Source organism: Cyprinodon tularosa, unplaced genomic scaffold (assembly GCF_016077235.1).
Source record: "Cyprinodon tularosa strain WSP-4 unplaced genomic scaffold, ASM1607723v1 ctg280, whole genome shotgun sequence".
NCBI lineage: Eukaryota > Metazoa > Chordata > Actinopteri > Cyprinodontiformes > Cyprinodontidae > Cyprinodon > Cyprinodon tularosa.
This window is the reverse complement of record NW_024038986.1, coordinates 1460523-1604701: the sequence shown is the minus strand read 5'-3', so window position 1 is coordinate 1604701 and position 144179 is coordinate 1460523. Positions and strand designations below refer to the sequence as shown.

General features: G+C 38.3%; 5 protein-coding genes across 8 annotated transcripts; 2 read left to right on the top strand and 3 right to left on the bottom strand.

The window, feature by feature from the left end:
• Nucleotides 1-26795: 26795 nt before the first annotated feature.
• On the bottom strand, nt 26796-28405 carry LOC119786841 (nuclear factor 7, brain-like). The gene has a single exon (XM_038290391.1). The coding sequence runs from the start codon at nt 28304-28306 to the stop codon at nt 26852-26854; it is 1455 nt and encodes a 484-aa protein (XP_038146319.1). The 5' UTR covers nt 28307-28405; the 3' UTR covers nt 26796-26851.
• Nucleotides 28406-31248: 2843 nt separating this feature from the next.
• LOC119786849 (ral guanine nucleotide dissociation stimulator-like 1) lies at nt 31249-47186 on the bottom strand. Its single transcript, XM_038290402.1, has 17 exons — nt 46876-47186; nt 44068-44357; nt 42458-42502; nt 42161-42363; nt 41923-42080; nt 41585-41827; nt 40460-40563; nt 40034-40118; nt 37973-38044; nt 37451-37537; nt 36629-36661; nt 36173-36294; nt 35812-35901; nt 34862-34991; nt 34059-34361; nt 31572-31686; nt 31249-31481 (listed from the first exon to the last, which is right to left on the bottom strand). The coding sequence occupies exons 1-17, from the start codon at nt 46897-46899 to the stop codon at nt 31342-31344; spliced, it is 2244 nt and encodes a 747-aa protein (XP_038146330.1). The 5' UTR covers nt 46900-47186; the 3' UTR covers nt 31249-31341.
• Nucleotides 47187-60784: 13598 nt separating this feature from the next.
• Nucleotides 60785-117898, bottom strand: LOC119786844 (choline transporter-like protein 2). Of its 3 annotated transcripts, none has more exons than XM_038290395.1 (22): nt 98178-98403; nt 82419-82467; nt 82054-82127; nt 81882-81966; nt 80654-80738; nt 80366-80479; nt 80188-80248; nt 78088-78208; nt 76411-76494; nt 76185-76297; nt 73681-73812; nt 73487-73586; nt 72526-72618; nt 69863-69947; nt 69515-69777; nt 69338-69432; nt 69129-69232; nt 67613-67686; nt 67454-67524; nt 64170-64258; nt 64005-64089; nt 60785-61511 (listed from the first exon to the last, which is right to left on the bottom strand). In XM_038290395.1, exons 1-22 carry the CDS (start codon nt 98212-98214, stop codon nt 61405-61407), a joined length of 2121 nt encoding a protein of 706 aa, XP_038146323.1. In that variant the 5' UTR covers nt 98215-98403; the 3' UTR covers nt 60785-61404. The 3 variants fall into 3 exon arrangements, with proteins under 3 accessions (XP_038146323.1, XP_038146322.1, XP_038146321.1); XM_038290394.1 differs by lacking the exons at nt 60785-61511; nt 98178-98403 and adding exons at nt 62142-63647; nt 117710-117898; XM_038290393.1 differs by lacking the exon at nt 60785-61511 and adding an exon at nt 62142-63647 and having other exon boundaries at nt 98178-98404.
• Nucleotides 89515-94538, top strand: LOC119786846. Of its 2 annotated transcripts, none has more exons than XR_005281244.1 (4): nt 89515-89589; nt 91935-92021; nt 93767-93880; nt 93990-94178. XR_005281244.1 is itself a non-coding variant. In XM_038290396.1 (4 exons), exons 1-4 carry the CDS (start codon nt 91603-91605, stop codon nt 94268-94270), a joined length of 621 nt encoding a protein of 206 aa, XP_038146324.1. In that variant the 5' UTR covers nt 91588-91602; the 3' UTR covers nt 94271-94538. The 2 variants fall into 2 exon arrangements, 1 of the variants encoding a protein (XP_038146324.1); XM_038290396.1 differs by lacking the exon at nt 89515-89589 and adding an exon at nt 91588-91741 and having other exon boundaries at nt 93990-94538.
• Nucleotides 117899-125339: 7441 nt separating the features above from the next.
• LOC119786868 (glutaryl-CoA dehydrogenase, mitochondrial-like) lies at nt 125340-142087 on the top strand. The gene is made up of 12 exons (XM_038290426.1): nt 125340-125492; nt 125910-126025; nt 128634-128666; nt 128756-128896; nt 129619-129681; nt 130675-130845; nt 132922-133051; nt 135777-135993; nt 136083-136186; nt 136284-136409; nt 139666-139826; nt 141515-142087. The coding sequence occupies exons 2-12, from the start codon at nt 125923-125925 to the stop codon at nt 141586-141588; spliced, it is 1323 nt and encodes a 440-aa protein (XP_038146354.1). The 5' UTR covers nt 125340-125492; nt 125910-125922; the 3' UTR covers nt 141589-142087.
• Nucleotides 142088-144179: the final 2092 nt, after the last annotated feature.

Genomic DNA, 144179 nt, shown 5'->3' with positions numbered 1-144179 from the left:
AGGAAAATCTAGAAACCTCTTTGATATGGGATTTAAACAGTGATGGGACTAACGACGTTGAAAGTAACGGCGTTACTAACGCCGTTACCTTGTTTTAGTAACGAGTAATCTAACTAATTACTTTGTAACTATAACGCACTTACCATTGCAGACACCCCGTTACTGCGCGTTACTCAGGTCGCACAATTAACCTTTTTTCATAATAGGACTCGTGCGCAGCTGCGTGAAGCTGACATCCCACCCACGTCAAAAAACTCTGCAAATAGACTGAATGGTTAGTGCAACGTTAGTGCAGATTTGTGCAGAAAAAAATATTGTTTGTGCTACTTTTGTTTAAGAGATATTAAAGATTATTTTTTTAGGTCATCCAGAGGTGCGCGCCTTGTCATGAGAGAGGGGAGGATGAGAATGGCTGATGTATAGTGAGATTCCGTCTGTCAGTTGGGTATGTGGGTGTTTCTGCTGGTGGGTGTTAACGTACAGCACACACAGAGAGATGGAGAGTGAGGAGGACTCCAGCAGCAAAACAGCGTTTTCCTGATGGAAATACCGGTGTTGCGTAGAGCTGCGTTTCCCCATCAGATACGGTCTGACAGGCGAGAAGCATCCTGCTGCAGCCTGCGGGAAGGCTTGACATCAAGCCCCGCCCACATCAAGGACAGCCATATTGGAAATGCTGACGTAACAGGGCAGGGAAGCATGTAGACATATAAGAAGATATATATAAAGATATATGTAAAGATATGTTTTCATCTTAATTGTGAAAAGTTATCCCTCGAGCCCTGACGTCAATAGTCCTTAAATTTAAACAAAAATACGCCGCACAGTGCTGAGGCATCATTAGTGTGTTCAGCTTGAATCAGCTGGTTTGAGTAGCAGGTCGACCGCCCCAATATGGCGGCCGTAATTCCTGCGCCGCGACAGCCAATGCGGGGTCTACTCATATTATATTGTTATTTGCAGAGATGGGAAGTAACGAAGTACAAATACTTCGTTACTGTACTCAAGTAGATTTTTCTGATATTTTTACTTTACTTTACTACTTATTTTTATGGCAACTTTTTACTTCTACTCCTTACATTTTTACACAAATATCTGTACTTTCTACTCCTTACATTTTAAAAAACTGGCTCGTTACTTTACTTTTGAATCATTTCAATGGAGTTACCATTATTATTTTTCACGTCATCAATACCAAATTCAGTCTAATTGGATGGGAATCTACGTTGCATTTGACGCACCACTACAAGATGAATGGACAGATTCGGCGGTATTCATTGGCGGCAAATCATTGCAGCTTGGTGGCGGTGGCATTAGCATAGTAGTATGGACGACGAGATGATTGAAAATGAACACAACGGAGATCTAGTCCTATTGGCAGACATCCATTTAAAATGTAGGCAACGGCATGAAAAAAGTGGTTTCTACTTTTACTTTTATACTTTAAGTAAATTTACAAGCCTGTACTTTGTTACTTTTGAGTAAAGAAGTTTAATCAGTACTTCCACTTTTACCAGAGTATTTTTTAACACAAGTATCTGTACTTTTACTCAAGTATGGAAAGTGAGTACTTTTGCCATCTCTGGTTATTTGAACTTCAGCACTGCTTTTCTTAATCAACGCTGGAGATAGGCACGAGCAACCCCTGTGACCCCATGAGGGATTAAGCGGGTCAGAAATTTGATGGATAGATTTTTTTCTTAATCTGCGATGGACTGGGAATCTGTCCAGAATCCACTGCACCAGCCCTAACGACACTACTATAGGGATAAGTGTGCGTGTATGATAATTATTGGATAGATAAATGTGTCCTCAATGTAATGTACATTTGTCTCTAAACTACCAATTTAATTTACGTTTTATGACATTTGTTTGTGATAGGGTTTGAGGATAGATAAATACATCTTCATAATAATTCCTTATTGTTTATTTTAGACTGTTTGTTACTAATGTTATTTTAACATCTGAAAATTTAATAAAGATTTAAAAATAAAAAGGACATACAGGACATACAGCGCCAGCGCCTATAGTCAAGAGCGGTCAGCATTTCCAATATGGCTGTCCTTGATGTGGGTGGGGCTTGACATCAAGCCCCGCCTTCCCGCAGGCTGCAGCGGGATGTACTTGGCGCAGGCGGCACGATTCACCGCGCAAGCGACAGGAAATGCGCATGCTCACTAAAGGCGGCAACAGTCGCCCTGTGCTCGCGCCACAGGAGAACTATGGAGAGCGTGAACGATCAAATGATTAACCTGACAACAGCCAGAAATGATAGCCTCTATGGAGAAAGGGAGAAATCTGGATGGATGGATGGATGGATGGATGGATGGATACTGTGCCTTCTCAACCTACTGTATTTTTTATTTTAAACATTATTTGATGGCCTTTGTGGCAGGGATGGAGATCCATATTTTATGTCACACACAGAGTATACATCTACATAGATGTTGCAGTATCTATAACAACCCAAACACACAGGATTTCAGAATTAGACATCCCCAGTTATTAATTTCACCAGATCTGAATGCCCTGTTAAAAAACTTCACATGGCGTTCCCCCCTGATGTCATTTACATTGAGTTGCAATAACTGCAAAACTCTCTGCAGGTTCTTGTCTTTGTCGTCCACTCTATTCAGCTGGCTTTGGAAACACACGGCGAGAAGGTGGGGGCTGGGTGGTGAGGGTTAAGGGGGCGAGAAACGCAAAAGTAACGCAATAGTTGCTTTTACTAATAACTAGTTACTTTTATTGTGGAGTAACTCAGTTAGTAACTCAGTTACTTTTTGGGAGAAGTAACTAGTAACTATAATTAATTACTTTTTCAAAGTAACGTGCCCAACACTGAACATGAAGCAGTGGTTGAATAACAGCTACTTCCAGATAAACTCAGAGAAAACTGAATCCCTGACATGAAACTGCAGCAGGATGATTTAAACATGTTAAACATAAAAAAAAGCAAAGACTGTGTATAAATTAGGGCTGCAACTAATTATTATTGCTAACAAATTGATCTGTAAATTTGTTTCAATGAATCTATTACTAAATTAAGTATTAGTTGAAAATTATTTCAATAATCGAGTATTCATGATTAATCAGATTGTTTCAGCCCAAGTATAAATGTTTAACTTTATTTAAAAACTAGAAATGCTGCATAGTTATGCTGCTTGTAATCACTGCCATGAACAAAGTTAGGCATAATTAATACATAGCACCTGTTCTTAGTTTAAACTGTTATATTAAGAAATCATTTTGAAAACTTCTTAAAGCGCTAAAAAATACTTTAAATACCAAAACATGTTGACGTCCAGACTTTCAAAAAAAAAAAGTGTTGATTTAACCCTGTGTGTTTACAGGATCCACCTGGTATTTGCTGATCCGCTCTAATTCAGAGAATTCACATCTTATGTGGAGAAACTTTCTGAAGGATTACATCAACATTACCCATGTTTTAATATCATTTAAATTCAGGTTCTATGGGTCCGTTTTATTTAGGACAGTTTAAGTTTAGTTTAAAAAGGAGAAAACATTCATCAGAATATTTTAAATGAGGCACCAGACTCGACACAGTCCTTATACTGTGTGGGCAAGCAGGCTGCAGACAGGGTGGTGAGAATCCGGATATTAAAAATATTAAATATATATTAATAAAAAGAAAAAAAAATCAGCCTCATCCATAGGTAGATCTATTGAGTTTATTCAATTATAAGTTTAAGCTGTTTTTGTTTTATAAATACCATCAATTTAAACGCTAACATGAGCATATAGATTTATAAGATAGAATTTGTCCTTTATTCTGACTTCCTTTTTTTTGACCTGATACTAATCTCCCTTTGCCTGTTGGGAAGAAAAAACACATATATTTTTATACATTTAATTGCTTATAGAGACGAGTTGGTGACAGCATGTTTGAAAATCATTAGCAATTATAACATTAAAGCAAACAAACTATTGGAATCTGCAGACAGTCTCCTTGCCATAGACATACCTCCGCCCACCATATTAACAATTTGGTTCATTTGGTCAGATCAAGTCAATGCTTGCTCTGATCTAATGACTAACAGTCCTCCATCATGGAGGAGCTGCAGGAGCTCTGCAGGCCGACAGAAACCAGAACATGAGGACTCTGGACCCAGTTCTGTTCTGGATCCAGTTTACTGTCAGACTCAACAGAGCTGCTCAGTAAAAGACAGACTGGTAGAAAATAATCACAGCTCTGCTGAAATGAAACTGATCAGTTTGGGACTCTGACGTCTTTTAGCTGTGAAATGAATATGAAGCATTTCATTGGAATAAAAATTTACAAATATAACTGCATCCTTTGTTGGTTAAACAATAAGCAGACAGTCTCCTTGCCATAGCCATACCTCTGCCCATCTATTAACAATGTGGTTCATTTGGTCAGACCAAGACAATGCTTGCTCCAATCTAATGACAAACAGTTTGACATCTGAGGCCTCCATGACTATACTGGCCATTTAACTGTCAGAGGAAAATATTTTATAAATATAGAAAATAAGAGTGTTCCCATACAACTTCCTTGAGATACACAGCATGAGGTCACTTTAGTGCTGGATAAGACTCCAGTAAAGTGAACTTGCTGAACTTGATAATTTGATTATGTATTGTATTGATTTTTTCCAAGTAATTTACTGAGTAGAGGAAGTAAATGAACTGGTCTACATTTAGTTCCATTGAAAAGTAAGTTTCCATCTTTATGAAGAGGAATGATTTCTATTGCTTTCACAGGCCTGGAAATAATTCACTCCTTTAAGATTAATTAAAAATGTGACATAATGATTTAACCAACATATGAAGAGCTGGAGATTGTTAATATCAGGAGACACATCAGAGATCCTGGAGCTTCTTTCTAACAATTTTCTAATCCACTCCTGAATTTAAGTGGCATGTTTTACTATGCATTAAGTTCTTTATCATTTTCCAAAATATGATCATTTTATTTATCTAAGATCTTAACCCACGGACTTAATTTAAAAAGAAAATATTAGAAATTATTAAAGTATTTAGCACCCTCTGCTGGTCTAGTGATGAAACTCCCTTCCCATTCCACAAACCTGAAAATATTTTTATTATTTATACACATCAGATCATTAAGTGTTTTCCAAAGTTTTTAGGATCATTTTCTAATTTACTGTAGGAATTCTTTGTCTGACTTTTTTTAAATCCTTTTATTTATTGCTTAAGTTTACAATAGATGATCCTGTCTTCAGAGTAGCCTGATGATGGTGCACTGTTTGTCCTGACAATAATTTCCATTGGGGGCCATGCTTTTCCACAACTTCTTACAGTTTATTAATTAATGTTTTATATTTATATCCTTTTGTTCACAAAGAAAATACAGGAACGTTCTGAAGGAGATCAGAGAAAAATGCTGTAATTGTGGCGGCAACACAGGGCAACATATGGAGGCTGTGAGATCAGGAAGAGAGCAGTGGAGGTTTAAAAGGTGAAAACATCAAACAACCTATGGTGAAGATTCTCAGTCATCCAGGTCATAGTCATTCCATAAAAGTTTAAAAAACAATCCACTGGACTTGGTTTCCAAGGTTTGAAGACGTTTCTCTAAGTGGAAGCTTTCACAAGACACATCAACTCTGTTGACCACAACATCAAATTCACCAGGGGAGGGTGCCGAGGACAACAACTACCTTTTCTGGACTGTTTGCTGAGCATGGAAGGAGATGGAAGCCTAAACATTGAAGTATATACTGTAGGAAATCCACTCACACAGACCAGTATCCAAACGACCTCTCCACAGACGCATGGTCCAACACAGAAGAGCGCCCTCCTCTGGACAAGACTCTGCAGTACATCTACACCTTGTGGACAAAGGACAGTCTTTTGAGGACCAGAATGTTCACATTCTGGATAAAGAAAATAGGTGGCTTGAGAGGCGCGTGAAGGAAGCCATCTATGTTAAGAGAGAAAAACCAACTTTAAACAGAGGTGGTGGACTCAGATTCCAGCTTCCAAAAACATACAATTCAGGTATAGAGATGATCCCTTCCAGGTATTAACCACACCCCCACCCCATTACAGGAAAGTACCTCCTCTCTTCAGCCAGGTGAACAGTCCCTCCTTTAACAACCAACCCTTTACAATCACAGACAGGTTTCAGGTATTACAGGTTAACTATGGAACCAAACGACCTGCTCATCAGTTTCAATATGCATGTTTCCAAGATATACAAGGCCTTGTTTTTGGTCCATTATATAAAGCCTCAAGTCAATGCAAATCCAGACATTTTGAATTGAGAAAGCTTCTTGGAGGGGAAGCAAAACGTCTTCAAACCTTGGGAACAAAGTCCAGTGGATTGTTTTTTAATCTTTTACACAAAGGTTCAGGAACAAGCTTAGAAAACTGTGGAGGACTTTCAGCAGATGGCAAACATCCAGGTTCAGATGACTAAGCAGCATTTTACTGATGCAATGGAACGCTAGAAGTTTGATGTGAAATGTTCAAGAGTGAAAAGGATTCATACAAAAGTTAAAAATAAAACTTAAAATGAGATGTAATCATCTACTGTATTCACATCTGTTTCCTGCCCATTCTTCTGTGTTCGTGTTTGTTTCAAATGTTATAAAATCTGAACAATCCTCAAATCGGGGCTCATTATTCAAACCCTTCTCAGAACTGTGCCTTTGAACGCTCTGCCTTAAAAAAAAATAAACTCATAAAGACAAGATCAATCTTATCTTTATTTGAAACAGTGTCTCACTTCTTGATAATTGGAAATTTCCCCTATATGAGTTTCAACATTGATTCCTTAAATTTAACTTGTTATAGAAGCTGTTTAACCTTCGATTCTGAAGAAAGGCGAGAAAAACAAGAGGAAGATTGAACCATGGTGGACTGTAGAATGGGATCAGGTTATCAAATCTGGAAATAAAGCTTTTACATTTTTGAAACGGACTCAGAATTTACTGAATCTTATTGATTATAAAAAGAAACAAGCTTTGTTAATAAAGGTCATAAGAAATACAAAAAGAGAGTATTGGAGGAAATATTTTAATTCATAAGGAAGAGAAACAGAAACAGGAAAAATCTGGAAAATGATAAAGTGAATAAATGGCATAAGAAGAGATTATGCTTCCCCAGTTTGAATTAATGATGAAGCAACAGCAGTCAGCAATGAAGAAAAGGCAATAATGTTGGCACAAACATTTAGTAAAATACATAGTTCAAATAATATTGGTGAAGATTGGAGGAAGAGGAGAGAAAAACATTATTAGAGAAAAAAGAGACGAATCAAGAGGAAGAAACAATGCAATTAAATTACCTTTTTATTTAAATTGTGGAGTTGAAACGAGCTGTGAAGAGAAGAACGCCAGGGAATGATCCAATTAGTAATATAATGATAAACAAACTTAGCAGCTATTCAAAAACTGCTTTATTGGATATATATATAATAGAATATGTGATTGTGGTAAATTACTCAATAGTTAGAAAGAGGCCATAATGCTTCCAATACCTAAACATGGAAAAAGCCCAAAATTAAAGGCCAATTTCCCTAACATCATGTTTGTATAAAAATACAGAGAAAATATTAAATAAAATACTAAATTATTTTATTGAGTATAATGAATAAAGGGAGGAGCACTGTGGACCCTGCAATATGTTTACAGCATGAGGTGATTAAAGCCAAAGTGAACAAAGAAAGTGTGTTGGCAGTAATTCTAGATAAAGAAAAGTTAATTAATATGATGTGATGAGAAGGATTAATGATTATGTCGAGAGAAATGGGAATTTGTGAAAGAATTTATAACTGATTGAACAACTTTTTAACAGATAGGGCAATACAAGTAAGAGTTGGTAAGAATTATTCAGGGAAGTATTGGATAGAAAATGGTGGAATAATTAGTCCTTTATTATTTTCTGTTATGATAAATGATTCTTTCAAAGAAATAGAAAATGAAGTGGGGTGTTCAGTTTTTGCAGATAATGGACCTATTTGGAAAAGTGGAAGAAATATAAAATAAATTGTTGAAAAAAGTAAAAAAAGCAATTTACAAAATAGAAAATATGTCTTTTAATTAGGGTTTTAAATTCTCAGTTGCTAAACATAACAAAATATACAAGTAAAATAAATCAGGAGATAAAACTAAAGATATATAAGATATATACGATACTTGAAAGAAATAAACTATTTAAACTCTTTGGGATTTGGTTTGAGGAAAATTGAAACTGGAAAATAAACATTGAAAAGGTTATTGAGAAATGCAAAAAAATATTTTATATAATGAAATGTATAGTTGGGTATGAATGGAGGGCAGATAGAGAAGCTCTGAAAATGATCTACATCAGTCTGATTAGATCTACAGCTGATTATGAACTAAAGAACTAAAATAACTAGATATCATCCAACATCAGGCTTTATGAATAATAACAGGAGCAATGAGGACGACTCCAACCTCTGCTTCACAGGTAGAGGTTGGTGAAATGCCATTCACATTAAGAAGGATTCAGCTTTGATTAAACTACTGGGTCAGTCTACAGGGACACAGTCAGAACCATCCAACACAGTCAGCTTTACAGCCCTGCTGGGAGAAGGAAAGAGCAGATAATAAATCATTTGGTTGCTCAGTTTGACAAACGGCTACAGAGTTAGAATGAAATCATTTAAATATCAGTCCAACTGAGCCTTTAGCAAGATCATCACCCTGGATTTGACCTGATGCTGTTGTAGGCTAAACTATACTATAGAAAGAAAACATGAAGATAAAATGTTTATCTGCAATTCAGTAACAGTGCAAGAATATATAGAACACTTTATAACTGTGTTAAAATTGATACAGATGTGTCCCAGAATTCATCTGGTCAAACAGGGGCAGCAGTTATAGTTCCAGAATTCAAAGTCAATACATGGAGGAAGCTAAATAAAGGCTTATCTATATATACTGCAGAAATGATTGCAATAATGATGGCAGTAGAACGGATGGAGGAGATCAGACCATTAAGAGCTGTGATTTGCTCAGATTCAATTTCATCATTAACAGTGTTGGAGAGTAACGGATTACATGTAACGACGTTACGTAATTTAATTACAAAAAAAGAGTAACTGTAATTCGTTACAGTTACAATGAGAAAATATGTAATTCAGTTACAGTTACTTCCGAAAATATTAAGAATTACAAATTTAGTTAAAAATTTTTTTTAAAATATAAAGAAAAACCTTTGCAAAATATGTAATGATATTTTATTGCTTCGCGCCCTGTATCGCCGTTTCCCGCTACGGCTCCTAGTCTCTATCATATTTGCCACTCTGATGATCCATCCTGTGCTCATGGAGCATCCTTGAGGAACAGCAAGCGAGCGGACGGTTCTATTTCAGCTCAAGCAGCGCATCAAACAGTGATGGGCAGTAGCGCCGCTACATGTAGCGAAGCTATTAGTTTAACTACATGTTCCAGTAGCTTGACCGTAGCGTCGCTGCTTTATTTATCAAGTAACTTTCCTGTAGTGACGTTATTGCTTTGATCAAGTAGCGACATAGCGTCCACAAACGCTACAAAATCCAGGGCATAACTAAGAAATGAAACCAGCTTTTCTATTTTGAAACAACAGAGTTATTCGTTGGACATTCACGCATGAGCCTCTATTCTGCCTCTTCTGTGTGTATCTCCAAAAACATGCGGATGCGCACGGCAGTGGAACTCAAAGAATGACACAGACAGACACACGCACACACACAGAGCCACACACACAGGAAGGAGGAGGAGACAGGAGCAGAGCGAGAAGAGCAGCCAACTGACCCTACCACACCGTGGCCTTATCTTCAGAGATTATGAAACTTGTTGAATCCTCAGATAAAATAATAAGTGTACAGATGTCTGCTTTGCAATAAAAAAAAAAAAAACTGTTGCCAACGTCCAGGACATCCAATACCAACCTGAGAACTCGCATTCAGGTGAATCACTAATTTTGTTGGGAGCTGGAGAAATCCCATCTTTCTCCAGCAGAGTCCGCCGTGGATCCCCTGAGGGAGCTCCCTGCACAGCTGCAGCTCGTCAAGATCATCAGAGGATCCACTATATAAGCTGTCTTCAGACCTCGCCTCAACGCCGCAGTGTTGTTCCAGTTGGTCAGCGCTAAAGCCTAGATCCTCTGAGTATCTCCATGACTTTGAATCCAGTCTGGATTCTAACTATTATCTCTGTCTTCCAGGAAACCTGTGCCTCCTCTGAGAAAGCTCTGGAAGAGCTAACCTGCCGAGCCGACCCTCTGAGCCAAACCCTGAAGATCCCTCTGAGAAACCTCAAGCAGCTCAGGACTGAGCTGGGACGTCCAAGCCAAGGTCTGTTCTAACAAGACGTGAGACGCTGAAGCAGCTAACGGACTCTGCTGATGAACCCTTCTCCAGAACCAACAGTGACTCTCCCAAAATTAACCTCAAGAACCCTCAAGGTACAATCAGTGAACTTCTGGAAGTAAAACCCTGCCAGCAAACCGCTAACTGAACTGTCTCTCACGCAGACTCCGGTGAACCAGTATCCAGGCCCCGAACCAGAATCAGTACATTCTGTGTGTTTGTGCTTTAATAAACTGTTGAACTCTTCATCCTTGTGTCCGTCAGTGGTGTTCTGCATAACTGGGTCGCCTTCAGTGAACCCATCATGACAGAACACTGCGGCCAAACTCAAGGCCCAGCAGATCACCTCACCCGTCGACTGGAGGAGCAGGATGCCCTAATTCAGGGACAAACCCAAACGCTCCGTGAGTTATATCGTCTAGTTGGCACTCATAACCAAATGCTACAGAGCTGTGCTAATTTCCTGAACAGCGCTAATGCTCCACCACAACCATTTCCGGGTCCAGTTCCTCCTCCGAGGTCACTGGCGGTGACGTCATCAGAGTTCCGTCCTAGTCTCCCAGAAAGATTCTCTGGTAACATGAAGGATTGCAAAGGATTTTTATTTCAATGTCGGTTGATTTTCCAGAACTCCCCTGGCTGTTTTTCCTCGGATCACAAGAAGATAACTTTCATTCTCTCTCAGTTAACAGGAAGAGCCTTGGAATGGGCTCAGGCAAGATTTGCCGCTGACGATAGTTTAAATTGCTACTACTCTGATTTCATTTCTGAATTTACCCAGGTCTTCAACCAGGAAACTGACCAAACTATTGATTCTAGAGCTCTTTTCAACCTTAAACAGGGAAACTCTTCGGTGGCTGAATTTTCTATTAACTTCCGGGTTAAAGCGGCAGCTTCCGGATGGAACCAAAGCGCCTTGAAAGGAGCCTTTTTCATGGCATTAAACGAGCACATTAAAGATGAACTCGCAACCCTCGACGAACCTGCTACCCTTGAAGATTTAATTCGCCTCTCCATCAGATTAGATAATAGAATTCGAGCCATAAACAGTTCTAAGAAGCAGGGTACAATTTCTTCTGCCTCTCATAACGTGACTGTTTGTTCTCCCTCTACAGAGCAGTTGCCCATTCAGAGGTCTAAGCCCCAGTCTCTACCGTTGCCTGTTCAGGCCTCACATTCGGGCGAAGGGGATGTCGAACCCATGCAGGTGGGACACACCAGGCTCACTCCAGAGGAGAGACAAAGGCGTTTTCTAAGCAAACTATGTATCTACTGTGGTGAGAGTGGACACTTCATCGCTTCCTGCCCGGCAAAATCAAAAGCCGGGGCCCGCCAGAGGATCTGAAGAGTCTGGCGGGCCAAATAAACACAAAGAAATCTCCTCGACTGTTACTGCCTGCCACGCTTTTCTGTGCAAATCAAAGCCTCTCTTTTTCTGCTTTCATCGACTCAGGCTGTGAACGTAACCTAATCGACTCTAACCTCGTCCAGCAACTCCAGATTAAAACCATTCCCCTTTCTCAGCCTCTCAGTGTATCCGCCATAGACGGAAAAAGACTCCATCGAGTTACCCACCAAACTCAGCCCCTCGAGCTACTTCTGTCAGGTAACCACCGAGAGACAATAACATTTTTTGTTTTTCCCTCTGCATGTTCCCCGCTGGTGCTCGGGTTCGAATGGTTGGAGAAGCATATTCCTCACATAAACTGGACTGAACGTCATCTGGAATCATGGTCTACTTCATGCCACGAAACATGCCTTCGTTCTGCTGCCCCCGTGGTGAGGTCTCCTAGAGGTGGGGGGGAGATGGACTCTCCTGACCTTTCTTCAGTTCCCCCTGAGTACCATGACTTAGCCCCTGTCTTCAGTAAGGTCAGTGCGACGTCCCTACCTCCACACAGACCATACGATTGCGCCATTGAACTTTTACCTGGTGCTCCTCTTCCTAGCAGCAGATTGTATAACATTTCCAAGCCCGAAAGAGATACGATGGAAAAATACATCAATGAATCATTAGCTGCTGGAATAATTCGCCCATCATCCTCTCCATTGGGCGCCGGGTTCTTCGTCGTGGGTAAGAAGGATGGTTCCCTGAGACCTTGTATTGACTATCGAGGTCTGAACCAGATTTCAATTAAAAACAAATACCCACTGCCTCTTCTCGCCTCTGCTTTTGAACCTGTATAGGGAGCAACAGTGTTTTCTAAGTTGGATTTAAGAAACGCTTATCATCTCCTTAGGATCCGTGAGGGCGATGAATGGAAAACTGCCTTCAAAACACCCTTGGGCCAATTCGAATACCTTGTAATGCCCTTTGGTCTAACTAACGCCCCAGCCTGCTTCCAGGCCCTAGTAAATGATGTTCTCAGAGACTTTCTCAACGTGTTTGTTTTCGTGTACATTGATGACATTCTCATTTACTCCAAGGACCTCGATGAACACAAGAAACATGTCTGTCTTGTCTTACAGAGACTACTGGAGAATAAGCTGTTTGTGAAAGCCGAGAAGTGCGAATTTCATCAATCTTCAGTCACCTTTTTTGGGTTTGTGCTCGAGGGCGGCCAGGTAAAACCTTCAGAGGACAAGATCAAAGCAGTCTTAGACTGGCCAGTTCCTGAGAACCGCAAACAATTACAGAGGTTTCTAGGGTCCGCTAACTTCTATCGTGGGTTTATTAGAAACTACAGCCAGACCGCCCTTCCATTAACCTCCCTGACTTCTGTTAAACGCACTTTTCAGTGGACTCCCGAGGCTCAAGCAGCATTTGAGAAACTAAAATCCTTGTTTTCCAGAGCTCCTGTCCTCATGCAACCTGATCCTGCTAAACAGTTTATCCTAGAGGTGGACGCTTCAGATTCTGGTGTTGGAGCTGTCCTGTCCCAGAGGCTCGATTCAGACCAAAAGATACACCCTTGTGCTTTCTTCTCCCGTAGACTTTCTTCCGCTGAACAAAATTATGATGTGGGTGACCGAGAGCTCCTGGCTATCAAACTGGCGTTGGAAGAATGGAGGCACTGGCTGGAGGGAGCTGAGCACCCGGTTCTTGTATGGACAGACCACAAGAACCTGGCTTACATCCAGTCCACCAAACAGGCTAACCCTCGCCAATCCAGGTGGTCTATCTTCTTTTCTCGGTTCAACCTAATTATCTCCTACAGACCCGGATCCAAGAACGTGAAGCCCGATTCTCTCTCTCGTCTCTACTCCGCCGATCATCCCGAGACACCCGAACCTGTCCTTCCAGCTTCATGTACAGTGGGAGTGGTCAACTGGGAGATAACTGACCTCATCAACTCAGCCCTGGCCACTGAACCCGATCCAGGTAACGGTCCATCTAACCGTACATATGTTCCATCTTCTGTCAGGTCCCGTCTTATCCAGTGGATGCATGCCGCCAAATTCTCTGCTCATCCTGGAGTCAGTAGAACAGTAGCTCTCATCTCCAGACGCTTCTGGTGGCCCTCTCTCCACAAGGACGTAAAGGAGTATGTGTTGGCTTGCCCCACATGTGCCCGTAACAAAGCCTCACACCAACCTCCTTCTGGCCTGCTTCAACCACTTCCTGTTCCCTCGCGTCCCTGGTCCCATATCGCCATTGATTTTGTCACCGGTCTCCCTGTCTCTCGAGGTATGTCCACTAAACTCACCATTGTTGACCGCTTCTCGAAGTCCTGCCACCTTGTTCCCCTCAGAAAGCTTCCCACGGCCTTCCAGACAGCTCAGCTCCTCATTAAACATGTTTTCCGGCTTCACGGCATCCCCCAAGAGATCCTCTCGGACAGAGGTCCTCAATTCATCTCCCAGGTATGGAAGGCATTCTGCTCTGCGCTCGGCTGTAAACCCTCTCTCACCTCAGGTTACCACCCCCAATCGAATGGTCAGACCGAGCGCATGAACCAACAGTTGGAATCCACCCTTCGCTGCCTCACATCGAACAACCCCGTGGATTGGAGCCAATTTCTCCCATGGATTGAATATGCCCATAACTCCCTCAGATCTGCATCCACTGGACAATCCCCATTCCAGGTCAGTCTCGGGTATCAACCACCTCTTTTTCCCGCAGGTGAGAGAGAGATATCGGTGCTGTCCGTCAATCAACACATCCGCCGTTGCCAGAGGATTTGGAGGGAGACCATCGCCACACTCAACCAGTCATCAGTGTCTGTTAAACGCTTCGCTGACGCCAGGAGACGTCCCTCCCCCGAGTACTCTGAGGGCCAGGAGGTATGGCTCTCCACTCGAGACATCCCCCTCAAGGGGATATCTCGAAAACTCTCCCCAAGATTCATCGGACCCTATAGGATCACTCGAGTCATCAACCCCTCAGCTGTTCGTCTCCAACTACCTCAGTCCCTCCGAATCCACCCTACATTCCACGTGTCCCAGATCAAGCCTGTTTCTTCGAGCCCTTTGTGCCCACCGTCCGACTCCCCACCACCCGCCCTGGAGGTCGATGGCCATCCGGCCTTCACAGTGCGCCGCATCGTGGACTCCCGTCGACGAGGTCGCGGATGGCAGTACCTCGTCGACTGGGAGGGCTACGGACCGGAGGATCGCCAGTGGGTCCCAGGCTCGTACATCCTCGATCCTGCACTCATCGAGGAGTACGAGCGTTCCCGCCCATCTACCTCTTCCGGACCGCCAAGGGGCGGTCGTTGAGGGGGGGGTACTGTTGGGAGCTGGAGAAATCCCATCTTTCTCCAGCAGAGTCCGCCGTGGATCCTCTGAGGGAGTTCCCTGCACAGCTGCAGCTCGTCAAGATCATCAGAGGATCCACTACTTAAGCTGTCTTCAGACCTCGCCTCAACGCCGCAGTGTTGTTCCAGTTGGTCAGCGCTAAAGCCTAGATCCTCTGAGTATCTCCATGAATTTGAATCCAGTCTGGATTCTAACTATTATCTCTGTCTTCCAGGAAACCTGTGCCTCCTCTGAGAAAGCTCTGGAAGAGCTAACCTGCCGAGCCGACCCTCTGAGCCAAACCCTGAAGATCCCTCTGAGAAACCTCAAGCAGCTCAGGACTGAGCTGGGACTTCCAAGCCAAGGTCTGTTCTAACAAGACGTGAGACGCTGAAGCAGCTAACGGACTCTGCTGATGAACCCTTCTCCAGAACCAACAGTGACTCTCCCAAAATTAACCTCAAGAACCCTCAAGGTACAATCAGTGAACTTCTGGAAGTAAAACCCTGCCAGCAAACCGCTAACTGAACTGTCTCTCACGCAGACTCCGGTGAACCAGTATCCAGGCCCCGAACCAGAATCAGTACATTCTGTGTGTTTGTGCTTTAATAAACTGTTGAACTCTTCATCCTTGTGTCCGTCAGTGGTGTTCTGCATAACTGGGTCGCCTTCAGTGAACCCATCATGACAAATTTCCCTCCTGCAGTATGCAAGGAGGGAAATTAGAGTTTAATAAGGTGACCGCTGTAGGAAAGAAGTGGTTTCTGAACCTGCTTGTGTTAGTCTGCAAACTGCGTAAATGGTAGAGCGTGGGGGAGGAACAGAAAAGAGTATGGCCCGATGAGAGGAGTCTGAGAAAATCTTACATGCCTGGTGCTGGCATCTCTTCTTGTGGACATCCTGTGATTGCCTGTCAGCAGTTCCCTCTCAGCTTAGTGCTTTTTTAAGGTTCACATTCAGTTCTCAAAAATTAATGTTGAACATGGGTCAGTACTCATTAAAACCTTAAAGTAATCAAAAAGTAATGAAAAGTAAATAGTTACATTACTTTTTAAAAGTAATCAAAAAAAGTTACATTACAATTACATTTTAAACAAGGTAACTTGTAACTGTAACAGATTACATTTTTAAAGTAACTTACCCAACACTGATCATTAATCAGTCTACAAAGAAGTAATTCAGAAAGTTGTCCTGATATATTTTTAGAGATTCAACAAATACTTTATTGCTCTCAGACTATGGATTAATGGTAGTTTTCCTTTGGGTTTCTTTGCATACAGGGAAATAATAAAGGCAAATAAAATGACTGATAAGAAAACAAAATCATCCACAAACCAGAGTGAGAATGATATTAGAGTCACAGTTGATAAACCAGATGTTTTCAAAAGGAATATTAAAGAGAAATGTCTAAATTGTGGGAAGATTATATCAAAAGAAGATGGTTCAATAGAATATAAGGGAAGGTTGGAGAAATTATAAGAAATGTTGGTGTTGGGAGCTGGAGAAATACACCTTTTCTCCAGCAGAGTCCGCCCTGGATCCTCCCTGCTGAGCTGCTCTGCACACCTGCAGCTGATGATCTCATCTGGAGGACCTGGACTACTTAAGCTGCCTTCAGACCTTGCCTCGACGCCGCAGTGTCTTAATCAGTTGGTTTCCTGTTCTTTCTCCCGTGAAGCTCTGGAAGAGCTTAACCTGCCGAGCCAGCCCTCCGAGCCAAACCTGAAGACTCACTCTCTGGATTTCCTAGCAGCTCTGGATACCGAGCTGGAAACACAAGCCAAGGTCAAAACAGCCTTTAGAAGTAAGACGCTGAAACAGCTTAAGGACTCTGCCAACCCAAGCTTTCTCCGGACCCAACAGTTCCGCTCCCAAATCCTCCTCTACGTTCATCAAGGTACAAACCTGAACACAATCAGTCAAGTCTCAACCAAGCCTTCGCTAACCAAACTGTCTTTCTCACAGACGCCAGTGAACCGGTCCAGCCCAGAACCATTGCATCAGTCTTTATTATACGTGTGAATTTACCAATAAACTCTGTTAAACTTTCCATCCGTGTCGTCAGTGTTCTGCATATTGGGCCTCCCTGATACCCATCATGACAGAACACTGCGGCCAAACACAAGGCCCAGCAGATGATCTCCTCCGCCGATTGCAAGAACAAGATGTCCAAATACAAGGACAAACTCAGACCCTCCGTGAGTTGTACCGTCTGGTTGATATGCATAATCATATGCTTCAAAACTACGCTAATTACGTGGGTAATGCTAATCCCGCTCCAGTAACCCAACCATTTCCGGGTCCTGTTCCTCCGCCGAGGTCACCGGCTGTGACGTCATCCAAGTTCCGCCCAAGTCTCCCAGAGAAGTTTTCTGGTAACGTAACTGATTGTAAGGGATTTTTATTTCAATGTCGTCTAATTTTTCAGAACTCTCCTGCCAGTTTTCCCACGGACCACAAGAAAATAACGTTTATCCTTTCCCAGTTAACAGGAAGAGCTCTGGCTTGGGCTCAAGCCAGATTTGCCTCAGATGAAAGCTTAAGCTGTCACTATTCAGATTTCGTTTCTGAATTTTCCCAGGTATTCAACCAAGACACTGACCAAACCCTTGATTCTCGAGCACTGCTTCATTTAAAACAGGGAAATTCTTCTGTGGCCGAATTTTCTATAAATTTCCGGGTTAAAGCAGCTGCTTCCGGATGGAACCAGGGTGCATTAAAGAGTGCTTATTTCGAGGCATTAAACGAAAATATTAAGGATGAGTTGGCTACCCGTGATGAACCGGCTACACTCGAAGAACTAATCCAATTAACTATAAAACTGGACAACCGGATTCGGGCCAGAAACAGCCGCAAACATAAGAGTTTGGCGTTATTTTCCTCTGCCCCCGCCTCTAATAACGTGACTGTTGTTTCTGCCCCCACAGAACAGTTATCCAGACCAAAGCCAAAGAGCCAGCCTCTCCCTTTGCCTGTTCAGGCTACTCATCCTGGAGAAACTGAGATGGAGCCGATGCAGGTTGGACACACAAGGTTGTCTCCTGAGGAAAGGCAAAGGAGATTTTTGGGCAGACTTTGCATTTATTGCGGTGAGAGTGGACACTTCATTGCTTCCTGTCCAGAAAGATCAAAAGCCGGGGCCCGTCAGAGGTTTTGAGGAGTCTGACGGGCCATGAAGAAAATGAAAAACCTCCTCGTCTTTTGCTTCCTGCCACGTTGTTTTTCCTCGACCAGAGCCTCTCTCTTTCAGCCTTCATTGATTCTGGATGTGAACGTAATTTTATAGACTCTGATCTCGTCCAACAGCTCCAAATTGCTACGGTTCCTTTAACCCAGCCTCTCAGAGTCTCTGCGATTGATGGGAAAAAACTTCATCAAGTCACCCACCAAACTCAACCCCTTGAACTTCTTATCTCAGGTAACCATCGAGAGTCCATAACCTTCTTTGTTTTTTCATCCGCATGTTCCCCACTGGTACTGGGTTATGAATGGCTGGAGAAGCATAATCCCCATATTAATTGGGCCGATCGTCATGTGGAGTCCTGGTCCACATTGTGTCACGAGACCTGCCTCCGTTCTGCAGCTCCCGCTGTGGGGTCCCCTAGAGGTGGGGGGGAGATGGACGTCCCTGACCTTACTCCGGTACCCCCTGATTACCATGATTTGGCTCCTGTTTTCAGTAAGGTCAGTGCTTCGTCCCTTCCACCTCACAGACCATACGACTGTGCCATCGAGTTATTACCCGGTGCTCCGTTACCCAGCAGTAGACTTTATAACATTTCCAAACCAGAACGTGAAACAATGGAAAAATACATTAACGAGTCGCTAGCTGCAGGAATTATTCGCCCTTCTTCATCCCCGTTGGGCGCAGGATTTTTCTTTGTTGGAAAAAAGGATGGTTCTTTGAGACCCTGTATAGATTATAGAGGCCTGAACCAAATCACTATCAAAAACAAATATCCTCTTCCTCTTCTCGCCTCAGCCTTTGAGCCTGTACAAGGAGCTACCGTTTTCACAAAGCTCGATTTAAGAAATGCCTATCATCTCCTTAGGATACGTGAAGGAGATGAATGGAAAACGGCATTTAAGACTCCTTTGGGCCAGTTCGAGTATTTGGTCATGCCTTTCGGCTTAACAAATGCCCCCGCATGTTTTCAGGCCCTAGTGAACGACGTCCTCAGAGACTTTCTCAATGTGTTTGTATTCGTATACATTGATGATATCCTGATCTACTCCAAGAATCTATCTGAACATAAGAGACATGTCCGCCTGGTTCTTCAGAGACTTCTAGAGAATAAACTTTTTGAAAAGGCTGAAAAATGTGAGTTTCACCAATCTTCAGTTACCTTTTTGGGGTTTGAGCTCGAGGGCGGGCAAGTTAAGCCTTCTGAAGAAAAGATAAAAGCTGTTTTAGAATGGCCCGTTCCAGAAAGCCGTAAGCAGCTACAAAGATTTTTGGGCTTCGCTAATTTCTACCGGAGGTTCATCAGAAATTATAGCCAAACCGCCCTCCCATTAACTGCATTAACTTCTTCCAAGAGAGTTTTTCGATGGTCCCCCGAGGCACAAGCAGCTTTTGACAAACTCAAACCTTGTTTTCCAGAGCTCCAGTCCTAATCCAACCAGATCCATCTAAGCAATTTATCCTAGAGGTTGATGCTTCTGACTCCGGTGTAGGGGCAGTTTTGTCTCAGAAACTCGACTCTGATCAACAAATCCATCCCTGTGCCTTCTTTTCCCGTAAACTCTCTCCCGCAGAACACAACTACGACGTTGGGGACCGAGAACCTTTGGCCATTAAGTTGGCTTTGGAAGAGTGGAGACACTGGCTCGAAGGAGCAGAGCATCCAGTCCTGGTGTGGACTGACCACAAGAATCTCGCCTACATCCAGTCTGCTAAACAAGCTACTCCTCGACAGTCAAGGTGGTCTCTCTTCTTTTCACATTTTAATCTCATTATCTCCTACAGACCTGGATCTAAGAACACCAAGCCCGATTCTCTCTCTCGTCTCTACGCTGTGGATCAACCTGAGTCACCCCAACCTGTCCTCCCTGCCTCATGTACCGTTGGAATGGTCACTTGGGAGATAACAGATTTAATCAACGCTGCCCTGGCCACAGAACCTCACCCAGGTAATGGACCACCTAACCGTACCTATGTCCCCTCGTCTGTTAGGTCTCGTCTCATTCATTGGATGCACTCGGCAAGATTCTCTGCTCATCCGGGAGTGAGCCGAACAGTTTCACTGATCTCAAGATGGTTTTGGTGGCCCACTTTGCATCGAGATGTAAAGGAATATGTGTCTGCCTGCTCCACCTGTGCACGGAACAAAGCCTCTCATCAGCCACCCTCCGGTTTGCTGCAACCGCTCCCTGTGCCCTCACGTCCTTGGTCCCATATTGCCATCGATTTCGTCACTGGTCTCCCAGAGTCTCGAGGTATGTCAACTATTTTAACCATCGTAGATCGTTTCTCCAAATCTTGTCATCTGATCCCTCTCAGAAAGCTTCCTACGGCCTATCAAACCGCCCAGTTGCTGATCAAGCACGTCTTTCGCCTCCATGGTATTCCCCAGGACATCCTCTCAGATCGTGGTCCCCAATTTGTCTCACAGGTTTGGAAGGCTTTCTGTTCTGCTCTAAATTGTAAAGTGTCACTAACTTCTGGCTATCATCCCCAGTCAAATGGTCAAACTGAGAGGATGAACCAACACCTCGAATCCACCCTCCGCTGTCTCACCTCCAATAATCCCACCGATTGGAGTCAATATCTCACCTGGATAGAATACGCCCATAACTCACTCAAGTCTGCATCTACCGGTCAGTCTCCCTTCCAAGTTAGCCTCGGCTACCAACCACCTCTCTTCCCTGCTGACGAGAGAGATATATCGGTGAAGACTGTCAATCACCACATCCGTCGTTGCCAGCGTGTTTGGAGAGAGACCATCCAAGCACTCAACCGTTCCTCTGAGTCCTCTAAGAGGTTCACTGACCCCAAGAGACGTCCAGCCCCCGAGTACAAGGTCGGCCAGGAGGTCTGGCTGTCCACCCGGGACATCCCCCTCAAGGGGATGTCCCGCAAATTATCCCCGAGATTCATCGGCCCATTCAAGATCACTCGAGTCATCAACCCCTCCGCCGTCCGTCTCAAACTTCCCCCGACACTCAGGATTCACCCTACGTTCCACGTCTCCCAGGTTAAACCAGTCATCTCTACTCCCATTTGCCCTCCATCCGACTCCCCTCCACCCGCCCTGGAAGTCGATGGACATCCGGCCTTCACCGTTCGCCGGATCGTGGACTCCCGTCGGCGAGGTCGCGGTTGGCAGTACCTCATCGACTGGGAGGGCTACGGTCCGGAGGACCGACAATGGGTTCCTGGTTCATACATCCTCGACCCTTCTCTCATCGAGGAGTATGAGCGTTCCCTCCCGTCTACCTCTTCCGCACCGCCAAGGGGCGGTCGTTGAGGGTGGGGGTACTGTTGGGAGCTGGAGAAATACACCTTTTCTCCAGCAGAGTCCGCCCTGGATCCTCCCTGCTGAGCTGCTCTGCACACCTGCAGCTGATGATCTCATCTGGAGGACCTGGACTACTTAAGCTGCCTTCAGACCTTGCCTCGACGCCGCAGTGTCTTAATCAGTTGGTTTCCTGTTCTTTCTCCTGTGAAGCTCTGGAAGAGCTTAACCTGCCGAGCCAGCCCTCCGAGCCAAACCTGAAGACTCACTCTCTGGATTTCCTAGCAGCTCTGGATACCGAGCTGGAAACACAAGCCAAGGTCAAAACAGCCTTTAGAAGTAAGACGCTGAAACAGCTTAAGGACTCTGCCAACCCAAGCTTTCTCCGGACCCAACAGTTCCGCTCCCAAAGCCTCCTCTACGTTCATCAAGGTACAAACCTGAACACAATCAGTCAAGTCTCAACCAAGCCTTCGCTAACCAAACTGTCTTTCTCACAGACGCCAGTGAACCGGTCCAGCCCAGAACCATTGCATCAGTCTTTATTATATGTGTGAATTTACCAATAAACTCTGTTAAACTTTCCATCCGTGTCGTCAGTGTTCTGCATATTGGGCCTCCCTGATACCCATCATGACAGTTGGAGAATTCAGGAAAGGATAATAACTAGATTAAGGTTGGAGCACAAAGAACTCAACATTACATATAATGGGAAAACATGAAACAGGAAGATGTGAATTCTGTGAGGAAAATGAGACAATAGAACATGTAATGTTTAACTCTAGCAAATATCAGGTAAAGACTATAACTGTTAAGGAGTCTTGAACAGGAAAATGAACAATTTAACATTATAAACCTTTTTAAAAAAGGTTTATTTTTTTACACAAGTTATAAATATATATTTTTTAATTTCTTGTAAGTTACGGTGTGGGGAAAAGAGCGTAGAGTTTTGGTCCTTTTTTTGTAAGTCTTTTTTTTTTAGCTAGTTAGTCTTGGTCCACACTCCCTACTGGTTGGTGGAGGTAATGCACATCCTTTCAACATAAAGGTCAATCAAACAGTCAACATTGGAACTCGGCAGTCCGATAACAACATCCGATTAATAAAGGCATCTTGTACTGGGTGTAAATCTGAACCCAGATTATTTCATTAAAAGATCCTTTCTTAATAAAGCCACAGTATCTTCTAGAATCTAATCCAGAGCTGCTCCACCTCCATTTCTGTCTCTTCTAAACAAGGTGTAGCCACCAACATTTGATAAAGAATTATCAAAGCACTCATCCAATGGGTTTCTGTCAGTGCCAGAATATGAACACTATTGCTTCTATTATTCATTTCCTCCACTTTATTCCTAAGTCTGCAAATATTTAGGTGGGATAAAATCAAAACGCTTTTAGAAAAACCTAAAAATTAAAGTCAGATATATTGTTAATATTTACATTTATAAATAAAATAATTTATGAAATTATTGACTGACCAAACTATGTCAGAAAAAATAAAATCCAAATTACCATCCTTGGTTTGATTATCATTTGGCCACATAATCAGCTAATCAAACCTCAATGTGGATTTTTTCTCCCCTTTCCTTTGCAACCTTTAGTTTTGGCCACATTTCCTTTCATCTCTGCAGCACAGCCTCTAAGAAATCCTCATTAGCTACGTTTCCATGGAGACAAATAATTGGACTGAAGGCCTGATCAGATCAAAAAATGCTTCATGTAAACCAGTCAGACTGACAATTCTAATCAGATTTGGTCTGATAGAAAGAAAATTATTTCCTAAAGAGAGAGGAGGTTTAATCAGATTGTCATTCTGATTGGTGCACATCTACACACCCATTCAGATCCTTGGAGGGAAATTAATCTTTAATCACAATACAGAAGAAGTTGTCCTGCTGATGAGTCAGGATACCTTTAAATATTTGTTTTTATTTTTCTAACATCTGTGTGGAAGGAAGTAGATACAAAATAATTATTTTCACAAATGCAGCTTTTTTAGGAGGCATCAGTCTGTCTCTATTCTCCAAATCTGCAGAATCTGTTAGTTCAATCTCTAACGTTCTGCTCTCTCTGCTTTTTCTCAGAGTAGCTTTGCCTCGTCTGTTCCTGTTTGGCTGTGACTCCATCCTGGAGAGAAATATCAGCTGTGCTGCTTCCATCAACACCCTTGGTTATAGATGCTGGAGATCGGCCTGTTTTCCAGTGTAGTCCTGTTTCTCTGACCCTAACTGGCTGGATGTGCTCTCTTCATCCTCTTTAATGGGAGTTGGCTTGGTGCACGTCTGCCTGGCTGTGTATTTCCTGGACGGGGCCGCCTTTTACAGTTGCTTTTTGTATCTCTGCTTCTGTCTCCTTGAACCCCAGTTGGCCTCAGCAGATGGCCGCTCACACTGAGCCATGTTCTGCTGGAGGGTTCTTCCTGTTAAAAGGGAGTTTTTCCTCTCAACTGTCGCTACAAGCATGCTTAGTGTGAGGGATTGCCTTCGAGTCATTGAGTCGATGCAATCAACTGGTTTTCCTTGGATAGAAAACTTTGAATCAGTTCTATTTATTAGATTCAACATTTTCATCTTCAGGGTTGATTTATGATTTTTTCTGACTTTACCAACATAAACAGATCCATGTGATGATCAATATTCTGGATTATAGAATCTATATGTTTCATTATAAAACTTTCAACATTTTCAGTGAGGTGAGTTTAACTAAAATGAAAACATAGAAATATAGAAAATAGAATCAAACAACCTGGTTTATTGTAGAGAATTTCTAAGATTAATAATAGAACTGTTGGGATCCAAGGGTTTGCCCTCCAGAGGGCTGTGTGGATCCCTTCCTGTGGGCTTCTATTTCTGTTGGGATCCAGAGGTTTGCCCACCAGAGGGCGCCTTGGATCTTTCCCCTGGGAGCTGCTGTTCAGCACTCACACCTGATCTCCATCAGCTCTGCTGATTAAGCTCTCCCTATATAAACTGTGTGATAGCTTCACTCTGAGCCGGATTGTGGTCATAGTCTTTCATGCCCTGCCATGTGTCTCCATGCCATGTACTGCCTTGCGCTGCCTTGCCTTGCCATGCTCTGCCATTACCATGCCTGCCTGAATCTGCTTCTCTGTGCCTGCTAAACCCAGCCTGTCTGAGTCTGCTAACCTGTGAGTTTGAGTTTGTTTATCAGTCCCAGAGTTTAACCTGTACTCTGTCTCCTCTGCCTTCCAGGGCAGAACCCTGTGCAGATCCAAATAAACATTGGACTTTAATCCTGCCTCAGAGTCTGTGGAGTTCTGCATCTTGGGCTAGTAACCTGTTAAATCATGACAAGAACAAACAAGTGTTTATATTTATCTATTTATTAAGTAGAAACTAAAAGGTGTTCTGAACAATTCAAAAAACATTTGATGAGACAAAAATATTTTTAAAATAAATCAATGTTTTTTTTCTTCATATAGTACTAAACAAATGTCCATATATTTCAGGAATAGATCTTATAATAGAAAAGTATATTGTGACAAACTTTAAAGATTAACACTGAACTGAAACAATCGACAGAATAAGATAAAATAAAAACCTTGAAAATGAGCTAAACATTGTAATATAAAAAAAAATTATAAAGAAGTAAAGAAAATAAAAAAACTAAATGATCTCATTGCTCAGAGGTTCCTAACAAAACTAGTGATGACCTTACATTCTGGTTTATAATCAAACCCATTTAAATTCAAATTTACATTTAACAATCATTTTCTGACATGAAAAAAATTTAAAACAAAAAGTTTTTTTCCCCAAATAACTTTCATCACTTTAAAGGTAACTTGTCCAATGTTGTGATTTTATGTTCTTTTCTATTCCCAGCCCGCTGGGAATTTATGTTTCTGATACTTTAAGATGTTTATTGCCCTCCCCTGTAGGGGTGGTAAAATATCTTATTTAATCAGATATTATTTCAGCTGTTATATAGTGTTTATGACACACAGTCCTACTAACTGTGTGTTAGAACAATAGATGAAAGAGTGATTCGAGCACTAATCATGGTCAAACAGTTATTTCTGCACATACATGGAATAAATTCACCACAACTTCTGTTCAAAATATAAGATTATTAGAAAAAATCATTCAGCTCCAAGTCAAACATATTTCAGTTTAACACTCTCAACTAAGACTAGTAAAACTAAACTAAACTAAACTAACTACTATGTACAAAGAGGAAGGGGGAAACGGTTGAAAAACATATTACAGTTTAAGATGGATGCAGACCAATTCACAATGCAAATCCATGAGGTGAATAAAACATTATTTGGCCAAATAATGTTTTATTGAATGATTTGCTTAATCAAGAACCAATAACCTTTAGTTAAATGATTCTTTACCCTCCTTGAAATAGCTAGCAGCGAATAGACATCAGGATTCCACTAAATGACTCTTGGTCATACTTGGTAATGGAAATGTAATGAGCATCTGAGGAACACATGAACACTAATGTTATATCAGTGTTTAAATCCTTAGTGAATAAAGCTTGTCTAAGCTTTAGCAACAGCTCAACACATATTCCTGTAGCATAGCGTAGCATGCAGTCCATTCTTTAGCATCAATTAGCGTTGTCTTTACTCAGCAGTAAACACACGATATGATTAGCATCATCAGAAGGCACATTGCTTGTTCTGTCCCTAATCATGCCAGACCTGCAAACTTTTTTCCATATCCATTTGGAAAGCTTGAGTTTCATCTATTTGCAGCTCTGCAGTCAGGGACTCATTGTCTCAGTCTCACAGCCAGGGCATGGTCCTCATCCAGTTTGGCTCTAAAAGTTCTGAAACTCAAGAGAAATGTGTTGCAAAAGTTCTGTTTGCAGCAGTTCGGTTCTGAAATGTTCTGACTAATCTTTGATGGTTCTGGGGATCTGGTTCCCCTGGGGCCTGCATCTCCACTGTGGGCCACAGCTTCGAGCGCAGGAGCAGAAGAGGGAGAACGAGGCAGAATCCTGTGTGCTCTGTGGTTTTGTCCTCACAGGGAAGGGGGTAGGTTTTCACACCTCTGTTGGCTCCCATGTGACTGGCCTGTGGCTGCTTTTGCTGAAAAAAGGGGGGGCTGCAGAAGTCCCCCAGCTGTTAATCACCAAAGCTGCGTTTCTCCTCTGGTCATCCTATCAGGAAGAAATATGGACACTGGTTCCCACTGTGCAAAAAGTATGATCATGGCATATGGCACAACAATTGTAATTAAGTTATTAAGGAGTCAAGAAAAAAAAACAATATGAATCTCATTGCTCAGAGGTTGCTAACACAACAACTGATGACTTTACATTTTGGTTTATAATCAAATCCATTTCAATTCTAATTTACATTTAACAATCATTTTCGGGCATAGAAGAAAGATCAAAAGTATTTTCCCAAATAACTTTCATCACTTTAAAGTTAACTTGTCAGAAAATAATAAATAAACCTCAGATTTACTGATTTTGATGTCAGATGTTAGCATGATAGCATCAGCAGCTTTTAAAACATAGAAATAAGGAAAAAGTTTCTCAGTGAAAGTGTCTCTGTGAGTGTAGATGTGAGAAATGTTTTCAGGGTCGTAGAAGGACACCTCCCCCCTGTCATAGTCCAGCTGGACTCTGATCCTCTGGAGACTCTTCTTCACTTTGAGAATCTGACCAACACCATTAGTGTATTTTCCAGCATCATGCTTTAAACACCAGATTCCATATTCCGGTAAAGCCTTTATCTCTCCCTTCCTGTCAACAGACTCTTTAACCAAACCAACCATCCAGGTAGGATGATCTCCAACCTCCACCTCCCAGCTGTGTTTTCCTGAGCTGAAGCCCTCAGAACTAAAAAGACTGAAGTACCTAGTGTTTCTCTCTGGATTACCAGGAAGCTGCTCCTCTGTGTCTCCATTTCTCACACTGGTCAGATCATCAGACAGATGCAGCCGTCCATTAGCAGTGTTTGGGTCCAGAATGACAGGACTGAAGTGGACCTTGTCCTTCATCTTCTCCCAGACTCTGAAGGACAGGTTGCCCAGGTGTTTGGCCACATCTATCAGAGCTCCTGAGACCAGCTGTGGATCTGACAGTGAGCTCTGGGCTCTGGCTCTGCTCTGAGTGGCTTTATAACTGCTGAGGAACGACACCTGGTCTTTCTGCAGGTCTTCTTCAACAGCAGAGATACTGTCTGACAGAGAGGAGATCTGCTCCTGAATCCTCTTCATCTCTCTGCTGATAGTCTTCCCCTTCTGCTCCTCTTCCTCCCTCAGAGCTGCCAGTCTGGACTCCTCTTCCTCTCTCAGGAACTGGTGGAGCTTGTTGAACTCTGCTCTGATCTGTCTCTCTGTGGACAACAGCTGCTTCTTAGAGTGTTCAATCACATCCTTGTATGTTTTCTCCACCTGTTTGTGTTTGTTCCTCTTGTCCTGCAGAGACTTTAAGTCAGATTTCAGCTGCTCCTTCAGCTCACTGACTGCTTGTTCTACAGGAACCACTTTGTGACTCTGGTGGAGAGAAAACTCACAGACAGGACACACAGCTCTCTGCTCGTCTTTACAGAACAGTTTAGGGTCTTCTTGGTGTTTACTGCAGACCACCATCAGCTGCTTTTCTCCTCTTTCTGTCTCAGATGATCCAGATTTCTTTCTTCCAGTAAAAGAATCAACCAGTTCCTTCAGACCAAAATTTACATCTAGATTATCCTTAGAAGATCTTCTTTTACAGATGGGACAGTTCTTGTTTCCAGTTTGTTCCCAGAATTTCTTCAGGCAGCTTGAACAGAAGCTGTGGTTGCAGCTCAGAGACACAGGATCTCTGAAAGTCTCTGAACACACATGGCAGCTTAGGTAACTTTCCAAAACTCCCTCTGCCATTTTCTAATGAATTATTTCAACAGCAGGACTCACCAAAGTTTTATCTTCTTCTTAAAGTCCTCTAAATATTTCTCTCGTTTTCCAGCAGAGATCTAACACCCAGTAATGGCGTCTCAGCTCAGTTCAATAATGTCTGAAAATACTTTAATATTCTTTAACCTGTTAGTCAAGTTTTAAATCAAACAATATGCAGTGTCAGTTTGCCTCCAGCAGGTGGTGGTGTTGGAGCATCTTTCACTGGTGAACGATGGGACTATAAAGCCGTCACGAAATGTTTTTTTTTATTATTATTATTATTATTATTATTATTATTATTATTATTATATTGTCATTTTTATCCTTGTAAAAAACTGACACATAATTATTTTCTCACTATTTAATTTACTTTTAAACATTCTAGCTAACACTAAGCAAATGCATTTATAAAAACCACCGGTATAGACAGGATCTTTCATCAGTTCTGTTGTCTGTAGATAAAGAATTCTGCTAATGTCAGTCTTTTTAACATTTTTGGTTTTCATTTGCCTATAACATCATCAGATCAGAATATTCATTTTATTTATTAACCAACATCATAGACCAATAAACTATGTCAGTCATTACCTGTTTTTTTTTTTCTCTCATTGATAAACAAACTCTGATGTTAATGAAGACTTAAGATTAAGAATTCACAGTCAAACAATATTTTCTACTAAATATACAAAGATAAGAACTTTTTAAAAAAGACAAAAAAGACAAACTCCTTTCATGTATTTAAAAAAAATACACAGAATCCTACAAAATAGCATTTTTCTTGCTTTATTTATTTAGCTATATTTTCAACTGTATTTTTGTTTCTTCATAGTTAAAGATGGAAAAATCTGGTCATTAATATTAAAGTTGATTTTGAACTAAGATCAATTTCACTCAGTTTATTACTTCAATTAGATCTTTAAATTAACATTTGAAACCCAGAGAGATTTACACACAAAGAGATCACATGATCATTGTGAGATTAGGTTTAAAGATGTCTTCCTCCAGGATCTGGACACTGGTGGTGGAGTGGAGGCCAGAGGAGAAGGAAGCCAGAAGGACCTTTGAGCATGATGGAGGAGATGAGGAGGAGGGGGTTCAAAGGTCAAATGAAGACCAGGAGTCTCTGGATGGAGAGCTTTAAGCAGAACCTTACAGGATGGTTGGCTGAAGAGGAATGAGGACTTGATGGTGAATGAATGCAGGTGATGCTGAGGTGAGTCTTCCAGTGTGAATTTGCTTCTTCAGATAACAGCTACTTCCAGATAAACTCAGAGAAAACTGAATCCCTGGCATTAAACTGCAGCAGGATGATTTAAATATGTTAAAGATTTTAAAAGAAAGCAAATACTGTGTATAAATTACAACAGATTAATCTGTAGATTTTTTTTCAATTAATCTATTACTAAATTTAGTATTAGTTGATAATTATTTCAATAATCGAGTATTAAATAAATTATATAAAATATTATATAAAAACTAGAAATGCTGTATAGTTATGCTGCTTGTAATCCCTGCCATAAAAAAGTTAGGCACAATTAATACATAGCACCTGTTCTTAGTTTAGACTGTTAGGTAGTATTTGTAATATTAAGAGATCATTTTGAAAACTTCTTAAAGCGCTAAAAATACTTTAAAAATAACCATTCAAACCAGGTAGGAAAATTGTAATTTTATTATAAGGTTGTTTCTTTTTTTTTAATACATCCTGGTAATGCTAATCAAATTCTTGATTAAAACAGTTAATTGCTTTCATTTAAATCTGAAATTTCTTCTGTCATGAAAATCTGATAAGAAAACCAGTTTTACAGGGAGAGAGAAAAAAATAATAAAAACCAGGTGGTTTCAGGTGTCATGTGTTGAAACATGTCAGCAGAGAAGAACGTTTTCCAGAAACAGCTTCTGTGGGAAGAAGATATCAGAGAAAAGCTCCTCATTCTCTTCCCATAACATGTGATTTTTCCCTCTGGGGGGAAACATGTTGACGTCCAGACTTTCAAAGAAAACAAACTGCTGATTTAACCCTGTGTGTTTACAGGATCCACCTGGTCTTTGTTGATCCTCTCTAATTCAGAGAATTCACATCTTATGTGGAGAAACTTTCTGAAAGATTACATCAACATTACTGATTTTTTTTATATATCATTTAAATTCAGGTTCATTTTATTTAGGACAGATTAAAAACAGAAAACATTCATCAGAATATTTTCTACAATACCAATAAGAGCATTAACGGGAACATTTGATACTGTGCGTCATGATTTTTTTTTAAACAAGCATTTTTCCTCCATTTCAGAGATAAGTTAAGGGAGTCATAGAGGTGTGTCCATCAAACAAAGGTGCAGTTAAAGTGAATTACAGAGAGGACAAAATAAATACAAAATGTTATAAAAAAAAATAAATCATAAAAATCTAAAGACAAACTAACATTAAAAAACAACCAGATAATCCTTTCTGTCTTTTGACACATAGTAGTGCAGATCTAGCGTATCGTTTGCCGCTGCCGTCACGAGCCAGGCGCAGGAATGCCATCCTTCCAGTCGGAGCTGCCAGCCGCTCCGTCTCAGCAGCTACCTGGAAGAGCGTCCCTGGGAGAGCATCCCTCACACACCATTTCCTTTGGCTCCACCCCAGCAATGCCGATCAACAAAAGGCATTTTAAGGCCTGATCCCTTTAAATGACATTCAGCCGATCATCTGCTCCCAGCTGGGTTAAGAAATGCATATTTCTTTATGTTTGTGTGTAAAGAAATCAGCACATGCTGCAGGAAGACAGGGTGTTCCCAAACGGCTTCATGAGAATATTAAATCAGAGTTAATCACAGCAGATCTCTACATGAGCCAAGCCCACACCCTTCAGCTGTTGATCCAACAGGAAGTGATTTGATGATGGAGTTTTAGGCTCCATCAATAAAGTGCTTTTTTTCCCACAGAGTCTTTAAACTCCATCCTACTTTGGTAGAAACCATAGAGCAGGATGCAAATTCATGTCTTCCAGGAACGTCCAATCAGCTCAGCTCCTCTCACTTCGTGAACCGACCCAGACTGGCGGTCGGTCTCAGAGGTTTCTTCTGCCGTTTGCTGTGATTGCGCAGGATGAAGTCAAAGTTAGATGTTGTGGACATGGCGTAGAAGACGTTGGCTTTGTCTGGTATGAGTAGCTCTGAGGACAGACAGCACAGTAGAGGGGGGGTTATGGTTGGGGAATGTTTCCCTGAGAGGTTCAACACTGATCCACTGGGTCTGTTCTGACCTTTCTGCTGCGTGATGATCTGTGACAGGGTGAAGTCCTGCAGGTTCATGTGCTCCAGGTGATGCTTCTCCAAAGCCCTCTGAATCACCTGAGCAGTCTTATCCTGGCTGGTCAGCTGTGGGACACAAAGAGACACAAACACGCCTCCGTCACACCGGGAAATTGCTTTACAGTAAAATATCCGTTGCAACATTCTGTTCAGTCATGGCAGGTTTAAACATGTCACAGTACTGGTGACAGCCGCTGCAGTTATTCCAGTCCCACAGCTTTCTGTTTTTTCTTGATCCTTCTACAGAGCTGCTTTTTTCCTTTGAATGATAGATTTATGCCTTCTGGGTTGAAGAGTAATCGTCTCCAACTGCCTTCTGTTCCGGTGTTTTTGTTAGGATGAGTAAACATGTGAACTGTTTTTCTTTTACTGATTGAGCTTTGGAAAACCAGTCTGTTAAAACATTTCTACATTTTCCAGAATGATAGTAAAGCTGTAGCTCAGGAGTTAAATAAGAAGCAAAACGGATAATGATTAAATCATTTTTTTTTCCAAAATGAAACAGGACAATCTTTAGCATTTTAAAATAGAAAAAAGGAATATAAGGAAAACAGCTTTCTAGATTTAAATGAGGCCCCAGAATCGGCACAGTCTTTATACTGTGTGGGCAAGCAGGCTGCAGACAGGGTGGTCAGAATAAAGCAGAACATTCTGGATGTTTTAGAGCAGAGGTTATTGTTATCGTTCTTCATAATAAAAAAAAAAAAAAAAAAATATATATATATATATATATATATATATATATATATATATATATATATATATCATTTAAAAAAATGTAAAAAAAAAAAAAAATCGGCCCGATCCATATCGGCAGATCTATGTAGTTTATGCTATGATAAATTGAAGCTGTCTTTGTTTTAATTAATACAATCAATTTAAATGCTTACATGAGCATATACATTTTTAACATCATATAGTAATAGAAAACTGTCAGGATCTGCAGATATCCAAATTATTAGTATCACTATTGGAATCGGATCAGTAGTGAAAAAATGTGGATTGGTGCATCTCTATTTTACAGTGAAAGTGAGTTTTCTGCCTTTCACAAAGAACTGTAGTTTATTGTTTGTTTTTTTATCCTAATTTCTAATGAGAAATCTAACCACTGGTAAATTCACGGCTAATTATTGAAGATTGGAGTTTCCTGTTTGATCAGCACCAACCGTTGACACACTAATAAAACTGATCTGTGTACGTCAGGAAGCTAACAGGTTGTGTTACTTTCACTCCCTCCATTATATTTGTAATATCAGCAAGAGGTTCAGGAAAGAGCAAAATGAAATGGTTTCAAAGCCAGTATTGTATTCTTTTAAATGCACCTTTCGAAAGCGATCCCAGGCTGACCGGACTGGGCCTGGTGGTTATGATTGGTAGTTGGATTGATATAGATGCAAACATGGACGGAGATCACAGTGATGATTGTTTCGCTACTTTTGATGAGGTGAGGATTTTCCCACCACCATCTACTGACAGAGTAAATTAGGACCAGCGGCCCTGAGCTGCAACAGTTTGAGCCTCTGGGGACAGTTTCTCAGTGTTTTAGCGTTTAGATGTAGATCAGAGTAAAGCGTTTAAACTACAGTCTGCATCTAAACTCACTCTAACTTGCTATGGCAATGCATGAATCCAGAGATCCATATTGACGTTTATTTCTTGACCCTTCATGCTAATGCCTGCTTTGGGAAATGGCAGCGTTAGGGCATTGTGCTTGGAATCCTGAGGTTCTTAGTTTGAGCCCCACTCTGGTTCCCTGTGCAAAGACCTTTAACCAATGGCACCCACCGCTCACCAAGGGGACGGGTTAAATGCAGAGAGTTAATTTCGTTGCTCTGTACTTGTGACGGTGTAATGAAAATAAAATGCTGGAAAAAAAAGAGCTGCGAACATCAGTCTCCTAAAAGTTTACTTCTAAAGAGGGCACCAAACAGACGGGTTAAGGCAGAAAAGTAGGATTATAAATGTAAAAATGTATGCCAAATACTGTGACACGTGCAGTTGATTAGAAAAGAAATTAAAAACCTAGGCTGAAAAAGAGCAAGACTTTGCAAAAATAACAGGAAGGCTCAGTGGTTTCCAGCAAAGGGATAAATTTCATCCTTTTAAACCTCTATTAGTGAACATGCTGAAGTTAGAAATGTTTATGCCCTTTTGGACATAAGGATCCATATTCATGACGTAACGCTAAACAAGCTTTATCGCTAACAGATGATGCTAATGAAAGTTTAGCATAAAATTTTGCAGCGACATCTCCTCAGCTGTCATCCACCTCCCCGTAAATCCAAACATAAAGCAAAAAGATATTTCTCCTTTTAAGGGGTGGATTGATGAAGCTTTGATTAAATTTAATTTAGTTTCCTCTCTGGTTGATTTCCTTTTTGAAGTAAGTCAATATTTCTCAGCACACCAGAATTTTTTTTTTTTACAACACAACTCACCAGGATGCTTTTGTACATGTTGCCGTTGTTGTGGCCCAGGTCCACACTGACCCTGATGATGCAGGAGTCAGACCCCTGGCGGTTATACATGGGGAGGCACGTCATGGAGATGGAGCGTTTGTGATGCGAGGACAGGTGAGGGTTGGGCTGGGGGGCGGCGGCAGTAGTTAAATCTGTAGAGCCGAGGTCGGAGGAGGAACCCGATGGAGAAGGAGACGCTGAAGAGGAAGTCGCCGAGGGGCAGGGCGAGGAGGAAGAGGAGGAGAAGGCCTCAGATACGTTGTTGTAGGAGCTATGAAAGGACTACAGAGGAGAGGCACACAGATGAATATATCTGAGTAGTGAAGGGAAAGTGTTTGTAGCTCTAGATTATTTAATATTTAAAATTAGAACAGTCTTATGCAAGCTCTCAAACTAAAAAATTATTCTCTTCTCTAATTAAAAATGCATGTTTTTTGTTTGAATAGAACAGCTGGATGTTAGTTTGAGCACAGAGAGCATTTTGTTGAAGCATGAAAACGTTTCAACAAAGACCGTCCCTGTTAGCACGAGTGTCAAAAGGATGGAAAGAGATCAGAGATAATTTATTTAACCAGGAAAAAATCCCATTGAGATTAAAAAATCTCCTTTTCAAGGGAGTCATGGACAAGAGGCATCAAACTTACATATTAAACAGAGATACATTAAATTAAATGACAGGTACATAAAAAACATATCAATTAAAGCAATTATGGGTAATTGAGGCTGCTTCAAATTCTTTGTACAATGGCGTTTCATTGTAGAACGGAGACGGAGCTGATTACCTGCAGTCTGATGGAACAGGTCGAGTTCGGGGACGACAGATCTTCCATCTCAGATCCACTGGATCCAGAAGACGAGAGGCTGATCTGGTCAGGTGGGAGCTTCTTAGAGTTATCGCTCACTGACCGGAAACTGGAGGATGAAAACTTTATTAATAAAGGTAAAAAACAAATCTAACAAGAAAAACATACATTTATACAAAATTATTCAGGACTTTAAATCAATGTTTTATCTTCATCCTCAGCTGTGACTTTGGTGTTATGCAGTAAAGCGTGTGTGTGTGTGTGTGTGTGTACCGCAGGTTTGAATATGCAAAACTAAAGCTACATTGCATAACTACTCCCATCCCTTGAACTGGTTAAATGTGACCATAAACTTCAATGTACTTTTTCGGTGGTAGATTTTAGGTGGTAACGCAAGAATAAGTAGAGCAAAAATGAAGCAGGAGAAAATAAGAAGAGCTTAAATCTGAGTTTACAGAAAAGTGGAGTTTAAATAAGTCCTATTTAAACCTTCTGGATTATTTCTGGAACACATGTAATCCGGCAAATCCCCCTAAACGCGGTATCTCCACAGTGAAACACGGTGGGGGCGGTGTCATGGTGCGGGGACAAGAAAGTTAATTTTATTGTGAAAAAATGGATGACAAACAACAGAGGATGATACAGAGCCTGATACAGGCTTCAACAGACTCAGGATTAGGGCGGAGGTTCGCCTTTCAGCAGGACAACAAGTCTGAACATACAGCTGGAGCTACAGCCAAAACTAGAATGAACTATTTCAATAAAAGGATGAGGAGGATATTAAGAACTTTAATAGTCAAACACTTTTAATCCAGCTTCAGATTTATCTAGTACTTAAAATAGATTTAGATTTTTAGTCATAAAGGGAGAAAATTTGAAAAAAGGTCAAAGGGTGTGAATACTTTTAGGATGCAGTGTGCTTTACTCACAGTTGGAGTTTCTTTGACAGAGAGCGGTTGTTCCAGGAGGTCGGCGAACAATTGTCCACCGGAGGTTCAAGTTGTTTTGACAATTCATAGCTGTTAAAGGAAAAAACATCAATATAAAGAAATACCGACAGATCAAGGAAAACTTAAACTTTTGCTTTTAATTTGTCTTGAGGCCATGTTTTGTTTCCTTTAAAAACATTTTTTTTTTACTTTATCCGAAACATCGAATCAAGCATCCGGCCTTCCATTATTCTTTTTGAGGCAGTTTTTTTTTTTTTATTGGAGGACAAACTAAAGCTTTACTGTAATCAAACAGGGATGCATGTGATCTTAATCACATGATGGGGGGGGGGGCGCTCACCTCTCCTGATCCGTGAGCATTTTGTGTCGGTGCAACCAAGCAGATATTTTGGGATGGGTGGGGAGGTTGTACTGGGAACACGACGCCTGCAGCAAACGGATCTGTGACAGGACGTCAAACTCCTGCGTGGGAAAAAAAGAGAAATGTTGACGGATAAACAGTGAAACTAGGGTGAAACGCACCGCTGGCAGCCATGACTTTAAGGGTTGCATAATCCTCCTGCAGCAACATGGTGGTAGTTGCACCACTCTGAGTTTAAGAAAGTCACATGAGAACTCTGGCTTGGAAATACGAACTTAGGTTTATGTTTAACTTTTTGTTTACTCTGACTACGTATATCTACTCTATAGGCTCATCCAACATGTAAAGCAGATGAATATATAACACCTACAGACTGAAAAAGTATAAATAAAGAAGAATCTATAAAATCTTTATTATGTAAGAGGAACTACTTACCCTCCTCCTCTTCTCAAAGTTTATAAGTCCGCCCTGTTGGAAGAGTTTATCTTTAGTATTTTATTTCATGACCTAAATCTTTAATTAATAAGGTATAAAATGCCTTTAAATCAAATTTAATGCAACTTTAAAACTAAACATTTCTAGTAATATGAAAAAAGCATTATTGTATCACTTTTTAATCAGGAAAAAAACACCAATCATCAGAAATCTTTGTCCTAATGAGCAAACGTTGAATTGCTATCGACTCCTTTAGCTGCAACACTTTAGGAAATAGGAAGGCGGATTGCATCACAGATAATTCTGTATTAACATTGTTAATCAGCTCATATTAGTCATTTTTTTTAATATTGGTATCGTTCTCATAAGTAAAAATGGACCAACAGTATTTAATGATTTATTTCAATATTATTGCTGTTTCTGTATGTTTTTATGGGAGGGACAGAGGGCTGGGATGGCCATGTGTTATATACAGAGATAGTGATGCAGCAGAGGATGTTTAACTGAAGCAGAAAGCAAATATCAGTACTGTGATTTTTTTTTTTTTTTTGGAATATCGGCCCAGATTTTCTAATCAGTGCATCTCTGACCAGTGAAGTTTGTTGAAATGTTAACCTGATAAAAAAGAAACTCAACACAGCCTGAAAATTTCTCTTTGCCCTTAATACAAAATAGTTTCTGCTCCAAATGTAAATTTAAAATTTGCCATAACTGACAAAAAAAAAAAGTGATTGAAAATTAGCGACTAAACTCCTACTGAACAATCTCTATTTTGTATACTGAAATGTTTAAATTCTCGTGCAGAAATGTTAAAACATTCACCTCTGTGGTGTCCGGTAGAGCCGTGTCAAACATGGTGAGGACGGTCAGATAGGTCCCCAGGTACGGGACGACTCCGCTGGAGAGACTCTGCCAACAAAACATAGGCAGATATTCATTAAAAATACAGTTCAGTTATCAGAATTCAGTTCAACTCTTCCTTTTTTATACATCTTAGCAGGACAATGTTCAGGCCTTAGTCAGCGGATCTGCAGAATCATGTTACAGCACAGAAGAATGTGCATGGAGCTATTAAAAAGCCCCCCAGTCTGGTTTATTATTACTGACCTATAATCCTACTGACCTGACGCCATTTGAAACCTACAAACTGAGCTAAAAATATGTTTGGCTTCCAGCTCCGACCGGAGAGGGAAACCAACCATACTGTGACTTTGGGAAGCGTATAATGTGAGAGGGATTTGCATGAATCTTCTGCCTCATATGAAAATGACTCTGAGATAAAAGCGATATGGAAATCCCGCCTGATCACGCTTTTCTCTTTGATGATGTTGAGATATAGCTTACCATCTGGCGGCGGAGTTGACACTTCTTGTTTAACTTCGGAGAAACATTATCCCCGTTAGCTTGGCTCCCATCCTGTTGATGACAATCAAAGCTGTGTTCAGTTTAAAGTTAGAGCATTGCAAAAGGAAGAGATTTCATTACAAATTAGCTCATATATCCATCTTTATTCCACCTCCAATCGTCTTGTGCATTCTTAACCATAAGCAGACAAGCTTAGGTTTGGTTATAGTAACATGTTTAGATTGATGAGTGTGCCTGATTAAAGCAAACATGCTCATATCCCCGATCAAGGGATGTTATTGTGGGGCAACAAACACTAGCTGCTTCACTGTCGGGTACAGAAAGTGCAACGGAGCTGATGACTTTAGGGCTCTTTATTAGAGTTGGACAATAGACCCCTGTGACGCAGTTCCCTAAAGAAAGCTACGGAGAAAGAGAATAAGAAGAGAACATAATGTGCTCTGGGCCCCTTGTTTGCTATTAATAAGCAGCCAAACATTTCTGCAAACATTAACTCAAGATGGAAAGTTTTCAAGGAGACTCTGCATCAGGTTCTTATGCAGATATTTTTGTGCTTTTTTGTTTGCCTGTTATAGACTAAAATATGCAACTCAGGGTTCTATTCTTTTATAAATACTTCTCAGAACGGATAAAATATTTGATTAACATCTATTTATTTAATTATATCACCTTTCCTGACACTCTGAGTTCAGCAACATGCTTAACTATCATTGTATTCAATGCTATCAGAGTAAAGGAGGCTGAAATCTATGTGGATAATTGACTAATTATTGTTAATCCACAGGTTGAAGTTACAGGACCGTCTCATCCAACTCTGTAATGTTTGCTTTGACTTTACTGATACTTGAGTGACAGTCTAATATAGTGCAAATTTTTTTTTTTATGTTTTTGATCATATGTTCAGCCCAGATTTATTCTGGCTTTAATGTAGAATTATAATATCTAAAGGGAAAAATTTCAGGGTTTTTCTTTTAACTTAAATCAAGAAAAGACCCTTAATGTCATATCTACAACTTTTCCATCAAAACATTTTTTTGTAAAAATCTTTACAAAGAAATTCTAGACTGGTTCAAAATAAAAGCCGTAATTTTACCAAAAAAAGAATAGAAATAATTTAGTAATTAATTTTAATGGTTCCAAACTATATAAATATGAACTTTTGGTTATGATGACATCGTCGATATAAAAAAGATTTCAGCACCAACAGGAGAGTAGACTAAATTCACATTCGATGGATCTCAAACATTGTCATATCCCAGTAGCCTAATAAAAAAGCTAAGAAAAGGTGCTAATTTTCTCAAATTAAACCAAAACAGAAGGAGCGATTGTGAACATCAGTAGTTTCTGTTTCCTGGTGCCAACTAAAAGAGGCAAAGGGGCTCAGAAGCTAACGCTAAAGTTTATTCATGTAGGTGGACCTGGGAATGGGATGCATGGTGGTGCAGTGTGTAGCACCGGAATAAGTGGGAAAAGATGGGGTGGATGGATGGATGGATGGATGGATGGATGGATGGATGGATGGATGGATGGATGGATGGATGGATGGATGGATGGATGGATGGATGGATGGATGGATGGATGGATGGATGGATGGATGGATGGATGGATGGATGGACTGACTGACCTTGATTTTAAAAAAATGATTTTACAGCATCTAAGCTTGCAGACTTTCTGGCATTAGTACAGCATTTAACATTTTGCAAACTCTACCATTGTCTGATATCATGGATTATTATTAACACCTACAGAATGAATGATGTAAATAATTTAAGGCTGTTGTTTTTTTGTTTTGTTTTTTTACCAGTAGATAAGTGGAGAAAACGGAGTCATTTTAAATCACTTCTCCAATCAATATTGAAACAAGCCTTAATTTTCCCTGTCAAGGATAACAAGCTTGCATTTCCTGTCCCGTTAAGCGCTATAAAAAGTTTGTATTTTGAGAATTGCTCAAATTCACACTCAATTAATATTTTGTTTTTCTTATTGTTTTTGTTACAAACTGGGAATAATTTCCTACTTTAGGGCTGGTGTGTTTCTCACCTCTCCTAGGAGCTCTTTGACAGTTAGAACACATTTCTCGTCAGGGAATGTCTCCCAGAGGTTATCGAAGGCGGCCATGCTGTCTCTGCAAACAGGGACAAAGACAACATGTTCAGGACAAAGTTTAACATCATCCACAGGAAGCATTTTTAAAAGTTCACTTATTTCTGCATCCATGCATGGTAAGCAGTTTAGGTTAAGTTTGGGATCAGCTACTCCTGCACTTTGAACTCAGCTTCTGCCCTGAACTAAAATATGGGTCAACAACCAAATAAAACCTTTTACTGACACGTTTTATAAAACTGCCCTGGTAGGTTGGGCGATGTCCTCATTATATGACTACTATGTAAAGAAAGAACATGTAAGGCCGCAGGGATGGACCAAGAATGTGGCTTAAAAAGAAAAAGGGAAAGGTTTGACCCCCACCTGCTAACGGCTGCCCAGGTCTTCCTCAGCCTGTAAATGGCATTCGAGTGCAAAGCAGAAAGGATCGCCTTCAGGGAGGAGAAATTCTTCAAGCGGCGACATTCCTGCAAAACAGACATTTTTCATTCATTCAAATGGGGCTCAAATCTGGACCAACTACTACAAAAAATGTATCCTTTACTCATTCTCCTCTCCAGGATCCTGACCTTTCAGCAGGTTTTTGTCTAGAATATTGACCTTTTCTAGTATTTCTGGTTTTTCTTGAGTAACACAAGTAAAACCCAATTATGCTGCTTATCAGATGAGCTGCTTGTTCCAGTAAAACACCACAGCTTTTCTTTTTTCTGCATCCTAACATATTTCAAATATGTCAAATTGGACTTTTGGGCAACATCGCCCTCTTTAACAAGCTGAATGGCAGTGCACAGCAACAGGCTGGGGAGGGGTGGGGCAGCGCTGTGCTACACTCTGTTGCACAGCGTAGTTTAAACCAGGGTTTCTGGTTTAACTCTGGTCCTGGGGGCCTCTGCCCTTCATGTTTGAGGTGTTTCCCTGCTTCCACACACCTGACCTGACTGAGCAGGTGATCAACAGGCTGCTGCAGCGTTTGATGGCTGCAGAGGTAATGCAATCATTTCAAACAGGTTGTGCTTGAGTTGAGACACATCTGAAACATGAAGGACGGAGCCCCCCCCCATGTGCAGTATTTGCCGATACCGATACCATCTGTTTGAAATTGATGTTTGTGTATATATGAAGAACTGCATACTACTTGGATGTAAAATGATTACCATCATGATATCGGTGCCCCATTTGTTGGTACTCGCCGATACCAATACAACCATTTTAGTGCTGGATTGGGGCCCCAGCCGATACTGGTATCGGTATTGGTGCAAAACTAGCAAGCATGTAAACATATCACCAGAATGATTGACAATTAGGAGCACCACCTATTTAGATGATCCCCCCAGAAAAATAAATCCTCCACTATACCTTTAAGAAACCCTGCTTTAACCTCCAGGAAGAATACGATTATATTAACATTATATCAGTTTTAGAAGAGCTGCCCTGTAAATGTGGAGACCAGAACATCAGATGTCGTATAAATAATGATTTAAAACCCACCTGTGCCACTTTGATCCACCTCTCAATGATGCGGGCCCTCAGGGTTGGAGTTGTAGGAGGCAGCCAGGAGGAGCTGTTGGCAGGTTCTGCAGGCTGGGAGAGCAGCGACATCATAACCTTGTTGGTCACGGCGTTGAACTGTGTGATGGTGGCTCGGATGGTGGGAGACATGTTCTCTTTCTTGTCTCTCTGGGACCAAACACAGCCCAGGCACTGGTAGGGCACCACTTTGACAAACAGGGCCTGAAAATGTGAAGGACGGCCCATAGGCAGTTATTAAGGATCAGATGGCCAGTAAATAAAAAATAAGGCAAGATGAGAAATATCCGGAGACGCACCGAGTCCATCAGAGTGAGCTGTTCAGCGATGGCTGTGGGAGAGAAATCCATGATGCAGCCGTGGTCCAGAGGGCTTTCACATCCTGAGTCTTCTCTAGCAGAATCATCCTCACCGTGCTCTAGACCACCAGCAACAGAATAGATATTTGATGACAAACCTGAAATTAAAAACAGGTATTAATGGGATTTCTAAAGGTTTCCTGCTATAATTCAATGTTATTGAGATGTTGATGGTCACCTTCTTCTTTCTGTAACTTTTGGAGCAGCTCCTCTGCCTGCCCGGCCAGTGAGCAGAAGTTGGGCTGGCTGCGCATGCCGTCATGCACGGCGGAGCTAATCCTCAGGTGGTCGAGCAGCAGGCGGAGAGCCGGGTGCAGCGGAGGGTCCCTGAAGTCCTCGTTGTACTCATCCAACCATGTCTGGATAAAGGTCAACAGATTGCTGAGGAGAGAGCAGGGGGGAGCATTAAATAGCAGGAAATATCTCCACTCAGAGATGGATCCTGTAATGGCAAACTCAGAACTTTTCCACGTACCTCTTGCAGTAATCACTGTTGTCCAAACCTGAAAAGGCGCTCTCTCTGTAAACAAATTAAAAATCAAAAGTCAGCCTTGCCTTTTCACATGCCCGATCTTATAATTATTATTTGTACAGAGCTCCTCCCTGACATTAAATCCAACCAACCAAAGGCTAAAATCTGGCGTGGATAATCACTGTTGTTGGAGCTTCCAGCTAATGAGCACCTCTTGGTTTTCATTCCATCAAAGTCAGGATAGAAAGCTCCCTTTATCGGTGGGAACCTCAAATGTGAGACTCCCATCAAAACATGGTGAAATGCATGAAAAAACAAAACATGTTTTTAAAGATTAGGTCGGATCATGATTTATTTATGCTTCCTTGGTCTTGGAAAATAACCAGAAATGTTGGCTATGGGAGGATTCAGACCCTTTTAATGTTTCTTCTTTGTTTGTGCATCTCTAGCAGCCTCACACATTGGGAGACACATTTTTTTGTTGCAGATTAGCTGCAGCTCTGTGAGCCTGGATGAAGAGCAGCTACAAGTCCTGGATCCAGGCCTGAACTTTGATTTAAACATATTTTCTTTTTGATAACTTTTCTAAAAATGTATAAATTTGTTTTCATTACTGTTGGAAATTAAACCTAAAAAATGAAAGTAAAAAAACATTTTAATAAAAGATATTTTGAGTGTATTTGCTGTCTTCCCGTATTAATTCATTAAATGATTTTATTTTCAAAAAGTATATAGGCTACTTTTAATTTCTTTATACTTTTTAAATTTTATGGGGTTTTATATGTTTTTTTTTCCTCCTTTTCAGATTGAGTTTTATAAATCTCCTTGATTATATATTGAATTTTTCATATCATATTATTTTTACTTCTGTGCGCACTTAACTCTAGACACTCTAGACACATTTCCATTGGTTCTAATGTACATTAGCAATGTTTTTATTGGAATGTTATCTGCAAAACAAAGTGTAGAAAGGATGCAATTCCTAAAGCTCAACCTGAAAAAAAGAACTAAAAGAAAAACTTACATTTCAAGATTTTCACATTTTAATTTATAAAAGTTTTTTTTTTTTTTCATTTTCAAAATGTGTTCTTTGCTTGCAAAAATAATGGACCTAAATTGACTCCATATTGTCTTATTTTGTTAAATGTAGATATCCTCTGTTATTTAAAGATTGCATTTTGTCAATTTACGATTGTATTGCAAACCCAAAATTTTTGCCAACCCTAATGGTGCAAGTTTTTTGCAAAATATTGAATTTTTTATGCAAGTTCATTCAACTAATTTAACACGTTCCACATTTTCCCCTTAAATACCACCTGATAACCTGCAAACAAGACTTCTTGCCAGCTTTAGTTTTCAAAAGGTCCAGCTATGTGGAGTAATAGGGTTCTTCTTAAACTCTCCCATTTGAGCTGCAAATATATTCTCATTATTAGTGATGTGATATTAAGGGAGACCAAATACAAATGTAGGCCACACTTTCCAGAAAGTCCAACTAGGATTTGCATTTTACTCTTATGAGGAAACTGAGACAAATGTTTTCCAATGCTGCCAGCAAACATTGAATTTTATTTGTATTTTAATGTGAATATCAAAGAGGGGGCCAGCTGTACCTCTGGAAGAGCAGCTCTATCAGGGTTGTGCTGCTGGTGTAGGTCCTGTACGTGGACAGGAAGATCCTGCTGTAGTCGGGCTCCTGGTTGCTGCCGTCCAGGAGGTGTCGTATGAGGTTGTCCAGCGTGGCGGCCTTTAGACGACGCACCTTACAGGTGCGGTACTGGACGAAACCAGAGCAGGGGGTCCTGTCGTTAGAGCTGGGCGAGGAGGGAACGGGTTCCCGCCGCAGCGTGACCCCGTACACGGCGCCATCCTCCTTCTCCTCACCCCACTCCTGCACTGGATTCTGGGAAGAACAAAACAAAAAACATTATATCCAAAATAAAATAATCCTTGGGTTTAACATAGAGTGACTGTCCGCCTCCTAAAGGTGTCACACCAACAAAAATAGAAGTTATGCTTGCAGTTACAACAAAAGGGTCAGAGGATGAGCCCAACAAACAGAAATAGCAATCATGGCCACACAAACAAGTGACACAGCAGCCCACAGAGACTTAACGCTGATCCTTTAAACCTTCAGCAACTCTGTAATATTTACGTCTGCTAACTTCATCTATATCCACCGGACAAACAGGTTAGTGTGTGGCGACTGTAACTATCTCTATTCCTGCTGATGCAGACAGTTAGAAACGATATGAATCTGGACTTCCAAAAGGAAAATATAATGGTGCTGTTTTTTTCCCCCTCCGTTTCTTTTTGTGGTTTCCTAGCAGGCCTGATCTTTCCAAGAATCCTACTGCTACACATTAGTGTTTAAGGATAAATAAAGGAAAATCTAAAAGTGGGCACATCGAGGGGAAAAAACAGGTATTCAATCCTCCTGTGACCTATTACTGAGAAGAAAAAGCACATCTGAGGACTGCAGGTGTTCGTAGAAGCTTTTGTTTTCCTTAGAGTGAAAATCCTCTTTTCATATAATCAAATAGGAGGTTAGGCTTTGTTTGCTTTCTCTGAGAGCTTCCAGATCCTTTTTACAACCAAAGCCCCAGCAGAGATTTGAAAAACTCAGAGCTACACTGAAGAACTGGTTTTATCAGATAGAAAAGCCAAGCACCTGATTCAGACTTTCAGTTAGTCAGACTTTAACACGAAAACTGTTGCACAAGGCCGATCATTGACTGAGATCCTAAAACTTAAAAAAAAAAGATTTTTGAGGGAAGGAAATTCCTGCCATTGATGTTATTTACATTACTACAAATTACATTAATTACATTACACTTCCTTTATTGTCATTGCACAAAAAAACACAAGGTGAATCTTGACAACGAAATGTCGATTACTTGGCTACCAGTGTAACAGAGCTGAGACCTGATTCCTGCACAATAAATATGTTTTCTATTTTAGATTGTGTAGTTTTTAAATCAAATGTGTTAGTTTGTTTTATGAAATGTTCAGTTAAACTATAATTTAACTTAATTTAGGTGGACAAATCTGACATAAGCTGAATATTTTTCCTAGAATTGAAGGGAAGATGTTGGATCATGTGGGTTGTGAGACAGAACCATATGTCTGACATGTTTTAATGGGCATTATCGTGATTATATATGAGCAAAGTGAAAGTAAAAGCTATAAAACTCAAGGCTGAGAGTTTCTCTGGCCAGTTTTAGATAGTTTAGCGATAGCATCAAATAGTCTGAATCTTAACAGAAACAGGTTAAACTACAGGATCTGCAGACAGGTGGCACAGAGGAACCATTGGTGTCTTTCAAAGAATCTGGAATATGTGCAGAGTTAAGGACATATGACTCAGGAAAAAACTCAGATTGAAGATGCAGATAAATAATAAAAATAAACAAGTTCAGAGATAATTGCAAAGAGGTTTATCCTTTAAATCCAGCCTTTGTCGGTGGCATAAATAACATAACTTCTAAATCTAAGAGTCAATGAGTTTTCGGTGTATGAGGTTGCAACTTTCTCAATTCATCTTCCTTAGAAGATTGCAGCATAGAAACACTTTGCTGATTTATGCAATTAAGAGTTGCCCTCTTTTTTTTTCTACCAAATCATCATCTTTGCAGGACACAAGATTAGACACGTTAACCCCAAAGCATAGGCTAACTGAGCCACTTCTTAGCGTTTCCAGCAGAGGGCGTGCAAGAGGCCTCGAGTTTTAAAACAAATTGGTCACATAAAATTTCTATATCAGTTTATTAAGAATAATCCCACTTTTTCACTCATACTCACTCTTCAAATTTTAAATTTAAATTCAAACTTAAATGTATTTGTTTAAATTCATCAATAGCATGATTTTAAACTAATTAATCTCAAGTTTTAATTTAGATTTTGCAGGATCAAATTTCATGCTTGATGTTTAGAAAAGGATTTTAAAGACTAAATGTTACAGAACAGCGATCAGTTTTTTCTCTTATATCGCTTTAAATACTGTTTTTGTAAGAATAAGAAAAGATTAGATTTAACTTAGAAATAAGAATAAATAGAATAAAGGATTGAAGAAAAAAAAAATCAATCCTCAACAAGTTTTCACCCAGGGTGGTGAGCCATATTCCTCATGTCAAAACTGGCCCCTATTGACTGTCATCACACACCCCTCCTTCCTACTTCTACAGGGTCTCTACACAGTTTACTATTTTAATAACCTATAGATCCTGGATACATTTATACATTTCATCCTATTTTATTCCATTTGATAATAAAATGGATGATAAACAATGAAATAGAATGCCAAATAAAACAAACCAGGCTTATAATTAATTAAAGGACATTTTTGCTGAGTTAACATAAACATTTAGTGAAATATATCAGCTCTGACAGCTGCTAAATGTGATGTTTGATGCCAAACTCACCATGGTCAGCTCCCATTTTCCCATGTCTTCTGCTCAGTTTAAGAACTGCAGATCTCCATCTCAGCAGCAATCTTTAAATCCGTTGAAACCTGCTTTTTTTCTCCCAAAATAATTAAGCTGATAATATTTCTATTAAATGTATCTGGTCTTGAGGCACCTTCATGCGCCTGGGTTGAAATGTTTAAGATGATTTCTGCTACATTTTGCTGCCTGGTGTTAAAGAGTTGGGTTGGCAGGCTGTGCTGAGGATCCTGAGCTGCCCCAGCTTGTCTGAGCTCAGCAGATTGTTTCTCTCTGTCAGAAAGGAGGAGGCTTCAGCTGGTGCCTATGTGGGAGGAGGCTCTCCTCACCCTGAGGGAGGGGAGGGAGGGAGGAGGGTGTCTCAGCCTGCCTTTCTGCGTCTGAATGTGCGTCATAACGCACTCATCTGTACGGAAGAGGATTAGGGACACTGAAAAAATGTTAAAAAGTTAAATGATTTTTAAATATTATTTCAGCTTAATGTGGGAAAAAGTCAGAATTCTGACTTTAATATAAGATAAGTGTCAATACACAAAAAAAGTTTGCAAGATGTCTGAATTTGTAAATGGAAGTCATTAATGTAACTAAAATAGGTTGTTTTAGATTCCTTTTTGTCAACTCGTTGATGCTTGTGACATCATTTATTCATTTGTGAGAAAATAAGTTTAGAAATTATGAATAAGTTAGAAAGTTACAACTTTGCAACAGTGCAACTTAAATTCACAATTTGACCAAGAGGAATCACCAATTTACGGGTAAAAATAACAAATTCATGCTCAGTTCATTAAACATTTGTAGATTTTTTATTCATACTTGTAAATGTGTTACTTTCCATGTTACTATGTTACTCAAACATAGTCAAACAGAAAGAAGAGAGCAGCAATTTTTAAGAAAATACAATAAAAAAATCAAAAAAGAGAAACATAAATGTGAGTTAAAAAGTAAGATTTAACAAATTCATCAGAATTCAATTTAGGTTAAGTTTAATGTTCAAACAGGTTGAAATGTGCTTTGTTTTACTCTCATGAGTCTAAAACCCGCCAAAAAAAAGAATCAAGTTGATAAGAAATAATCCTTTATGTAAGTCTCACAGCCATTTATGTTGCATGTGAAGCATTTTTTACCTTCCTAGAATTACGGAAGTGTTCTTCACCCTGAGTTTTCACAGAATACCCGCATCAGTATTATTAAGTATAAACTCCTACAGCTCAGATTCACACGCAGCCTGGAAACCTGAGTGGCTTCCCATAGCACCACCATAACTCAACCTTTAGAGGTTTTAAGATATTTAAATCTATTTATCTTTATCACTAATAAATCAGCGATAATAACATCTGAAATAATGCTTAAATTAGAATTTTAAAAAGTTTTTATGTGTTCCCTTTATACATGTAACAAAGCTTGCTTTTGCATTAAGACCTGATAATTATGAGGTTATCCCTGATTTAATTTATTGTATATTTTCAGCACTCATTAAAAGACTGTTTGCAACTTTTGCACTAATCCTCCCATCCCTTCGGCTGACATGGTGACGGGATCGGCTCTGTGTCTCCTGTTTGCTCTGGGGCTCTTATTCTAGAAAAAAACTAAAGACACCCTGTTTTTTTTCCAGCATTTTTCTCCCAGTGCTGCTCTATTTTTACCTGATCTTTATTTTTACACTGGAAAAAACATCTAGAAATAAGGAAAAATTTCCTAAATTAGGTGTATTTATCCTTAATTTGAGTAGGTAAATAAGATGATTTGCCAATGGAATTAGTATTTTTGCTCTTAAAATAAGATTATTAGATAAAATGCACTTGAAATAAGACAATGCAATTGTTTTTTTCTTATTTAAAAGTAAATTGTCTTGTTTCATTGGCAAAATGTCTCTTTTACCTTCTCAATTCAAGAAAAAATGCACTTATTTTAAGAAAAAATTACTTATCTAGATTTTGATTTTTTCCAGTGTATATAAACTAATTCTTCATTTGTCTTTATTTCATCTCTTTACAATACAGCATATAAAAATAAGGTGGGCAGGTTTGTGGGCGTTACGAATGCAGTATGAGTTTTTAGTATGAATACAAATATTGACAGCGTCCCACTGGAAATTACAGCGACACAAACATGGGGAGCAGAACGATCACAGCCAGTACAGTTTTGCAATGCAGCTGTCAAAAGATGCAGAGGATTTTCACACCATAACGTCTTAACAGGAGACAGAGGAAAAGAGGGAGCAGGGTTCTGTGGAGGTAAATGTAGGTTTATGTAAAATAATCTTTAAGTGTGAATTGAAACTTAAATTCTCCCAAGTCTTTAATAAATGTATATAATGAGAGATTTAAAAATTCTGCCGGATTAATTAACTTCTGCTTGGCACTATGAGTAGGCATTACAAAATGGCGGCGTCCTGCCCCTGCAGTAGGGAACCTCCCAGCGTGGAGACGCAAACTTTTCCTGCATTAGATCAAATCCACCGCTAAGCTAATAATAAACATCAGATGCAGTAACTGCTTTTAAACCTGAGGAGGTGCCAAACAAATGATTTTCGACAGGATTTCATCAAAAGGGCAGTAAACTATCACAAGCTTGTTTGCAAAAAAAGATCAAAATAAAGCTGATTTAGCGGCGGTGACCTAATACTGAGCATCCAGCCTCATGATGACTAAACTCAATACTACTGGAGAGAAGGTACAGAACAGAGGCACTCCTAAAGAACCATGAAGAAAATACCTCTGACACTCTGAAGAAGTCACGTTTAGCACTCATATGAACCCAATAACTCATGAGTGACGCTGTTCGAACAGTAGATTCCTGCCATTTTATGAATTCCACCAGTGAGCTGTTGTAGGATGTGTTGTATTTTCTCACTGTAAATGCAAAACATTGTTAACGTGCCGATAATACTGTAGAGAGAAGGCTAAACACTCACAGTCTGTCTATTGTTTTGTTCTAACCTACAAAATAAAGAAGTAACAGGGATCTCATTGGTAACTGGTATCTAATAAAATGTTGAGCAAGTTCACCATATTTATGATTAAATCAAAACGGGTTTATTGTTCCAGACAAGATTCCTTTGGTATGAGAACAATCGTGTCTTCCTTACCCAGTAAGCAGGACTCAGACTCAACTGTTTTGAAAAAAAAAATATTTTTCTTTTTATGCTTTTGTTTTTTTGTTTTTTTTTGATAAGCAGCTGATGAACCAGTATTAGCTCATCTAGCCCCCATGCCTTTCATGATGCATATATCTTTTACATTACTAGCATAGAAAGGGTTAACATAGCATTCTAGTCCTCTAAATATCTAAAATCAAATATCGCTCAGGTTACTACATTTCACCTCCCACTAACGTCACTGGTTAATCCAATCTGCTACTGGGCGTGGTCCACTAAGGGTTTTTTATTTCATTTATCATTGTTGTGTTTTCCAGGCTCTAGGTATTTGTGACGCAGTAAAGTAGATCTTGCACCTTTGATTATACAGGTTCGTCTTAAAAAATAGAATATGGCATAAAAGGTAAAAAAAAAAATTTCGGTAAAAAAGTTATTTTGAAGATTAAATACACATTTAGTTATATATTTAAGTGTTTCATCCTTGTAAATCTGATGATTATGACTTACAGGTAAAGAAAACACGAAATTCCTCAGAAACTACAAAAGCAGAAATATCAGGCTCCTGAAGAGCATCTCCATTTCTATGCACACAGTACTTGGTCATGCAGCATAGAGGTAATGGGTGACATGGCGTAGGTGTAACTGAAGCCCAGGTTGTTGTGATAGTTGCTTTCAGGTCATCTGCGTTGCTGGGTCTGGTTTCTATCATCTCCCACAGAACAACAGCCAACTGATTATTTATGAGGTTCAGATCAGGCCAGTTACCCAGCCAGTCAGTTACACCACAGTCACTGAACCATCCAGGCCTTTTTATGTAGATGTATGTCAGTTACTGTAAAAACAGGACAACCAATCGAGTCACAAAGGTGTGCAGAATTTAACATAGGGTCAGGAGTTAAAAAGTTAAATATCAGTCTTCAAACAAGTTACTAAGAAATGTTTCATCCATCATAACAAAAATATTGCAGGGTAAGAAGAGAGGTAACCATAAGTCTTGAGAAGCTGCAGCGATCCAAAATAAAGCCAGAAGACTTTTTGTTTCCTACAAGCTGTGGGGAGACTGAAGGTTTGGAGAAGGGATTTTTGTTTATATGAGACCAAAAAGGAACTCTGTCCCACATGCAAAACGGTGCGTGGTGTGGTATGGCTGGAAAAGTTCTCACCCGGAAAAACACTTCTTTATGGATCAAAGTACCAGTAGTTGGCATTTGATTTGGAAATCTAGGTTCCAGAGTCTGGAGGAAATCCGGGATCCATGCTGTTTGAAGTCCAGAGGGAAGTCTCTACAGCAGGGAAAACCAATTAAGAATCATTGGGTCCCAATAAAGAAAATCTACAGCCAGTAAAGGTCTGGAGACATTTTTATTTATAATCTGTTAGAATTTAACACTGACATAAAATGAGGTTTTTATGTATTAATGTTATACACTGACTTTTTAAATAAAAAAAGAAATATAAAAAAGAAATAAAATTTTTACATTTTTAGATATAAAGTGTTTTTTCAAGTAGAGAACAACAATTGTTCAGTTTGGTACAGAGACAATTTCCTGATTAACATATTTAATAAAATACCTGAACTGATTGTTTTTTTCTTTTTTTTTTTTCTGGCTTAATGTTCACAGTGGGCTTTATGCTGCCCTGCAGGGCTTTAAACCTGGGTTTGAATGGATTCTGTTCATGGTGGAGAATCCTACTTCACAGCAGCAGGTTGAGCCAAACATCCTCAAAATTTTCAGGGTCATCTTTGAGCACCATTTCACATTTCTTTCACTAGTTCACTGCACCTCTTCCAGCAGTCCACACATTCTCTGCTCTCTTTTTCTCATCATCTTCTCCTTCTTTCCCATCGCCCGGCTTGCCACAGGCTTGCCTGCTGTGTCTAAAAGTAGCAGCAGCAGCAACCCAGACTGACAGCAGCTCATTGGATCATTTATATAATGTGTAGCCTGGTCCCAGATGCTCTGGAGGGCTTTACCGTACAAACAGGAGAACGGTGCAAGTAAAGATAGACACTGCCCTCAGAACATGCAGTCATTTATAAATGTTTTAAATCAGGTTTAGTCTGGTTTAGCCAGCAGGTGGGTCTACTGTCAGTGATTAACTTGTTGTACTTGTCATCTGCTGGTTCTGGTCCACAGGGTATTTTGCAGTTTGCAGTCGCAAAGGCATTGATCAGAAAATATCACAGCACAAAATTCTACATACATCCACCTGCTGAGAAGATTTATAGAGATACTGATGTCAATATTAATACCAGGACTTGACAACTTATCTAATGACAAAGGTACCAAAGCCTGTTTCAGAACACATGGTGTCATTGTGCTTAAATGGCCAGGAAACTGGCCTGAACCCTATAAGTAAGCTATGGGACATTGTCAATGAGAGGAAGATGAGGGATGGCAGACACAACAATGAAGGAGATCTGAAAGCAGCTGTGGTTCCATTAAACCTGGGTATAACAGGCTGGTTGCCTTAATGTCATACTGATGCTGCAGTTCATGCAAAAATACCCCAAACCCTGCATTGACTGTATCGAAACCAAATTACAGACAAAAGTCTGACTTTTTTCATTTTTTGTAAACCATATTCAGAAATTACTGGAAATAAACTGCAAAATATTTTTTGAATTTCTTCAAATAAGGGCATTTTTTCCTGAATTGAGGAGGTGAGACACTTTGCCAATGGAACAAGACAATTTACATTTAAAATAACAAAAAACAACTCCATTTTCTTATTTCAAGTGCATATTATCTAATTATCTTATTCTAAGAGTGAAAATACTAATTCCAGTGGCAAATCATCTTATTTACCTACTGAAATCAAGGCTAAATACACTTAATTTAAGAAGTGTTTGCTTATTTCTCGATTGTTTTTGCAGTGTAGATAGACACGACAGACCCTTAACACTGACTTTATGAACATCCAGCAAACTGATAATGAGATGCTGGACTCTACTCTGGGTGTTTATCTAACATCAGACTGACTGGAGTATCAACACTGATGCTCTTTATAGGAAAGGTCAGAGCAGACTACCTGATAAGGAAACTGATATCTGGAGGCTAGAGGGAGGCTCCTCAGGTCCCTTTTTCATTTATGTGTTTTTTTTATGGTGTAGTTTGTTGGATCAGCAGTTTATCTCTAGATGAGAAGAAACACGTAGCTAAGCTAATGAGGAAGGCCATCCTAAAGGTGGTGGAAACAAGTCTGAGGTCAGGACTCTCTGCAGACCAGCCAAGTTTCTTTGCACCAAACTGTATCCACCGGCAGACATACAGGTGCTGGTCATAAAATTAGAATATCATGAAAAAGTAGATTGATTTCAGTAATTCCATTTAAAAAGTGAAACTTGTATATTATATTCATACATTACATACAAACTCATATATTTCAGATGTTTATTTTGTTTAATTTTGATGATTACAAATGACAACAAATGAAAATCTCAAATTCATCATATCAGAAAATTAGAATATTGTGAAAAGGTTCAAAATTGATGGCCCCTGGTGCCACACTCTAATCAGCTAATTAACTCAAACCACCTGCAAAAGCCTTTAAATGGTCTTTCAGTCTAGTTCTATAGGCTACACAATCATGGGGAAGACTGCTGACTTGACAGTTGTCCAAAAGACGACCATCGACACCTTGCACAAGGAGGGCAAGACACAAAAGGCCATCGCTAAAGAGGCTGGCTGTTCACAGAGCTCAGTGTCCAAGCACATTAATAGAGAGGCGAAGGGAAGGAAAAGATGTGGTCGAAAAAAGTGTACAAGCAAGAGAGATAACCGCACCCTGGAGAGGATTGTGAAACAAAACCCATTCAAAAATGTGGGGGAGATTCACAAAGAGTGGACTGCAGCTGGAGTGAGTGCTTCAAGAACCACCACACACAGACGTATGAAAGACATGGGTTTCTGCTGTCGCATTCCTTGTGTCAAGCCACTCTTGAACCACAGACAGCGTCAGAAGCGTCTTGCCTGGGCTAAAGAGAAACAGGACTGGACTGCTGGTGAGTGGTCCAAAGTCATGTTCTCTGATGAAAGTAAATTTTGCATTTCCTTTGGAAATCAAGGTCCCAGAGTCTGGAGGAAAAGAAGAGAGGCACTTCATCCACGTTGCTTGAAGTCCAGTGTAAAGTTTCCACAGTCAGTGATGGTTTGGGGTGCCATGTCATCTGCTGGTGTTGGTCCATTGTGTTTTCTGAGGTCCAGGGTCAACGCAGCCACATACCAGGAAGTTTTAGAGCACTTCATGCTTCCTGCAGCTGACCAACTTTTTGGAGATGCAGATTTCATTTTCCAACAGGACTTGGCACCTGCACACAGTGCCAAAGCTACCAGTACCTGGTTGAAGGACCATGGTATCCCTGTTCTTAATTGGCCAGCAAACTCTCCTGACCTTAACCCCATAGAAAATCTATGGGGTATTGTGAAGAAGAAGATGCAATACACCAGACCCAACAATTCAGAAGAGCTAAAAGCCACTATTAGAGCAACCTGGGCTATCATAACACCTGAGCAGTGCCACAGACTGATCGACTCCATGCCACGCCGCATTGCTGCAGTAATACAGGCCAAAGGAGGCCCAACTAAATACTGAGTGCTGTACATGCTCATACTTTTCATGTTCATACTTTTCAGTTGGCCAACATTTCTATAAATCCTTTGTTTTTATTGGTCTTCAGTAATATTCTAATTTTCTGATATGATGAATTTGAGATTTTCATTTGTTGTCATTTGTAATCATCAAAATTAAACAAAATAAACATCTGAAATATATGAGTTTGTATGTAATGTATGAATATAATATACAAGTTTCACTTTTTAAATGGAATTACTGAAATCAATCTACTTTTTCATGATATTCTAATTTTATGACCAGCACCTGTAGAAGTGAACGGCACATCCAACTCTGATCATTTAATGGTGTGAACCAATCATTTTGGTAACATGTTAGTAGAGTTCTAAGTATGTCCAATGACGGGATTAACTTTTCACATGATATTAAATGAGTTCAGCAGCTAAAGGAAAGCATTAAAGACAAAGCATGTGTACAAACAGGAAGTCTCCCTTTGACCTAAATTGTATGTGAGTGTCTTATGCATTTTTATTCAATATGGAAAGTACTTCTTTGCATTCAGAAAAGCTATTTATATTAGGTAGAGCAGCCAGAAATGTCACTGGAGTAAAAATAGTGATATTTCCTGATAATATAACACACACAAAAAAATACAGTGCTGTAAAACTACCCCAGATAGTAATGCTGTTTTTCTTTATAAAAAAAATATACTCAGATAAATGCGAGTTCACCTCTGCCTGCTGTTGTGTGTACAATTTAATTGTTATTATAGATGGCTGCTGTTCTTAATACAAAGTAATCATCTGCACAATCAGCAGATTTGTTTAATTTATCCTACCCAGGTGCACTTTTTATCTGATCTGACTGCAATGTTTAATTACTGTACAGTGTTCTAACTTCTCCCTTACTTCCAGCTGAAAACACCAGCATTGAACCACTGTGGAACAATAACAGATTATTCTTTTATTTTATGCTTGGGAAACTTCACCTTGAGTCTGATGTATCTATATTATACCGGGTAGATGTTTCTTTCTTTTTAAAAGGAGTGACATAAAAAAAAAAACATTATTTTTCCCCCTACGTCTTTAAGAGAGAAGTCTGTTTAATGTTTCAAAGTTGGACTTGGACTTGGTAAATTAAGGAGAGTATAAAAAACACAAACAGTAACATCTGGGTAATTTTCACCCATGAACAAAGTGGAACAAATTATACTGCTTTCTGCTTTTCTCTAATCTATCTTTTTCTCTAATGCTTTATCCCTGCATTTGTAAGGTGCTTTTCCCCCCTTGATGTTCTGATAGGCTCTGTGGAGGATTTGTTTCAGAGTTTTATTAAGTAGCTGGTCAATTATCTCCATTTGGTTTTCTGGTGGTTGTGCCTAGTGTTGCACCAAGGCAATTTTTTGGCCCCAATACCGATACCCCATACCTGGCTGTGCAGTATTGGCCTATACCGATACCATCTGTTTGAAATTGATGTGTGTGTATAAATGAAGAACTGCATACTACTTGGATGTAAAATAACTGCCATCATCATTGTCAAGCTGCTGCCTACCTTTGTGAAGCAGGAAAAAGACTAATACAAAGTCAATCCAGTAGGACTTTTTATTGCCTACCTGGAATGGGTGACAATAGTTGAATAAACTTTTGGCTCTCAAAATGGTATCGGTGCCCTATTTGCTGGTACTCGCCACCATTACCAATACTGTGCTGGAACGGGGCCCCGCCCGATACTGGTATCGGTGCAACACTATTGGCATATAAAGTCACTATGCCATTTAAGGCAATGCTGTTGTATTTCTAGATTTCCTCCCAATAAACCGAGCCTTAGGTCTACAGTTAGCCATAAAACTATTTTCCCTATCAAATATTAATGGTTTTAATGTTTAAGAGAATTTCTACTATAATGAATTTGCTAATTTGTCACACCTGAGAGAGTTGGTTATCTATTGCAAATGATTCCCTTTGGAAATCTGCTTTAAAGCACCATTATTCACAGCAATGGAATATCATCCCTGTTGATGAGTAATAAATAAACACCCATTGTTGAGCTATTCCAACTTTTAGATCTCTTCCAGTCACACTTCAAGAGAACACCAGGCATTCAATGAGAGAGAATGTAGCATAAAGACTACAACGCTGGATCAGAGTCTGAGGTCTTTCATCAGGAACAGTTTTAACAAATAACGAGCCAGGGTCACAACCAAAAGACACAATTTTTCCTTTGGAATAATTGAAAAGTTAAATTCATAGATATCTGACTTTTAGACTTTAGACTCAGGAATTTAAAGACTTTTAAAGGTAGGCAGGGAGAACAACAGGTTACTACAGCAAGGAATGCAGATAGACGGTTCCTTATCAGTGGAGCATAAGATCCAAATACCTGTTCAGAAGTCTTCACATTCATGAGCCTCATGACAAGCACTGCTTGTGTGGAGGAATTAACAGTATGCTTAGAAAACACCTCATAGGTCAGCGGCTTTACTAGATTAGATCTGGAGCGGCTTTTTACAAGATACAACAAACTGTTTTAGAGGTTGTTGTTTTTTTTACATGTAACTGCGCAGTTACCATAAGGGAAAAAAATGCATTAAATGGTGAAAGGAACATCCCTCAATCAGCTTCATGGAGTGTGTGCCTTTTAGTTAAGCAGCCTAAAGTATGTCTAAATTGTGGACTCCTGTCTGCCTTCACACTTAAATACTGACCCCAAGTGGCAGATTAAGGGTACTACATATGATATAAATCTGTAGTAGCAAACGTGATCTACTCTACCTGTTGATGATAAAGCAATAAGGTGAAGGAATGAGACATAATTCTGTCTCGGAAAAAATTTCCTTCCGCTTGTTTTTCCCTCTTTATCATGATACAACCTCAAACTTTACTGTTTTACAGACCAACACAAAGTGGTATGCTGATAAGGGGGAGTGGTGGCCCAGTGGTAAGGGCATAGAGCTTGGAATCCTGAGGTTCTGAGTCCGAGCCCCACTCCCACAGACTGCCACTCTGGATCCCCGAGCAGGAACCTTAACCCCTGCACAATGGCAACCTATTGCTGCCATTGTGCAGCGCTCGGGGATCAATAAAGTTCATTATTTAAAATATATATATATATATTTTAGCTAGCTCTTTCCACCTCCACATCCTCTCTAACCAGCTTTCTTGTAACTGCCATCTGAAAACCCCCTCACAGCCTAAACTGAAGAAAGGTATTTATCTAATTCTAGGTGTACACAAACTTTGATCCCTCCCATATTCTAAATCTATTGGGTCTGGTTTGTTGGTGACCCCTTGTTCCCTCTTCAGGAGCTTTAACTATTCTCTATACAGCTTCCACAGGGTTTAGGAATGTGTTCAGAGTTAGGAAACAGAACTAGAACTGTTTTTTAAGACTGAGGTCAGGAATCAATGGAGGTCAAATTCCCCCCTTACCAAACTTCAAATACATGCAGCCATTGACAGAGGTGTCCAGATACAAATATACAAAAATTATCTCTACTCTCTACTAATTAGATTTTAAAAATAGACTTGCTTTGTTCCATTTAAGCTCATTTTCGTTATGACCTGTTGGTATTTAAAAGAAATAAAAACCATCAAAATGATTTGTTTCATTCAGACAATTCATTTTATAGTGGTTGGGCTCAGTACTACACCAAAATAAATAGTTCAAGAATGAATAGAAAATCCCTTTATTGTCCCACAACGGGGAATTTGTGATGATGCAGTTAAATTTGACACTCTTGAAATTAGTAATTAAACTAAGAAAATTAAGTGTATAAGGAAATTATCATCCAGAATTGTAGAAAAAAAATTTCTTAAAATGCTTCCTGCATTACTTTTAAACTTACCGTAGTAGTTTTGAAAATACTTTTGAGTAAAAAGCTTAAATTAATGCTCTAACTTCTACAAAAGTGTTTTAAACAGTAGGATATATATATACTTCTACTTGAGTAATAAAAAGGAATTATTTTTATCACCTCTGTCCAGTGACGTGATTGAAACAATTCATTAATTTCTTTAGTGGAACCAATACTTTGGTAACATAGTTTAGCTTATAGTTGGTCAGACTGGATGCAGGACATCTAAAAAAAAAAAACATCTGTTAAATTATTTCAGATGTTTCTTGGATCTGGACTTGAGAACAAGCAATGCATTTTGTTTTTAAGGCCAATGCTAACCAGTTATTTTGTCATCAGTCTGATTCCACATAATGTGCAGCAGATATGCTTTAGCATAGGCTTGGGGCTAATATATTTTCTTCTCCATTTACATAATAATGTCACAACGATAAATGTAACACAAATCTTACAAAGACAAAAAAAAAAAACATTTATAAACTACTCAAACATACCTTAACAATTTATAGCAAATTGTCAATCTTTAATAAACATTTTTAATGTTGATAACTTCACTTCCAGCTGTTGAGTCATCAGATTCCTCCACATGATCCATATATCTCTTTAGCTGCTCCACAGTTACCTGGCCTATTAGGGTCATCTATCAATGTGATCTTTGTTCAATCCATCACTATAGTTGTTAAAATCTATTTAGAAAATCTGGAGGTTGGGATTCTGATCTGCCAATGGGTGAAAAAGACAAGATAGATGGGGGTTTTAAAAATGTGTCTGTCGTGTGCCTCTGTTCCTCATGAGTCCTAAATTCTCAACTTTTCTAAAGAACAAATCCCAAATCAGCTGATCAAAAAGCTTGGATGACACTGGTGTAATTTATATCCATCAAGACTATTTGTTTTCATAAATATAAACCAGAGTTTATACCAAGTCGCACGATTATTTCCAGGTGCTCTTATTTTAATCAGTTGTGCACATCTGCTGCAGGGAGGATATAAAGAAGCCTTTAGGTAAATCAGTTTCTCTTATAAGAGACAGCCCTTTGCTAATGCAGAGTAATCTGGGATTACAGGGATGGTTTATATTTAATCTGAACACATTCCTTACCTTCAGCATACAGTAATTCAGATAAAGCTCCTCATAGTTTTGGGGCTTATTTACATCCAGCAGCACCACACTGACCCAGAGGGCAAAGGGTGTTTTTGTAGAATCATGCAGTATAAACAGATTGAACAGATTTTTAATGTGCACATTTCCTTAAAAAGTTTTAATTCTGCTGCGTTAACAGAATTATCAAACTTATGTTTTTCAGTTAACTGAAAGATGTTTGTGCTTTAGTGGATATAAAAAGAAGCCAACCTCTTTAAAATATGGAAATGCTGCTAATCCTTCATAATCCAAATGGTAGACGGCACCATACGGGAACAGGAAAATTAGCTGAAAGATAAAAATGACTAAACAGATTAATTCAGGTCACAAAGAATTTTATGTTATGGGGGAAAAAACAAACAAAAAAACTGGTATACTTTAGCAGGAAGCTTGATTTAGAGTAGAAATGTATAAAAGAAAAGAGGAGCATAAAGATAAAACTTGATAAAATAAACTAATGAAGGGGAAACAAACTGCAGATATTTCAGTCACCAGTTTCTGGGAAGAAAAAAAATAAAAATAAATAAATCAATAACCTAATCAAGTTTTACTTCAGCTTCTCTTCTATAACAGGCATCAGCTGAAATAATTCTCATTTGTCCAAAAAAATAAAACCCAGTTTCTTATACGTCTGAATTTTACTGGTGGAATGACCGATGTCATTTTAGTTTTAGTCAATATCAGTTGATACCAATAATCATAGTGCATCACTGCCTGAATGCATCTAGATAAATGATAAGTTAATGTATTCAACATTAACTGGCCTGTTTGAGACACTGGAGGAAAAAAAAATTTAATCAAAAACAGCTCAGTTATTTAAGTGCGTATTAAGGTGGATAGCAAAGTGGGACCAAATATAATTATTAAAAAGGTGGCAAATGCTTAATCTTTGCTACTTGAACTCTAGAGCTGACTAAGTAAAAATGGTTTATAATGACATAAGATCCAGACTCTTTTCATAAAAGAATCACGCTCTTAAAAACAATGCAAGGTATTCATCCCTCTTAAATGTCTCTACATTCAATCAACCATAAATCGGAGTGCATTTAATTGAATATTAATGTGATAGACCAACGGAAATTAGAGGTAAAAAATAATTAACCTACAGTACAGTCAGTTCTCTGCGCCTTGCATATTGAAATGAAATGTGAAAATTTGACATGCAAATACCTTTGCATAAAAGCCGCTGATCGTACTAAGGAAACTCAACAAAAGCATTTAAGTTTTCTTTCATATATAAAGTTTTATTTCAAAACATTTCAGGTCCAAAAATACAACTTAAAACCCAAATACAAGCCTGTACATGTATATAAACTGTGCTTTTGTTTCTGCAATAAAAAATAAAAAAAGACTCTCCATATAATTGCTGATAAACAGCCTTAGAAACGTTTTGCATGACGTAGTAAAGATAAATGAGGCCTCCTCTGGCTGGCAGCGGGGTGCTTTGGTAACACCTGCTAATGCGCAAAGATTCACAAAGTGATAAAAGCACTTTGAACAGCAAAAGGTTACGGTGTATCTTCATATTACAGGATATAAAACATGCTCCAGATAAACTACATTAATAACAAAACCTTTTTAAAACATGCAAAACATACAATAGAACATTTGAAAATATTTAAAACATAATTACTAATCTGAAAAAAAAAAAAAAAAAAGCAAAGACAGGTCAGGATGGTTTGTTCAGATCCAGATACGTTGAACCATTTCCCAGTAAAATCGGACGCGTCACCTGTAAATCCTGATTTGTCAGTTTTGGTTCTCGTCCTCAAAAGGCCAAATGTCACTTTTAAAACCAAAGCCTGGCCTTCCTCAGGCTGCACACTTAAAAACAGGCCTACTCAGCCGGAGGGTTCTTGTTCTTCTTATTCAGGATTTTACGGAGGCTCTCGGGCATCAGGTACGGCCTCTCGGCGCTGCCGTCGTTCCTCTCTAGGTCCTCCACTGGAAAGATTCAGGTAAGAAAAACAAATCAAGCAGCTGAAACGATTGGTCCGAGCACTAAACTTCCCAACAATGAAGGTAGAGGAACTTTTAAGAGACAAAAACGGTTTAAGGAAAAAAAGGCATTCAGCTTTATCAGAGCAAGAAACATGCAACCATAAGTTTTCAATCTTTATCACAGTTAACACACAGCATCGTTGTTTTTTTGTTTTTTAAACTATTTAGTAAATTAAGCTAGAACCCTGCTAGGTCCTTGTGGCGTTTAATAAGTTATATCAGTTAAGGATTAGTGTGAGAATAAAGCGCTTCACCGAGGATAACAGGATTACTGAGTGCAGTGCAAAAAAATTTTAATCTCAATAAGTAATTTTTTCTTAAAATAAGTGCATTTTTTCTTTAATTGAGGAGGTAAGTGAGAAACTTTGTTAATGGAACAAGACAATTTACAACTAAAATAAGAAAAAACAATTATGTCCCATTACAGACAATATATTATAATATAATTGCAGATTATCTAATTATCTTATTTTAGAGTAAAAAAAAAGTTAATTCCATTGGCAAATAATCATATTTACCAGCTCAAATTAAGGGTAAATACACTGAATTTAAGACATTTTTAGATCTTTTTTTGTGGTTTAGATATTACAGCTTCAAAGCAGCCTATTGTTTTACATTTACAGTAAAAACATGGAGGCCGTAAAAGAGGCACAACATGGTCAAGTTTTCACTCTTAAATCAAACTGTTAGTCATTTACCAGAATACAAAAGCACACACCCCCAAAAAAGACAAAAATATAAATAAATCTCCATGATGGGAGAATGCTGTACGTTCTCACCAATTAGTGACTGCACAGACTCTTTAAAAGTTTTTAAAATTTGTATGGAGTGAATTTTGTTTTTCTTTATCGCAACAAGAAAAGATTATTAAGTTTAATTGCCTTCTTTTCAAACCGTTTTAGATCACATTATCTTCTCCTATGCAGGGAGATTTCCAGGATTAGTGTCTGGAAATTGTCAATGTGGGCATCAAAAGCAACTGTTTTAAGCTTGTGGAAAATATGATCAGTGGGACAATTTTAAAAAGAATGCAATTCCTAAATCTCAGGTTTTTTGGGCTTGCATCAATACTGGAACAAAAACTCCTTCCATATTCCTGACCGGTCCCTATGCTGAGCTTTCATATCAAAATAAAATGTATTCATATTAAGGCATGTTTTGAAATAATTTCCATTCAGCAAAGTAGATTTTTATCTTCAGTGGATGTTATATTTTATGTAAGGCATGTTGAGAATGTAATAATTGGTAGAACATTCAGTATTACAGAAATCAAACTATCGTTTTAATGCAGATTTTGAAGTTTCACTTTTAATGGAGAGCATCAGGTCAGAAAGACCTCTTTACCATCACCCTCATCTCTTTATCTCCATGTTTCTATGAGTTTAGGTGAGGATTCTGCTCGGCTGCTCAAGAACATTAGTATGAACTCCAGTCAGGAAAAACTATGCTAGAAACCTAATAATGCTAACATTTGAGGCTCAACTGAAATTAAATGAAGTGAATAAATAAACTCCTTTTTGGCAAAACATGAAAACATTATCGTTACAAAGTAAACTGTCAGGCTTTGAGACGTTCCATTAAACTCTGACTATAGAGAGTAACGATCATGCAAGCACTAATCCCACCCCTTATTTTCACCACTGTCTCTCCTCACTTCCTGGTTCCTGCAGTAGATTGCATTGAAGGGCTACAACATGTGGAGCACAATGAGATGCACTAAAAATATTTGTAAAGTTGAGCTAAAAACAACTCAGAGGTTTCAATTCAACCATCACTTTAAGTTTGACTAAACAAAGGGCAGCATACTTTTTGGTGGCCATTCTTAAGGGTTGCATTTAAGGAGTTGTTGTCCTGTGCATAAACGGAGGATTACCAGACTAATCTGGATTTTATTGTCCTTTTAACTTCTACAAAGTCCTAATCTCTAAGCTTTGTCCTTTTCCAGAGGCTCTTTAAGCGTTGCATCGTCCTCCGGCGCGGACGGATCCTCTGCCTCGTCCTTCCACAGAATCTCACGCAGAGTCATCGACATGAAATAAGGCCTCTCAGCCGAACCGTCGTTGCGTTCCAGGTCTTCACCTTAATGTTTGAGTGTGTGTTTGTGTTCATAGGTGGAGCAGAAATTAGTAGATTGTGGAATAGCAGTGTTAAAGGGAAACAGGAGAGAGAGGGAAGGAGAGACAAAAACCAGAAAGAAAGTCAAAATGGCAAGCAAAGGCACCCAAGACTTGTAGCTTTTGAAAGTTAAAAGTTACACATGAAGCAAACAACTCTCAGGTAAAACAGAACAGAACAACCAGGCTGTTATGCTGCAGTCGTGCAGAAACTTAGCGGTAGCTCACCGTTTTAAGGAGTTAGGAATTAGTGAAAGCACCAACCCTGAGAGCAAAGTCAAAAAAGCCGAAAAAAACTGAAATAAAACAACTCAATACTTACAGAAGCAGAGGAACAGCGTGTCCACACACATGGCGTACACGCTGAAGAATCCATGGGCGATGAGATACGAACCGACCACCACGGTCTGTGGGGGCAATCAGAACCATCAATGGAAACGTTGACGTGTTCCTGAACAGCAGAGTCATTTCAAAAAGGAAAACTTACCAGGATTGGTACCCAGTAGTAGTGGAGGTGGGGGGCTGTATCTTCAAAGGCTTTCACTCGTCCAGAGAAGAAAAAGAAGGAAAAGACCCCTGAACAGAAAAAAAATAAAAAATAAAACCCAACACTTTTTACATAACTGGATGGCTTCATACAAAAATATATATTAAGATCTTATTTTGAATGTTGAAATACGCAGATGCGTTTGTAGCCAATTTAATTCCTGCTGTGTTGGAATTATTTGAACATAAAATGCACAAAGAAACAGGCTGTTTTTCAACTATATCAGCAGGTTAAATGTTTTCTAGAGGTGGAAACACCAACAAATGCTTCGCTTTGTAGCTTTATTAAAGAAGAGGGAGATCGGTAGTGATGCGATCCACTAGGGGAGGGGCCAAAATAGATGACGTCCAAAACCTCGTTACCCTGATACCACACGAGCGCTTTGGAAAGTGGTTCAGAAAGCGCAAGAACTTCAACAGGCATTTAAACAGCCTCATTACTCAGTTAAGATGTGGGAGTTTATAGGAGATTAGTGGTCAGTTGTATGGATTATAAGAATAGATTGAATGAAAAACAACCAATCAAGTTGGTTAAAACTATTTTAGTTAGATTAAAGAATGAAATGCTCAAAATCTGAGCAGGCCACTGGACACAGTTGTAACTTTAGGGTTAAGTACTATTGCCGTCTATTGAACATTTATCAATGTTGGTGGTGTCCGCTGTAAGACATTGACCCTCATTCCTGAGGTTGATGATTCATGACCCACCTTAGACTTTTGAAAGCTGCAATTATATTTAAGTATTTTGGCTAATGTGACTAATTTGTGCTGGGTTGCCCTTGTAAAAATATAGATTGGATAAAACACTGTCAAATTAATATTAGTTAGTTTGGCCAAAATATTGATTGAACACATAACCTCCAACCCAATTAAAACTAAAAACTGTGGAAAAACTATTGTGTTTTAATAAAAATGACCAACACCTTTTTTCTCATCATGGCCCAGTTTGCACAAACACTTTCACTGTCTGCTTGAGCTTGTTTCACTAAAGTGGCAGAAAAACAGTTTACCTTAAATGATTGTTCTCATCTAAGACATTTTAACATACAAAAAAAAACATGCAAAAATGTTATTACACACACCAATTAACAATTTAAAAGGAATTAAATGGGGAAAAACATTACAAAATAAATCCCAGATATTATTACTAACTGTAATGACATGCTTACATGGAACCTCATGAACTGTGGGGATCATTGAAGCAAACGGTTCAAATGCCTCATTAGGCTTCATCTCACCATCACTAGCAACCATTGAAGAAGAGCTCACTCCTAAAGCCGTCCAAAGCTCAGAAGATTTAGGTCATTTTAAAAGGAAAGCAGAATTTTCTAGGACTGTTCAGCTGTTACAGCAAATGGATATTAGTCAGATGTGGCTCATTTCCAGCTTTCTTAGTTTTGATAATTTATTCAACTTTTTTTAGATGCGAAAAACCACATTCTTCTACAGGACGTCAATACAGCCTCTAGGGGGAGCCAACATGAAGCCTAAAGGAAGGCTAAATGTACTACAGCTGTTTTTTAAACTGTAACCTATGCTGGATTAGTAAGTGTTGACAAGCAAATGTGATAAATAGGGAACGGCCACAGTGCTGTTCACAGGTAGCAATGCTAATGGTGCAATTTGCTAACCTACCAGTAAATAATGTTTATACTGAAGGACGCTTAAAATGTCGACTCTTACTAGTTTGTGTTTGATAGAAACCAGACTCTGTGCAAACTGGGCCGATTAATTGATTTGCAAAATAATCTTTATCTGAAGCCCTAGTTGTATTAAAAAGGAAGATTATTTTTTTTCTGATTAATTAATAATTGGATAGAAAAAGATTTCTGAAAGAAGACTTTTTACAAAATGAAACCAGGTGAAACTTAAATGGTTCCACTTGAGGTGTTCTGGATAGAGAATATTGAAAGATTATTAGTATTTTTTTTTATCTTAAATCCAAAATGTTTACATATTTCTTGTATAATTTTTGTATATGTGCATTGCTCTGTCATCTAAAGGCATGCTTTAAAGTCTCTATACTCAAGTTAACAATTAATCGATTAATAAAATAGTTGATTACTTCAAAAAACGATCAATCACGATTTATCGCATTAATTGTTTCTGCGATAAATAAAACTGCTTTTGGTCGACAGACGAGGAAAATAAACTAATCAGTCGGAATTTTTATCAGCAGGTCCGATTTTGACAACATCTCTGATTCTACTGGTGAAACTTTACAGCAGGCAAGTCTGCTAACTCTTAAAAAAAATAAAGGACCTTTCTTGGCCAGAAGTTGAGTTAAACCTAACCCCGGTGAACCTTTTTGCATTTTCTTTCTGTGTGAAATTATTTAATCATAATTTGACACACAAACCAGGATTTAATTGGAAAAATACCTTCAGGGATTAAAGCAAAAGCAGAACCCTGAGCCTGAACTTTTTCAACACAGGCAAGACACTTTCAAGCCATGCCAGGAGGGTGTGGGGGCAAGGGATGAGAGATTGCATGAATGATTGAAGACTAAATTTGACTTTTGAAAATCAAATACCAAAAACGGCCAGAAGATGGCAAAGGTGCATCTAGATCTACCACTTGCATGTACAGCATTTCTTTTGATATCCTGTTTTGCTGCCAAGTGTTCCTGGAGCCCAGCGTGCAGAAGCAAACGTCTGGTTGACCAAACTTCCTGCTCCAGCTGCTAAATGGCTCGCCATCTTGCCCCGTCTCCTCCAGCCATGCCCAGCGCCATTTATTTTTTAAGAGCCTTTATCATTTGGTCATGAACTGCATTGTTCCCACTCCATGCAATTCCGTTCTCTCCATCGTCCTTCTCTCCAAACACAAAGTTTAATTTATTTATTTTTTGACTTTTTACTCGTCTCTCCATTGAATGGAGCCGTAAATGATGCAAGGTGACTTTCAGTGTAGAACTTGAGCACTGGACCACAATCTGGCGACTTGAGCAAGAAGCGAAAGGAGGAGGTACACGCTTTCCTAAGACCCGCCCCCTGCTTCTGACTGGGTAATATTGTTAGTATCAGAGCGCTTCTTTGCTACCATTGGCTGACAAACACAAGAGGGATTTCGATTGTCTATTTACTGTTTACCATTTTGTTACCCATGGGAAATCCAGCCTGGGGCCAGAATACTTTAATCCCTGTACTTTTTAAAGTAGATATATTTGATCCACACCAGCAAAGTGCATTACTTAAAAAAAAAAAAAAAAAAAAAATCACTCACCTACAAGCCCAACAATGAGCAGTTTTCCCAAAAATAAGAGGAAATCCGTCACCTTATCCACAACAGCAACCCTGATGGATTAAACGTGTCATTAGTATAAAATGAAGACATTAGAAAGTCAACTCTACCTGATATTTAATCTAATATATTTAAAATTACCTGATCACGTTTCTCATGAGGAGGAAGAAGGCATCTTTTGCTGAGGCACAAAAGTGTTTGCCATAGATCGCCACCTAGAGGCCAAACATGCACATTAAAAACAAATACATCTTATGCTACGTTCACACCAAAAGCAGCAGGAGCAGCTAGTTTACATGCAAAGTCAATAGTTGGCTCGCGTCAAGGTGCAGCAAAACGTCTCGTAGCGTGTTTTGAGCAGCAGGCGCCTTGCGTTTGAGCAGCTTAAGCAGCGTGTCGGGAGCGTTTAAGCATCTGACGTGCGTGATGCGCCGCAAACGCAGCAGCTGCTCGACTTGGAAAAATGTAACTTTTGCCGCTCGACACACCACATCTACCAATCAGAGAAGCTGATCTGGAAGCTCGCAGAGAGACCGACATCGCTGATGATGCAGATCACCATGATCACTCCTGTGAAAAAGTTTATTAACGGCTAAATTAATTAAAAATGCTAAAATGTTCACTTTTATTATCCTGGTGCCTGCAGTTTAGAATACATACTTGCTAACCGCCTTCCAGCCGCCACGGCAAACCGCGACGAGGCTACTGGGCCATAGGCTGCTGTTCAATGGGATTCCAGTGACAGCGACCAGCTGGTATGTGGGGATCTAAACGGCTCCGACAGCGAAATAATACTTGAATGCAGGATGGTAATCTGGATGAACTGACTGCACAGATTAAGTTTTCAGGTGGACTTTCTCACTTAAAAATATATTTTAACTACTGTATTCCCACTGATCACAGCATATATAGCTGCCATTGTTACAGGCAGGCTAGGGTAGCTCCGCCCGATGCGCATCAGACCCACTTTGCTGCTCCAGTTGCACGTCAGAAACTTATACAAGCATCAAAAATGAAGCAGCAGACCCGTTTTTGCTGCTCCTGCTGCTTTTGGTGTGAACGTAGCATTAGCTCAGTAACTTCATATGGATTTATGCTGTTTAATAAGATGTTGCCTTCTTATCTGCTAATATAAAATGTGTTCCAGCATTAAAAATGATGTTCTTAAGAGAAAACCGATGTAGTCCACTGTGAGAATTTCAACCCAGACCTCAGGATACAGTACAACTGGTTCAACACAAAGTTTTGTGTCATTTATGTCAAGAAATGTATTCAGTAGAAAATACATACAATTATTAAGCTGATGGCAGGGTAAAACTTAATTAAGACTCTGGTATAGTAACTTAAATATTCAACAATAAAACATAAAGCAAAGTGTTTACTTTTATTCGGATTTCATTTAGAAATTAAATTATATAAAAACGAATCAGCTTTAACTGCTTATGAGGGAGTGGAGGAGCTTTACTCCTTATCATGGTTTAATACCGTCTGTATAAAAAGCCCTGAAACCACAGCTTTCAGACAAAATATTGAGTTGTTAGATTCTGACTTTACTGAATACTAAAAAAAAGAAGTTTGTATCAATGGCTCCTACAGTATAGAAATACCACATCCTATCTGCATAACCAGAAAATAAACTTCTGAAACCAACACCCACCATGATGTAGGCGTTTCTATTCAGGAACTTGACAAACTTCTCCAGACACCAGAAGCAGCACTTCAGACAGCAAAACATGAACTTTGTACATTTGTTTTGAGCATCTGGTGATAAAACAATGAAGAGACGAATCTTAAGTCCAAGGAATTTACACATTAAAGTTACGTTTCAGCAATAAACATACACAGGATGACAAACCAGTACCGCACCTTTCAGCTTATGGTCCAAATACTCCAGCAGAACTCTGATGATCTGAATGATGGAGAGGATGAGAGACCCGAAGGCCAGAGACCCCGTGTGGTACCTGGAGAATCAACAACATGCATGAGATCAGGAAGGCACAGAAACATGGCGTCAGACATGTGACCTCAGAGAGGCAGACACACCGTAGAGATCGACCCAAGGAAGAAAAGACGGGGAAGGTGGGGATATCGTCGGGTTTGACGAAGGCCCAGTAGTAGGAGGCAAAGGCCCCAGCTAAGGTCATCTGTCCCAGAGCCGTGACAAAGTTGGCGCACCAGAAGAAGAGGAAGACGTTGTAGAACTGTAGAGCGATCAGGTATTTGTGGTAAAAGGTTTCTCCGCCGTAGAATGCAAACAGGCACTCTGAGTCAGGGCACTGCTTCTTCATTTCACTGGTGGAATAGTTCTGAAAAACAACCAAAAATATGATTTAGGAGCATCAAGCTTCTGTGGCCTCTTGTAAAAAAAGCAGCGAGTTCAGAGCAACTTACGGCTGGTTCACAGGTTTCTGCAGAATACGCACACGCCGACTCATTGACCACTTTGTAGACGGGCTCATTGGAAGTGGACAAGAAACTGACCAGTCAAGGTCTACGCTTAATTAAAATAAAATGACCTTTGTCCAGATTATCGTTCTTAGATCATCTAAAAGCTCAGGTTAAATTAAGCTTAAAAGCTGGAAAAGCCATTTATTAATCAACTAAGGCAGAAAACTATCAGAGAGGCTCACACTTAAGCAAACGTTACCAATTTAAAACCTTTAATCTCAAATACTTTAATCTTAAATGTAGAGGAAAGAAAAGGTTTGCATTTGGTACATATTTACACAAAAGACTGTCCTCCTGCGGGAATTAAGCACCAAGAACAAAAAAAACAAAGCAGTTCTAATCAGTAAATTATAAAATGAATGAAAGAAATAGTCTTTTTGGGTGAGAATAGAAATAAATTGAACGCAGGTTTAATAATATAACAAACAGCATCAACAACCAAAGTAGGTAGTAGATATACCGTAAATTCTCTAATATAGGCCCGGGCCTTTATTTCACTCAAGTGCATCGCGGTCCAGGCCTTTATTGGAAGGGGGCCAGTATTAGAGACAGGCCTCTATTGCTATTTGAGCAAAACAGACTACCAGTGGAATGAATAAAAATGAGATTTTGTGTCTATTTGAACCTATAAAACACTAGGTTCATTTATTGAAAAAGTACAGTTACCATGTCTCGCTTGGTTTGAAGTTAAAAAAAAAAATAAAATCCTCCAATTCTGTTTAATTCTCCTCCTCAGTTTCCTCCTCCTCTTCATCTCTCCCTTTAATCTCCTCATCACTCGCGCTCCTCCTGTTCTGCCTCGTGTCTGTTCTCTTCCTCGCGCAGACGGGCAGCAGTCAGGGCCTGTCGTCCAGCTGCGCAGGGCTGTGGTACTTGTATGTTACTACCACAAGTATAATGTTGAGGTATGCCCAGAAAAAACGTTTATAGCCCCGGCCTGTATTAGAGACCGGCCATTATTTACCTCCTCTGACAGCGAGACCGGCCAATGTTAGAGTCCCGGCCGCTAATGGAATACAGGCCAATATTAGAGAATTTACGGTATCTTTAAGACCTCTAATATTTAAACACAAAATTTTGAAACCAGGCTTTGCTTCCTGTGTTCTCCAATGAAGTAACATTGACCGTTTCTCAATGTGTGCCTGTGCGTTCAAGTGCTGGTAAAAATTTTTAGCCTCGCGAGACCATCCTGATCTCGCGAGCTTTCAAGGTTTCACTCGCAGATCAGTCTGGGGACTCTCCGTTAAAGAAAATTTGGAGCCGTTCGCCAAACGAACGTCCAATCAGCGTTGGCTTTGAGGCGGGTTGAGGTGTGACGCAACGAGAAGCGCGACAGTTCAGTCTAAAGAATATGGTGGCTTCAGTCGATGAAACTAGCGTTAGCGTGGCTATCGAGCAAGTTTTATCGGAATTACACAGTATTTCTTCACTGAAAGAAGAGCAAAACACTGCTCTGGAGGCTTTTCTCAGAGGAAAAGATGTTTTTGCTCTTCTCCCGACTGGTTTCGGCAAGAGTTTGATCTATCAATTGGCTCCTCTTCGGCGTCGCTCTGTTAGTACGTCATATGCTTCGTTGATCTGATTGGTTTATTTGGCCCGTCTATCACCAACATAGGCCAATCAGCTAATCAGTATTTTCGCCCCTTCCCAAAATTACTTCAACTGAAGGTTTCCAGATGGATATGCGGAGCAAATCCATCTGGTGGAGTCAGGTTAAATGCGTTTAGCCCTAGTACTGTTCCAATTCACAAGACGACAAAACCGAAGAACAGACAAAGTACCCGGATGTTCTCGCCTCTCCCCATTTACCCAGAATGCATCAGAGCAGACTTGTCTGTTCTTGAGATTGACAGCTGTCCCAGCATGCACTGCGGCAGCTGCAGCTTTCAATGGAGCACCTATAGAAAGCTCAGAAAATTAAGTTATATGATCTCTTTTCTGTTGCTGTTGTTCTATAAAAGCACGTTTTAAGATCATTTGAGGCGAGAAGTCGAGAGGACGGCAGCAACCAGCAAACATCCGAGTCTAATAGCAGCAGGGCTAAAATTACTCCATCTGCAGCAGCGCTCTCTCTGCATAGATGTGTGTGAATAACACATGTTTATCTGACTGTTAATCATTAGTCCCCCACTAACTGAAAATAATTTATTATCATCTAGAGACTATTAATAACAGGTGAAATGCAGCTCTAGACGAGCCGAGCGTGTACGCTTCTGTTCGAGTTGTCACATATTTATGCTGCATGCTCGCGTTCTCCCCGAGTCCATACTCTCCTCTGTTCTTCTCAAGGACATACTTGGCAAAGCAACAAGTCCGTACTCGTGTTCTTGTGAATTGAGGAACAGCGCTTATGTTAGGTTATCCACTAAAGTCTGCAGGACTCCCAGTCAAGTCAGATCTAAAAGTGGAATCACAGAAATGCTGCCCACTGCTGGCCGATCTGCTGAACTGTCTGCTACATCTCAGCGTCTTTAGAAAAGCTGCGGATAGAAACTATAGTTTTATCTATTTTATGTCCCGTTATAGGATGGATAAAATTATTAAATGAGAAAAATTTTTCTAAAAGATCAAAAAGGCAAAAGAGAAATGTGGAGCATAAAGGATACACAGCAGTTACTGCCCAATAAGCAATGACTATCGCCAGGAGGAGGAAAGTGAAGAGTGGGTAAAACAGGGAGCACATCACATGTCCAATGGCTCTGAAAAAGAAAACAGTTACAGGTCAGAAAGCTGCTAATGCAAAATTACAGGAAAAAAAATAAAAATTTGATTTTATTTTTTTTTTTTTTAGCCAATAATGTGATTATGATTTTACTATAAGCTTTCCATTCAGTAATATTTAATCAAAACTACAAAAAAAAAAAAAAAAAAAAATCATCTTTAAATAAAAAATATATATATATACGTAAATAACATAAAGCAAATGCATAGGGTAGATACAGAGGGGATCTATTTTAGTACAACAGCTTCAAACAAAAATAAACAACATTAAGTTAAATATTATATTTGCAGAAAAAACTTTTGCAATGTGAAAAAGTCTGACTGCCTGTCAGTGCTTTAGAGGAGGGAGGGGCTCACAGCAACGCTTGCTGTAGAAAGAAACTGAGCGGCCGGTGCTTTCACACCATTGACACATTTAAATTAGTTGCAGTTTTCATGGAACAAAAAAAAAACAAAAAAAAAACACGAGGGTAGAGAGTCTGAAAAGTTGCTAAGTAAAGCAACACCGCTCATGCATGGTTCTGCACACTAGTCGCAGCTCTCTTCTTTATAAAAACAGCAAAACCATTATAAACATAAAAACTTTATAGCCAGAGGAAGGAAGCAAGTCAGAGTTTTACTTTTGTTAAATGTTATGTGACTAAATAGATTTGAAAATGCTTTTTCTTTATGATATTGCAGTTATTGCCCCGCCCTAACACCTAGGGAAGTAAAAGGTTATGCTAGAAGGCCTCTACTTAATTTTCTCCCTATTGGCCGTTAGGACAGACTTTAATCTGGGAATTAAAGGATAGTGAGGCGTCACTATTTCATCATGGTTTTAAAAGTATCCTGATTATTTCTGACCTGCTGGCCTCTTTGATGAGAGCGATGGCAATGAGGATCCTCTTCCTTAAGAAGATCAGCAGAAGGATGATGATGACCTCCACGATGGCCAGGATAATCACTAGATTGAAGAAAAAAGAAAAAGTGAGTAATCTCATTTGAATAAAATAATTTTTTTTTTCTGTGAGAAAATGCAGAGGTATGCAAGTACTGACTGAAGGCCAGCCACGTTTGTCTGACTTGCAGGTAGATGGAGAAGTCTGTCTGGAAGCCCAGCTCCTGTAGGGTCACATTAGCACCCGGCTCTCCCTTCAGGTCAGCGTACTCCATGTAGCAGTGGAAGATGCCTAAAGCAGCAAAACACAAAGTTTCTAGTTTCTACAAGAAGAATCTGACATTTTTTAATCATTAGAACAAAAAAGGAAGTGATAGGAAGAGGGATAAGACTCAGCACCTCCCTCCTTGGACATCTTATGCATAACATTACCTAATGTCACCCAGGTGCAATATTCTGCTCTCACTGTGCAATAACACATGCCAACTACTGTGTAGACCACATTAAAAAACAGCAGGGTCAATAAAGATCAACCAGTAAAGGTCCAGAGACATTTTTAATTAGAATCTTACTTTAAAAAGAATTTAACACTGAAACAAAATGAGGTTTTTATGCATCCATGTTATACATTACATTTTTAAATAAAATAAAAAAGAAAAGAAAATTTTTACATTTTAAAATCTAAAGTGTTTCTTAATGTCAGGGTTGCCTGGTTACATGAATGACTCCTGGCCTGAAAAAATCTCCCAGCCCAGCCCTGGTCTTCCCTCAGCTCTCTACTGTGCAGATATTTTTATATCGAAGGGAAACGTATTCGAGGACATTACAGCTTTTTTCTTTTCTATGCCTTTTTGCACTATATACACTCTTTTTATGTCTGTCATATTTTTATCTTTAAGGGAATCTTGCTTTAACTCTTTGTACTCTATATAAGCTCCTGAGACCAGAATTTCCCTGAAGGAGTGATCCCAATGGATAATTAAAGTGGAGTCTAAGTCCTAGTACCATTTCTCTCTGAGTTCCAGTGATAACATGATTTTGTTAAAAGCAGTCATGCATAATTATACATCGGGGAAGCTTGTTAGAAGCCCGACACAGGACACCCAAGCCCCGCGCAGCCAGCAGGATCTGACCGAGGGACCCAGCGCCACCCAGAGGAACTGAGAGACGCTGCCTGAAAATCAGAGTACGTCACTTGGATCAACAGTGAGCTAGATCCCGCTGACTCCATTGAGCCCCAACATCCAACCTCCAACCATCCAACGCGGTAATTATCATCTTACTTTATGTAAAAAAGTAATTACGAAAAATAGCTATTTTGCAATATTCATGTTTTAACACAACAGGAAGGAATTCAGTTGGATTTACATCTAACCAAGCTATCCCAACAATTTTTTATTTTTTTTTTGTGCATGGTTAATTTTAGAAATATATGTACATTTTTGCAGTCATTTTCAGCAGCCGGACAGCATATTTCCTTTTATTGAATGAGTTCTGGGAAGTCAGCTCCCAACCTCACTCGGTCTGAAGGGATTATTTTAAGGGTATGAGGGCACTTCCCCCTAGCTCTTAAAAGTATTGGGACATACCAACCTTACACGTGAACGTGCAAAACCCGAGTGCTAGGGAATAAAACAAGTGCAAGTGAGAGAATTGGAACTTGGCCTAAGTCTATGAGTAGGGAGTGTTGCCATGTTAAGGCAATTCATTTTTTCATCTTGAAAACTAAAACCAAAAACTGATACTACTTCCGTTTTCCCATTTACAAATCAAAAACAGAAAACAAAGTCGTTTCTCCTGACTTGTCACCAGAATTTATAAATGAAAAACCAGAAAAACCTAAGAAAAAAAAAAACGCCTGTTTTTGGATTTTGTCAATTCCTTTTAGCATTTTCTTCAGAGTTGAAAGACGAAGGTTTTGCAACAATATTTCAAAATAAAAGCCTAGATAAACACGCAACATAATTCGCCCTTGTCTTTTTATTTTTTGTTTGTGTCATTCTGTTTTATTATTGCCTTATAACCATATGTGTGCCTTAAGCCTGTAAAAATTGACTTCATGTTTGTACATACCACGTGATTTTGTTCATTTGTTCAAAATGTTTAATAAAAAAAAGACGTAACATAGTGCAAGCCTGAAGATAAAAAAATGAAGCGTAGAGATGTCTTAAATAAAAAGAGTACCTTTTATGTCACGACATGAGTTAAAAATCAGCTGCTTCATTAAAATACATTTTAAAAAGTTCTTTTTTCTTTAGCTGAGATTATTCAGAAAAAAATTAAAAATTGAATTTTAATGTAATCACAAATAATTAATTTAAAGTGACCGTCATTAATAATGATGGAAGATTAAAGCAAACCACGACAAAGATCCAATGAAAAAGCTAAACCTTTCAAAATAAAAGTGTTTGTGATGGATATCAATGCTTTTATATTATCAGATGTTCTCAGTTATTGAGACAATCTACCAGTTCATTAGCTTAAAAACAAGTAGATTAGAGGGAAAAGAGTAAAACTAGTTGAAATGATTTAAAGTATTAGTTTCCATGGTCCTGCAGCCTAAAAAAGAATAATTAATACAACCAAGCGCCTAAGATCTTTTTCTGAATCTGCCTCATTCAGTTGATCATAATAGAAGAGAATTAGCTGTTTTTTCACACTTACCGTATCCTAACACACATATCACAGCGATGATTATGATCCAGATCATGACGCCAGCCAGGAAGCGCATGAGGACGATGAAAAGCAGGCTGAGGACCATGGCAATAACCAGCCCTCTGCAGAGGAAGGAGAAAATGTTAGGTACAGAAATGGTCACATTTAAAATAAAGAAATAATCGGACAAACTGTAAAACAAGAGCGAGCAGGAGGACAATGATTGGTTACCCACATGAGGATCCAGTACCAGGACTGCGTATAATCCTCAAAGATTTTCAAAACCACCTGGCGAGCCTCCATGACCACAGTGGCATTCCTGAGAAGAGATTCGTTTCCACAGCGTGAAACCTGATCACCTTCATGTTTTCACAGCACTGATCTCTAGTCACTGGATCGCTGATTGCCCGTTGGTAGTACGGGGTTGAAGTGAAGCCACTGGCAGCCATATTGGTACTCCCTTATTAGCCCGGTCGCAATGTAAACAATACGTGCGCAACAGCATCCAACAACGATGATGTTCTCATTTTCAGGAGGACTTAAGAATTTAAAAATAAAGATAAACTCCTCACTTTGACACACACTGGCTGTTTCATAGCATAAGTAGATTACTTTAACTTATAATAATAAATAGGCACATCACTTTGCATAGTCAGTGTGAAGTCAATAAAGTCTATAAATCACGTAAAACGATATATTATACAAAATCAATGTGTTAATGGAGCATGATACAGATGTTCCAAAAGTGCCAAATAGAGGATTTATATGTAATAAACGTTTATTACATTGTTATGGTTATTATATCTTGCATATAATTTTAAGCTTTTACATAAAGACTGAATAACAAGTACATGTCTGTTAATGCTATAGTATTTTTCTATTTGCAAATTGTGCATGAATGATGCAATTTATACTGTGTGTGCATTGGCTTTAAAATCTGACAGAATTACAATAGAGCTAAATTAATGAACCAATTTAGTAACTCCACAGAGCTCGTTTCTACATTTGCAAAGCACATCAACTGGTTAAATAACAGGCAACATCAAGTTGATATGTAGCTTTTTTATTTACAAAAAGAATCTGACAATTTGAAAAAACTATACATACAGCTATGTTTGCACTAGAGACTGACACGGGAGTGGATTTTCACTCCTGTCCCGTCCCACTCCCACAGAAAAAAAATTGTGTCCCGTTCCGATCCTGGGCCAGAGTAGAAATCTAAATCCTGTCCCGTCCCACTCCTGGTGAAATTACTCCCATTCAGAATGACTCCCCCTCCTGCACCACTCCCATTCTTGTGGTTTTTGAGCGCGGGTGAAAAACTCAGAGCAGAAGCACTGTTGGTTTTTGGTTCGTGTAGTTTTTTTTTGACTCGCATTATAGTGTAGGCTTCAAGGAAAAAAAAACTACAAAATGGCAGCGCCAGTACTGGATTTTTTTTTCCTTTTTATTTTATTTTTTGGCATCGATTCTAGTTTTTTTAGTTATTATTGGTTTGCTCCCCCTCCCGTCTGCTCCCGTTAATGTTTAATCCTGTATCGTCCCAATCATGTTATCGTTATTAATACTGACTCCCATCCCACGGGAATCCCGTGACCCGTGGGATTCCCGAAAAAATGTCAGTCTCTAGTTTGCACACACTGACAGTGAAATTACCTGTGAAAAAACTTCCCAGAGCCGGCAAACTGCTTGTTTTGCAACCAAATGCAATAGACGTAATATGCATAATGCATGTAGGCATTTTTACTGCACATCTCTGTGGGAGTGGGGAGTACCAGACACTAACATTCAGCTTCACTTTTTTCAGGCAATCCAGTGAATAAATAGAGATCAGTGGTTCAGAGCTGCTTTTGTGGTATTTTGGATCATTGTATAAAGCAACTCAATAAAGCTTCATGACCGATTTACTCACTTCACTCCATCCAAAAGGTCCTTAGCGTCTCTTTCTTTTTGTCCATCGTTAAACTTGGTTTTGTTTCCTACAGTTATCACACCTCCTTTTATGCCTAAATCTGGGAAGCACCTACGGGTGACTAAAGGGGCAGAACAGAAAAAATAAACACACAATTAAAAAAATAATTTTAAAAAAGTATACGTATACAGGGTAAAATTTATGAACCATAATAATAGCAGCGGTAAAGATCCTAAACAAGACAAATACAAAAAAACATCTTTTTATAGAGAATGCTTTATAGATAAGAGCAATAATATTATTGATAATTGAATATCATTGATCTCACAATGAAGAAATTAAATTCTGCATCTTAACCCATCCATGCGTGGCCAAAAAGTGTTTTTCGATCTTGTTTTGAGTTCGATATACTAATTAAGAGCAGATGCTGTTAGACTTTCAAATCAGAATTAGTAAAATAATCTAAAATTGCAGTAAGAGTTTTAATAGTATCTATCATTATTTCAGGAACTCTTACCAAGTGTTTTTGTTTTAATCCACTGGCTGATTGTTGCACGTTTTGAGTTGAATTTTCTCAAAAGAAAGAATCTAACAGAATCTGCTGGAATAAAAAGTTGTTCTACACTAAACAAACGGGTGACGACCTTCACTTGTGCCGTTTAAAGGAGCCTCTATCTGCTGCTGGTTGGTTTCAACAGATTTTACAGAGTGAGTCACGGTGTTTTATTCACTATGGAAAGTCAAACACACAATCCTTACAATAAGGATCCTTACATAATGTTTTCCATCTTGCATTATTAAAAAAATAAATGCGTAGTCTCTGTTGGGCTCCTTCAGTCTAAATCAGTGCTTCTCAAATAGTAGGGCGATACCTGGGGGGGCGCGTGTGACGCTGGGCAACAGGCTTTTTTTTGGCCGTACTAGTCTAAAGTGTAATTGCGCATCCACTACAGTAGGCGGCAGTGGCGCTGTCATTGTTACTTCTGTCACGTTTGCGACAGTGCAACATTTTACGACTTACAAGACAACAGGTTTGCCTTGGTTAGCAGTGTTGAGTCAACAGAAAGCTCCGACTGTGTTCTGTCTATAGCCTCCGTTATTCAACATAACAACCCCCAACATGAAGAGGTTTTTAACAGGGATGAAAAGAAAAGTGGAGAGAGACAAAGATAAGAGACAAAAGAAAGTCACCTGGAAGCTAAGACGAGGAAATACGACGAAATTTAGCGCTTGGCTTCACTGTGACTACAATTGGAGAAGAGTAAAGACCGGTGTGTTTGGTGTGTCTAAAAATGTTCGCATCGGATAGCATGAAGCCAAATAAATGAGCGCGTCACTTAAATACGTTACACGCCGATAAGCCGCTAGAGTTTTTTTCAGCGAAAACGGGCTGAATATTGCCAACAGTCATACCGCTTTGTGAAGGCTACTTAAGTAAATGGGATAAACAAGACATTTATAGTGGTTCATAATAGCAGCCCATCACTGGGATAAACAAGGATTTTTTTTTTTTATTTCAGGCATTGATGCACTTAAAATCTTTTCTGTGGCAGACTTAAAACACAATTTAATAAAATTATTCTTTGCAAGTTTGAACATGTGTCTTTTTTTCTTTTCTTTAATGTTAATAAGGATAAAATGTTATGCAGACATGGATAGTCACGATGAGGAGTGGGGGGGGCGCGAATAGTTTTCTTTTTGCTAGAGGGAGGCGTAACAGAAAATAATTGAGGTCTAAGTGAAGGCCACATTCATTCCCCGATTGGTTGTCATGTTGTGAAAAAGTTCAGATTTTCCAACACTTGCAACCAATGCTCCGCATCCTTTGCAGGTGTAGCATCATTCCTATGTCCCTAAGAATCCCCGAAACCTCATATGGTGTTGCTAGAAAAGTGTCTGTGGCGTCCCTCCTGTAAATAGGGATAACATTCAAATCTGTCGCTCCACTCATCCGGTACGAACGCAGCTGTGTTGCTTAGTTTGTAAAAATATAAAAAAGGAACAAATGTTCTTTCCCTGCTCTTATTCTTATTTTAGTGTGACAAAGTTTTATAAGTCTAGATACTTGGAGGGCACTGTGTCTGCAGGGAATCCACTCACATGGTTTGCTGGGGGTCAACATAGTGGGACAGAGACCTGCTCCGACAATCGCTGGTACACCCTGCAGAACAAGAGAGGAAGGAAAAAAACAATGAGGCCATTAATCCCATACAGTTAAGGGGTTAAAATGATGCTGAAAAGGGAAAAGATTAACAAAAAAAAAAAAAGGAAAACTCACCATTTTATTAGTTACTCCTTCTTTGCAGAAGGTTTTGTAGTAATCAAAGTCTTTTTGATCGGCGTACGCTGTGACTAAGGTCATAAACCTGTCCGGGCATTTCTCCACACACATCTAAGGATCAACATGTACAGCAGGGGAGGTTTGGTCAGGTATGAATAAATGTGATCGCGGTGTAAAAGAAACAAAAGCAGCAGTCTGTATATCCCAGCTACTGGTTAAATACAAGAGCAGAGTTTTCCCAGGTCCCCTAAATGCATCACTAAGGAAAGCCTGCTGAGGTCCCACCTGTGTGGTCGGACACTGGAACGACAGCAGCACCATGGGGCTGGCACACTTCATGATGTTGAAGTAGAACAGCAGCCGCTTATTCCTGTTGAAAGCAGAAACGCCAAAAAAAAAATATAAAATTACAATTAGGATAATTAATTAAATCTGAAGCTCTGAGTTTTTATTCTGATGCCATTTCCCTTGGCCTAAACATTTAATGATAGGGAAAAACAAAAATGATGTATTGGTAAAATGAAAAGTTCCAGATTTCAGGACTTGTGATTCACCACAATGTCAAATTGAGAAAAAAATATTTAATTGATTTTACAGTTTATAGGCATTTTAGTCCAGAATTTAAAGTCGTAAGGAAGCAGCCGGTCCAACCGTTGCAATTCTACATTCTCCAGATTGGTGACGACTTTACATGAGTGAATAAAGTTAAAGTGATGTGGCCGGTTTGTCGGAAGCATCTTGCTAACCAGGTAGCAACGTAGTGCTAGTAGGTTCCCAATGGGAAATTACATTGGGACCAAGTAGCACTAAATTATTGACTTAGAAACAACGCTGTCAAGGAACGCTATGGAGAGCGGAAAAACATGCAAGAGGAGGAGAGTTTAGTGTCGGAGGTTGTGGATGAGTCTCCTCCGTCATATATTTTTTATTTAGAGGAGGAAAGCGGGGATGAAGATGTTGTGGAAGAGGACACCAGGGCAGCAGAAGCTTGGTTTGGTTGGTTTGGTACTGTAATAAGATTCAGTAAATGCGGAAGATATCCGTTTCATTTCATTTTTCTCGTTGAAAACCCATACAAATGGCATTTAGATGATATTGTGCATAAAAAATAAGTGAAATATGGCTAAGTTCAGATATAGTAATCAACCGCTTATAGTGTTCAAATTGGCTCTGGACCAACGTGATCACTATAAGTGGATTCCACTGTACTCAAATAGATATTAAGTGATTTATTCCAAGCAGCTTTCCCATTAAGATGGGCGTTATCATTGTCCTTAAAATAAGCTAATTAAACTTTTTGCACTTGAAATAAAATGTGAGTTTTTTTCCCTCTCTTATTCTAAATGTAAATCATCTTATTTAACTAACTAATTGTCTTACCTGCTTTGAAGTAAAAATACAAGTATTTCAAGATAGATTTACATCTAATGAATTTTTAGCAGCACATAAGTTGGTTAATTGTTATGCTTTAGATTTCTAAATGAAAAAGATTTCTTCCTAAAGGGAAACTCACTCTAGTGGGGTTCCAGCCTGCCCACAGAACTGGCCTCGACTGTCTGTGGGGTAGATCACCTTCCTTGGATCACCTTGGGACCAGGCTGGAAGCACAGAGATAACAGGTAAGTATCTAGACATGACAGCTGATAATTATTTGTTTTAAGGCAAACCAAACAGTTAATACTTACCCAGTATTCCCACTGCAATATAACCCAGCACAGCTAAAGTAAAGAGGATGCAGCAGATGATATCCGTGCAGCCCCTGGAAGAAAAGGCCAGATTAAAAACCATCACAATGCATTAGTCCATTCTAGATGTTATTTTCCTTTCATGGATTTGAGCTGATTAGACAGCTGGCCAATAAGCTGAATAAGCAGATTTATTTTTAAGCTAACTCAATTATCTTATAATAAGTGCATAAACTTATTCCATTGGACGATCATTTTATCCATCAGCTCAAATTAAGGGCAAATCCACTAAATGAAAGATTTTTTCATCAGCTTTTGCAGTGCGGCGACAAAAGAGAAATCCAACACTTGAGTCCTGGACTTACCTTTTCTGGATGGGTCCCTTGAAGCTGGGGTCATATTTCCTGGGGTCACCTAAATGAGACAAAGAGCTTTTACAACTCAGGGAAAGGAACAGCTTTTAGTTCCTCATTTTTAAACCAGTATAAGGAGGGCGCTGGGTTATTAACTGCATTTTCAATATCATTAAATATAATTTTCCTTCTGGCAGAGACACTGAATGTGATCACATTACATTTAGAAAGAAACAGAGGCAAAGATCTGTGCATACAATTCGAAGTAAAGACTTTCTCAGGCAGCAGTAAAGTTCTGCACCAATAGATTTTTGACAAGCACCCTTTCAATAAAAACAATAAAACCGGAGAGAAAAATCCAAATAAAATAACAATCACAATTTTTTTAAAGAAAAAAAGTAAAGCCATTGTCATTTTTAGCAGATTATTCAGCCCTAAATTAATAATAGTTCCAGGCATTTAGGTGTACAGGAGGTTAAAAATATCAGGGTTTTAAAACTACTAAAAAATGTTTAAGCGTATGGACTCCGTTGCAGTACAAAACTGCCTCCCTCTCCCCCACCTGTTGCTGCAGACGGACATGGACAAGGAAAAAACATTGGGGGAAAAAAAGTGTATTTGTTCTCAATTTGAAAGGTAAATAAGATGAACAATAGAACTTGTATTAATACCCTTGGTAAAAAAAAAAGATATTAAGTACTTGTAACAGGACCCATTTTTTCTTTTTGTAAATCCAATTATTCAATTGGAAAATTGTCTTATCTGCTCAAATCAAGCAAAAATAAACTTTTTCTCAAGATAAAGTGACTTATTGATGATTATATATTTTGCAGTGAATACCTGTAAAGCCAACTTAGTTTGGGAAACTTAAATCAGAAACTCAGAAATCTCATTTTTGCATCATTTATTTACATCTTTTGACATCACAACACTAATATTAGAGAATTAGGCTCTTTTTAAGCTGGTCCAACATTTTCACAGCATTTATCTGGATTAAAAGCAGTCAGTGAGTACCACCACCATTCTCTTTTCTCTAAACAGAATCACATTCATTTTTCCAGTGATTTAATGCCACAGTTCAAAATGTTGAGCCTTAAAAAACAGGAATCTTCTGAATATTTGCCTCAGTGATTGTTTTAATTAAGATTATCGATTCTAGCATCCCCCCCACCCTCCCGGTTCCTCCCAGGGAACTCAGGTTAACAAACAAAGTCCTGGTCTTCCCGCCGTTCTTCTGTCAGCTGGTGTTTCCCTCCTAGCGTGACACGCCTGGCAACCTAAATTCCTCCCCAGTGACTAAGCAAGAGCAAAACTATGAGGGGAGGGGAGCGGATGTGCATTATGAGCTGCTGAAGGGACCGTTCTCTGCCAGTGCTTTACTGTGACAAACCCTAACATATTTATAAGGAGTCCTCATGATAAACTGAAAGCTAAAGTCTATTTCAATGTTCAACCGTGGGAACGTTGGCTTTTAAAAATAACAGTGGGCGTGGCAACTGCTTACATTTAGCAGAGTAAATCTATGAAAATTGAATAGTGCCCAGATTATTTGTACTACACTGCACTTTTTTTTTTACCCATTTGAATCATCTTTGGAAGTAAAGCCACTCTTCCTTAATGTAGCATCCAGACATTTAACACGCCTTTATTTTCTTTACTGAATGACCTTAAATCCAGCAGACAAACACCTACAGTTTATGCTACAACAAGACTTTTCGTTTAGTAAACAAACTTTATTGTTCTAAACTATTTTCTCTCCTTAGATTGTTTCTGTGTTTAAAGGTCACATGAAATGAAAGTTAACTTTACACATTACTGCAAGTACAGCATATAGTTATGGAAAATATTAAATTCTAATAAGTTTCCAGTCAAACTTTCTCATTTCTTTACAGTTTAATTTTATATCAAGACAGTCAGATCTTTAGTGTTTCATTTTTATTATATTTAACTATCTTTGTTCAATCATTGCCACTGGAATGTGCATTTTTCTTTTTTCTTCATGTTTAGCAATTTCAATTGTATTGCCATTAAAATATGCTTTATAAATAAACTTAACAGTTTATGCTACAAAAAGACTTTTCATTTAGTAAACAAGCTTTATTGTTCTAAACTATTTTCTCTCCTTAGATTGTTTCTGTGTTTGAAGGTCACGTGAAATTAAAGTTAACTTTACAGATTACTGCAAGTAAAGCATATAGTTATTACATTTAATAATCTGTGTTCAACCACTGGAATGTGCATTTTTCTTTTTTTTCATGTAAAGCAATTTGAATTGTCCTGCCAATGTGCTTTTATAAATAAACTTAACCTTTATTATAAAAGACAATGTTTATGCAATTATTTACAAACTCCAAAGATATTCATGTAAGAACCCAAGTGTTTTTTTTGTTTTTTTTTTAAATCAATTTAGCCTAATTGGCCTCAAAAAAGGTTCATAAATATTACAGCAAGATTTAAGATCCACAAGCGTACAAGATTTATACGTGGAAAGAATCCACACATAAAAGGAAAAAAGCATAAATACATGAAGTCTAAGGTTGGTGAAAAGCTGTAATCTAGGAATTACACATGTAGTGGTGTTTAAAAATAATTAAGTAGCTATTACTTTCAGCAAATTGTGTAACTTTCAGAGCTCTTCTCTAACCTTGAACGCATCGTTACGTTTATGAATCATCCCGCGGTAAGAAGGTCTAAAGATTCTTAAGCTACAAATTTGAAAATCTTGAGGTACATATTAATGCATGCACTACCGAGCCCCTAAAGGGACATGGAGGGGGAAAAAAAGAACTTATGAGATGAGATCCCGCAATAGTTTTGCGAGATCCTGCAAAAGTATTGCTAGATCTCGCAAAAGTTTATTTTTTCCCCTCCATGTAATGCACACACTGTCTTTATTCCAAGAAAAACAATCGGTTGCACTTGAAATCTGGAAATCATCATTATGTCTAAATAAGCTTTATGAGTGTGAAATCACAACAAAATAAGCCAGATTTGGGAAACTAAGTCTGACTTCCAAAGTAAGCCAGTTTTATAAAACACCCCTCTCTGCTGCCAATATAGATATCCGATAACAGCATGAAAGCAGACGTTGGTTAAGTAGGTCATGGCTCTCAAATATGGGAAAGAAATTTATTTTAGCATCAGTTATTTGCCACAAGATTCCGATGTAGCAGCTTTACTTATTTGGACTGCTGCTAAATATAAAGGCTATAAAGTGTTAAACCTATGCCTGACTGTAGAAAACATCTGTGCTGGGTGGAAAAAAAAAACCCCCAACAAAATAAAGATTTAAAGACGACAGCTATAACTTTATCATCATAACCATTTATCATTAAAAAAATAATAAATCCACAGAACATATAGGGCGGTTCAGGATAAAGGTTTTAATTTATACATAATTAAACAATTTACTATTTTTACTAAATTCCTTTTTGGGAACCAGTTGTTTTTAAATTTGCTACAACTCATCTTTTTTAACAAAACCTTTACCAGAGCAGCCTTCAGGAGATTTATATAAGATTTTTTTTAAAGCATGCTATATGATTTAGTTAGATCAAGTGATGATCCCTACAAGACAATTTACAGCTCTGATCCTGTATGTGAGCAGCCAGTTGGAAACACAAAAATCTAATCTTTTTCCCGATCATTTAATGCAGCGTAGATAAATGACAAACCACTTTGCACAGACAATGATGTTCTCTGTAGACTGGGTTACAACTAGAAAAAGGACCAGAGCCCTTTCACATAAGAGCCTTTCAGTTTGCTTAAAAAGGGCCGAACTACATTTCCTCTTACAGTTTGCCTTCATCTAGCAGGCGAGGCAGCTCATTTGCATTTGGACGGTTTACTTGCAAGTAAAAAAACAAAAAAAAAAAGAACACCTTACGATTTGCTTAGCAGTAAGAAAGCAAAAAAAAAAAAACTTATCTGGCAAACCAGAGAGAAAGTTGCACATAATTTACAGACATGGCAATATTCCCCTTCTGTAAGCAAAGCAGCATGTCACGCCATCTTCTGCTCATCCTTGACAGTGACCTGAAGGGTTACCATGACAACACATCATGAAAAACGCTATGAGAAGTTAAACTGACTATAATGAAGAGCTGACATTTTTCGGCACTTTCTGCCTTTTTATTTAAACGAGCTTCCAGGATGATCGTAACGTGAAAGAATCTGAAAAATCGATCAAAAAACACAAAGAGCTTAGAAAAGATTTGAAAAGGAAATTATTTTCTACAACATATGAAGGAGTATCTACGCTTCATTTATGCTGCAGAGCAAATTATCTTCCAGCAGATAACAGGAATGCTGGACAAAGCAAAACAAAGATCCTCTATTTTATTCTTTTAATATAACGACAAATAGATTTGAAAATATGGGGCATCATTCAGGAAACCTTCGTTAACGCAGAGGTTTCAAACTTTTCTTGCTTGGTAAGAAAAGTTGGTTTAAAAAGATGTTTTCCTGTAAACCACAAAATATTAGAGTGCTTCTTTCTTTAAAAGCAGCAAAATGTGTTCTTATATTTTGGATTGACAATAAGATTTCTTTAAAAAAATAATAAGTAATAAGTTCTGCATTTCATAATATTCAACATCTAGCAGAATAAAACTTTTTTTTCTTTATCAGTTTAAGCTCTAATTTTGAGGCCCGTCATTTTAGTTTTTACATGTTTGTTTAAAATGACTCAACTTATTCCCAATATGTTAAACTGAGATCACCAAACGGACGCCTCGCTTCTTAATGCCATTAATTCAAGACCATGCAGTCGATCACGGCGTTCACTGAGAAACCACGGCTAAACAGGAATGTAAAGTGTATTTCAGTAGCAGAAAGCTATGAGGAGTTGAGAAATGTCATCAGAAATATAAAAGGGAAATACAATTACATCAATAAAACCAGTGGAAGGGAACGGCAGGGCATTACTGAGAGATTAAATACAGTTTCCAGAAATGTATTCAAATTAAATTTTTTATTTAACTAGGGCGTACTTTGACAACATTTTAAATAAACTTTGGTTCTGTTTTGATGAAAGTGTTATTGATTTAAGTGAAAAAAGTTTTTCCCAGTTTAGTCCATTTTCAGACTAAAGATTTATACTGAAAAATTATTCAGCAAGAATCTTAGATGGGCACCTTGTAACAGGTGAAAACGAAGGACAGAAAGCTAATCCAATACGGTATCTCTCATTGATTTTCTTAGAATAAAGATGGTGTGATCAATCAGTCGCACTTGAAATATGAAACACATCTTTATGTGTAAACAAGCTTTATGAGAAATCACAACAAAAGCTAAAATAAGCCAAGAATTTGCCACAAATTCTGATGTAGGGGCTTTACTTATTTGGCGGCTGCTAAACATCAAAGGCCATAAAGTGTTAAACCAATGCCTGAGTGTAGAAAACAACTGGGTTGGGTGGGAAAAAAAATAAAGATGACAGCTATAACTTTTTCATCATAACCATTTCACATAAAAAAAAATAAAAAATCCACAGGACATCTAAGGTGCTTCAGGAAAAAGCACATTAAGATTTGTTTATGACATTTTAGGAGTCCAGAATAATATTGACAGGATTCTGCACTAGGCTTGTCCCGATCCGATACGTGGATCGTATCGGGACGCCGATATTGACAAAAAAATGCGTATCGGCAAAGCATGTAAAATGCCGATCCAGACTGCCGATCCAGTTTTTAAAAAAAAAATCCGGTCCGTATTTTCCAGTTTCGCCGAATGAAACGATCCATTCCACTATTTTGCGCCAGTGTTTCCCTGTTTTGCATTTTTATTTAAACTTACAGTAATACTTGCACCTTTAACTGTTTATGGTTTTACTGTTCACTGTGCAATTTCAGATTTCTATTCATAATTTTGTCCAGTTTGTGTTTATCTCTTAATAAACAGATAAGTTTGTTGTTACCAAGCATTGTGTTTTATTCAATCTCACCTAATTTAGCTGGCTAGATGTTATCAAGAGTACTAAAACCCTTTTCAACATGAGTCTTACAACTAAGGCTAAATACTTAAATACATGCTCGGATAGGCTGGTATCGGCCAGTATCGGTATCGGATCGGAAGTGCAAAAACCTGGATCGGGACATCTCTATTCTGCACCAATAGAAAGAGCAGATTGAAGTCAGGTGAGAAGGAGCTCCATGATAGAGCTTAGAAATTGCTTCTTTAAAAAGGAGCAAAAAGATGACAATCAATGGCCCAATCCCAAATCGACACCTAAACACAACTTCCTGTTTGCACAAAGGGTCCGCCACATTAAGGGCCAATGCAGTACACATATCGGGTAGGGTTAGTGGACCGTTAAGGCCTTAAAAAGGGAGTCTGCATCAGTGCAAACTCACTGGAATTTGACAGCGTGGTAAAGTGGTCGAGAAACATGTGCTTTTAAAAAAAAAAAAAAAAGATGTCAGTAATCCCAAAAGCCGGGCTTACACTATACAATATTTTGTCCTTTTCGGGCCAATTCTCCAGTCTTGCAAGAATTTTTCCATCGGGCCGACTTTCAGGCTGATCGTGCGTCGCGTAGAGTAGAGAGTGTAATGAGGGAAGATTAGCCCCATCTCCGGATCAGGAATCGTAAGGTCGCAAGAAAATTAAACATGTTTGAAATCCAGTCGGCCGTAGTAAGGTCGCATCAGAGCGTTGGACCGAGTGTAAGAACGTGCATCGTGAGCTGTGAACTTTTAAACCCTTCGGTTTCGTCGTACACTTTGAGCTGTAGCTGCCTGCAACGATTGGAAATATCGTACAGTGTTTGCCCGGCTTAAATAGAAGGTCCTCTTTGGTTTGAGGTTATGTTAACATGCAGCAAAGAGCTACAGCCACACACACAGGGGCGGATCTATAGGGGTGGCTACGGGAGCAATTGACTCCCCCGAAATCTGATTGGCTACCCCAACTGCCACCCCAGATGATTGACGGCACCGCTAAAACAGTTGCACGTCTGAAGTCTTTGACTGCGATGTTCTTCCTGTACAGTAGATGGCGCAATGCAGCATGCGCTATGCAGCCCCTTTCCAGTCGTGAATCTAGTGTGAAAGAAGAAGAACTAAAGCGCCTGTGGAGCCACCGAGTGCAACAAGCTGCAAAACATTATACAACATTCTTTGGGAAAAGGCTGCGCGCTCTCGAGATGGCTTTTATTCTCGTTTGGACCGACTGACGCATATCGGTGAGTAGGCTGCACGTCCACAGATTATATTCATAAAAGAAGCTCAATAACTAAGAGTTTGATAAGTTCAGTCAATGAGGATCATCCTCTGTTCAATTGATGTCCGTTTCATAAATCAGAATGATAAGGAGAAGCCCTTGCTTTTCACGAAGGGCGGCTAGAAGCTAGCCTGGCTGAAAACAGACAGGTGCAGGTGGGTGATATTGATGCGTTTCAGTGTCAATTTCTGTGATTTCATGCCCACGTCTGCTGAAAATACTGCTGACGAGAACGGAAACTATTTCATTTTTTTTTAATGTCCGTGTCTAGAACCTTCTGAATTATGAAACCAGCAATATCTTTGATCAGAACCGTTTGCCCATGTCATGAAATGCATTACTAGTCGTAGATAATTCACGACCGATGTAGTTAGCTAGTCTCAGGGCAGCAGACAAATGTAATCCACAGTAAAGTTATGGCAGGCTGAAACCTTAATTGAATGGATAGATTCAGAGGCGTGCACAGACATTTTGGGGGGCAGGTGCTCAGGAGGGGGGGAGGGCACTTTTTAGCGCACGTGGAACACTTAATTATAAAAAAAAATACACACGCATGTTGAATGAATTTTGACTTTTATTTGTAACATTCTATAAACGTGAGTTTTCTATGAAAAAAAGTCACACCACCAACAGAACAGACTAAAGCGTACGCTTGCTCATCTTTCTTGTTCGTTCATCTGCTCATCTCCCGCTCATCTCCCTGTTTTCCCTCATCCTGCTGTTCTCCCTCACCCATCTGCTCTCACTCATCCATCTGTTCTCCCTCATCCCGGTCTTTTTCTGTCTCTGTGTCTTCCCTGAACTCTTCCTCATCTCCTGTCCTGGTAGATGTTGATGGTATAGAGCTCCCCTGCTGTGACTGGCTACATTATAATAATAATAATAACCATCATGACAATAATAATGATAATAATAATAATAATAGCTTTAACAAATATGCCACATTAGTTTAAATAATGGGCTATTAAGGCAACATGACGGGATGTCTTGTCACGTGGATATGACTTATGGTAGCCTACAAAATAATAGCTATTTTAATACCTGCTGCACAAACCACTTAAAAATAAAATGTGAACAGCTTTTAAGGTTTTTCAATACGATTAACCCTCCTTTATTGGCATTGTGCTGCAATTACTAAATCAATATACAATTAAGACAATAAAGAGACCAAAATTTGTTAATTAATGTTTCCTAACAAAACCTATACAACAGAAAACGTTTGTCTTAACACATAGATTTGCAATTGCAAACTCTACCGAAATTATTTGTAGCCCATGTGGTCGTCCTCACGTTATCTGTCATTGACTTGGGCTACAGTGTAAAACTTTATCTAGTTTAACTAGTTTATCAGGTGACCAGTCGGCAAAAGGCATGTTTGGTGCTGCTGAATAAGACATTTTAATGCACAACAAAATGATTTTGCTTGATCTGTATATTACCTGGCTAATGGGGCAGGGGAGAAGCAGCCTGTCAGCGACCGTTCCTGCTATCTGAAGATGCTTACTGAACTGCTATGATGCTGCGCATCTGGCATGCCCTGCGGGCGACCGCGCAAGTTCACGTGACAAAGGAAGAGAGATAGGCTGGTCGGGTGTGTAAGGAGGTGGCTCATTTCGGGGCATTGTTTCAGTCGTTTTTAATGGCTCAGGTTTTCAAAAGATCATTTTAAAACCGACCTCAGTAAAATCTTAATAATAAAAATAAAAAACGAGTTTCAAAAGGGCATTTTCGTTGATAAAGGGCAAACTTCCTAGTGCTTTAGCACCACCTAGTGTCTATGTATGCACGCCCCTGGATAGATTGCAGTCACTAGACATGTCCTATTGTTGTGTTCTGATATTTCTAGGCTGTAATAATGTAGTCTGTATTCATTAATTTCCTTGTGCGTCATTTTGGACACGAAATGTTGCATTTTGCTTTGATAAGAGAAGTCATGCATGCTAGGAGTAACAAAACGTTTTTTTTCCAGTTGAGAATGAAAAGACAGGGAGGCACGATTTATAACTACTTTAAGAGAAACAGATCAGGCTTAGAGCAGATCAGCAGCCCCGGCAGCCCTCATCCTGGGACTAGTCAGGAAAGTCCGGCAGAATCCAGCCTGTCATCATCGCCAGGTTTGAACATACAGAGGCAGTCACATGTTCAGTTATTTTAAATTATATTTAACATTATTTCAGATGTTCAGTTCAGTCATTTTAAGTTATGTTAAACACTATTTTGAATGTTGGTTATTGTTGTATGTTCAGTTTTAGACAATGGTTGTTTATTTTGATCATACTATTAAATAAATATTTTTCTACTATGTAGGTGTGAGAGTGGACCGAGATGATGACAGGTCCCAAGCTGGAACCATTACCGAGGAGTGTCAGGCACAACACAGCCCACCATCATCAGGTCAGAGCAAGTCAGACATGCCAAGTTCAGTCAGTGTGAGATTGTTCTATACAGGTGCTGGTCATAAAATTAGAATATCATGAAAAAGTAGATTGATTTCAGTAATTCCATTTAAAAAGTGAAACTTGTATATTATATTCATACATTACATACAAACTCATATATTTCAGATGTTTATTTTGTTTAATTTTGATGATTACAAATGACAACAAATGAAAATCTCAAATTCATCATATCAGAAAATTAGAATATTGTGAAAAGGTTCAAAATTGATGGCCCCTGGTGCCACACTCTAATCAGCTAATTAACTCAAACCACCTGCAAAAGCCTTTAAATGGTCTTTCAGTCTAGTTCTATAGGCTACACAATCATGGGGAAGACTGCTGACTTGACAGTTGTCCAAAAGACGACCATCGACACCTTGCACAAGGAAGGCAAGACACAAAAGGTCATCGCTAAAGAGGCTGGCTGTTCACAGAGCTCAGTGTCCAAGCACATTAATAGAGAGGCGAAGGGAAGGAAAAGATGTGGTCGAAAAAAGTGTACAAGCAAGAGAGATAACCGCACCCTGGAGAGGATTGTGAAACAAAACCCATTCAAAAATGTGGGGGAGATTCACAAAGAGTGGACTGCAGCTGGAGTGAGTGCTTCAAGAACCACCACACACAGACGTATGAAAGACATGGGTTTCTGCTGTCGCATTCCTTGTGTCAAGCCACTCTTGAACCACAGACAGCGTCAGAAGCGTCTTGCCTGGGCTAAAGAGAAACAGGACTGGACTGCTGGTGAGTGGTCCAAAGTCATGTTCTCTGATGAAAGTAAATTTTGCATTTCCTTTGGAAATCAAGGTCCCAGAGTCTGGAGGAAAAGAAGAGAGGCACTTCATCCACGTTGCTTGAAGTCCAGTGTAAAGTTTCCACAGTCAGTGATGGTTTGGGGTGCCATGTCATCTGCTGGTGTTGGTCCATTGTGTTTTCTGAGGTCCAGGGTCAACGCAGCCACATACCAGGAAGTTTTAGAGCACTTCATGCTTCCTGCAGCTGACCATCTTTTTGGAGATGCAGATTTCATTTTCCAACAGGACTTGGCACCTGCACACAGTGCCAAAGCTACCAGTACCTGGTTGAAGGACCATGGTATCCCTGTTCTTAATTGGCCAGCAAACTCTCCTGACCTTAACCCCATAGAAAATCTATGGGGTATTGTGAAGAAGAAGATGCAATACACCAGACCCAACAATTCAGAAGAGCTAAAAGCCACTATTAGAGCAACCTGGGCTATCATAACACCTGAGCAGTGCCACAGACTGATCGACTCCATGCCACGCCGCATTGCTGCAGTAATACAGGCCAAAGGAGGCCCAACTAAATACTGAGTGCTGTACATGCTCATACTTTTCATGTTCATACTTTTCAGTTGGCCAACATTTCTATAAATCCTTTGTTTTTATTGGTCTTCAGTAATATTCTAATTTTCTGATATGATGAATTTGAGATTTTCATTTGTTGTCATTTGTAATCATCAAAATTAAACAAAATAAACATCTGAAATATATGAGTTTGTATGTAATGTATGAATATAATATACAACTTTCACTTTTTAAATGGAATTACTGAAATCAATCTACTTTTTCATGATATTCTAATTTTATGACCAGCACCTGTAATATGTAATTTATAGTATGTGTTGCTTTTAACATTATTTATTTATATTATTTTTATTGTTATTATTGTTTCACAATATAGTTCCTTCTGAGGAAGGCTCTGAGGCTTCTGAACAGGACGACGACCCAGACCCAGAGCAACCTGAGCCTGAAGATGTTTCCAGCACTGCCTTTGCACCTTCAAAAGGGCCCAGTGGTAGGTCTATTTGAAACCTATACGTCTATGTGATACCTGCTAATTCGCTGTTTCTGATCACCTTGTGCATCTCTGATTCTCAACTATGAGTCATTGTATCATGTTACAGATATTTCAACATCGAGAGAAGAGGTACCAGTTCAGCCACATTTGAGTAAATACCCCAAGACTCTCCATGGCACCAGCAAGAGGGCCTTCAATAGCAAGTGGTACACGAACAATTCATGGCTTGAGTATTCAGTGTCAAAAAACTCTTGCTACTGCTTTGCTTGCAGGCATTTTTCGTTGCCCAATGCGCCTGACTTTGCCTTCACATCTGATGTAGGCTTTTCAAATTGGAAAAAGGCACTGTCAAAAGAGGCAGGATTTAAACTCCATTCTAGATCTTAGCTTCATATTAACGCAATGTATGCATGGTCTGAGTTCAAAAAGAGGAAAGAAGTAGATCAGACTTTGTTAAATGCGCTAAATGAAAAGCACAAAAAAAAGGTGCAAGAAAACAGGCAGTACATCAAAACAATTGCAGAAGTACTCCTTTTGACTGCCACCCAAAACATACCCCAAAGGGGTCATGAAGAGTCTCAAGAATCAAAAAACAAGGGTAACTTCTTGACAATACTTGACACAATCGCGAAACATGACAGCTTCATACAGCAAAGGTTAGAGGCATCTGGTAATGCAAAGTACACCAGTCACAACATCCAAAATGAAATGCTTCAGACATTAGCTGATATGGTTCAAAAACAAATAATTGCAGAAGTGAAAGAAAGTGAAGTCTTTAGTGTTATGGCTGACGAAACAAAAGATTTGAAAAAAAAGGAACAAATGTCGTTGGTAGTGCGCTACTACTACAATGGTGCCATACATGAAAGCTTCCTATGCTTCCAACCAGCTGAGACCCTTAATGCAGAAGGCCTCAGTCAAATGATTGTCCGTTGTTTAGAGAGACATGGTCTAGACTACAGAAACAACTTGGTGGGACAAGGTTATGACGGAGCCTCTGTCATGAGTGGCAAGCATTCTGGGGTTGCAGCAAAAATACAGAGCAATGCCAGATTTGCGTTTTACGTGCATTGCAATGCTCATTGCTTAAATTTAGTTCTTGTTGATGCTACAAAATCAGTGCCTGAGGTTGTGGACTTTTTTGCACTTCTGCAGCAGCTATATAACTTTATATCTGGCTCTTATGTGCACCTGAGGTGGCTTGATGTTCAACAGAAACTATATCCATCACAGCAGCCCAGGGAACTACAGTCACTTTCAGACACCAGGTGGGCCTGCAGATATGCAGCATGCCGTAATCTTAGGGACAGACTTCCTGCAGTGCTGAAACTATTGCAAGATCTCTCACTTGAAAAACATGGTGAAAGATCAGTGCTAGCAAGGGGGCTTCTTTCACAAATTGACTTGCAGTTCTTGGGGCTTTTGGTCACTTTCTGTGAAGTACTTGGGGATGCCAAGTGTCTGTCAGACATGCTCCAGTCCAGCACTCTCAACTTAGCAAGGACTGTGGATTTAGTACAGTCCCTTAAAAGCACTTTCCACAATTACAGATCTGATGATTATTTTAGCAAACTGTGGAAAGAGGTTGAGGAGCTTGCACAACAGTGTGAAATTGGTGTACAAGCAGACAAGAAAAGGCAACGAAAAATAAGCTCAAAATTCCTGGACTCACTGATGATGAGCTCAGTAGGGCAGAGAAATTGGAATGAAGAGGATTTCCCCAGAGCATTATTTTACCAAGTCATTGATTGTCTAATTAGTGAGCTGGATAGGCGTTTTTCTGGCAAAAATTGTGAGATCATGCATGGTGTCCAGTCTCTCAATCCAAATAGTGCAACCTTTCTAAATAATGAGCCTTTGTTTGCCTATGCCCAAACCTTTGAGTCTGATGTATGCGACCTTAGACATGAAGTTCACCAAACAAAGCGGCTACTGGAAAGGAGAATGAAAAGGGGTTTAGACAAACCAGCTTCTCTGCTTGAATTTCTTGTCTTTCTTGAGCCCTACAAAGAAGTTTTTCACGAGCTATTCAGGCTCTGCAAAATAGCCATTGTTATACCTGTTAGCACTGCTTCCTGTGAGAGAAGCTTCTCTGCCTTAAAGCTAATAAAAACACATCTCAGGACAACAATGATGGATGACCGGTTGAATCATCTAGCCATTCTAAGTGTTGAGTCCAGGAGGGCACGTGCCCTTGACATGGATGATTTTGTCAATAATTTTGCCACTTCTCATCAAAATAGAAGAATTATGCTTCTTTGAAGTTATCACCATGCTCTGCACTCAAATCAAGTCAAGTGAACGTAATTGTTAAAAATCTATGTCACACAGTCATCACAGAAGTTTGCACACACATACACATTAAACACTTGATAGCACACACACAAACACACCTTGTGCTGAAGAAGAAGACTAACACTTATGGACAATAGCAATGTGCAAAGAGTAAAGTGCAAGGGTCATGGTGAAAGAAATGTTCATGGAATGTTCTCCAATGTCATTTAAATATTAAATGTAGTTTTCCTTAATGTGTTGATGAATCTGGCTTGTGGAAAGAAGCTGTTTCCCAGTCTGCTTGTGCTTCCCTGATTGTAGCAGGGAAAACAGTTTGTATGCTGGGTGAGTGGGATCTTTGATCTGTGTTTCTGTTATCAGAGAGTTGAAGAATGCACCATATTCATTTTGTGCATAAATAAACTACAAATTGTACTCAAAATTGCACCTTTTGTCTGCTTAGTATGTGGCTACTTAAATATGATTGCAAATTACTGCTTACAAGGTTTATATAAGAAAGGTCAATAAGCCTTATTTAACTTGTAAATTATGCACCAAAGATAACCACAAACTAGTTGGCTTTCATCTGTAGCCCCTGGAAGTTTGATGTTGAAAGAAGTGTGTTTGTGTGTGTGTGTGTGTGTGTGTGTACATATAGAGTATAACAAGAATGATAAGTCATTACTCATGACATGTCAAAGAAGAACACAAGACAGGACCAACATCTGTAAGTCCATGTAGAAATAAATGATAGTGAATAATAATTTAAACGTGACATGAAAAGGTATACAGCACTCGATTGCTTACAGACGGTTGGTGTTTTCTGCTGCGACATTAACGCTAGTGCATAAACGTTGTTATTTTTAAGTATAAACCATTGCCCCCCTAAAATACACTTGGCCACCCCCTTGCTACCCCAAGGATAAAAGTCTAGATCCGCCCCTGCACACACATGCACGACTTTGGAGTGACACTCGATAGTGAAGGTTTAGTGGTTTGGGATTCAATCAATGGAGGTTACCACTTTCCTCTCTTTCTGTATTGTAATGCTGACAAGCAGCTTGTAGGGGCAATACCTTCTCATACCAGGATGGAGCGTAGGATAAAAACACCACTATCATTCAACAGATCTAAAAAAATACTTAATACTAATTGAACATGGCTGTAATGTTGCCCTCAGATGGAAGTTTATCATCTCTCATACCAGCCTCATTTGTCTTCCTTCTGTTTATATCTTGGAAAAATCATAAGTCTGAGGTTTACCCATGATACTGATCTGCACAGTTAAATACCCAATTAGCTTTAGCAGAACAGAGTGACAGCGCACCACTTACTGGCTGGAAGGAGTTAAACCTAAAGGAAAGCCTTTTCTATTTACTCCTTTTGCAGAACTGACTTTTTGATTCTGCCTGAATCAACAGAAACTGGATTAACTAAGCTAATTAGTTCTGCAATTTATGGAAGTAAACCTCTGCTTTACTAATGTTATGGAAGAGAAATAATAAACCAAATAAAAACTAAAGAGATCAGAAACAAACAGGATATTAACTTATTTTAAACAAGATGCACCTCAGAGTGAAGATACATTAATTTTCCATCCAATCTTGTCTTAATTGTGAAAGCATTTATATGAGTTAATGCAGAGCTCAAACTGCTTCCTGTCAGAATGGCCATCAGAGTCATATTTCATGTGCGAGTCATTTCTGACATGCTTTCTTGTCCAGTTTGAGGCGATTACTTATGAAATGCCACTCGAGGCATTTAACAACAAACAGAAGTAAAAAAAAAAAAAAAAAGTCCAGTAACACTGACTTAGAGCCAAGCTCCTTCACTCGTCCACCTGTTCACCAAGGAAAGCTTAGCAGGACAAACACACCCGTTCCTGACATACTGATACTACCCAACATGAACCCCCCCCAATAAACTTTGCTCCTCTGAAGTTATAACAACTAAAACCTGGTGAACTTTTATCCTAAATGTGATGAACTCAGAACAAACAGAAGCAAAATGTGCCGTTTACCATGTTTTCTATAGGGCTCCTCCTCATTCTCAGGCATGTTGAAACTCCTTTCAGGGCCAAACGCCGAGATGTAGAGAAATTATCTGCTCACTTCTTCTGCTACCAGTGAATAGAATGGAGAGAACCAGAAGCAGAGCGTAAAACCAGTCCGACCTGTCTGCTAATAATCCAACGACGCTCCACCTAACCCTCAACTCTCGTCCCACTTCTGTTTATGCTGAAACAACTGTGTTCCACCTGCAGAATATCTTGCTTTAACTCCACCCTTTTCCTATAGACCTCATGCTGTGTGGGGAGAAAAAAACATCTTCACGCCCACAAAAGCATTCAAACACATCTACAGGGAGGCAGGGAGGGGAACTGAGGGGTGGAGATTGTAATCTGAGGAGAACTTGGTGGGATGCATTCAGGAGGCATGGAAAAGAAAAAGAATCCACCTCAAGTTTGGATGAACAATTGGTTTCAGGTGTGGAGTCTGAGGGGATAATTACAATCACCTGCCATGTTTCCTCCCTCTTGTGGAGAATTTTGGGTATTGCATCAGACCGCAATAGGAGGACACAAAAAGTCCAACAGTTTCTTGTTGCTTTATTGAGTTTCCATCAGAGGGGACAGGATGTTTGCTCCTCTCTCTCTGTTTGGCATTTCCAAGCAAAAGCAGTTGAAACATACTGAATCAATCAATCTACAATGAGAGCGCAGAAACCAAATGTTGCAAATACTTTCCACACATGCAGAGTGAGAGCAGAAAGAAGGGAAACAAGGAAATGACAGAAAGTTTCCTTCAGCTCTGCTCCTGTTTCATGACCAACCCTACAGCCTACAGCCCACACACTGCAGCTCTAACCATCATATCTCTGCTCAAAGGATTTTTTTCATTCATTTTATTATTCACTACTAAATATTATATGTATTTTTCTACATTCAACTCAGATTATACGGTAGGCTACTAATTCCCCACATCAAGCCCTTTCCCATTACAGCCCCAGAGTTAACACCCAGCAACCATTATTGTCATTCAGATCATTAAAGTTAATCCAACAGGATATTGAGACAGAGGAGATTTTAGATTCAATTTACCAGGGGAGGGGATTAAGTCAATTTAGTGAGCCAAGGTTGCAAACTCCTTATTTACTGTCTGGAAAGCTGTACTACACAAAAATGTAATTTTTTATACACAGAGTGTATAAAAAATTACAATACAAGTTGTCTAAGTAAAATGATCTAAGATGAAAACTGTGATCCTATCTTAATATGAGTAAAACTTAAAGCCAACTGTGGTTTAAATAATCGTTCAAGTAAATTATGAAGGCAAAATATTAAATTGGTCCAATAAATCAGTTGAAATCTTTCCAGTCACCACATATCATCAGAAGAAACTAATCTAGTATTACAAGACAAAAAAAATGTTCCAAAAAAAGTAAAAACTTCTTAAAATTTGAGCTTGCTGGTGAAGGGTCCATTAACATCGATGCGTCGGTGCACGCGTCGAGGCCATAGAGCAAAACACTGTATCGGTGCGCGTGTCATTTCAAGAAAGTCATGTGACCGATACAGGAGTTGTTACTAACTGACTGACTCACTAAACTATGTTTAAAACAGATCTGTCAACATGATGCATCTGCTCAGAAAAATGTCTCATCTTTTGTGGTTTATCATTAAAATTATCCAGACTTTCATAGCAGCCTAACAGGAATAGGAACGTTTCAGCTGTTGCGTTTTTTATTTCAAATTTTTACCTACTACTAGTTTTTACTGTACTAATTATTTTAAAATGAAGATTTAAAAACCTAGTCCACAAGCATCCACATTCACATTTTCCCCTAAATTTTTACACTATGATATATGTTTACAGTATTTATTGGCTGCATCATAAATTTCTAAAGATATTTTCAATTTAAACATAGATGTGAAATAATGCAATATAACCAACAATAACTTCAGTCAAATAAGCTGCCTGTAGTGTCTTTAAAGGTCCAGCAGGCGTCAGTATTCTGCGAGATGATATGTGTCAAAACGCTTCAAGATGCCTCAATAACCCATCACTAGTGTTTGCCCTTAATTTGAGCAGGTAAACAAGAATTCCTGCTGAAGGAAGATTTTTCTGCTCTCAAAATCAGATTATTAGATATTATACACTTGAAATAAGTAAACAGATTTCTTTTTTTATTTCAAACAAAAAGGATGTTATTCCACCTATAAATGCTACCTGCTTAAATCAAGAGGAACTACTTTTTTCATGAAAAAATGTATTTTTACACTGCATGTTTTCAGTACAGAGGCCTTATCAGGGGCCAGAAAGAGGTCTACAGGGGCCCCTGTCTAGAACTGCCCATGTGACGGGGCCATCCTTACTTTCAGAGGCTGTAGCCGAGCCTATAATAGGGGTGGGTGTCTGGGCTATAATGTATTAATTGCTTTAAAACAAGTTTCAATGCATAACTCTAAACATGATGTCTGCATCACATTCTAACGGTTGATGCATCTCCAGTTGAAAAATGTTCAAAATGAAGACATTTTAACCTTAATAAATTTTATTTTATTTATTTTATTTATGTGTTTATTTGAACAGGGACAGTGCACATTAATAAACATTTCTGTAAATGAGCCAGTGTTAGCTAAGTAGCTAATTTTCAACTGTAGTCCCTGGGCAAGGTTTAAAATGCCAACATAATAAAAACAACATTAAAAATTAGTGCAAACAATAAAATACATAGGTAGTAATCTACATAAAAGTTGGACATTGATCTGTAAAAAACAAAGACGTTATTATAAATATAAGATTTAAAAAGCATTGATAAAAGTGCATCAGACAGGCAGACAGAAGTTATTGATTATGATTACAGGCTTGATTCTCCTGTAACAATGGTAATAGTTAGGGATTTTCCAAGGTAAAAATCCTTTCCTTTAAGAATGAGCTATTGAAGTTAATTTGAAACATCCACAGTCGTCTGTATTGCTTCAGGAAAACTGCCTATCTTTGTGCAATGAAGAAGGGTTGGTTTTGGTGTCTGTTAGCTGTGATGGGCTTAGAGACAGGGGCTGGACTCAGCTTAGAGCTAAACTACAGCAAACAGTCATACCCCTGCTGTTATTAACTAATGACTGACTCCTGGATACTACCGTCCACTGTAACCAGTTGTGGGCACTAATCAGTGCACTGGTTTCAGTTTTCTGGACAATCACTGATCTTAAAAATCCTATCGTGCCTTTTCTGATTTTGGTCAATAACGATTATGTTTATATCAAATGCTATCAGATGTTATAAGATTGCAATACACTAGAGATAGGCCAATAAAGGTTTCCTTTAAAGGCTGGTTATTCTGAAAATAAACTAGGGCTGCAACTAACAATTATTTTGCAAATCGATTAATCAGATGATAATTTTTTTCTATTAATCGATTAATAATCCGATAGCCAAAGGTTCCTTAAAGAAGATGTTTGAGAAATCAAACCAGGTAAAACAAAAACTTTTCCACTTACAGAGTTCTGGATTGAGCAGATTGACAAACAATTTTTTTTTTTTTAACTTAAATGCAAAAATTTTACATATTCGTTTACAATTCTGATATAATTTCTGCTCTAAGTGGGTCGCTCTATCATCTAAAGGTCTCTAAACTCCAGTTAACCATTAATCGATCACCAAATTAGTTGATGATTATTTCAATAATCATTTAATCCAATTAATTGTTTCAGCCTTAAAATAAACCAATATGTGCTGCTGCTGAAATTTTTGGGCCCATTTTGAGGCTGATATTGCATTTTCTTCCTTTATTTACATTATAAAAATGTCAAAATGATGAAAAATGTTTTTCGAGTCCCAATTTAAAGAAAAGAACATCATTAACAACATTAACAAATGAAAGAAAACATAAACTATGGTAGCAAACAGAGAGTGCGGCAATGCATACAGTTACATTATTTCAAGGCATGACTGCTAAATAAATAATTAATAATGAACCGACCAACACAAACATGTATCGGAAAAAAAGGAGCTATTATCAGCTAGCCAATGTATCGCTCTATCTCTACATCTGCAATGTTTTTAATCTTCTTTTATTAAAACCACATAAAATAAAATAATACCTGTAAAATAATACTTGTTCTAGCTAGAGAGATACTGCTCTAAAATATGAATAAAAAGTTTCCAGATTTTTGAGAACAGAAACTGATGATCAAACCTTTGCTAAGGTAACTAAGATATGTGGATAAGTTCTGTTTAACATGACGGAATCAGACGATGGACAGTCAGCCAAAGTTAAGTTCTCCCCTGGTTGGTACACCTGCAGCAGGTACCTGAACTTTAGGGTTATGCTACAAAAAATCGAGTTTCCAATTTTGAATTAACTCTGATATAAATTCATAAAGACTGATTTGTATAAAAAAGATATAAAATGTGTTTTATTGTCCTTACAGCCATCATTAACTCAATTTATTTTAATGTTGAACGTTAAAATAATACTAGTATCAATACATTGCATAACGACACAGTCATATAATTCAGGTTACAGCTAAAAAAAAAAAAATTTAAATAGCAGCAATACCAATTTGAAAACAAACGATTCTAAATTTCAAGAATCAGAATCAAATTTATTCTTAAAGTTTGAATAGATTCCCATCTCTAAACCCAAAGTAAGTTTTCTTGGGCTGTTTTTAAAACCTCATTTTCTAAAGCAGCACAACTAGTGGTGCTGATAGGTGACATTCTGCCATGCATGATTGTACTAAAACCCAAACCAGTGATGAACAGAGGAGTTCTCAACCATCCACCGTCCAATACAGCAGCTATAAAGCCAATTCCAAAGCTGTTTCATGACCTTAAACAGGCCTAAAATCCTTCAGTGTGGCTCAATTAGAACTGAATAATAAGAGAGTTTCACACAATTCCTCCACAGTGATGTAGATGGCTCATTACCAGTGAACACAAACACTGGACAGGAGCTGTTCCCATCAGAGATGGATCAACCAGTTTTTAAGGTTCAGATGAAATTACTTTTCCACATAAGAACACTGTTTTTAGCCTATTGAACAAACTCACGTTAAATGTGTCAAATAGTGACGTAGCAAAAACATAACATACCAGATCCCCCAAAATATAACACAATTTGGTATCATAGTTTAACTTTGAAATTAAATAGTCATTTAATTTTGACTTGGTACAAATCAAAAGATAAAAAAGGCTTAGAAATAACCGGTTATGCCTCTAAGAAACTCTCTTGTTATGCAGATGATGAAGGTCTTTAAACGCCTGATTTACTGAAAGTTGCTATCAACACCAGGTTTAGGTTAAAATATCTGAAATCATTCATAAAATCAGAGGATCTGCCAATTACAACAAACACATTACAGTTTTATTAACGGGCAGCAGATATTTGGTATGATGCATAGCTGCTGATGCACTGTCAGTGGTTAGTGATGTAATAAAGTCAAATCCATCTCTGAGCAACTACTGCTGATGCATTTCTTTCCATTTAAGAGAGAAGCTCCTCCTGTCACTTATTGACTATTTCTACCCACGCCCCCCTCCCACTGACAGCTGAGGAATGCATCCATCAATTTAACCTGCTCTTCTTTTAATATAAAGATCGCTTAAACCTACTGAAAGAGGAGATTTTCATAATCTCCACTGGCGGCTACCAAACAATAATTTACAAAGGATGAAAAAGGAGAATGAAAAATTTATTTAGAAAGATATTTAGTCACAAAATAAAATAGGAATGTGACCTGACTCCCCCGCCCACACTCCCAGAGCTGTCAGTGTTGGTGACAAATCCTGACATGTTAAGACTCCTGGTTTGGTTTGTGCTTGCAGCAGAAACATCACATGAGAGGATGAGCCCTCCACTGGAAAAGTAGGGAGGAAACCGGTCATGCAGCTAATCCCAGGGTCTCATCCTTTGTTCAGACATTTAGAATAACACCTAATTAGAAGGCTGTGAAAGATAAAACCATAAATTTCTATTATCTGATCCTGAATTTCGAAGCTTTAATCTTTTAAAAGTTCTCTATAGTTTTAGAGTATTAGTCCACAACAAAATAACCCTTAAAGGTCGTTAGAAGTGGAAGAAATAAAAAGAAGTATCGTAATTTTCGTACTATAAGCCGCAACTTTTCCCCCATTTTTCGACCATTTTTTGACCTTGCAGCTTATATAACAATGCGGCTTATCTTTGGACTTTTACAGCTAACGGCCACTAGGGTAATACGGTACCTAAATTTATGGATTTTACCATCCACCATGTTGATGTCACATTTGCGGACGTCGTCCGGAAGCAGACTCCGAGAAAGACAGACATTGGGAGCGCAAGACAGTTTGTGTGACACCCTCATGGAAAAGAAACGTTGAAATGCATATGATGCAGCTTTTAAGTTAAAGGCAGTCAATTTGGCAGTAAACGAAGGAAATAGAACCGCTGCACGTAACCTTGGAATCAACGAGTCAATGGTGAGACGTTGGAGACGCCAGCAGGAAGAATTGCCTCAATTCAATTGTGTTGAAATGTTAATAAATAGGAGCTTCCCCAAACAGTTGCCTCTTTCCCGACAATCCTCTCTGTGCACGAAACATATGTTAATTAAACATAAAAAACCTGTGGCTTATAGTCCGGTGCGGCTTGTATGTGTACAAATCATGCAATTTAGCTTCTGCGGCTTATATTCAGGTGAGGCTTATAGTCCAAAAATTACGGTATCTACTTTACTAAGCTCTGTCTCTCATTCAATCTACCTCAGATAATAAACTGGTCCCTTTTTCCGGGTGTTTTCCCGCAAGGTCTTAAAACAGAAATTATTAAACCCCTTTTAAAAAAGAGCAACTTGGACAAGCTGCTACTGCAGAACTACAGGCCCATTTCAAAACTCCCCTTCATCTGTAGGATTATTGAAAAAGCTGTCTGAACAATGACTGCTCACCACAGTGCAGAGACTGACCTTCTCAAGGTTATTTATTACATCTGAACATATGCAGACTGTAGAAAAACCACATTGCTGGTATTATTGGACCTCAGTGCCACATTCGACACTGCTGATCATTTAATTTTATTTAAAGCCTTGAAAACTGCTTCGGCTTTCTGGTAGAGCTGGACTGGTCAATTCTAATTGAGGGTCAGAGAATCTGTCAGTAGATAACTTTACATCGAAGACTTCAAAAATCAAATGTGGTGTTCCTCAAGGGTCCATCACAGGGCCCCTTATTTTCAATATCTAATTTCTCCCCTTGTAGGGCTCAGAATGCTTAATGCAGGTAAAATACACATGAAAAAAGAGCACCCTGTCACACCGTCTGAAGCATTTATGGTCTATGGGTTTGCGAAATCAAAAATACATATTCACACAAACTAATAAATATCAAAACGTCTGCAACAGCCTGCTGTAATCCAGATAATATTAAGCAGGAAAACTAGTTTACTGGTTGAGTGGTAGTGGATCAATGTATTAAATTTAGGAGAAGCACACATGGCAGCAGTTGAAGATGAAGTATAGAAACGTTTTTCCAACAGGCAGGACCTGTGCATCATTTCATGGGGTTCCTCCTCGCTTTGATCTGATTTCAACCGATATCAAGTTTTGTTAAATATAAAGAAGTCTGTGTAATGCTGTTAATGTGAGGACGGATTAGGTCTTTGATGTATGAGATGGATTGTGAGGAGAAACAGTAGCTCTCGTAAAGATAACTGAATATGAAAAGGACATCTAAACGTGGTCTGAGAACCCTCTCCCTATTAAATTCTCTGTGAATTAATCTCCTTCATTCTTTATTTGGATTTTTGTCAAAAAGACATGCTATGTTTTTATTTTAAACACTTAATCTGTCTAACAGACTAAGTGAATTATTTCTTTTTTTACATTTGCAGAAAACTATGATAGAAATCAGCTGATTAAATAAGAACATAAAACATCTTGATTGGCTTTAAGGAGAGAGAAGTTTACTGAGCAACAGCTCTGGGGAGAACGTTAAGTAGAGGTTGAGTAAACTCTCTTTGTGAAATTGAAAACTCAGAATTTCCCTGATTTCAGGTTTGAGTTTTTCCAGTAAACCTGCTTTGTCTATATTTGCAAACCCTTGCCATTAGGAGCTGTTGCTTGTTCACCGTGTTTTTCCAGACAGATATGTTCACTTAGCGGTGCAGAACTCCTGTGGTGGACACCCTCGTGGAGGGACGTTGAAGCTAAAAATGAAGTGATCTAGCTACGTGGACATCGTGGAGAAACCAAGGTTAACTCAGATCTTAATAAATAATATACCATAGCAACACACAGCTGTACAATAGTGACTATGTACCCATTTAAGTGCTGAGAAAATGCATAAAAGAAATCAATGCATGGATGTACCAACATTTTCTTCAGCATAAAAAAAGCAAACTGAATATTTTTTGGACCAAATGAGATTTATAAACATTAGCACACAGCTTCAGTTAATCAAGCTGGAATCCACCAATCAGGCTCTAAATCTGGGCGTGGTGATGGACTCAGACCTGAACCTTCAGAGGCTCATAAAGACAGTAAAAATGTCAGCCATCTATTACCTAAAGTACCTCTCCAGGTTTAAAGGACTAATTTCTCCACAGGACCTTGAAAAACTAACTTAAGTGTTTACATTTATTAGATCGATAAGACGGCTGCAGCTGATCCAGAATGCTGCTGCCAGCATCCTCACAAAACTAAGAAAGTGGAGCACATCCTCCACTGCCTCCCCGTTTTCCATAGAAACTGACTTCTGACTCGAATCTACGCTGAATAATAAGAACGAGAACCAAACATGGAGAGGCAGCTTTTAGCTTTCATGTTTCCTCCTAATCTTAAGCAAACTCTTAGAAAACCAACCATAAAAGCAAGTAAACTCTATGAATCTCTAAGTTGCTATAAATTGAGGTTAAAAAAAATTGCTGATTGGAATAGCCTTTGAGTTTGGTATCTAAGCATTATTTGTTTTCAGTCCCACTATTCTCTCATTTTCTCATCAATCATTTTATCATTATATATTCTATATCATCTTATTGTAATACATTTTTATTCTCTTTAATTATTAATATTTATTAATAATTACCTTTATTGCACCACATAGTACTTTTGTTTTTTAATGTACAGCACTCTTAATTGCCTGGCTACTAAAATGTGCTAAATAAACAAACTTGCCCTACTTTACTGTTACTTTTTTATATATTCCCTGTTCCTAGGAAAATAAACATTGCTGTATCAATATTACCTCCAGGACTTCGACCACATTAGTTAAACTTCTATTTCCTTGATAAACTTGAGCTCCAACATTCTTGAACTTCCCTTCCTTAATTTTTCTACTTCCTCTGACATCCTGTACTCACATAAACCTCCCAGATGTAAACTCAACCACAAAGTTCAGTGCATTTAGTTGGGTTGTCGTGTCATTGACAGGGACCATCTATGGACATATTTTCACTTATTTTCCAAATGTCTGGGCTTTGACTGGGTCCTTATTACATGGAAACACTGTAAATGCATCTCTTGGTGAGGAGGGGTACTGCTGTTATTGCAGGAAAAAACATGTTTTTTATTTTAAAAAGAGGTTAGGACACCTTTAACTCTGGGTTATGAACGTACCCTTCACTGAAACCCTTTCATTAGAAACAGAGGGTTGGCTTTCTCGATGCGATCTTGGCTTTTCAGCCAAGGTTCGGATCTATTTATGGAGCTACACAGGAAGCTACACAATGAACTAACCAGAATGTTTTTAATCCTCTAGGAAAAAAAGAAAAATGTTAAACCTCTGTCCCATGGGCCAACAATCAGCCATTTTTCAGATTTAGTTCACATGCTAGTTTCACTACATTAGTGATGTTTAAAGTGACCCAGTTACAAAGCCGACTGCAGTCATGAGGTGTTTTAATTCACTTTTCAACCACTGTGCTTCTATGATAAGCAATTAGTCACAGTAGTCCACTGGAAGTTTTTCTTAAAAATCAGGCCTGTATAAGAACAGGCCATTTATTATTTTATGTCATAATGCTACTAGTGTGAGCATTTGATAGATTGGTAACAGATTTATTCATATATTCAATTTCAGCTAGGAAACGTTAGCCTGATAAACCAGACTAAATGTGAGATTAAATGTATAATTTAGTCTGGCTCCGATGAATGAGACATTCTTGATGAGAACAACCTGTTGTTTTACAAACCATGTCTGTGCCTATTGGCCAACGCTCTGACCAATGAGCACAACTGACTGTGACGTAGTAAGCGCGACAGAAAGCTGGTGAGGGAGTGTAAACAAACAGCCAGTAAAACTGCGAATATGTCCTTCTCAAAAATGAATGAGCGTAGAACCTCTTCCTTCTCACGTTTCAACGAAAACCCCAAGTCTAATTCTTCCAAAACTGATTCTAAAGCCGAGTCAAACGAGAACTGTTTGATAGTTGTTAACATCTTCCTTTTTGTGCTTTGTCCAGTGTCGTGCAGCTATGTTGTCATGCCCTCAAAACCTCGACCGCTTTGCATCCAGAAATTCAAACCACATCTCTGCATTGTGATTGGCCAGCCAGTTCTAGGGCCTGGGGCATTGATCGAGGCTAGACCACTCACAGGCAAAAATTATTTTGGCCGCTGGTGGGTGGGCTAGTTTACCAGGCTAAGAAAAAGTTGTTTTTCCTGCAAAAATGCAATGTGAATGCTGTACAGTAAACTGTAAGGTAAAAAGAGTTTAAAACAGTAAGAAAGGAAGACACACACACAAACAGACAGATAGCAGATAGATGTTGTATTAATGAATGTATAAATTTTGAATGGAATGGATGAAAGACGAATTGGTGGCTGATGTTTAATCATGGAGAATCTTGTTCTGAAGAAATGCTAATGACTCTGGCATAATACGCCCTATAAATTTCATTTTTGAACCTTTTAATTCAGGACAGATAGGGGAACAATGAGTTTGGGCTGTTTTTGTGTAAAATATTTTTTTAAAGAGTCATCAATCTTTTAAAATTGTCATATTGCAAAATGTGACAAATGTGCAGAAGTTCCTATTGAACTTTGATAAATCAAAAACTAGTGACGACGTGTAAAAATTAGCAAGCTTTGATGAACACTTGTACCAACCTTCATGTTTCCACAAAAACATTATGTCACAGTGTTGATAATGTAAACAACAAAAGGTGGGGGGTCGTTGTGAAAAATTTCAGTTTGAAGCTGTTTTGGAAAAAAGAAAGTTTTGATGCCCCCAAACAACCCAACTACATGATCAAACCATAAATTACATATATATACTTTAAAACCCTTCAAAATAAGCACTAGAAAGGTTTAAAAATGATTTGTGCCAAATTTCATGTTTGTATATCAAGCGGTTGGAGCCCCACCGATAAAAAAACGGGACGATTTATTTGTTTGATTTTAGCGTCTGGCTTATTAATTGACATCGGCCAAAATATGGCTAGAGCAAAATTCTATTTTTCTGCAAACAGCAAAAATAAATTTCTGCAACATGGCGATTCTGCTCCCTTCTTGAGCGCTGAGCTGCTCTGTACCGACCCTCCCCACACAGAGAACAGTGATCTCCCTCTGCTCTGCCCCTCCTAGCATAGCTGCTGTTAGCATAGAGAAGCATGGACTTGGACGCAAAGTTACACGAGTAAAGGGCTGGTTATCTTCCCTGCAGCAGTGTGTCGCAGTGAGCTTGTCGCAAATTTTTTTGATTTATGCCCAATATTGAAGCGTGGTCTGCGCTATGTTATTCCACGCCACAACGCAAGAGGGACAATCGCGAACTTGCTGTGGGTCTAGATGCGACCAAGGCGGTGAGGAAGTGGGGGCAAGTTTGTGCAACAACGGAGGGACATGAGGGCGAAAAAGAGCGGAGATCCAGGTAGAAAAAGGGTCCCAGCGTTCTCATGCACCTCGCTCTTCTAGGTGGTACAACTTTATGGGTCGTTTTCGACAATGGTACCAAACAGGAAATACGCATAGCGTAGAGCGGACGTAGATTTGACCAATCAGAGGCCTCCTGTCTGCGGGACTGTTTGCTGTCACCTACAATCTTGGAGAGGTGCAGCAGAGTGTCTGCGGAGGGGGCTGGGGCACATCTGCGTTGACTGCAACACACACACAGACAACCTGGTTTGTGAGCATACACCAGCCTTAAGTCCATGGTGGTGTTTTTGGCTACGTTCACACTGCAGCCTGAAGTGACAAATCCCATTTTTTTTTTGCCCATATGCGACCTGGATCTGATCTTTTCATGGCAGTCTGAACAACACAGATCGGATTTTTTCCAATGCGACCCAGGCCACTTGGCTATGTGGTCCTGAATCCGATACAAATCTGATCTTTTCAAATGCGACCTGTGTGTGAACGGCCAGGTCAGATTCATCCGACCTGAACGCCATTAATACCCAACAAAGGTCACTATTCTGGGTCTTGCTATGAAGAAGTGGCAAGATAAACAACAGCAATGGCAGACGATGATGCAGAGAGCAGTATTTATATTTATCCATCTTAAAAAGATTGTGTTTTTATGGTTGGGAAGACGGCTAGATGCGCTCAGGTACTACCATCTATGCTTACGTCCGTAAACACAGAGCACGCTGCCCTGTGATGTCATTGCATCCTCTACTGCGAATGCACTTGTGTTGTATGACTGCAGTTCACACAGGAGATCACATGCAAGTTGCATATATTTGGAAATGTGAACGGCAACACAAAAAAAAATCGGAATTGAGCATCAAGGCCTGCAGTGTGGATCTAGATTTGACCAATCAGACCAATCAACCTCCTGTCTGCGCACTGTCTGTGATCACCTACAATTTTGGAGATGTGCAGCAGAGTGTCTGCAGAAGGGGCGGGGGTAAATCTGCATTTACTGTGACACACGCAAGCGACCTGGTTTCTGAGCATAAACCAGCCTTAAGTCTGTGGTGGTGTTTTTGAGTATTGGGTCTAAAGCCCAACTGCAGAGGCGTCGCTCAACACTTCATGCACTTCACCAACATTAGTCCACAGCTGTAACAATCACTATCTGTCTTTAGGACATAATATAGTTATTCTTGTCACCTAGTCGTATATTCAGTCAGGCTTAAATATCTCTCCACCTCACTGACATCTAATTTCAAATAAAAGGAGAAAATGTAAACAGGAAGCAAAGGGAAATATGTAGGAAGGGTTGGTCCTCTTTTTTCTTAACAAAGCTTTACTGTTTAGACACACATTTACAGTTATGAAAAAGAGGAAGTCAAATTTACAGCTTTATAAATGAATAATATATGATTAATTGTATTCCATGAAATGATTCTGACTATTCTGAGCCATTGGTATGTCAGCTTATCTTTGGGTCATTTTCGAAACTGATTCAAAATACAAAATAAAATAAAAAAACAAGTGACTATTTTATTTGTTTAAAAAAACTTGAAGTTAAAATACAAAGTGATTCTTTTCTTCAGTGTCAAAAATGCAAAGAGTAAAACTTTTTGAGTTTTGTTTTGTATTAAGATTTTAAAAATTGCATTTAGATCATAAATGAAAAAAACAAGAATCTATGCATGAGTATTTTTCCTTTTTCCTATTTTTAAATTACAAATATCTGTTCCTTTATAGTTAATCTATTTAAAGTATCTCTTTTCAGATTAATTATTCAATCGAAAAAATAAGATTAATCAATAATGAAAACAATCAATAGATGCAGCCTAACTATCTTACAGTATTCTTATGTTAACACCTAATACGTAATTCCCAATAGATTTCTTGAACATTTCCTCTGCACAGTAAACCTGATTGGATCACCATGTGACCAGCTGAGAGGTACTGCTGCACTACATGAGTAAATCTTAAATGTTATTAATCAATGTGATTAAAAAAATAAGCTTTAAAGATAAAATCTGTTTCCAGCCAGCTCTAAACACGCAGCTCTGCTAAAGGTTTCAGTTGAGTTTGCATGTCAAATGAGACTGCGTGACTAGAGTATTTTTTCTGTGGGTAGCAGCAACACCAAAATCATTTCAGTGGTAACCCATTTCTGCAAAGGCAGAGCAGATCTTTGTTTGTGTGCAAACAGTGTGGCAACAAAAACTGAACAGTACAAGAGGTGGCAGCAACCTGCAGATGTAGACTAAAATGTCTTCGACTTGCATAAAAAAAGAGGCTGGATCGGGTTACAGAACCATTTCTGTATACATGGCGCATAATTACCCCTAATCTCTGGCAGGGCTTGGCTGCCTGGTGGGACTCAGGTCCTGTCATTACAGCTTCTTCATAAACCAAGGCCTGAAATAACTCAGCTGACTCCCAACACAGTCTCTCTGAGGGCGTAAAGGGTTCTGAAGATTTGAAGGTTTTTGTTGTCTGTATTCATTTCCTTCTCATACAGACAGCCTCAGATATCAGCTCATGTAATCCATAGAGTGTTTCATAAGTTCACTGTACTTCCTTAGAGGAACCACAGTTTTTTTTCATATACGTTGGCTGTGCAGCAAAGCCACTTTCTTTCCTTTATCTGACACGCCACCGTTTATTTTCTCTGAATAACTTGCATCGTCTGTTTTATTTTCTGCAAGCAATCACAAAAAGAGGGAGGGAAAGATAGGAGGAAATTAAGTGAATCAATTAGCCCTCATACTGCTGCCTAAGTGTAGACAAAGGAGGAACAGACCAAGGATGCCAGCAAGCAGGAGTGGTTCTCATTCCTGCATGTCAGCATCCTGTAGGAGCCCTGCCAGTAAGAAAACCCTTAACACGAATTGACCTTTTTCTTTTTAGAGATAGATATCTAAATATTGCAGCGTGTATTTTGACTAACCTTCCACCTTTCACTGTAAAATCCCTTCAAATAAGACAAAGGAAGTCTTGTTTGCAGTTTGCAACAAACCATATTTATGCCAAAACAAGCAAAGCAGGTCTGTGGAAGGTGATTCTCTGTAGCCAAAACTAAATCCTTTGGCCTACATGCAAAACTATGTATAGCGAAAAAACAAAAATACACATCAGAACATACCTCTATTGTATTATACTGTGAGGATGATTTTAAAGGAGAGGGAAGCTGGTAAGACATGATGGAATGATAGACGAAGAGATGTGGGGCAGTCTCTCAAGTATACTTTTCAGCTACAGAAATGTTGATTTGGATGTTCCTTCCTACAAGCAGAGGTGCATAAGGTATATACTGTACAAGTTTTTGCCCTTTTTTGGGCAGTTTCTGCAGTCGTGTTAGAATTTTTTGGATCGGACCAATTTTAGCCTCATCATGCATCCTGCGTCGTGTAGCATATAGGTGGTAATGAGGGGGGATTGGCCTCTAATAACCACCTCCTGATCAGGAATCACAAGATCGAGAGAAAATTTCAAACATGTTTGAAATTCAGTCGGCCTTCGTGAACAAATCCTGCTGCTGAAGCAGAGCAATGAGCGTCTACGAGCGGATTTACCAGAACCTTGCGCACTGCGCATGTCAAAACAAGGGGGGTTTGCTTCTTCTTACTGACTGAGGAGTCCGACCAGCGCCATCTACTGGCGATCTATTGGATCGTTCAGTGTAAAAACACATCATGAGCTGTGAAATTTTATATCCTGCGGTTTCATCATACAGTCTGAGCTGTAGCTGAGTACAACGATCGAAAATATCTCGCAGTGTAAGCCCGGCTTAAAGTACTAAAAGGAAACAACTAAGTATAAAACTCAAAATACGGTAACAGAAAATTGCTCTGGTAAAAGTGAAAGTCACTAATAAGAAAAAAAAACGTACAGAAAATTTACCAAGAAGCCCTACATACATTATTTGGTTCGCTTGGGTAAAAATGAAAACAACACTTTAGCCCTGACAACATGGTTTTCCAACAATCGTGTCCATTAAAACAGAGATTACACAAATTGTCACCATGTGGAATGACATGAATCAAAAACTGTGCTGTCAGCCTAATGCTCCATTTCAACAACCCCTCTGAAACTGATCCGTTCCAAGTTTGAACTGAGCTTGGATCAGTTAACCGTGCCCAGCTTGGCTCTTAGCACCATTTACACATCACGCTAGCGCGGTTCATCGTCTCCTATCGACGGTCCACGATGCTACAGCTCTCAAGGCAGGAATTACGTAAACAAAAATGGTGGCGCCCAAAACACTCGGAAACGTATGTGCCTGGATAGCGTCCTTTGCCAAGATTTCAAAGAGAGCCTCGGTATCAGCATCATCCCAGGTTGAACCGCGCTTTTTTGATGCAAGATGAAGTCCATGTTGTGAACAGGTGAAGAGACCTGTGAATTGCAAAGCCGGGCAGGCCGGAAAACCAGTGAAATGAGTCGCTGACTGTAAATAGGAGATGACGGGGTCTGCTCTTGTGCTCTTTGTTATCATAGAACAGAGCCACAGATGAACCATACCGAGCCCTACTGATGAACTAGTACCAGTTCAGCGCGGTTCGGTTGGGTATGGCACGGTCCAGTTCAGTCACATTCCAATTACACTCAATAGCTATCTCCGTTACCGTGCACGGACTGTTCTATGCATGGTTTCAAAAGGTAGTGTAAATGGGAATTAAGAAAACTATAAGTGTCCCCTGTGCAATAAAATCTGTCCCATCAGTCTTAGAGCAAAAGACAGATCAGCAAAAAATTACTCACAAGCAGAACAATATAAATGTCACTACACTATAATAATGGAGGATAGTTAAGTGGTAACTAGGATTTTTTTTAGCTATTAAGACAATGTTTTGAACGAACCATAAGCAGCATGAGGATTAATTTAATCCTTCTAGACAAAAAACTATTAACATTTCTGCTTTTAAAGAGGTATCCTCAGAAGATATTCAAAAACTTGGTCAATAAAAAAAGTGTTGCTTTTTTTCTACCGACCAGTAGGGGGCGCGGACCAGAACAAACAGAGCGCCAATCTTCTTCTACTGTTCATGTAAATAAATGCTTTCATGATATATTTTGGTTTTAAGTTTTAGCGAGTAAAAAAGGTAATTTTTAAGAATAAATAAGTAACATTAAATATTTTGTTTCTAATTCAACAAAATAAAAGAAAAAGTTGCAATTTAAAGAAATAGTTAAGAACACTTCAAAAAAGTAAAATAACTGTGAATAAAAAGCATGTAAAGATGTTTAAATTTATAAATGAGTATGTATTATTTGTATATGAGTACAATGAGCATGTATGTATTATTACATATAATGCATTCTTTGTAAATAGTACAAATGAATGTAGGATTTGTGTTTGTTCCTTTTTAAAACTCATAGATAAATGTATAAAAACTTCATCCGTGAGAAAACAAGCTTAGAGGATATGAAGGCAAATTCTTACAACTATGCAGCTATACTAATCACAAAATGTTTGACAATGAACAGGGGCGGAGCTAGATGGGGGGCCAGGGGTGGCCATGGCCACCCTTAACCAATCATTGGCCACCCTTGTGGCCACCCCTACCATTTTTTTCTCTCAAGTAAAATATTTAAAACAATTTAATTTTATAAATATTAACAATTACTTGACAACAAAAAAAACACTGTGGTTAATTATGCACATCAATATACCAACATTAGAGATGATTAGTACAGAATTCATGCTCTTTCAGAACTAGATTTTGCGTTATATGCCGTAAAGAGAAAATTATTTGACTCTGCAAGTCATCTAAGAGTCTTCAGTGAAATCATAGATACTGTAAATAACTATTTTTAACAAAAACCTATTAAATTATCAATTGATATAGATATTAGTACTTGTAAATATCAATTTTATGCAGAATGATATTGATAAAAGTAGGTAAGTAATGGCAATGGAAAATATGTTCGCTCCAGAAACCTGAAAAAACCTGAAAGGATTTTATGCAATATACCTTTTATATAGACGGATGTTTAAATATATGCATCTATTTGTTAGCAAAGGCTGTAGGAAACTATAGTTTGTCTTTATTTATAAATATGGATGTTGTGCTTGTTCCTGTTGGAACAGTGTAGATGGACCCTGAGGTTTTGGTGCCTGTCCATTTTCAGCCACTCATCAGTCTACATTGGTTATTGCCTGGCCAACCCAGTCTCATAGGAAAATGTACCCCCACTACGTTGGTCCACACTGCAAAACGTAGTGGAGGTACATTAATGGCCATTTTTTTGTGGTACTGTTACGTTTCTTCTGCCTATACGCTTTCTATTGTTTTACGTCCTAGTCACGTGACTTTCAAGATTCCAGCTGGGAGAAGAAAAAAAAAATATATATGGCCGACATTCGCTCATTTTTTTGTGGAAAGATTAATGACTTGAGTTTGTTTTTGCATTAAAATGAGTTTTGATTACATTTCTAGTGAGAAATGTATAGTTTGTTGCCAGAATATTTACTCAGGGAATGTACATATTCACTTGCTTGTTCGTTTCTTGCAAAGATTTTTCAAGATAATGTGAAACTGTAACATTTTGGTATAAACATGGCTGAGATTTCTCTAACTTTTAGTGGGAAAATCAATAATTTCAATCAGTTTCTGCATTTAAATGGGTTTTGATTACATTTATAGCGAGAAGTGTAGGGTTTATATACATAATATTTACTTAGTGAACATACATAATCACCCGCTTGCTAGTTTTTGCTACGGGTTTTCGGATCTCGTCAGGATTATGTGAAATTGCAACGTTTAGGCTGCTACCCATCGCCTAGCATTTAGCTGCCGCCCCGATTCAACATTGAATTCTTTGTGATTTAACTCCATCTGACGGATCAAACCCTCGCCACTGCGTGCGTTGCGTCTGAGGTTGATTTTCAGATCAATGCATTATATATATGCAATATATATATTTTTTTCTTCTCCCAGCTGGAATCTTGAAAGTCACGTGACTAGGACGTAAAACAATAGAAAGCGTATAGGCAGAAGAAATGTAACAGTACCACAAAAAAATTGCCATTAATGTACCTCCACTACGTTTTGCAGTGTGGACCAACGTAGTGGGGGTACATTTTCCTATGAGACTGGGTTGGCCTGGCCCCCCTTATAAAAAATTTCTGGCTACGCCTCTGACTATAAATCAAAACTCTATATTATGTTACTATATTATAGCCAGTATTGCTCATTGGAGCCTGTGGATGTACGGGACGAAACAATGAGCCGTTTTAATAGAAGCAGACCAGCTTTGCATGGAAGCCATCAGGGAGCAGAACTTTGAGCTATTTTTAACAAGGCATATGTGAGAGTATTATTACCAAAAAGCCCAGCCTGGAAATGAAACCAAACTATCAGAACAACTGGCAGCTGATTTACCGCTAAAAGGCTTCCATAATAACTCTATAGATAGTTTGCTGCCTTTCATACAAGCCTGAGGAATGTGGCACCAACTGGACAAGGACAATATAGACTGAGATACTTTGTTATCCGATAATAAAAGAAGCACTCCTTCAACCTAATACAAAAGCATAAAGTTCAATTTGTCATAAAGCCATAAACGCAAAGCGTGTGTTTCCTCTTCTCCCTTTCTGTTATTTTGACTGTTAAAACAGGAGACTAAAAAGCGTTTCACTATGTGAGAAAGTGTAACGCGCTCAGAAACTAGTTAACATGTAACTGATGATAAATGAAGCGAAGCGTGGAGCTTTAAACTCTCACCATATTTCTTCTCCTCCGGCTCCATGATGACGGAGTGTTTCTTCTGAGGTCAAGCTGCTCACAGTCGGAGGTCATAGCATGTTTTCCAGTCCGGACTCCCAGGTTTGTTGTTGTTCTTTCCTCTGTTTCCCTACTTTGTCGGAGTCCGCTCTGAAATCTTCCAAACTCTGTAGTCATTTAAGGAGGCTTTCCTAACTGGAGCGTGACGACCAATCATAGCGCACGACGCTATGATTGACATATCGCTCAACCAATCACAGACTGGAGCTGGATTAATGTTTAACACCGTAAAGTGGCTGATATCTACATGTTGGTGAATTGCTTAATCGAGTAAACAAACCCTTTATTATCAACCTATTTTCCATTACAAGAACATTAATGGATAACCTTGGCCACAAAAATCCTATTCAAGTTAAAAGCTGTTGGACGGGAAGTTGTTAAGAACAAAATTAAATGCACACAATTTTTCTATTCATGGTTAATCTTAGCATTTTGTTTTCTGACATGAAATTAAGGACAACGTAGTGATGGGTAGAGTAACTAAAATATGTTTTCAAGTAATATTTGCCTTAATAAAGGTTTTGAGTAATGTACTGTTTCAGTTGATTTGTTAAAAAAAATGGAACAGCATTTTGATACAACAAATGTTTAATTATATAAAAAAAAAGTGGGTGACCTATTAGAGTGGCACGTTAAAGACAGACAGTCAGACAGACAGAAGGTATTTAATGCAAAATGATGAAACTTCAAATAGATCATTGTTTCAGCATTTTAAATGATACACAGACCAACACTAAGTTTTACATACCTAAATTGGGGTTATTATGTTGTTACACTGTTTTCAAAATGTTTTACAAATAACATTCTGAAAGGGTGGCATGCATTTGTATCTAATCTCCATGAGTCAATGTTCTGTGGATAACTTTTCAGATAAAGTACAGCAACAGTTCTATTTTACAATAGAGTATTAGGATCAAGCTAGAGACTTTTTTTTCAAGAATAAAGCCGTAATATTATGACAATAAAGTTATAAAACTACGAGAATAAAGTCGCAGTGAGAATAGTCATAAAATTACGAGAATAAAGTCATAAAACTACAAGTATAAAGTCGAAAATTACGAGAATAAAGTCGAAAATTACGAGAATAAAGTCGAAATGAGAATATTCATAAAATTACGAGAAAAAAGTCTTAAAATAACAAGAATAAACTGGTAACTTTAGGAGAATAAAGTCGTAAAATTACAAAAATAAGGTCGAACGAGAAAAGTCAGGAAAAACTACGAGAATTAAATCGTAAAATTACGAGAATAAGGTAATAAAATTATGGGAATAAGGTCATAAAATTACAAGAATAAAATTGTAAAATTACGAGAATAAAGTCGCAACGACAATAGTCAGAAAAATTACGACAATAGTCAGAAAAATTACGAGAATAAAGTGATAAAATTACGGGAATAAAGTTGGAACGAGAAAAGTCATAAAATGACATGAATAAAGTCATAAAATTACAAGAATAAAGTTGTAAGATTCTGAGAATAAAATCGCAATGAGAATAGTAAGGAAAAATTAAGAGAATAAAGTCCTAAAATTACGAGAATAAAGTTGCAACAACAATAGTCATAAAATTACGACAATAGTCAGAAAAATACCGAGAATAAAGTCATAAAATTACGAGAATAAAGTCATAAAATTACAATTATAAAGTCGAAAATTACGAGAATAAAGTCGAAACGGGAATATTCATAAAATTAAGAGAATATAGTCGCGACAAGAATAGTCATAAAATTACGAGAATTAAGTCATAAAATTACGACAATATTGTCGTAAAATTACGGGAATAAAGTCGGAACGAGAAAAGTCATAAAATGACATGAATAAAGTCATAAAATTACAAGAATAAAGTTGTAAGATTCTGAGAATAAAATCGCAATGAGAATAGTAAGGAAAAATTAAGAAAATAAAGTCCTAAAATTACGAGAATAAAGTCGCAACAACAATAGTCAGAAAAATTACGACAATAGTCAGAAAAATTCGAGAATAAAATCATAAAATTACAATTATAAAGTCGAAAATTACGAGAATAAAGCCGAAACGGGAATATTCATAAAATTACGAGAATAAAGTCGTAAAATTACAAGAATAAACTCAACATTAAGAGAATAAAGTTGTAAAATTACAAAAATAAGGTTGAACGAGAAAAGTCAGGAAAAACTACGAGAATTAAATCGTGAAATTACAAGAATAGGGTAATAAAATTACGGGAATAAGATCATAAAATTACGAGAATATTCATAAAATTACAAGAATAAAATTGTAAAATTACGAGAATAAAGTCGCAACGACAATAGTCAGAAAAATTACGACAATAGTCAGAAAAATTACGAGAATAAAGTCGCAACAAGAATAGTCATAAAATTACGAGAATTAAGCCATAAAATTATGAAAAAATTGTCGTAAAATTACGAGAATATTCATAAAATTACGGGAATAAAGTCGGAAAGAGAAAAGTCATAAAATGACATGAATAAAGTCATAAAATTTCGAGAATAGAGTCGAAATGAGAATAGTCATAAAAATAGAAGGATAAAGTTGTAAAATTACGAGAATAAAGTCCTAAAATTACGAGACTAAAGTCGCAAGAAGAATAGTTATAAAATTACAAGAATAAAGTCATAAAACTACAAGAGTAAAGTCAGAAATTACAAGAATCAAGTTGAAATGAGAATAGTCAAAAAATTAGAGAATAAAGTCATAAATTTACAAGAATAAAGTTGTAACATTAAGAGAATAAAGTTGTAAAATTACGAGAATAAAGTTGGAACGACAATAGTCATAAAATTACGAGAATAAAGTAGCAATGAGAATAGTTAGGAAAATTACAAGAATAAAGTCGTAAAATTATGAGAATAAAGTTGCAACGAGAATATTTATAAAATTACGAGAATAAAGTTTTAGCATTATGTCAATAAAGTCATTAGGTTACGAGAATATTCATTAAAAATTACAAGAATAAAGTTGTAAAATTATGAGAATAAAGTCGTAACGAGAATAGTCAGAAAAATTATGAGAATAAAGTCCTAAAATTACGAGAAGAAAGTAATACAATTATGAGAATAAAGTTGCGATGAGAATAGATAAAAAATTACGAGAAAAAGTCATAAAATTACGAGAATATTCATAAAATTACGAGAATAAAGTCCAAATGAGAATAGTGATAAAACTATGAGAATAAAGTAATAAAATTACTATAATAAAGTCAAAAAATTACAAGAATTAAGTCGCAATGAGAATGGTCAAAATTACAAGAATAAGGTGGAAAGTTACGAGAATAAAGTTGAAACGAGAATAGTTCAGAAATTACGAGAATAAAGTGGTAAAATTACGAGAATAAGGTTGCAATGAGAATAGTCAGAAAATTACGAAAATAAAATCATAACATTATGACAATAAACTCATAGAATTACGAGAATGAAGTTGTATTTGACGACAACATTTCTTCCATAAAATTCAGATATGTCGAACATCATGTGAAGTTATACTTTGGGATCGGTTTGAAAATAAGGAAATCTTTTAGCACCAGCATCAAATTGGGCAGTAGGTCAAAGTGGACTCAGGTTGCTGTTTGGTGGTGCTGGTCGGCCATCATATACTGGTCAGAGCTCAAAACTTTCTTTCTGAAATGGGCTGTGGTATGATGACCTCATTCTCATTATTTTTCAATTTTATTCTCATAATATTACGACTTTATTCTCGTAATAAAAAATAGAAACATCTCTAGCCTGGCCCTACTCCTCCATCATATTATTGAGCAGAGGAGGCAGGGAGCAATGCTCCTAAACCAATTTGGGTCTATCTACACTAATCACACTGAAACAACTGGAATCTAAATGAGCAAAAGATAAAATTTTCTAAATAAATTAGTAAAGACAGATTATATCTTTTAAAAGCCATTGCTAATAGATCTACTCACATATTTATAATTCTATGTTGTCTAAACCGGTTTTGGTTCTGCAATATATTCAAATTGAATGGAATGAGCAGCAGTTCTTTTTCTCTAATTTTATAGATGACTGCACAGACTCATAACTTCTTCTTCCCCATAAAGCAGCACAAAACCTAGCTCTGAAATAAGGCATGGTATTCTGTATTTTGTTTTATTTAATATTAGTATGTTGATGTAAATTATAATTTAATTCCTGTTTTAGATGGTAACTGCGTTTTGTGGAGGTGGCAAAGGACCTTCCAATGGGAGCAACTAATCAACCAGTTCATTAGGGGTAGCCACGGTCACCTCTGGTCCCCCTTCTAGCTCCACCCCTGCTTTTGACCTGTGTTGCACACTTTGCTCAACCAACAATTGAACATTTTAAGCAATCAGTGGAGCATGACTTCAGCACAGTTATTGTGCTTGGACTGTGTCTGGGAAACATCTATATTAGCGTCATGTATTGCTCGACTGTCTTTTTTATATTTAGGTATTGGATTTGATTAGAGCGTTCAGGCACTTCAACCATTCCACTGTAAAAGTTGCATGAAAAATGATGTTCAGGTTGGTATAACTTTTTGGATGGTTAATATGAAACATCTAATGACAGATGCCACTACTGAGACCAACAGGAAGGGAAAACTGAACAAAATGACAAATAGACGAGTATATTTTGTTTTCACATTTTTGTTTTATTAAAAATATCCATTTTCATTCAGCTTTTTCTCTCTTTTTTGTCAGGCTGTAACAAAAAATACCCAAAAAACAAAACTAACATAGAATAGTGTTTTTAATTTAGAAAAGTGGGACAACCTTAAGGTAGCTGTAGATTTGTTTAATTAAAATCTTTTTGAAAAGTTAGACCAGACATAAGTAATGTATAAAAGCATTTTAGTATTAACATGAGCCAAATGCATGATTGATAATAGTACAGTTCCATTATTAAGAGATCCAACAATTCTTTCAATCTATATAATTTTACTATAATGCAACTAAAGTTTATCAACACCTCCATAGATAGGATACTCACAATATCACCTAGATCCATGGGGTAATATGTAGGAAACAAGTAAATTACATGTTTTTGGTTCCAATAGGTATGAAACCGAATCTGTTTTATTTACTGTTGATCCATGTTAAAAATCATATTGAATAAAAAGAATGACATTTCACAGGCTTATTGAATAAATGGAAGACGTTTTGCTTTTAAAGCCAAGGACAAAACTTCTGTTATTGACACACACTGGGGAAAAAAGTTATTTTTATTTTAAAATAAGTGCATTTGTTCTTGGATTGAGGAGGTAAAAGATACATTTTGCCAATGGAGCAAGACAATTTATATTCAAAATAAGAAACACAATTGCATTGTCTTACTTAAAGTGCATATAATCTAATCTTATTTTAAGAGTAAAAACACTCATTCCATTGGCAAGCTATCTCGTTTTACCTACACAAATCAAGGGCATATACACTTCATTTAAGAAATTTTCACTTATTTCTAGATCTTTTTTCCAGTGCAGATGTTTTGTTTTGTTGCTATTGCATTTCAAGACAATTTTTTTAATGTATTCATACATTTCATATGAGGATTATATATCTAGACTGTTAACAACTCTTCTGTTTTGATTTCCAGCTTAAAATCTAATGAGTTTCTACCAACAGCTCTGATATTTCAAGCTCTAACCTGGCATGTTGCACAGATTTATTACAAAGTGGTTGTCTGATTTGTTGGAAGGAGTTTATTCGTGGGAAGTGTTTAAGAAAGCCTGCTCACTTGGATGAGAAGCAACTTCCTAAATGCACTGAATCTGGATGCCGTCCGGCTGCTGTGGCACAGAACTCAAGTAGTGCTTTTATCTATGGAGGGATTTTCTAGACATAACAAGGCCGTTGTGGAAAAGTGCCTCGCTGCGCATGTAGGTCCACTCTACTCACATCCCAAGTGTGCTGCATCAACTTAGCCGTGCATTTGTGGAAACCTGATTCTGCAGCTCACTCCTTAGGAGGAAAAAGATTGATGCACTCCCTAAGACATCCCGGAGCCATTTTCCCTGTCGTTGATCGTATCATCTTAAAGTTTTTGATTATTTGCAAAGCATCTGTTTTAGCTGGCATGTTTTGCCCATTATGATGTAGGCCTCTGGAGGTAACCATAGCTTGCATAAGGACACAAGGATTTCAGGCTAATCTGCTTGTAATATACCAGAGTGACGAAGAGTTTTTTTCAATTTTTAAATGATTTTGTATGAGATCGAGAAATACTGTATATCAAGATTATTGCAATGATTTTTGATTATTTTTTAATAAAATTATGATTCAACACAAAAAAATGGAAATAACATCTATGGCAAGATGCATTCTGTATTAGTCTGCTAAACATTCAGTCCATCCTGTCCAAGTTAAAATAACTGCAAAAGTGTTCATTCAACTCCTAGGAAGTTAAATTCAAGATTTTTAAAGTGTTTACAATGGTCCATGCTCGATCGAGTTGAAAATTCTTTTGAAAATGATAAATAGTTAGTACTTAGAGAGAGATTTATTTATTTAACACTTTTATAATGTGTCAAACGACAATACCGCTAACTGTTTTTAATCCTTATTAGGTGTTATGGACAAATATAGAGTATCGTGAGGCATAACACTGGTATGTAGGCCACAGCTGCAATGGGGCACGCTGCAAGAAGCAAGGCTGACATTAACAGGTATTTTCAGGGCTCTTTGAACACCATCTACAGGTTATAACAACTGTGATGGGATTTAAACCGTCAACTCTCATGTTGCAGGATTAATTCCTGCAGCCTATGCCACAACTTCAAAGTCCACTGATGTTGTCATTAGTGCATGTTTCTTAAGGGATAAGAATTCACAGATATGTTAGCATTCTGGGAGAAAATATTCTAAAAGTTTCTTTTAAAATTAACACTAAACAGAGTTGCTTGGATTTAACGCTTTGGATTAGGATCAGTTTCATTGTTTTTCAAAACCTGTGTAAAAATATATAAATAAATATATAAACAAACTCTAAAACACTATTACACTTCTGATACCAAAAATCAATTTGTTTAAATTTCAACATGTTTTCTTCGTTATGTTTAAACTTTTATATTGGAAAAAAACAAGTGTCAACTAACGAAGTACTAATACTTTGTAACTGTACTTAAGTACACTTTTTAGGTATCTATATTTTATCCATTACTGGAGTAAAGTCACTGGGAAAAAATGAAACAAATATGTGTAATAAATTGACCAACGATCCATCAGTCCATCAATAAACTTTGAGATATTTTATTTTTTTCTTATTTAGTCTTGATCGTCTATTCAATTGTCAAATTAAATATCTTTAGATTTCGCACTAAAAACAAAAATGCAGAACAAATTCACACTAACAATCGTCCCTCATGTCATGTATCTGTGTGTGTTTTTCTGAGCGATCTGGTAGTAAAGTTCATCTAACTCGGACAGTTTTTTTGTTTGTTTTTCTTGGAGCTCAGCCCACACACACTCCCCCGAAAAGTAACCAATCAGAGTCGACCTTTACTTTAAAAATAAACACACATCTTTAGTAAAATCATAAAAACGCATAAAATAATCCGCTTTTTAGCTTTCCTCCAATTTTAGTGAGCTATATTTCGATTTCATTCAAAAACAAGTCGAATTAAAATGTTTTTATTAACACCGTAATCATTTTTTTACGCGTTACGTGATGACGTATGCATATGTTTTGACGTAAAGTGTCACCGCACTGTGAACTACAGCACCGGGGGAGCTCGAGCGTATATTTTTCTCCACATTATATCGGTAAATCCTAATTATAAATTATTGAGTGTTGTTCTACTCTTTATTTTCTGATAAAAGTCGCATATTTATCTGAGAACTGTTTTCTAATTTCAACCTTAAAGCTCCTGTTATCACAAAGCTACAGCGAGGAAGCTAGCTTGTTAGCTTATAGCAGCTGGAGTTACCTAACAGCCCAGGTTAGCTCAGTTAGCCCAACCTGGCTACTCACGAAGACCAAGGCCATGCAAGGTCTCAGCTAAATAGTTATACATTAGTTAGGGATAATAAAGATGTCATTGTTTTCTCTCTATCTCATCTCGGTTTGAAGCATGGCAGCGATGCTCTAAAGTTTCTTGTAACGTGTCTGATTACTACCTGTTTAAGTGAATATTCATGGCTGCATTAATTTTGGGGCCAATCTATTCGTGTGCTTCACAGATCAGTTTCTAACATGGCATTGAGGAGTGCTGTGTGTCGCCTGTTGGTGAACCCTCACAGATGCGCCTTCCTCTCAGCATCCAGAGCCCAGGGAACTGCTGCAGCTGCCAGACATGGTCAGTGATCTTCCAACCAGAAACTTCAGTCTATCTGAGAGGGATTGTTTTTCTTTGGAGCAATCATTTTCAGAGCTCAAATTGGATTTGGTCTCTGATTGGGTCATTATCAGTGGTGTCAAAAGTACGCACATTTGTTACTTAAGTAGAAGTATAGATACTGCAGTTTAAAAGCCCTCTGGTAAAAGTTGAAGTATCAACTTGACCTCTTTACTCAAGTAAAGGTGAAAAAGCTTGTGCTCCAAAAACAACTTAAATTATAAAAGTATAAAGTTACCTTTAAAAAAAAACATCCAGGTGCCTCTATATGAATTAAAAACTCAGTTTTTCGAATATTTTTTAAAATTTCTTTGAGATAGGGCCAAGGATGAGGGAGGTCTTGTTGGTCTCCGTCTCCCGAAACGCTCTCGCCTGTGTCCAACCTTTCAGACATTTCAACATCTTTTTCTGAATCCGACATTGCAGCATGGCATAGACAATTCACATCTGCAGTTTGAAGAACACCTGCTTGCTTCTGATGATTTCCTTTAGCTAACCAATGAGTGTTTGCGTTATAGGACTCATCCAATTACACTAGTTTTCACTAGATGTGGATGGAGCCAATGATCTGCATTGGATGGAGCACATGCCGTGAAATAAATATTTATAAACATTAAACCGAAGCCAAGAGTGAGGAGTAACGTTTGTTTTAAAAATGTAAGGAATAGAAAGTACAGATGCTTGTGTGAAAATGTAATGAGTAGAAGTCAGAAGTAGGAGGAAAAATAAGTCATGTAGTAAAGTATAGATACCCAAAAAGTGTACTTAAGTACAGTACTTGTACTTTGTTACTTGACACCTCTGGTTATTTTTAAAATGCAGATATGTATGCGGTGAGATTACTGTCAATAAATACTAAAGTGTAGATGTCTGAATTTGTAAATGAAAGCCAATAACGTAAATAGATTTAGGATTTGTTCCTTCCTGCCAACTCATACATACATGTGACATCAGCTTTTCATGTGTTCAACAACAACAACTTAAGAAGTTATGAAAAAGTCCCTATTTTAAAGTATATGGTATCGGATCGATGCCTGGACTCCAATACTCGCCAATACTGATACTATTTTCTGCAGCATCGGAGACCTTTCCGGTACTGGTATCGGAATCAGAACAACTCTATCAGGCCCAGGCAGGTGACACCTGACACCAAACCTTGAACCTGAGATGGAGATCATTCTATTCCTGGCATTACTGAATTCTCTGACATAAAACTGACTTGGCTGGCAGAGTTAATACTTTTTTTTACATCACGCTACGACTAGGTGAAAAGAGCGAAGCTGTTTTCATCACTTTATTTACCAGCCTGCTGTCAGGTCTTTGTAGGTTAGCAGTTTTTATCTGATGGACTGAGTTATGCTTAATGAGGCAAAGGGGGTATTGCTTTTTAAGTTAGCTCTGCTTTAAACCTGAAAACAGCTTTCTCCTCGTCCGGTCTGCTGTGGTCATTGGTATTTATAGTGTATTTAATTCCTTAATGTTCAGAACCATCCCATATTTATAGTAGGGATGAAACTAATGACTATTTAGCAAATAGACTAATCTGTTGATTATTTTTTCGATTTATAATCACATTTCTGAAAAAGGATTTTTCTTACAAAATATAAATCAGATGAAACTTAAACTTTTCCACTTGAGGAGTTCTGGATAGAGTATATTGACAGATGAACATTTTTTTTTATCTTAAATGCAAACTATGTATATTACTTTTACCATCTTGGTATAAACACGCTCTAAGTGAGTTGCTCTGTCAGCTAAAGGTATGTTTTAGGGTTTCTATACTCCAGTTAACGTCTAATCAATTACTAAAATAGATTATTTAAATAATCAATTAATCCGATTAATTGTTTCAGCCCCAATATGGAGCAAATTCTGTTCCATTGTTTTTGCAAGCAATGAGCAACTTTTATAAATAAAAAAAATAAAATAAATCCAAACAACTTAAAACTTCTGAATCAAAGAAAAGTTTTCACTTTTTTTCTTAGACTGCATTACTAGTATTATTTTTTTCATACTTATGTTTTTCGAATTTTATATTATTACAAATTAATTCATTAAAACTTATTTAATTTTCCATTCCTTTCAAATTGGGTTTTAAAGTTCTCTTCACAAAAAAAACTTTTAATAATTAAAATGATTTGGAAAAATTCTGAGAACACTGCAAATTTGCTTACAAAACCCTTTTTATTATCATTATTATTGTAACTTTCTTCAAAGATTAATTTATGAATTGCATTTTTTTTTTCATTTACAAAACATGTTTTTTTGCTTTTAGCGATAATGGAACAAAATTCACTCCATAAGTTTAAGGTCCTTTATTTGCTAACCAACAATGTTACCCAGGGCAACCAGCCCCTATAAAGCTTAAATTGTACCAAACTTGGGAAGATTGACAATAAATTCATGATAAAGTTTTCAGGTTATTATTAATTTAAACATTTTAACATATTTCTTGCAAGTTGAAGTTATTCAAGGGATGTAAACATTTCCTCAGAGATCCACTTGCTGTAGATTGGGGATTTAAACCTTAGCATGACTTTAACCGTTTCTGTCTCATTTTCTGTTCTAGATGCTGAAAAGTCTGAACAGAGGGCGAAGCCAGGTAGGTGTTGCCATCTTCTTAGAAGTATCAGAGTTGCTGAAAACATATTCTAGGGTCATTGTAAATAGAAATAATTTCCCACCTTGCAGCTAAAGTCCAGTTCGACTGGCGGGATGCCCTGGACCTGGAGGGACAGCTGACCGAGGACGAGATCATGATCAGGGATTCCTTCCGGACGTACTGCCAAGAGAAGCTCATGCCTCGCATCCTGATGGCAAACAGAAATGAAAGTCAGAAGTTTTCCAATATATTTTAACTAAGAAAAAAAACAACCCTTGTTGACATTTCTATTGTTTTATTCATCATTCATAGTTTTTAATAACCGGTTTTATGCTGAAAGGGTTCAATGCATTTCGTTTTATCCACACAAAAAAAGAAAATTAAAAACAATCCGCTGGACTTGGTTTCCAAGTTTGAAGACGTTTCGCTTCCCGTCCAGGAAGCTTTTTCAATTCAAAATGTCAGAAATTGTCCCAGTTCGAGGTTTTATACAGTAACCCAAAAAAGAATTGGTTTTGTTTTGAAAACATGCAAATTGGAACATAAGAAGTGGTCCATCTATTTTGGATTGGGGGTCGTTTGGCTTCTTTTGTTAGACTGCAATACCCATCTAAGTGTCTGAAAGGTCTGTCGTTAAAGGGGATTTTTGGCATGGCTTCATCTGTTCCAATTTGCATGTTTTCTAAACAAAACAAGGGCTTGTTGGGCTACTGTATAAAACCTCGAATTTAACCCTATTCCTGACATGTTATATTGAAAAAGCTTCCTGGATGGGAAGCGAAATGTCTTCAAACTTGGAAACAAAGTCCAGTGGATTGTTTTTCATTTTCTTTTTTTGGAATGACTGACCTGGATGACTGAGAACCTTCAACAGCATTTAGTTCTATGTTTGTTTTTCACTGGGAGGAGGACTTTATAGCTTTACATAACCGGATGTGTTGTTTGCTTTCAGTTTTCCACAGAGAGATTGTGTCTGAGATGGGAGACATGGGGGTCCTGGGACCGACTATCAAAGGTCAGTCTGGAATTATCTGAAGCATTATGGGATAAACTTTATAAAAACACCAAAATATAAGAGAAGAATTTGGATCTAGTGCTTGTTGTTTATCGCTAAGAGTCGCAGAGGTGAGGGCAGCTGCATGTTTATCCGTCTGGATCCCACATTTCCAATCTTTGATATGATGCAGATTATTTTACTGTTTGCATGAAGGAACCAGAAGCTTCTCTAAAGCTCATCCTGCTGCTAAATCAACTATGGTCTGACTGATTTAGGGTTTCTCATCTGATTTACAAGGGACTCATTCAATCTGACTGAAGGATGGGGATATTATTGGCATGTTATCAGTATTTGCCAATCCTGGCTTTGAAACAAGAGATCAGACATCGCCCATTCAAACAATATAGACTTAAGTGACAAAAAGTTAGATTATTCCTGCAGCACCAGTAGGTCACATGTGAACAACCGGCTATGATTCAATTAAGATTTAAGACAAAAATAGTCAGAATGTTCAGTTTAAATGGACGGATCATGTGTGATATAAAAGGTAATATTCTGATAGCTGTTAACCAGACTGAGCTCAGTTTACCTTATTCAGAATAACTTAATCCTGATAAGTGATAACAGGGATGATTAGATCTTCAGTTGGGTTACCGTTTTATTCTGCTGAATACCAGTCACACTAAGTCTGGTTCTGCTGCAGGTTTCTTCCTGTTAAAAGGGACTTTTTCCTCTCCACTGTCGCTATAAGCATGCTTAGTGTGAGGGATTGCTTTCGAGTCAATGAGTCGATTTATTCAACTGGTTTTCCTTAGATAGAAAACTATGAATCAATCTGACTGGATGATCTGGTTGAACTGTAAAGTGCCTTGAGATGACGTGTTGTGAATTGGCGCTATAGAAATAAACTGAATTGAATAAATTAAATTAAACCCTTTTATGGATCCTACCAAATATATTCATCATCTAAAAGCCCATATGTTTTTGGTTTACATCTCTCTTTGCGATCAGGGTATGGCTGCGCCGGGACGAGCTACGTGGCGTACGGTCTGATCGCCAGGGAGGTGGAGAGGGTGGACAGCGGCTATCGCTCTGTCATGAGCGTGCAGTCATCCCTGGTCATGCACCCGATTAACGCTTACGGCACAGAGGAGCAGAAACAGAAGTACCTCCCAAAGCTGGGTAAGAGGGGAAAAACTGTTTATTCATCATCATGAGTTTACTGGTATTCATTCTGACTGATAAGCAGTACATTTCCAGATAATGTTTTTTTTCTGCTTTCTGGGCGTAGACGCACACCTCTGACCACAATTGCTCTCACTTCTCCTTACAATTTGTCAGCGGCTTTAAAATAAAACTTTCTTTTTGTACGTTTATGAAAAATCTAAAAAAAGTGCTGCAACCACCTTCTGATGTTTCTTAGTAGAACCAAGGCGGGTTTTAAAGCTGGTAGTGAAGTTGGTCATGGGAGGAGATTATGGAGAGAATCTTGTTCCGTTGTTGTTGCAAATAAAGAAATGTTTTCAAATGGAAATTGGAGGGAAAAAAATGCTAACCAGAAATGAAACTGAAAAACTTTTTTAATCAAAAAACGCTTCTGAGGGTTACTTCGCTGGTTTCCTCATTTTCAATGTATTTTCATATTTTCATTGTTTATATATATTAGGGGTGGAACGGTTCACAAAATCCACGGTTCGGTTCACGGTTTCGTGGTCACGGTTTTCGGTTCGGTATATTTTGATTGTTAGGAAAATCTCTAAGCTGACATGTTGGTCGTGTTGCTGTTAGCATAAACAAAACGTGTTGCACAATGCTTGCACACTGTTGCACTTTTATCCTTAACTTTCTTTCCACCGTCATCGTAGGTCACTCTAAATGCAAAGCGGTCCCATACAGCAGACCTATAAAGTGCTGCTGGCGCGTCTTCCAACTCCTGTTCTTTCCCACTCGCCATACCCACATAATTCTCCACAACAACTAATTTTTTTCTGCTATACCTGGATACGCGGCTTCGCTTCTTCTTATTGTTTACTACTGGTGGTTGGCTTTGGTTGCAGTACCGCCACCTGCTGCTCTGGAGTGTACACGCTTCACCTATCAGAAAAAGGAGCTGCGCATGAACCGAACGCAACACACGCAAACCGAACCGAGAAAGTCGAACCGAATGGTTCGGATGGTTTTCATAAACCGTTCCATCCCTAAAATATATATATATATATATATATATATAATATATAAATAAACTGAGGTGCAAAGACACATTTCTATTGTATACATTTCATATTCTATTCTATGTCAAGGGTCGGCAGTATTGGACCAAAACACAACCAAAATCTGTCTGGAGTCGCTGAAATGTAAAAGTCTTCTATCAGCCTCGTATGGCAACACGGGGTCTAAGTGTTTTATCCCACTATAGAAAAGGACTATGTGGGCTTAAATATATAATAGGCATTCATTATTAAATGTTTAACCTGGAACAAATGTCACATAGCAGCATGAGGTGAGTGAGTGAGTGAAGCGCTGCTTCACTGCCCTTCACCGCGCGGTTTAGGTTTTGTTTCATTGATTTAATTATAGAAACAGGATAAAGGAATCTTTCCATGGTGGATGTGTTTTTGTTGGGAGGAGTTGAATGAATTATAAGGAACCAAGCAGGAACTGACATCCATCAGAGCAGAGCTCTCTAACCCTGAAATCCCACATCCTCCGTCACCCAGCGTTCCTTGGGTTATTTTTATTTAGAGGATTGGGGGGAAAAAAGAATAAAGTTCCCATCCCTGAATCAGAGCACTACCTGTTTGATCTGTTGATGGTTTTCCGTACTTGCAACAAAACTAGCAGCAGTAGTGGAGTTTGGAGATGCAATTCACTTCTTAAATCTATCTTTGCTCTCCTCTGATACATCCAGAAATTCTGCGATCCCACTTTTTGTTTCACTCTCAACTTTGTGATCAGCTGCATATTTAGCCTTCCCTGGAAATGCTTTTTCCAAATTACTCTTTTTATTTTTTGACAACCTCTCATTACAAAGCAAAAATGCAGGAAATCCTTCTGCACTGATAATGAAATCAAATGATTCGATCCCTTCTTCATTAAATCCTCTGTTCTCATCAGGTATCTTCCTTTTTCCCTTTGGCATCCGTAGTCCGAGTGACACGCCGCTTTGTTTTCCTGGCAACGCACCGCGCAGGCTATGACCACTGATCTCTATCAGCGCTGTCTTATTTCACTGACTGATAACCCCTCCATCTCTCGCAGCTCGTGGAGAGATCCTGGGCTGCTTCGGCCTGACGGAGCCTAACCATGGCAGCGACCCCAGCGGCATGGAGACCAGAGCCAAATACAATCCATCCAGTCGCACCTACACCCTGAACGGCTCTAAGACTTGGTGAGTTACATGCAGGGATATCATTGAGACTAAACATGGAAAAATGGTAACTGCACAATGATTACTTTACTAAAACATTAAATATGTTGCTTTGCTGCTGCTGATGCATTTAAATTTTTCCCAATTAGGGGCAATAAATTATCTGTTTATTAAACTCTATTTCTACACATCTCTATTGTGCTTCACAGACTTCCTTTAGTATCTCTGATGCATAAAAGCTTTTCATTAGTCTCCTACAGTAAATATAATACTTCTATGTGCATTTTTCTCATTTAAACCCTGATTTAATGTCGGATTATAGTGAATCAATTTAAAAAAAAAACAGCATATCTACTACAGGGTTTCAGTGGGTCATTAAAAATCATTTAAAGTCATTAAATTATTATTTTCTTAAATTAAGCCCTTAATTGGCATTAACATTCATTAAACATGATTATCATGGCGTTTAAAATGCTTTATTAAAAATAAAAAAAATACGTTTCTAAAAACTATTTCGTCAGATATATTATATTGCAATATATTTGTGCGGAAATGCTTCCGGCTGATCATAAAGCATGTTTGGAAATGAAGCATAAAAAATCGGGAGAATAGGAAAATGCAAATTTAAACAAAAGTGGCTGGAAAACGATATGTATGTATGTATGTATGTGTGTGTGTATGTATATATATATATATATATATATATAGATTACATAAAGATTACATTTTTTTTTGTAAATCTGGATTTTCTTTTACACCGATGCTCTCATTGGGCTCCCATAGCTCAGAAGGACTTCATCACTTTTAGATGTTTCTTTAAGGTAATAAATTAACTGACAGTGTAACACCACCAGCTAAAACGGTCTTTATATTTTCATTGTTTTTTGTGAAACATGTTTGGATTTCATTTTGTGTTTTTTTTTTTTTTTTTTTATACTGTACGTCATTTGTCACTTCTTATTATGAAATGTATTAAAACCAATCAATTAATTAGTTTTGGTAGGGATTTGTATCTCCCAGCCCTACTTTGTAACATTTCCTCTCATCAGCCCTGTTAGAATAAATGTTTTAACGGCATTAGAGCCACTGGATTTAGCTCAACCCTCTTCTTGTTTTGAATTGAAGTTTTTAAAGAGCTTAAAGAAACTCCAACTGATTTATAAGTTTCTGATTATTTAACCTTTTCTGTAGATAGAACAGGAAGAACTAATGACTGTAGTTGTCCACACGATGGCGCTCTTCAGCCCTGAGAGAGACGGGCTGAACCATTCTCACTCTCATGAGCTGCTGAATGCCAAGATGTTCTCCATAGTTCTCAACATTTAACAGTGATTTAGATGGAAATTGTTGTTTCTGTCAAATACAGCCTGAAACTGACGACATATTTGCTTTGTAGTAATTAGTAACTCAGGAGGACTTTTATTACTTTATTGAAAATTCTGTCTTTTCTCATTTTCGCCCTTACTATAAAAAAATATATATATATATATATTTTTTTTTTTGCCTTTTTTATTTACTGGGGCAAAAAAACAAGAATAACACAATTATAATGAAAATGAAAAAAAAAATGCAGTGAGGGAATGAGGGATTTCTTTTATTGATAAATTTTTCACAAATATTTCCTCTATATTTCCTTCCATTTTTTACTGTGATAAAGAGTTACCTGTCAGCCAGCCACATGTGATTGTTTCCTAGCTTGCTATCAGCTTTACTCCATAGAGGTAAACATCCTCCTTTTACATGACTTACATGAGATCCACAGACGACCATCTTTGTTTGTTTTTTTTTGTTTTTGTTTTTTTGCTGTTATTTCCCAGAAGGTTTCAATTATGGGGTAATTCCAGAATTCATGGGGATGATCGCGATCGAATTGCCTCACTGGCTCCAGAACAGTTGATGAGAGTTGAGGGGATTTTTAGTCTTTTTATTGGAAAAAGAGATGAATGATGTATTGGGACCTTCTCTTCATTGAAAAAACTTAAAAGTTTTAAACCTGTTTGCTTAAATACAGTCCATGTGTACTTCTCTTTTTTTTGTTTTCCTTGTTTTTAGACTGCTTTGTCTATATTTGTATTTTGACCCTGGTTTTGCTCTGACTGTATTTTCTATAATTTTATTTTTAAAAACTAGTTTACTTTTTATGGGTTTTCTAAATTTGACTCAAATAATCACATTCAGCAAAGGCGAAACATAGTGTTTAAAACATGAAATATTGTTGGGGGTTTTTCTCACCAATAAGAAGCTTATCATTGTAATCAGATGTTCATCTTAGTAAATTAAATAAAAATTATATAGACTGAGGTTCACACCTCTACCTCAGCTAACTGTAGTGGAACCGCTGAGGCTTTTCTTCTGCTGTACGCCATCAAGGATCTACTTCTTCCCACCAAAAAACTATTTTGCGTAGCTTGGTTTCATCTAGTCTGCCGGATGTTCTTTATCTTTACATCTGAGGATGTTGAAGAGAAAACCGCTGTAGATAAGCAGAAATATTCAGATCCAGTCTATGTGGTTCCATCAGTCTGTCTTCCTTTAAACTCACTCCTTTATGTTGCTATTCAGCTCCACTGATTCAATAGCTGTGAGAACCAGCAGTAAAGATGAACCTTAGAACAAAAATACTTAGTCACATTGTGTTGTTTTTTAAAGAAAAATGAGCCCTTGATGAGTCAAAGAAATCTCTGAAACCTTCAGTTCCCCATAAATGAGAAGCTTGGCTCTGCATAATGTTCACCTTTATCTCCAGGATCACCAACTCTCCTGTGGCGGACATCGCTGTGGTCTGGGCGAAATGTGACGACGGGAAGGTCCGTGGCTTCATCCTGGAGCGCGGCATGAAGGGCTTCTCCACCCCGAAGATCGAGGGGAAGTTCTCCCTGAGGGCTTCAGCCACGGGGATGATCCTCATGGACGAGGTGGAGGTTCCTGAGGAGAACCTTCTCCCAAAAGTCTCCGGTCTCGGGGTGAGTGAAGACCTCTGCTGTTCATTAAATCAGTGAATTGATGTGATTTTCTTTAACCTGACATCCGATCCTCCTGCTGTGGCCTGCAGGGTCCGTTCGGCTGCTTGAACAACGCCCGCTACGGGATAGCCTGGGGGGCTCTGGGAGCCGCAGAGTTCTGTTTCCACGCGGCCCGGCAGTACACGCTGGACAGGTCCGACAACAAAAATTGATATTTTCAGAGGAATGAAAACTGGAAGTTAGTTTATTAGATGGAATATTGATTTGTCTCTTTCTCTTTTTTATACCAGGATCCAGTTTGGCGTTCCTTTAGCCCGGAATCAGCTGATGCAGAAGAAAATGGCCGACATGTTGACAGAGATCACCATCGGCCTGCAGTCCTGCCTGCAGCTGGGCAGACTTATAGATGAGAAGAAGTAAGAACGCCCCTCATCCTCTTTAGATCAGGGGTTCCCAAAGTGGTGTGATCCCTGAGGTCTATGGAGGGCTAAATATACCATTATTTATGTTGATGCAAATATTAGATATATAATTAAATTGTAAAATGCAGCTGTATACTTAAACACTCCACTAAATATTTCAAAAATAGATTTTAAATTAAATAAACGTAATTGAAAAAAATGTCAGAAAGATTAATCTGAAATAATTCTCTATATTTTTAATCATATTTTAATATATTTTACATATATTTGGTGCTGCTATTTTTAGGGAAAAATGGCTGAAATATTTCTTCAAAAAACTGCTACTTTAAGCCCCTGTCACACCTTGCCGATTTAGCCAGCGTATGCCTGACGTCCCAGAATCCTCTAAAATGCTGGCATACGCTGAACTTTCTACGGATTGTTTCAATTTTGAGTGTTCATAACGAGTCTAGAGCGGATGTCCAATGACAGCCTGACTTTATGCAGACTGGGCGCCCAGAGGCGCCCAGTCTGCATAAAAAGATTTATTTGTTCGTATTAACCTAGCTGCTGTTTACCGCCCGCCAAAAAAAAAGAATAAAGAAAGAAAGATAAGAAAAAGAAAGAAGGTTTGCAGTTGCAGCAGATTCAGCATCATGTCTTCTAAGAAGTTTGTTGGTCGTGGGCGTGAACGCAGGAAGGATCCATCAGACTCACCTTCTGGCTAAACCTGTAATGGGGATGAAGTCTGGAGGAGAACTGTTTCCTCCTGTGAACCACCTTTTATACCAAAATGCTGCCAATACGCCATTATGCAGTAGCTCGAAGTTAGAAACACCTTTAGGGGTTGTCTGGAACATGTCAAATACGTTCCTATGCGTTGGAGAGAAGTTCTTGAAAGTTACGCATAAGTTATGTACAAGTTACTCTCAGATTTTGGATAAGCTAGACGCCACAAGTTATGAGTAACTTACACTTAAGTGTATGTCAACGATCAGATAACTTAACTGTAACTTAGGCCCAACGTATGGAATAAGCCGGCATGTGTCGAGAACTGTTCTCAACGTACTCGCCATACGTCGAGATGTGCCAGCGTGCTTCAGCGTGCTCATAACTCATACAAAACTTAACCATAACCTATCCAACATATGCCAACATTTTTGCCAGATCTTTCGTACGCCAGGCATACGCTGGTTTAAATGGTCATGGTTTGACAGGGGCTTTAGGAACGATCAGCTGGAAATGTCTCTCCATTAAAACCCTGCAGTCAATCAGACATTTTTCTGCCTGTGAAGCTGAAGGCTGACCCTGCATCTCTTCCTGATGGTTTTATTTTATTTATATTTTATTGTCTGTTTCACAGTTGAAAGTCAGTTCTTTAAGATTCTCACAGCAGTTTTTTCTTGAGTGCCACAATAATAGGACATTAGGTTTGGAACAAAAGTAAACAAAACAAACAGAATATAAAATAATTTAAGTAAAATTGTGGATTTCAACCAGGATATAAGTAACTAATGACATTCCTTATATAGTAAATGTTCTTTCTTCTTTTTTGTGCCTCCTACATTAACTAAACATTGACTCTTCACAACAAGCTCCTAAATAAAATCCATTCTATGTTGCTTTAAGCCATCCTTTCTAGATATTGTTGAATTTATCAACTTCCAGTCTATTAGATGCAGTTATCTTTTCCATATTATAAATAGTTAGCATTAAATCAATCCATTCATCCACGTTTGGCACCAAATCACTTCTCCATCTTCTGGTTATTGCTTCCTTACTAGCCAACAACATCATTCAAAGTGATTTATAATTGTCTGTTCATTTTAAATTGAGAGTCTCAATCCTCCTGGTATTTTAGTTTCTAGCACTTCATCAATTATCACTTTTTAAACCTTTTAAAGTTGCTAATAAGCAACAAACCACCTGTATTATACTGCAAAAAATTACATCTAAGTAAGTATATCTTTCTTAAAATAAGAAAAAAAATTTCTTGAATTGAGCAAGTAAGTCAGACACTTTCTGTAGGAACAACAAAATGTTCCTTTAAAATGAGAAAAAAAACGCAGTCTCTTTTTTTCAAGTGCATAATATCTAATTATCTTATTTTTAGTGTAAAAATGCTCATTCCATTGGCAGATCATCTTATTTTGCTACTCATATTAAGGATACATACACTTATTTTAAGACGTTTTACTCATTTTCAGAACATTTTTGCAGTGTAGGCAGACAGCCACTGCAAAAATTAGATCTAAATAAGCCATTTTTTTCTTAAACTAAGTGCTTTTTTCTTGAACTTAGATGGTAAGTGAGACGCTTTGCCAAATGAACAAGACAATTTACATTTAAAATAAGAAAAAAACAATTACATTGTCTTATTTCCAGTGCATATAATCTAATTATCATATGTTATGATAAAAACGACTAATTCTGTTGGCAAATCATCGTATTTACCTGCTCAAATAAAGGGGAAATACTCTTAATTTAAGAAATTTGTACTTATTTCTTGATCGTTTTTGCAGTGTAGAGCGTTTTTGCATCACCCCAGTGCTAGTCACAGTGTGTGTTATTATGTAGTTATAACTGCTGTCACTAAATATACGTTACCTTTATTTCTATTTATTTAGTAACATTAACTTTTTTAATTTGGCATCTCCTTGAAAGGGAAAAATAAGCACAACATGTCTTTTTATATGTACATGTATATCAATTCAGGCTTTTAGCGCTTAATTGTGTGCAGTACTGGGTTGTACGGGAGCATTCCCAAAGTTGTGAAGAGATTTGATTTTGTTTCCCAACAAGATCTCTAACATTTAATAACATAATTTAATAACATTTAGTATCTCCATGCTCTCTGTGAGCAGGGGTCACAAAACGCCATCCATCCATATTCCCTCCATGTTGAATTTGTGTTTTTCCACTGATATTTATTGATCTCCTCCCAATCCTCCCCTGTATCCTGATGGTTTTAAGCAGATTCATCGACATTTATATAAAGATCAGATTTATCTGATGTAGAAAACAGAGATGGATGTTTACATGCCTCCAACTTATAGAAGACAAAGCTGAGCAAACTAGAAACGCACAGATAGATCCTGATATCGGAACGAAGGACATTCTAGCTCAGATGTGAGGGAAATTTCTCAAATCCAGAGGGGTAGATCTATTCGTTCTATTTCTGGATGAAATTTAACAAACATGGCTCAGTGTGTCCCTTAAATCAAACATGCTAGAGTCTGATTGGAGCTCCTGGTTGTTGCTTTAACTACAGAGCAGCTCCAGAGATGATCTCCATGCTGAAGAGGAACAGCTGCGGTAAAGCCCTGGACATCGCCAGGCAGGCCAGAGACATGCTGGGAGGGAACGGCATCGCAGACGAGTACCACATCATCCGCCACGTCATGAACCTGGAGGCCGTCAACACCTACGAAGGTGAGGAACTGAACGGGAATGGTTCAAGGTTTTAAAGGATTTGTTTCTCTGATTTATTGGGTTTTAGGTCAGAGATCATCAGAAAGATGAGCTTCATTTTATTATGACAGTAAGGAGGACCATAAAAATCAGGCTGTTTGTTAAATTCACTCCAACTGGTGAAACGCCAGTTCCTATATGGTGTGAATTTAGTGCCGTTATTGTTGCAAGAAAATAAAACATTGTATAAATGGAAATTTGAAAAAGAAAAAAAAAATGTATCCAGAAATAAATCTTTGAAAAAAGGAAATACAAGATACAAAAAAGGTTTTGAGACTTAACTCTTGTCTTAGCTTATTTTGTTGATTTTTCTTTTTTTTCTTTTCTTTTTTTTTGCCAATTTTTTATTTATTTTTTTTGTACAGAATTTGACACTTTTGTTTAAAATTTTACTTTTCCCAAAACCAAACCAAATTTCTGTTCTATGAGTTTTGTTTTTTATATTTCGCTGTCTTCAGGCTCCGATGGGTTCCTTGTTCCCTCTTATTGCATCTAAAAAAAAATAAAGCTCCAAAAGTTAAAAAATGATATCATTGTTTTCTAAAGACAAATGTTTGGTATATTTTTCTCTTTTTTTATATTGGACGTTTTACTGGAACTTATTGCAAAATCTTATTTTTTCATGAGAAAAAAAATTCTGCCCATCGGTTCTTTTAACTTGCAGAATTTGGTCCTCTGCCAAATGTTTGAACCCCACTGCTTTGGTTTATTGGAACTGCATCAGTGGTATACCAGATCTGGACTTTGACTAGGCCAATTTAGTACACAATATAAACCATTTAGACTTATTTTAAAGCCTCTAATCGGATTATTCCAGGATTTCCTTGCATTATGTTGAATCCATCTTCTCAAAATCTGACCGTCTCTTCTGGAGGAAAGTAATCCCCACAGCATGATGCTGCCTCTATCATGTTTATCGGGGTTGTTCTGTATGATGTGTTAGTTTTCTACCTCAAATAGTGTTTGGATTTTAGGACGGAATAAAGGTTTTAATAAATGCAATCAGGGCGCCTCTCTACACAAGAAACAAAACACATCTTTACCCCCACGAAATAAAAATCTGGCTTCTTTTATTTCCTCTACATGGTTTTCCACTTTAGGGCTGAAAAAAACAATTTATCGGATTAGTTGTGATTAATCGATTATTGAAATAATCGTCAACTAATCTAGTAATCGATTAATCGTTAATTTGATTATAGAGACTCTAAAACATAAATCAGACAGAGAAAACCAGTTAGAGCAGTAATTATCAAAAATATCTAAAATTTTATATTTAAAGTAGAAAAAAAAACTTTTTCTCTGTCATTATGCTCTATCCACAACTCCCCAAGTGGAAAAGTTTAAGTTTAACCTGATTTATTTTGTTACCGTAAAAGTCTTCTTTAAGGAACCTTCTGCTAATCAAAGAAATAATCAAAACATTAATCGATTTGCAAAATATTCCTTATTTGCAGCCATGGTGGACTTTGTGTTGGTCTGTCTGGTAAAATCCCATTAAAACAATTTGATGTTTGGGGATTTGGTGCTTTGATTACAAAAAGGATGGAAGATGCTGTAGTTTTAGGACTAATTTGCTCCATGACTGCTGTTTCTCCAGGAGTCATTTTGATCTATTTCTAATTTTTATTTTTGTTTTAATCTCTCCTCAGGTACTCACGACATCCACGCCCTGATCCTGGGCAGAGCCATCACAGGCTTACAGTCCTTCACAGTCGGCAAATGATCCGTCCTTCCTGCCGCTGCAGAAGCAAACTGGATTCTGATTTCAAACCAGTTTCAAAAAAAAGAAAAAAATGATTTAACTTTATCGAAAATCTGTTGAAGTGCTTTATTTTTGGAGAATTTTACACATTCAAGTTCCGTCTGAACTCTGGAGCTGACAAAGATTGTAGGAACCTCTGAAGTCCGTTTCAAGATGGCCGTTTGTCCCACAGCAGGAATCAGTTGCTCCGTGTGTTTTTCGATGAACAAATTCTCCTCGTTGTTTACTTTAATAGTTAGTGAAAAGTTTAGAATGAGTTAAAGTTGCTGTTTTTGACATCTGGAAGCATGAATACCCACAGCGTGTTCTTCATCATCATTTAGGAGGTTTTCTCTGTTTCAAACTGGTTCATTAGTGGAATTTAAACTGTTACAGTAATTATGACTTCTTGCACTTTACAAACTTTAACACTAAGATGTTAGCCTGCCATCATTTGAATAAATAAAGATTTTAAAATCCATTGAATGTGTTCAGGAGAATGATTTTCAGGCTCTTAACTGTAAATGGATGATATATTTGCATGAAACTTTGAGGTTCAAATAAATGATAAATGTTAGATTTGTTTTTACATCATTTTGCACAAACCTAAAAATACAAATAAACTGATGGTTGTTTGAAAACGACAACAGATTTCTTATATCAGACAATTAAAAGAAACAATTTGAGAAGTTTTTTTTTAATATTTGCAGCTCTGAATGACTTTTATTACGTTGGACTCAAAAGGTTAGAGATTATATTTCCTGTGACAAATATAACTTCACAGGCAACTGCATCATGTAATTTGGGCTTTTAATAATGCATTTGAGCTGTATTAACTAGTAAGTATTTGGTTCATTGTGGATTATTTCTAGTTAAAATTGTAAATAGAAACAAGACGCCTAGTGGTTAAACTGCACCTTAACCAAGCCCTTTAACAATCTGCTTGGATATTTCAACTAATTTGTTATTAAAGGGTAGGGTTGTCACAATCCTAAACTTTTCAACTCGATACTGATACTAAGTAAAATATTCAATGTCATTTTCGATACCACAAGGATAAAAACAGACTCCAAAATTCAACAGAATTTTTTTTTATTAATAAACAAAATACAATAAATAGATAAATAAATACAATAAACAATATTTTGAGGTTGGATGCTGTGCACAATATTAAGCGAGCTTGATTAAAAAACTTACAAAATTAAAATTTAGTGTTCCTTCCTTGGCTATGCTTTGCACACATAACAATGACGCTAGCCAAACCGGTTAAAAAACAAAAATAATTCTCAGCAGCTGTACCTCTTACAAAAAAAAGTCTGAAACTGAAAAGTGCGTAGAATTATTCAATCACACAGTGTTCAGAAAGAGCATTGTCCTCTATTCTGCACTTTAGATGATAACTGCTTAGGTGCCACTTGTGGTAGCACTGTATCGATACTTTTGAAAATGAGTATTGTATCCGGATACAACTTTTCAGTATCGATACTTTTTTGAGTATCGATACTTTTGACAACCCTATTAAAGGGTCAATGTCTTTAAATGTATTTTCTTTTTAGACAGACCGTACGTTTAGGTTGATCTGTTCCCTGCAAAAACAATCTGTAACAATTTGTAAATAATCCTTAAAATTGGTGCATTTACCCTAAAGATGAGCAGGTAAGTAAGATGATCTACTAATTGGATGAGTATTTATCCTCTTAAAATATAATGGTCAGATATTATGCACTTGAAATAAAAGGCTACATTTGTTTTGTTCTTTTAAATGTAAATTGTATAATTCCATTGGCATAGTCTTTAAATCAAGAAAAAAAATGCACTTATTTTAAGAAAAATTCCCTTAAATTTAACTTTTTTTTTTTTTTTTTGCAGTGTTACATTTCAGTAGGGCTCTATTTGTTTCCACTTCACAAAATGATTCCTTTATATATATATATATATATATTATTTTTCAATTTTCAGTAGAAATAGACAAAGACAACAACAATCAACAACAATCAGGCTCAGACATAAAAAAAAATAAAATAATAATAATAATAAACGGTTGCAACAGACAAATGAATGGAAGAATAACAAACCTGCCAGTCACAAATAAGCCAAATATACACATTGTCTCAACCAAGTCCCAGGTAAATAGTCTGGTGAGGCTCTCACCTTGTTCTGGTCATATCCAGATGGTTCAGAAATGGATCCCAAATAGCTGAGAACTTTTCAAGTGAATTAGCTCTCGTAAACCGTAGTTTCTCCATTTGTATGACAGAGGTCATATCAGTCAGCCATCTCTGAAAGGAGGGAGGAATCACAAAATGATTCCTGTTTATATTTTGGGATTAGTGTTTTTTTTTTTTTTTTTTTTTAAATGAACATTTTTAGCTCTAAGAAATTAAATTCTCAGATCCTTTAAATTGTACAGATTTAGATGCTTTTTTTAATACACCCTTTTGGTAAATTAGTTATATAATTATTCCATGCTGCAAATATGATTACCGGTAAAGTGCTTCAGCCTAAAATCAGTGCAACATTCAGACCGTGTATATGAAACTCTTAGCCATTCTACTCTGATAGGAGCTGTTCTG

What these genes read in the sequence shown, in the direction of transcription:
- LOC119786841 (XM_038290391.1), bottom strand. Translation starts at nt 28,306, where the DNA reads ATGGCAGAGGGAGTTTTGGAAAGTTACCTAAGCTGCCATGTGTGTTCA.
- LOC119786849 (XM_038290402.1), bottom strand. Translation starts at nt 46,899, where the DNA reads ATGGGAAAATGGGAGCTGACCATG. An exon ending in ATAGAGCTGCTCTTCCAGAG is followed by an intron (nt 42,503 to 44,067) that starts GTACAGCTGGCC and finishes ATTTGTTTACAG; the next exon opens with AGAGAGCGCCTTTTCAGGTT. An exon ending in AGCTCACTCTGATGGACTCG is followed by an intron (nt 41,828 to 41,922) that starts GTGCGTCTCCGG and finishes TCACATTTTCAG; the next exon opens with GCCCTGTTTGTCAAAGTGGT.
- LOC119786846 (XM_038290396.1), top strand. Translation starts at nt 91,603, where the DNA reads ATGAAAAGACAGGGAGGCACGATTTATAACTACTTTAAGAGAAACAGA. An exon ending in CAGCCTGTCATCATCGCCAG is followed by an intron (nt 91,742 to 91,934) that starts GTTTGAACATAC and finishes TCTACTATGTAG; the next exon opens with GTGTGAGAGTGGACCGAGAT. An exon ending in ACCTTCAAAAGGGCCCAGTG is followed by an intron (nt 93,881 to 93,989) that starts GTAGGTCTATTT and finishes ATCATGTTACAG; the next exon opens with ATATTTCAACATCGAGAGAA.
- LOC119786844 (XM_038290393.1), bottom strand. Translation starts at nt 98,214, where the DNA reads ATGCCTGAGAATGAGGAGGAGCCCTATAGAAAACATG. An exon ending in TATTGGGCAGTAACTGCTGT is followed by an intron (nt 69,948 to 72,525) that starts GTATCCTTTATG and finishes TTGACTGGTCAG; the next exon opens with TTTCTTGTCCACTTCCAATG. An exon ending in ATAGAAACGCCTACATCATG is followed by an intron (nt 67,687 to 69,128) that starts GTGGGTGTTGGT and finishes TTTGGCCTCTAG; the next exon opens with GTGGCGATCTATGGCAAACA.
- LOC119786868 (XM_038290426.1), top strand. Translation starts at nt 125,923, where the DNA reads ATGGCATTGAGGAGTGCTGTGTGTCGCCTGTTGGTGAACCCTCACAGA. An exon ending in TGAACAGAGGGCGAAGCCAG is followed by an intron (nt 128,667 to 128,755) that starts GTAGGTGTTGCC and finishes CCCACCTTGCAG; the next exon opens with CTAAAGTCCAGTTCGACTGG. An exon ending in GATGGCAAACAGAAATGAAA is followed by an intron (nt 128,897 to 129,618) that starts GTCAGAAGTTTT and finishes GTTTGCTTTCAG; the next exon opens with TTTTCCACAGAGAGATTGTG.